This window comes from Microcebus murinus, chromosome 7, assembly GCF_040939455.1.
Source record: "Microcebus murinus isolate Inina chromosome 7, M.murinus_Inina_mat1.0, whole genome shotgun sequence".
NCBI lineage: Eukaryota > Metazoa > Chordata > Mammalia > Primates > Cheirogaleidae > Microcebus > Microcebus murinus.
Genome location: NC_134110.1, coordinates 27,626,040 through 27,767,313, shown reverse-complemented (window position 1 = coordinate 27,767,313; position 141,274 = coordinate 27,626,040).

Genomic DNA, 141,274 nt, shown 5'->3' with positions numbered 1-141,274 from the left:
ATGGTCTCACTTCCCACCATGGTCTCCCCTCCCACCATGGTCTCCCCTTCCACCATGGTCTCCCCTCCCACCATGGTCTCCCCTCCCACCATGGTCTCCCCTCCCACCATAGCCTCCCCTCCCACCATGGTCTCCCCTCCCACCTTCGTCTCCCTTTCCACCATGGTCTCCCCTCCCACCATGGGGTCTCTCCTCCTACCATGGTCTCCCCTTTCATCATTGTCTCCCCTGCCACCATGGTGTCTCCCCTCCCACCATAGTCTCCCCTTTCACCATGGTCTCCCCTCCCACCATGGTCTCCCCTCCCACCATGGGGTCTCCCCTCCCTCCATGGTCTCACTTCCCACCATGGGGTCTCCCCTCCCACCATGGTCTCCCCTTTCACCATGGTCTCCCTTTCCACCATGGTCTCACCTCCCACCATGGGGTCTCCCCTCCCTCCATGGTCTCCCCTCCCACCATGGGGTCTCCCCTCCCACCATGGTCTTCCCTCCCACCATGGGGTCTCCCCTCCCACCATAGTCTCCCCTCCCACCATGGTCTCACCTCCCACCATGGTCTTCCCTCCCACCATGGGGTCTCCCCTCCCACCATAGTCTCCCCTCCCACCATGGTCTCCCCTCCCTCCATGGTCTCCCCTCCCACCATGGGGTCTCCCCTCCCACCATGGTCTTCCCTCCCACCATGGGGTCTCCCCTCCCACCATAGTCTCCCCTCCCACCATGGTCTCCCCTCCCTCCATGGTCTCCCCTCCCACCATGGGGTCTCCCCTCCCACCATGGTCTTCCCTCCCACCATGGGGTCTCCCCTCCCACCATAGTCTCCCCTCCCACCATGGTCTCACCTCCCACCATGGTCTCCCCTCCCACCATGGGGTCTCCCCTCCCACCATGGTCTCCCCTCCCACCATGATCTCCCCTCCCACCATGGTCTCCCCTCCCACCATGGTCTCCCCTCCCATCATGGGGTCTCCCCTCTTACCATGGTCTCCCCTCCCATCATGGGGTCTCCCCTTTTACCATGGTCTCCCCTCCCATCATGGTCTCCCCTCCCACCATGGTCTCCCCTCCCACCATGGTCTCCCCTCCCATCATGGTCTCCCCTCCCACCATGGTCTCCCCTCCCATCATGGTCTCCCCTCCCACCATGGTCTCCCCTCCCATCATGGTCTCCCCTCCCATCATGGTCTCCCCTCCCACCATGGTCTCCCCTCCCACCATGGTCTCCCCTCCCACCATGGTCTCCCCTCCCACCATGGTCTCCCCTCCTACCATGGGGTCTCCCCTTCCACCATGGTCTCCCCTCCCACCCTGGGGTCTCCCCTCCCACCATGGTCTCCCCTCCCACCATGGCCTCCCCTCCCACCATGGGGTCTCCCCTCCCTCCATGGTCTCCCCTCGCACCATGGCCTCCCCTCCCACCATGGGGTCTCCCCTCTCTCCATGGTCTCCCCTCCCACCATGGCCTCCCCTCCCACCATGGGGTCTCCCCTCCCTCCATGGTCTCCCCTCCACCATGGTCTCCCCTCCCTCCACGGTCTCCCCTTCCACCATGGTCTCCCCTCCCACCATGGTCTCCCCTCCCTCCATGATCTCCCTTCCCTCCATGGTCTCCCCTCCCACCATGGTCTCCCCTCCCTCCATGGTCTCCCTTCCCTCCATGGTCTCCCCTCCCACCATGGTCTCCCCTCCCTCCATGGTCTCCCTTCCCTCCATGGTCTCCCCTCCCACCATGGTCTCCCCTCCCACCATGGGGTCTCCCCTCTTACCATGGTCTCCCCTCCCACCATGGTCTCCCCTCCCTCCATGGTCTCCCTTCCCTCCATGGTCTCCCCTCCCACCATGGTCTCCCCTCCCACCATGGGGTCTTCGCTTCCTCCATGAGTCCTTCTCTCGTTATCTGCTTTGTCTTCACATCAAAGCAGAAAGAGACCCTGGTGTGGCTGTGTTAGGAGCACCTGGCACCTGTCCACTTTCTCCTGGACTCACAGACGTCCTGTGGCAAAGAGAGATGACGGGCTGTCCTCTACAGCCCAAGATGCTAAGAGCCTGTGACTCAGCCTTGTGTGGTCCAGGCCTGGGGACAGACCACCTGTGGGAGGTCGTCATCCCTCCGAGGGGAGCAGGGCCTGGTAAATGTGTCTGGCTTGCTCAGCGGGTATCTGATGGAATATTGGCTGTGCTTCTAGGATGCTGGCTAAGCCCAGGCACTGGGCAGTCGGCTTCCCCAGCTTTCCTTGATCCCCCCAGTGGGGCGTCCTCACAGCTGTGTTTCCCCTGTGAAGTGGAGGCTCATTGAGATCTAGTAACATGCTGAAGGTGCTAGCCCCACCAAGTAGCAGTGGCAGGGCTTGAACCCAGGCCTCTGGTGGCAAAGATCACATGGTGTTTGGGGCAGGTGCTGAATCCCATCACTCCTGAATGGAGCTGGCCCTTGCACTATGAGCTCTGTGACCATGGGCCAGTGGCTCCTTGTCTCCAGGCCTCTTTTCCCCATCTGCCAAGGGAGGGACTTATCTAGAAGCTCTGGACGCACTGCCAGCCAGCACCCATCTGCCCCTCCCAGCACTGATCCTGCCGCCTGCCAGGAGCTGGCCCCATGGAGGACGACATTTGCTGTGGGCTCCTTCCAGGAACCAGCCCCAGGGGGAGAAGAAGACTCAGCACCGACTTCCAAACACCCCAACACACTTGCCTGGGATTGTGGGTGGCAGATGGAAACTGACAAATTGAATAAATTAGGGCACGGTTACTTTTTAGCAGACGTCACATGAAACAGCTTGAGGCCTCAGTAGTTGAGTGTGCCAGGCTGCGAGTCAGGGAGGAGGTGGCCTCTGCGCGTCACGCATGGTTCTGGGATGCCAGGCCCTGTCCAAACCCTTCCAGGGCTGCTCGCGCAGTGCTGCTAGAGTCCTAGCCTGCAGCCCCCGCAAAGTTCTGGGAGCCTGGATGGACGAAGGTGCCTATCTAGCCAGGCACCCCCGAAGGCAGTGTCCTGGGGCGCAGGGAACCCTGTCCCTCACCCCCAGCACTATGTGGCTGGCTAGAGCTTTTATTAGTTCAATGACAGCTTGCTATCTTGGGATTATTAGAGCTGGGGTTTGTCTGTTCATTCAAGAAATATTCCCTGAGAGCTTCAATGAGCCAGACGCTGCCATAGGTGTTAGGATTCAGTGGTGAGCAAGAGAAGGCTGGCCCTGAGAGTCACTATGCCCAGAGACAGAGACCCATGGGGCACTTCCCACGTGCCCAGCCCCAGGTTAGCATGTTGCAAGTGCAATCACATTCAGTCCGGATAGCAGCCTGTTACTGAGACCGTAGTCACTCCACAGCTCAGACGGCTGTGTTGCTATAAAGGAATGCCTGAGGTTGGGTCATTTATAAAGAAAAAAGGTTTATTTGGCTCATGGTTCTGCAGGCTGCATAAGAAGATGGCGCCGGCATCTGCTCCTGGTGAGGGCCTCAGGGAGCTTCCACTCATGGTGGAAGGGGAAGGAGGAGCAGGTGTCACATGGTGAGAAGGAAGCCAGAGAGAGGGGAGAGGTGCCAGGCTCTAACAGTCAGTTCTCATGAAATTAACAGAGTGAGAACCCGCTCATTACCGTGAGGATGACAGCAAGCTGTTCAGGAGGGATCCACTGCATGACCGAGACACCTCCCACTAGAACCCATCTCCAACCCTGGGGATCGAATTTCAACATGAGGTTTGGAGGGGACAAATATCAGACTGTACCACCCCACTCTGCAGACACAGGCGCTGGGGACATGGAGGGTGAGTGACTTGTGCAGGGTCACACGCTTGGAGTGGCAGGGTAGGCATTGCACCAGGCGGTCTGGCTACAGTGCTCCAAGCCCTGCTGCAGGCTGGCAACAGACCAACAGGAACACGGCATCCCCCAGTGACAAGCACCAGGAACCACATCTGTCCAGGGCCTATGCCTCCTCCTGGATGCTCGGAACTCTTGGTGCGTGCTCTCCAGCCTCAGCCTCACGACACCCCTGTGATCTCCTTACGCCACCTTGTAGTGCCACCCTCAGACCCTGGCACCTCCGGCCCCTACTGTCTGTGGCCCTGCCATTAAGACGGCTACAGGCTCACCGGCAACCCCTCACACGGCATCTCTGACTCTTCCTCTCCCAGCCCTTGTTCCCTCCTCACTCATCCCAAGGCTGCCTCCTCCAGGGAGACCACTGGGATCCCCTGGGGTGACAGCTGCCTTCTGTGGGCTCCTATAGCATCTTCACTAGGCTGCTACCCTGTGCTGTGAAGTGTTCCTCTTTGGGAGCACAGTCCCCCTTTGGGTCTGGAGTGTTTCTCTGGGGTGGCCGAGGCAGCAGCAGCTGGGGCTGGCCTCTGTCCCCACGCTTGTGCCAAAATGCCCCTTGGTTGGCTTCGGAGTGCAGGGTGGGTGCTCAGAAACCCTCACCTAAATTCTGGGGACATTGCCATTGGCACTCTGAAGGAGGTAGGCTTTGTCCTCTCACTGTTCCCATGGTCTGCAGTGGGATGATTTGGGGAAGGCAGGTGGCAGCATCTGGGGGGACGGTGGGTGTGGTATGAGGAGGGCAGGGGTGGGGGTGACCTGGGAGGGAGCTGGGGCAGAGACTGGGTGAGCGGCCTGAGCAGATGAGCTGTGGGCTGCAGCCCAGTTCACACTGGACATCCACGTGTGGCAGGACCACCCAGCCCAGAGGCCAGGGAGACACTGCCCTCCAGCGCCACCGGCATGGCCAACGTGGCTGTCATTTCTCAGAGCTCCCTAGACACTTGTCATGTGTTGTCTCAATGCCCCCATAACCCCACCAAGCAGCTGGGGATGTCCCCATTTTGTCTCTAAGGGAGCAAGTTCAGAGAGAAAAATAATTCCACAAAGTCACCCAATGGGAAAGCAGGAGAACCGGGGTCAGAACCTGGGTCCCCTGGCTCTGGGCTGAGCTCTGTGCACCTCACAGTCCTGGGGAGCTTGGGCTGCCTGTGGGACCTCCGGGGAGTGGGATCTCTTGGTCGGGAGCCTGGCAGAGAGGGCGGGCTGGAGAGGGACGTCTCATAGACTGGTGAGGTCTCATCAGACCCGAGGGCAGGAGAGCGAGGACCGGCACAGAGGCCGCACAGCGCAGCTTCCTGAGAGCCCTGCCGCCAGCCCGCGCTGCAGACAGGCACTGGGGCCTGGGGGCCGTCGCCTGGTCCCAGTGCTGCGATGCAGCCAGGGTCCTCGGGCCAGCGCCTGGGCTGTGCCACCTCTCTAGCAGTGCCCACAGCTCCCCGCAGCCCCAGAGGTGGCTCAGGCCCTTGTGAAAATCATGATAAATTGGTTGCAAGTCTCACAAATTATTTGAACTCAATTACCGGGAAAGGGAAAAATGAGTCAGACCTCGCAGTGAGGAGTGGCAGGAATGACGTGTCCGGACACGTTGGCAGCTCATCTCTCCTCCCCAGGGCACAGGAAGGCAGCCCTGGCTGCGAAGGTGGGCGTGGGGGGAGGCTGAGGGCCAGGAGGACGCGCAGGAGCAGCTGGGTCGGCCCTCTGCCCCCTCGTCAACACGGAGCAGGCGCAGGAGCCAGAAGGTCTTGCTGATCCGAGTTTTCTTCCGGTTTTGCAAAAGTTTCCCTCTCTAGGAAGGGGCTGTAGAGATGGCCACAGCCTTGGCTGTGCTCTGAGCTCTTATCCTGGTCACAGCCTGGGCACTGGTCCCCTCACATGCTGAGCCCTGATCCTGGTCATAGGCTGAGCCCTGATCCAGGTCAATGACCGAGCCCTGACTCCACTCACAGCCTGAGCCTCGTCGCCTGCTTAGCAACCCCTGCGAAGGATCCGCCGGACATTCCAGACGCAGCTATTAATAATTAGCAACACGAGGTGGGGCCAGGTTGTGCTGAGGAAGTAGAGTAGGGCAGTGTTGGCCGTTTGTTCGGGACAATGCAGCAGGGCTCCCTGGTGCTGACACTGGCCCCTGAGGGACACCAGACACCCGGCTTGTGGGGGGCGGGCTGCGTGAGTGTGAGGGCCGTGGCAGGGCTGGCAGAAGGACAAGAGCCTTCCAGCCCGGGCGGGAGGTGAGTGGGCCCTGAGGCATGGCTTCTCTCTCCCCAGGGCCTGGGGGCCTGGGCTCCTGGGGAGGTCTCTGCAGTGGCGCTGGGTGCTCTGGCCTCTTGGGCGGCAGCTCCAGCCCCTGTCCCTGCCCCTCGGCATCTCTTCCCCCCTTAGAGATGTGGCCTGACCACGCCAAGGCTGAAAGGGCCTCTGGCCCACATGGCACGGTGGGGTGCGGGTCATGGCAGCCTTGGGCCACAAACCTGCTCTCCGTGGTGTCCGTTGCCCATACGGAGAAAGAGAGGGGTTGGGGGGGAGGCACCAGGAGTAGGGTGGGGAAAACGGAAGGACATTTTGGGATACGTCCCTCTCCCCTTTGGCTGCAAGCGGAAGCATATGAAGCCCTAAGGGCTTCGCCACAAAGGCGTTCACTGGCCCACGTCCGGCTCTGGCTTGACGGGCACGTGCGGTGTCTCTGTGCTGCGTCTCCGTCTCTCTGACCTTCTCTGGGCTGGGTCCATCCTCCCGCAGCTCCCGCCTAACTCCTGCCAGGTGGGCGCTCATGGCACTCCCGGAGCACTGTCACAGCACGTCCCTGTCCAGCATCCGCTCTGTCTGGCCAGGCGGTGTCAGGGGACGACCTGGGAAGCAGCCGTGGTGCCGGCGCCTCCAGAGCTCTGAGGGCCATTGCTACTCGTGTGGCTCCGGGCGCAGGGGCGTCCCCCGAGAGAAATCCAGGAGGTCCTTTGCTGATGGGCTGTGCTTCTTGCTCTGCCTGTCCTGGGGTTCCTCCAGGCCTGGCTTGGTTTCCCCTCCCCTGGGACCCCCAGCCACAGATGCCACCTCCTAAGCACTCAAGGTCTAAAAGGGGCAGGAGGCTGCTGGGGTCTCTCAGGGCCACCCCAGGGGAGTGTGGGAAGGTTCTCGCTGAGGGTGGGAAGGGGGTGCCTCAGCCCTGCCCATGGTGGAGCCCGAGCCTGCAAGGCCGGGCAGGAAGGGGGCACCCTGCATGAGCGCCCCTCGTGTGACCAGGCCTGAGATGGGGGGGCGTGGGGGAGGCAGACCCACCGGGCAGAGCCACATGTGCAGCAATGGAGGGACAGAAGGGCCCAACCCGGCAGCCCCCCACCTTGCAGGAGTGCATGAGGCGGCAGGCCGGACGTGGGGACATGGCTTCCTCCTCAAGGGGCCCTCCCCCCGGGGGCTTATGGTGGAGGGTAGGGGGCTGGGGCGGCACTTTGAGGTGGGCTGTGTCCTCCAGGGGCTGATGGAGGGGCCTGGCCATCTTGTCTCTGAGAGTGTGGCAGGGAGGCGAGAGGTTGAGTCAGAGAGACACAGGGAGGCAGAGAGAGAGAGACAGACAGAGAGAGACAGAGAGAGACAGAGAGAGACAGAGAGACAGAGAGAGACAGAGAGAGAGGGAGACAGAGAGACAGAGAGAGACAGAGAGAGACAGAGAGAGAGGGAGACAGAGAGAGACAGAGAGACAAGGAGGCAGAGAGAGAGAGAGACAGAGACAGAGAGAGAGGGAGACAGAGACAGAGAGGGAGGCAGAGAGAGAGAGAGACAGAGACAGAGAGAGGGAGGTAGAGAGACAAGCATACGGAGAGACAGAAAGAGGGAGAGAGCAGGGGAGACGGGGAGAAGTGAGGACAGGGAGGCACACACACACACACACACACACACACACACACACACACACACACACACGAGACACAGTGAGGGAGAGAGATGGAGGCAGGCAGCTGGAGGCCGTGGTGGGTGAGTCTGTGCCGAGCTGTGACTGGGTGCACAGAGGGGGTCATCGGCCCCTTGCCACCGCCCAGCAGGTGGGGGTGGGGGTGTTCTTGGCTCCATTCTGCAGACGAGTGAGTCTGGCATAAGCTGCCTGAGAGCGGGGCAGTGAGGAGCAGAGCGGGGGCTCCACCCAGGTGCTGGGGTCCAAGCAGGGAGCGGGGGAGGGAGCAGAGGGCAGGAGGGGAAGGGGTGAGGTCAGGGGAGGGGCGGCCAGAGAGGAAGCAGCAGGCCCTCCTTTTGGGTCCAGGCGTCCCCCCAGCAGGTCACCCTTTTTCACTGTCCCTCTACCTGAGGCCAGGCACATGGTAAGGTGGTGGGTGGGGTGAAATGAGTTAATCTGTTGACGCACTCAGTCGGTGCCCATCAGTGCAGGAATGCTAATCTCCCTGAGCCCAGGTGGGCCAGTGAGCTGAGGTCCTGCTGCCCCACCCCACCCCTCCTGGGGTTCACGCCTGGGCACTTTCTTGGCAGAGCCGTTTGGCTGTCCGGGACACTAACCCAGCTGTGTTTGAGCCTGTCCCTTTCTGCCTGACTTCCCAGGACCACGGCCCCTTCCTGCTGCCTGCCTCAAAGCTCACAGCCCGCATCTGGGTCCCGCAAGTGACCCGGGCACCGTCCTGTCCATCTGCCGGCTGCTCCAGGATGTGGCAGCTGCAGCCTTGGGAGGGGAAGTGGCCTGTGCCCAGAGATGCCCGCTGCAGTGGGGAGCAGGGTCGCAGGCTCCCGAGAGCCAGCCCTGTCCTGCCGCCTCCCTCCTTCTCTGTGGGGTGCACTGGGTGCAGGCGCGGGGGTGCAGGGGGTGGGGGTGTGGGCTGGGACTGCAATCCCACTCCCTTCCCAGCTCTGGGAGGCGTGGGAGAACTTCTGTCCCTCCCGGCTCTCGGTTTCCCTGTCCATGGCACTCAGCAGTGTCCAGTCCCCTCATCTCCCTGGGTGGGCTGTGGCCAAGGAGTGGTGCCCTGTGGCCCAGCCCGTGCGGGCCTGCGCTCTCGGTGCCGTCCTGAACTGGGACCCTCCCACCCTGGCTGGCTCCATCCCAGCAGCTGGATTGCAGGGGGCAGGTCACGGGGAGGGGGGACCCAGGATGAGCAGGGAGCCTCCCCGCTTCCTGGTGACCAGGGAGCATGGCTGCCTCACGGAGCCTAATTGTGGGGATGTCCCAGCGCGGGGCTCGTTGTTGAGCCCCTCAATATAGGATCTGTCATGGAAGAAAAATGTTGTGTTTTGTTTCTGAGACCTTTCCTTGATCTTATCTTGCACAGAGAAAAAAAGAAAGAAAGGAAAAAGACACATCAAAGACTGCCCGGAGAAGGCAATGGGGAGCATTTCTGAGGGATCAGAGAGCAGGGAGGGGCTGGGCAGGCTGCGGCCTGCACGCCCTTTCTGGGTTACATGCTGGGTGTCGCCCTGAGCAAGTTGCACTGCATAGCTGTGTGTCCCCGAGACTTAGCACCCCCAACAGCAAGCCGTTACTAAGTCCAGGGCGGGCTCAGCTCTGCTGATCCCCTGGGCTGGCAGGTCTTGGCATGGCCGTGGCCGCCGTGGCCTCGCTGACGTGGCCGGGCCGTCTCATGTCTGGGGCGGAGGGGGCTCCGCGGCAGGCGGGCTCGCAGGCCCCAGCAGGCGGCTCTGCCAGCCCACGCGCCGAGGAAGGTAGGCGGCAGCGTCTTGGGCCTGGGCTTGGGCGGCCTCGCCTGCTGCGTTCTGTTGGCCACCGCACGGCACAGGCCACCTGGCTTCCAGAGGTGGGAGCAGATTCGGCGGCTGGTGGCTTTAAGTGGCACCATGGTTTGTGCCCCTGCGAATTGATAAATTGACATTGTAACCTCCGAGGTGGTGGTGTGAGGGGTGGGCCCATGGAGGTGACAGGGTCCTGAGGGTGGAGCCCTCATGGTGGGGCTAATGTCCCTATTAAAGGGATCCCAGAGCACTGCCACGTCCCACGTGAGGACACAGTGAGTCGACATCTGCAACTTACGAGAGGGCCTCAGCAGCACCCAGCCCTGCCAGCACCCCAATTGTAGACTCCCAGCCTCCAGAACTGTGATAAAGAAATTTCTGTTGTTTATGAACCCCCCAGTTTGCGGTATTTTGTTACAGCAGCCTCAAGGGGCTAAGGCAGGTGGCAGTGAGGGAGTGTCGTCTTTGCCGAGTCCCGACAGGCTGCAGTGGCCAGGGACAGTCTCTGCTGGGAGAATGAGGCAGCCTAGCAGTGGCCAGGGTGAAATCCCTGCAGAGCACCCGAGCTTTCTGTGGGTCAGATGTGCCCGAGGTCCCCGTTTTGCTGTAATTACAGGATGGGGGGCATCGATGGGGCATGAGTGAGGTCCGTGTGCCACACACTTGCCCACCCAGCACCAACACACAGTAAGTGCTTGAGACACGTTTGCTGAAGGAACAAGTTGCTATTCCAGACTCAGCCTGGCTTCACCTCCTCCAGGAAGACCTCTGATCATTCTGCCAGTCACAGAGCATGCCCACCTCCTAGAGACAGGGCACCGTGGTGGGTCAGGGCACAGACCCCAGAGCCAGGTGGGGCAGGTTCGTGTCCTGCCTCTGCCTTCCTTGCTGCAGCGTCTCAGGCAAGTTTTTCAGCCTCCTTGCTTCATGGTTTCCTTGTAATGGAGATAAAAGAGCAGCCCGCAGTGCTGTCTTGGGGACACTTCTCCACTGCAGAGGAGGGGCAGCTGTTAGCAGCCAGAGAGCAGCACCTGGCAGTGCTGGAGTGAGGAGTGTTCGATAAAGCAAAATAAGCCAGACACAGAACCTTCTCATTCCAGGTGCGTGGGATGTGCAGCCCAGGTAAACCTCAGGGACAGGGGCTGGGGGCGGGGTATGGGCTGGCTGCGGATGGGGACAGGGTCTCCTTTTGGGGTGATGAAAACATTTGGGAGCTAAATAAGAGGTGGTGGTTGAACAACACCATGAATGCACTAAATGCCACCAAATCAAATGCTTTCAAATGGTTCATTTTATGTGATGTGAATTTTGTTGCAATTTGAAAAAAGTGTTAGCTGTGATTCTTCACCAGATATCCAAAAATGCCCTCTGAGCTCCAACACTGCTCTGGGCATGGTGTGAGGGCCACAAGGGTAAACAAGACAGACGGGCTTCTCATTCTCACAGAGTCTATGTCCTGGTCATTCATTTATTCATTCAACAAACTCCTGCACAAGCTCCTGAGGCCCCATGAGTGCTGGCTTCCGAGATCAGACTTGCATGGAGCCTTCAGCTTCCCATAGACCCCAGGCCAGAGCCTGGGCCACCCAAGGACATGGTTCATACCTTGGCCCTATCTTCCTGCTTGGGGCCAAGGCTGGGTCTCCAGAGCTGCCTGGAGGTGGCTTATTGGACCAAACTGAACCCGGCTCATTGCAGGCAGGGCCTGTTTCTTGGAGATTCCCAAGTCCAGCACCGAGTGTTTCTGGGAAGCTGGGGAACGATGACACTGTGCCTTTGGGCAGCTCACTGCAGGTCTCTTCATCCAGAAATGGAGAGGTGTCCACTGAGCCATCCCCAGTTCCTTGTGGGTCCACCCTCCTCTGGCCTGTTCCGTGGTTTTGTGACTCGACTCTGATGATATTGTACTTATGTGGAAGAGCGATTCTATTCTGGGCGGCTCAGCTGCTGTGTAGATCATGTGACATGTCTCTGCAATCCCATTATTTTACTCTATGATCTGGGTGCACTATTTTGTTATTATTGCCCATGACTCAGTGATTCTCTACGTCTTGCAGAGAAGTGTCTGGAAGCCGGGGCTGTAGGGGAGGGAGGGCGAGGGAAGACACCGCCCAGCAGCCCCTCCAGCACATGCGTGGTCTAGGTCCCACGGCACAGCTAGGGCCTGGCAGGGAAGGGGCAGGCCCTGAGCCTGGGGGGCTGCAGGAGAGGGGCATCGAGGGCCCAGAGAGGGGCTGGGGAGTGTCACTGGGCATCTCACCCTCCTCCTGATAACACAAGCAGACAGGCGAAGCTGTCTGCTTCGCCTCCCAGGGGTCTCCTGCAGGCTGCTCTTCCCATTTCATGGAGGCTCAGAGGGCCAATCACCCTCTGGAGGCCGCACCATTGCCCGTGCAGGGCCAGGCCTTGTCCATGTCTGACGCCTGTACCTTCTCTGTCCCTACAGGGAGGCAGACTGGAACGGGCCAGTGAGCGTGACTGGCGTGCGCTGGCTCTCTCCTGCAGTCTGTGTGCCACTCAGCATCTCTGACCCTCAGTCTCCTCTTCTGCAATATGTGCACGCAGGTCCACAGCCCCGCACCTGCCATGTGCAATCAAACTGTGCTTGTACTTGGTGCGCGGCACACTCAACCTCAGCTGACGCATTTGGGGTCTGTATTTATCTCGCCCAGTTGGAATAGTAATGGATTTTGCTGCAGAACTATCAGGGCCTGTGTTGCTGGGAGCTCCCAGCCCCACAGGGGTGGTATGTGATATATGGCCACGAATTGCTTTTCTGAAACCCCAGACATCCTGATTCATGTTCCCTGCAGCCCCAGGGGGTGAATCAGGGACCAGGGACCTGCTATGGTTACAGTCACCCGTAGCAGGGGTGGGGCTGCTGTGAGGCTGCTGTGGGGCTGCCTGACTCAGGCAGGGCAGGTGCAGCACAGGCTGTGCCATCTCTGCTGTGCCATCTCTGTCCCGTGTTCCTGTGGGGACACTCAGCTTTCTGAGGTCCCACGGCTCAGCCCCAGCCTGGATCTGAACGCGTGTCAGCCCCAGGCTCAGTCCACCACCCACCGTCTGCATGTGGGCAGCACACAGCTAGCCTGACCCGGGCCCTGGTGAGGGGACATCAGGGCAGGGTGGGGCAGGCATAGGTCCCTGCAAGGGGCCGACGAGGAATGCTCAGTTTGAAAATGAGGCCTCATCATTTCTGGCCCCCTCCTCAGCTGTCTCCTGTCCCTAAGCTGTCTCAGCTGCCGTCTGCTTTCCCGCATCAGGGGGCAGTGCGGGGGCACACCCCTGCAGATCTGCAGGCCAGTGGCCTGGCTCCTGCTCTTCTGGGGGTACCCGGCTCCCTCCTAGCCTGGACTGAAGATGGGAGTGGTCTTGTCACCCAGAGGCCTCTGTCCTGGAACCCTCAAAAGATCACATGCAGGGTGGTGCTCCGCCCACTGGGGTGAAGGCTTGGGAGTTGCGCACACTTCGCCAGCCGCTGTAGAGACAGCTTCCGTCTTCCTAGGGGTCATGCAGTGAGTCTTGCACCTACAGGCCGACCGCACCACTAGGGGAAGTGGGTTTGTGCCCAGCCCTGCCATCTGGCGCTCTGGCCTTGACCTCTCTGAGCCTCAGTTTCCTTGTCTGTGAAATGGGGCTGCACTCCTTCTCTCCCTTGGAGGTTGTGTGGCCTGAATGAGGGGGCATCTCACAGGGTCTGCCCCAGGGGGACACCACAGGATGCAGCCCTTGTCCCTGTCCATCCTTCTCTTCCCACCCAGGTGACTTCTAGGTTCCCTTGATGCAGCTGAGTGTGTGCTTCTGCCTCGGGGCCAGTGTTGAACTCTGAGGCATGTGTTTAGTTTCCAGGGATCAAGCTACCCCCTTCCATCTCCATCCCTCCTTTCCGCTGGCTCTATTTCTTCCCCTGCTCTGGGAGGCTCAGAATTGGCTGCTGCAGCCAATTCCCTACAGATATGGACTTATTTCCCCTTTTCACACCAACCTGTTTGGTTGAGATCTGTGGGACTCACACCTTTCCCTAAATTTCCCGCTCTTCTCACTATTTCATAAATCGGAGTCTATTTCCCTCCTCCTGGAAAACCTGACTATCTCCACGGCGACCTCTACTCTTGGGGACTCTGAGTACCCAGCATGTCATTAATCCCCATTAATGTGGGAGGCGCCACCATTTCTCCTGTCCAGGAATAGGCCAGGCCTATGGTGGGCACATATCTGGGACAGCCACCCCTTGGGTGGGCATGGGAGAGGTGTGGAGGTCACAGCAGCCCGTGCCAGGGTTGTGGGACCAGACAGGGCGGGGCTGCTCCCAGGTCCTGACTGAGGGCCCTGTGGGCCAGGCCTGGGCCTCGAGGAGCCCCCATGCTGCAGGGAGACCCCAGCTGGTCCAGACAGTTCCCCTAGGTGCAGGCTGGGCAGGGTGCGCCAGGGCAGAGGGAATGCACAGAGGACAACACTATTCCCCAGCCCAGGCATCTGGCAGGATTTTGCCACTGAGGAAATTTGCTCTGAGGGCCCAGCGTGTGCACAGGCAGCGTGGCAGGCCCAGCAGGCCCAGGGTGCGTCATCGGTGGATCCTGAGGCCCCTGAACAGGTAGAACACCTTGCCCGTGCAGAGCTCATGTTCTGGGGGGTGTGTGCATATGGGAGACGAGACACACAGACATCATGACCAAGGCCTTCTACAGCAAGCCAGGAGAAGCGGGAGAAACACAAAGTTGAGAGCAATGAGGGTCACTTCCCAGGTTGAAGAGGGGTCTGGGCAGGCCTCCTGGGGCAGGAGATCGGAGAAGGTGGAGGGAGGTGCAGGAGGGAGCTGTGTGGAGCCTGGGGGAGCATTCCAGGCAGAGAGATGAGGCACAGGGACCAAGGCAGGAGCAGTAACAACCCCAGCATGGCCAGAGTGAGGTGAGTGGGGCAGATGTGCTATGGCATGAATGCGGCTTTTCCTCTGAGTGAGGACAGGAGCAGCCCGGAGAGGGGCAGGATGTGACTTGGGCTTTAACAGGACACCCTAGCTGCCATGTGGAGGGTGGCCTATAGAAGGTGAAGCCACACAGGGACACTGGGTGGAGGCTGCAGCAAGAACCAAGTGGAGTGGTGATGCCTTGAGTGCAGGGTGGCCCTGGGGACAGTGACCTCAGCTGGGACCTGGGCATGTCTTGATGCAGGAGGCAACAGAATATGCTGCCAGACCAGATATGGGGGTGGTGGGGGAGTATGGGGTGTCAGTGAGGCTTGTGGTGTGTTGGACAAAGGTGACATGTCAGGGTGGCCATGACAGGGAGTGTGGGGGTCACTGGAATGATTTGAGGGCCAGTGAGCTCTCATAAGCACTTTCCATGAACTTCCAATTATGGCTGTGACCATCTTTCTCACTCCATGCACTGTCTTTACGATGTGGTTTTGACACTCCTCCCAGTAAGAGGTGAGGTCTCTGTCCCCTGTATCCCAGTAGCCTTGGGACTGGGGCAGAGGTGATGCTAGGTGACTTCTGAGGATAGGTCATTAAAGGTGATAAGCTTCTGCCTGTCTCTTCTTGGAATCCAGCTGCCATGCTGTGAGGAAGCTCAAGCAGCCCATGGGGAGTTGCATCTGGAGAAGAACTGAAGCCCCAGGCCCACAGCCCTGGCTAAGCTGCCACCATTGCCAGCCACATGAGTGAGTCCTCTGAAAAAAAATGGGTCCTTCCTGTCCCCCAGTTAAGCTGCTCCAGCTGATGCCACATGGAGCACAAATGAACCATCCTTGCAGAGCCCTGCCCACCTCACTGATTCATGAGCACAGCGCATGGTTATCTTCTTAAGTGTCTTCTTCTCGTTGGATTTTAGGTCATTGGTCACATAGGCGAGTGGTAAGCTGAGTGTCCAGAGCAGTCCCAGGCCTGAGGTCTCCTGCTATTGTCCCTCTGCTGTGCTAAGCTCCAGGCTCTCCAGCCTAGGTCTCAGCCTGGGCCTGCCTCCTCAGTCTCCCTTTGGCCCCAGAGGAGCCTGGAGGCCACTGGGGAAGCACTGGGGAAGTATGGTGGGCTTCTATGTGTGCAGCCTGAAGGGGCCTGGGGAAGGGCAGCTGTTAGCTTTTGCTGAGCCTCAGGTTTCTCATCCATAGGTGCTATCGGCCACCAGAGCTGGCATTTTGGAGACTTCCTGCCTGCTGCACACCTTCCTAAACACTTGGCTGGGGTCATGAGTGGTTTTGGGGGGTACTGGTGTCCAGACCCCAGATCTCACCAAATCCTCATGGGTGAGCACTGCTCTGACACACTGTGCAGATGAGGACACTGGGTTGCAAGTGGCAGAACCAGGGTGTGGCCTCATGTCCCACTGTGAGTCCTGCTCTCGGCCTCTACCCCCTGGAAGAGATTCCTCAGGCCTCTCACGGTGCCGGCTCAGACTGCTCAGGGTGTCCAGTCGGTGGGAACCACCTCTTGGAGTCGTGTCCTGTAAGTCTGAGTGTCTGCAGCTCACACAGCCTTCAGGCTGCAGTGTGGAGGGGGCCAAGGCCCTGACCCCCAGCACACAGGCCCCTGTGGAACCTCAGAGAGGCAGATCTGAGGCCCCTGCATGACCCCCTGTGGGACCCAGTGCTGGGAGACCTGATTCTAGTTTTAGCCCCTGCACGTGCTGTCTGGGAAGACTTGACTGAGCCTCAGTTTCTTCTTCTGAGCGATGGGGATGGACGCTGAGTTCTGCTGGCTTTTGCTGGAGAGGCTCAAAGTAGTCAAGCACCCAGCATAGCACCATTGCACTAGGGCCCTGGTGGGGGCGTTCGGGTGGTCGTCTGACAGCGAGGGTTGCTCTGCCCGCCAGCCCTCACCCCCACAGCCCCGACCTGCTGGGAAGAGTCATTACTCCTCTGCTTCTTTGCAGTGACATTTAATCTGTGCAGGGGCTGGCGGGTGCTTTATTTTAGGAGCTGGCTTTGATTTGGGGAGGGTATTGTTAGCTGTGTCCCCTGGGAGTAGATTCAAGAGCACATATCACTGTTTCTTATCACAGGCATCTGGGAGCCCCTGGGGAGGCACCTCCTTCCAGCTGGGAGAATTCTAGACTGTTTGCTTGGCTCCCCACCAGGCTGAGGAGCCTCCTTCCTTTTCTGTCAGTAGAGGGAGGCAGCTGGGGTCTGGAAGGTGCCCTGGCCTGGGGACTGCCTGCCCAGCTCCTCCTGGACACGCAGGGTGACAACAGCCAAGTCCATCTCTCCCTCTGGCCGTGTTTTTCCCGTCTGGATGTGTGTGGAGGCAGATGACAAGGTCGCTCTGGCCCGACATCTCACAGCTGCTTGGGTGGAGCTGACCCTTTGGGGAAGAGAAGGAGGCAGCCACACTTTCCTGCAGCTGATCTGGGGGTGGTACGATTTGCATATTATTTGCATGAATATGCATGTAGATTTCATAAAGGGCCTAGCTCCAGGCACTTAAGAAAATTCCAACAAATAGATCCAGGCAAAATGCCTGCCATGGTCCTGGCTCCTGAAGGAGCTTTGCTGAGGACATATCCCCGAACTGCGCCACCTGGACCCCTGTGGAGCATGGCGAAGGGGTAGGATGGGGTGTCAGCATCTCCTCACCTGGCTGGGCCCCACACAGGCCTCAGGACCTCCCAGGGGTCCCCAGTGAGTCAGGGGGAAGGAGATTCCTGGGCCTGAGGCTGAGCTCTGGTGGAGCCTCCTGTCCTGGCAGGCCCCCGCCTGGATGCCCTGAGGGAAAGAGAGATGGGCCTTTTAATTTGAGTCAAATCTGCCCTCCTGGTCTAACCTTCCCTCTCTTCCTGGTTTGGGCAGGCCCTCCTTTCTTGGAGGGTTGAGTCTAGAGTCTGTACCCCCCCACCCCACCCACCACCTTGTCTTGTCAATTTCACCCCAAAATAGCTCCCACATTTCACACTGTGAAGCTGATCATGCCACACCCGTGCCCCACCAAAAAAACACCTCCCCAAACCCAGACATTCCAGTGGCTTCTCTTTGCTCTTAGAATAAAGACAAAATTCTTTCACATTGTTCTACAAGCCTGCTTCATGCTCTGCCACCTTGGCATCCCCAATTTCGGCTGCAGCCTATTTCCTCCCTTTGCCTGCTCTGTTCCCACTGGCTGGCATGCTGTTCCTGCTCCCTCTCCCTTTCTCTCTCCCTCTCCAGCACTGGGCTCCGGCCCCACCTGGCTGGGTCAGGCCCCTATCAGAGACGCTCACAGTGCCTGCTCCCTCTACCATGTCCTCGCAGTGGCAGTTTGATCCCTGCCTCCTTACCAGACAGCGGCTTCACAGGGCAGGGACCTGGCCTACCTACCGCTGTCCTCTGGAGCCGCACACAGCAGGTGCTCGCTGAATGGAGGCGGGCGTGACTGCACGCACGATCCCTGCCCTTGTGTCAGGTGCCTGCACAGACTGTGGGCTCCCTTAGGCCAGGGCTGGGTCTCCCATGCCGTGGGCAAAGCATGCATGCGGGCAGGCCTGCGTGGGGAGGGGGGCTCTCTGGATGGCCTGCACACCCCAACAGGAAGTGTGTTCACGGCAGTGGCTTCCTGTCTGTCAGTGCGGGAGGCACAGGCTTTCAGAGGCTTTTGTTCTAACAGCTGTCCTTGGCTGTGGGATGGCATCCTGTCCCACCTGCTGGTGACAGGGCAGCCCTGGCAGAAGACCCTCCTCTGAACGGAGACTCACCCACCTGCTCCTCCAGTCCAGAGCAGTTAGTGAGCACCAGGGGCGCCAGGCATGATTCCCGTGCGGGCTGCGTGGGTGCGGGGCTCAGAAAGCCAGCTCTGGGGGAGGATGTTCCGGGAAGGCAGGGATGAGTAGGCTCCCTGGTGTCTGGACAGACAGAGCCTTCCCAGGCAGGAGTCTGCAGTGGGCAGGTGGGTCTGGGCTTGGCGCTCTTGAGGACAGAAAGATGGCCAGTGCGTGGCCATTCCTACAGTGCTCCTGTCCTGGCTCACGGGTGGCTCCAACCTCGCCCCTTGCCTACGCCCTGCAAATGAGAGCGAGGGGACTTGAGTCGCCACCAGGGCGAGCACCCATCGCCGGTGCCGGCCTTGCCATCTCCCCTCTCCTGGGCAGAGGGCCACGGAGCAGGTGGTGATGTCAAGGGCTCTGTGTGTCTGGCCTGCTGAGATCTGGGCTTTCGTTACCTCGCAGCGCCTGGCTGTGCCTGTGGCCTGTGCAGGCTGCGGTGAGGGAGGGCTTTGCTCCAGATGTGACAGAGCGGCTGTCGGTGCTCAGACTCCAGGTCTTGCAAAGCCCCTCTGACCTCTGGTGGACAGTGGCCTGTTGGGCAGACAGAAGGAGTGTGGCCAGCAAGGAGGGAACCCAGCAGCCCAGGTGTCGCCTGAGCGGCTTTTGGCCGGTTCCTTGCTCTCTGAGCCTGGAGCTTGTTTTCCGGAACCTTCCTCTGGCTCCTCTTGGGCTCCTTGGGCGCTCTGTGGTGAGGCCTGGCTGCTGGAGGTAAGTAGTGGCACTGTTCCTGGTCCCTCATGGTCTGCTGGTCAGGGCTGAGAAAGCCTTTCCCCGGGAGGAAGGGGGCGTCAGAGAACGGCAGAGGCCTCTGGAGCAGCTCCTGGGGCTGGAAACCAGGCTGCAGGCTGGGCTGGGCTCGCTGAGCCTTGGTGGGACCCTCTGGGATAATCACACTGCCCTGCTCGGATGTCCTGGCTCTGGCTGCCGTCCTCTGGGTGGGTCAGCCTTCAAGGTCAAATGTGCAGACACCCCAGGAGGGCTGTTGGGAACAGTGTGGCCTGGCCTCGGGGAGCAGCCTGGATCCAGCCTCCTGCCCCCAGCACCTGCTACTGTGTGGCCCCGGGAGAGCCCTGGCCCTCTCTAAACCTCAGTCTGCACCAGCAAATGGGAATCCGATCAGTTACATGGGCTGCTGATCAAGCTCAAAGGCAGGGGTGGGCAAACCTTTTCTCTAAAGGCCTAGAAAGTAAATGTTTTGGGTTTGTGGGTCATGACGCAGCCTCTGTTGTAACTACTCAACTCTGCCGTTGTAGTGCCAAAGCAGTCACAGTACAGGAATGAGTAGGCTTGACTGTTTCAATAAACCTTTATTTATAAAAACAGAGAGTGGGCTGGATTCTCTGCACAGGCTATAGGATGCTGACCTGGGTCAAGGGGAGAGGGAGCCCCTTTGTGCTCAAATCCTTGAGAAATAGGCACTGTCTTTAGGTAGTCTTGCCGTGACTTTGTTGGCAATATCTGCCAATTTATCTCATGAACAAACTCAGCCGTAGGGGGTCAGGGAGGCCTTCCTGGAGGCGGTGATGTCTGAGGCTGCCTTGAAATGGGAGGTGTTACCTAGAGCCTGGATCTGGGAAGGGGACTCCAGTAGAGGAAATTTTCTCTGTTGTAGGAAGGGTGGTGGCAGAGGGGAAGGGGCTGCAATTTGTAAATCCAAGAGTGAACAGGCTGTCAAGTCCCCGAAACCATGATGAATGCTCCCGAGCTTCCACTACGGGCCCACGTGCTCCTGAGTGATGGTGATTTATGACGGCTGAGATTTTTCTTAAGCAAGTGGTTTTCGGAGAAAAAAGAAAGGTCACAGCATGTCAGGCCTTACATATCTTATCTTGTTCTCCGCCAGCCGGCAATTCCCTTTGAACGTGGCGGAGCCCGATGAGAGCGTTGGCTGCCAGGGAAAGGATATTAATATCAAATAAATACACGGGGGAATAAACAGGACAGCACACCTGGCTGAGCAGGGATGCTATTGTTCTGTGGGTTGGTGACAGGGTGGCCAGGGGGGGTTGGCTTCCCGTGGAGCCCCAGGGCTGAGATGAGAAAACCTGAGCTGTGCTGGGCGTCCTGGGTGGAGATGGGGCCGGCTGACGCCAGGGAGGGGACCTGCCTACCCTGGGGTTTGGTGGGGGGGACTGGGTCCTGGCCCTGCTGCAGCCAGGCTCCAGAAGCTGAGGCCAGCCTTCCTCAGGCCACAGGGGTGGGCAGTTCTGCTCTACTCTTTCAGGGCTGTGTGGCTCTGGGCAGCTTGCTCACCCTCTCTGGGCCTCTGATATCTCGCCCATCATAGTGCTCACTGCTATCATTCTACATTGCGTTGTCTATCTGTCATCTATCTCTCCAACCTGATCTGGCTGGACCCAGTGCCTGGAATGTGCTGGTGGATTCTGGACACCTCTCTGTTGTTAGAGGGAAAAGAGAGGTGGGAGGTGGGGCAAAATGAAGTGCACCCTGGAGGCAGGTCGGGAGGCTTCCCGGAGGAGGTGGTTACCTTGGCACATTGTCGCCCATAAATAGACTGCCTCCACTTGTATATCACACCGTGGTTTGATCAGATTGCTTTCTTAACACTCAGGAATAAGTGAAGGACAATTCCTATGATGCTAACGGTGGAGGTAATTTTGGAATACAGGATATTATCTTACAGACCTTGAGGCCTAGGGGGTACGGGATCCGGCCTAGGGCAGCCAGAGGGCAGTTTGGGGCTCTGGCCCTGCTGGGTTGGTCCATGGACAGGGTGTGGCAGGAGACTTTAGTGGGCCCAGCTTGAGGGACTTCATGGACAGAGTCTTGGCCACACCCCTCCATTCTGAACAATGGCTTGGCAGTGACTGTCTATCTTCTCGTGGTGACAGTTAGCTCCTGAAGGGGTTGGCCTATGACACAAGCCCTAACCCCAGCCCCAAGCTCGTGGGGGTGGAGTCTCTAGCCCTGCCACTTCCTAACCAGTGTTCCTGGACAGCCGCAGGGTCTCAGCGTCCCAGGTGTGAAGTGGGAGGATTCGCTCCACCTTCCCACCTCCCTCACCTCCCCCCAGTGGAAATGGACCAGTGGCTCTCTCTCTTGTTGTGCCCTCTTGTCTCCTGCCCTTACCTGCCTTCAGTGAGTAAAGCCCTGAGCCTTCACAGTATGATTGTCCTTGAGGTCCCAGTGCTGGCGCAAGGTCCAGCACTTAGTAGGTCCTCAGCATGCATTTGCTGGGGGAAGGAAAAGAGGTGTGAGGAGTGACGGGGTCCTCGGCCAGCTGTAGAGGCCATCGCAGCATGTGTGGCCCCCGCAGAGCCCTGCACACAGCAGACCCCAGGAAACACGTGTCCATGAGAGTGGGTGACAGGGCTGGGAGGGGCTACGACCTTCTCCTCTGATGTTGAGGGTGGGGGATTTCTCCAGACCATGCGCTGGCGGGTGGCAGAGTCTCGGTATTCTCAACTCACTTCCTCTTGGGCTGGGGGCTGGGCCTGCCCTCCTGGGACCAGGGTCTTAACCAATCCCCCTCCTTGAGGAGGCGTGTTCTCCAGTGTAGTTGGGAGTGGTGGTCTGTTAAAGTCCAGTTCAGGCCAGTAGGAGCCAGCTGCTATCAATATTTGGATTTTAGTTTTTTGGGGAGGTAGCAGGTATCATGGAAAGAGAGGGAACTTTGGGGCCCTTAGGGCTGGATTCAAATCTCAGTTCTTTCCCCATGTGTGTCCTCAGGCAAGTATGTGAACCTCTCTGAGCTTCAGTTTTTCCTCCCCCAGGATGAAGATCACACAGGGTGTTGGGGTGGTTAGAGGAGGTGGCTCAAATCTCCTCTGCCTCTCTCTTATAGATGAGGATGTTACCAAAAGCTCGACACTTGTCCATGAGGCTGAATCAGAAGAATGAGGACAAGCGGTTTGAAGGGGAAGGAAAGAAACATTTTAGTACTTTGCTGGCAAAGGCGAAAAAATGGTAGACCTCTTCATCTCAAAATCCAAATTTTCTGAACATTTGCAGAAATACAGAGCTTTTAAAGGATGTATTCTCAGGCAATTACTGTTCAACCACAGTTGATTCTCATTTTCCCATCTCTGCTGAAGACAGTCCGGTGACCTCCACCCAGGACCTCCCTTTGCCAGGTGGAGGCTGAGCCATCTCCTGTTGCACAGATGACAAAAGACTGCCCCTGCCCCTTCCAACCCCTGGCCTGAGGCAGGGATGCAGGCTTTAGTTCCCAAAAAGGAGTGCAGGATGTTTTAAAGAGACAAAATATTTTTGCTGTTTTTTCCGGGCCATTCCCTCTGTTACAAGGACACTTGTCATTCCTTAGATTTGGGGCCCACTGAGATGGTCCTGGACGAACTTTCATCTTGAGATCCTGAGATTAATTATATCTGCAAAGACGGCTTTCCCAGGTGCTTTCTCACAGGTTCCAGGGGCTAGGATGTGGACATCTTTTGGGGCTACCATCCAGCCTCCCGCAAGAGGGGACAGATCTCGATTGCACTGCCATTTCCTTTCCGTGGTGCGAGTGGTGAAGTGGGCACAGGAGTGGTGACTGGCCTCCTGACGCTGAGTGGGGACTCCGCAGGGGCAGAGGGTCGGGGAGGAGAGTCCCCTGCTAAGCTCTGAGAGGGACAGGACAGGGCACAGGTGGGGTCAGAGAGTGTGGGCTGGGTCCTGGTGAGCAAGGCCGGGGCTGCTGGAGAAGAGAAACCCAGTGTCCAAATCCCAGCTCCGTGTGACCCGGCACGCCCCTCACCCTCTCAGAACCACAGCTGCCCGTTAACAACATGTGCCTAGTCGCGTCTTCCCGTGACGCTGATCTGAGGGTTGGCGAGATGGAACAGATTGTTATTTGTACTATTTGGTCCCCGTCTCGTTCCCAAGAAGCTGAAGGCAAGCCATCCGCATGCACAGTGCTGGGGACTGTGATTGTTCAATGCCAGGGCCACCACGTGGCCCTACAGAGAGTTCCATCCCTTCCGGAAGAGCCTTGGCCTCTCCTGTCCGAGACCCTGGGGGTGAATGTGCTGAGGGGAGAGGGGCGTGACCTTGCTGCTGCTGTGTGTGGCTGTCCTCTGGGTGGGGAGGGCCGTGGCATCCTCCTGGGTGACAATCCTGTGGGGCCCCAGGGCAGGTCCCAACTGTGAGTGAGGCCCAGGGTCTTTCCTGAGTGGCACCATGCCCATGGGCAGCAGGAAATGGGCTCAAAAGACAGGCTAGGGGCTGCTTGGACCTCTATGTCCTGTGACCTTGGTGGGTGCCCTGGCGTCAGGGCTGAGTGGGCGTGGCTGTGCTCTGGTAGGGGGGGAGGGAGAGGGGACCTCACACCCCCCAGAAAGGCCGTCAGAGGCTCTGGAGAGAGGACAGGCAGAGGTGCCTGGCCCTTGCTGTGTGCTCCTTGGGGCACCGGAGTGAGATGGCAGAGAAACTTTGGGTACCTGGGCCACAGGTGGGGCCAGGCTGGTGTCCTGAGGTTCGGAGCTGCCACAGGCTCTTCCCCTAGGCGGGCCTGGCCTGGGCAGGTGGTCCTGGCCAGCCTCACCCTCTGGTGCTACATCCTAGTGGGGAGGTTAGACAAAGTGGGGGGTAGGAGCAGCGCCCAGGCCAGGTGGCCAGAGCTAGGCAGGGGTAGGGAGTGCCAGGCAGTCTCCGGGTGGTCAGGAGGCCTTCCTGACGTGGAGACACCCTGGAGGTGAGCAGGAGAAAGGCTCAGCTCCTCACCAGGGCTGGTCCAGGAGCTGGGGCGCCAGCTGGTGCTATGTTCAAACCCGTTCCGCCACTTCCCTGCAGCCTGGTGGGCTGCGTGCCTACGCCACGGAGTCGTCATCTGTGCCAGGGGTCCGCGGGGGCATGGCTTCACTGGGGCTGACCACGGGCAGGCTTCTGCACCAGCCTCCATGAAGCTGGCTTTTCTGTGTCCTTTTGTTATGGTAATCACGGCGCTTGCTGCCTCTAGCTGCCTCTGGGTAGACAGACATCTGAGATTACAGGTTCCGGAGCACCAGGCTTCCAGAATCTGCGTTTCTGTGCTGCTCCCGACACTCTTGTGAGGCGGGGAGACACATGTGGTTCCTGCCTGGCTGGGAGCCAGTTCTGGCCAGGCCCCCCCCAATTCCCCACCTACCCCTGCAGGGTATGGGGGACAGGCAAAGCCACACCTGGTGGTTTTCTTAATTTTGATGTTTATCCACTTCCTGCTGGGCAAGAACTGTCAGGTATTGACCTCAGTGGAGGCTTTGGAAGCTTCTAGAAGGGCATGCAGGATTATGTTCACTTTCACTCTGGAGGTGATGCTTGTCTTTAAGAGGGGCAGGTGGGCCTAGTCCCTCCCTCGTGTGCAAGCCCAGGTGAGCTTCAGGTTCAAGAGGCTCAGAGCTGGGCTCTGACTGTGTCCAGCCCTGGGGGGTGTGATCGGAGGGGAGCTGCGGTGCAGAGAGGTGGGAGCCCTGTGGGTGCTGGCCTGACGCCAGCCCAGGTCTGCAGCCACCCAGCACACTACTGCATCCTGGAACACAGGGGGGCCCGAGGGCTGGTTTAGTCCACCTTCCACTTCTGCTGAGGAGGCTGTGGCTTGGCCAGGGGAGAAACACCTGCCTAAATCCCCAGCAGGCAGTGGCGGGGCAGGCCCTGAGCCTGGGCCTCCCTCCAGGGCTCTGCTGTTTTCCAGAGCTGTTTTCCACCTGAGCTGTCCACGGCCCCGGGGCTTCTCCGCCATCCCAAGGTTGCCTGGTTACCACATCTGCGGCAACTGAGATAAATCCTGAGGTTCGGGACACCTTCGCGAAACTCCCAGGCCTTGGGGAAGGCAAAGGAGAAAGGAGGAGTTTGACAGGATGTGAGGACCGTCAGCCAGAGACAGGGGACAGGGCTCTAGAAGGCACGTGCGTGTTTCTGCCCCCCAGCCCCCACCGCTCACATCCTGGCAAGCTGGGGACCTGGTGCTGGTGTGTTGGGGCCTCCCTGGCTCTGCTCTGTTTCTGCCCTCCCTTCCCCATCTGCCCTGGCCCCCGTGGTTCCTGTGCCAGCTTCAGAGGCACCAGATCTGTGTGACCCTCCTTCTCTGTACAGGTTCCCCGTTACCCAGCAGGGGAGTGAGGATTTTGGTGTCTCGTTTCCTCGAAGATACACATGGTGTATCTTCCTGGTGGACTTTGAAACCATGGTGCACCCACACCAGAAGGCCCGAATCTGTGGGAAGCGGCCTCCAGGTGCCGAGAGCCCTGTTCCGGGAAGGGCCCCGGGTGGCAGCTGCCGGGTCCTGCCAGCATGGGTTTGCCTACCCGGTTGTGCAGTTTGGGACAGGACAGCAGGCACTGCTGTGCCGTAAAAGTATCTAAATAGACTGGCTTCCACCCCAGAATTAAGTTTAAAGCTGCAGCTCTTGATGGTTAAAAAAAAATAGCGTTTAGTAAAAGGCAGGGAGATGATTTGCTCTGTAGGCTTCTTTTCCATTTTTTTGGGTGCATTTTATTGATTTCTGCACTGAAATAGTGCTTTTGACGGTTTAAAATAGAATCCAAGGCGAAGGTGTCCCAGCTCGGGATTTCAGTGGAAATTGATATGGCTCTTCATAAGCTCACCTTAAAAACAAAACACTCAGGACCTCGCTGCCCCAGCCGGCTCAGACGACGCTAGCCTCCAGACTGTGGCCGTGCCCCTCCTCCCATCTAGGCTTTTGGTCTAATGACAGTCCCCGGGACAATTGTTCCCGGCTGCTTCGCGGTTTGGCTGGGTCTCTGGGTTTTGTTCCCCTTTCTCCATTGCTGGGCGGAGAGCGACGCTGTGGAGCAGAAGAGCCCAGAGTCAGCTGCGCAGAGCTCGGGGCCAAGCTGCCCCAGCCCCAGGTCCCTCTGCCCACAGCCACCCAGGGCCCAGCGGCCTCTGCTGGTCTCTTCCTCCCTGATCCTGCCCACTGGCCAGTATGGTGGGTGGCCCTGGCATTGCCGGGACACCCAGGCCATAGGGAAGACAAGCAGAAAGGAGAAATTGCAGTATGGAATTCAGGTCCCGGCCACCTCCTTCCTGTGCACATGGGCCACTGGCTGGGCTCTCTGAGGCTGGGCTTCCTTTGCCAATCGGTCCTGCCGGCGCCCCGGGCTGCCTCTGGGGGCAGGGGTGGTGAGAGGGAGGCCCTCGCTGGCCCGTGTGGTGGCCTGGTGCTGGTCTGAGGGCCTGTGTCCCAGTGTTCACGTGTTGAAGTCCTCCCCAGGGAGTGGCACTAGGAGGTGGGGCCTTGTAATGGGTCCTTATGTGAAGAGCCTCTGTCCCCATGCGAGGGCACAGTGAGAAGGTGTCATCTACGAACCAGAAAGTGGGCCCTCAGCGGACACCAATTCTATTGGTGCCTGGGTCTTGGTCTTCCAGCCTCCAAAACTGTGAGAAATAAATTTCTGTCGTTTATGGGTCGCCAGGCTGTGGTTGCTGTCACAGCAGCCCGAATGGGTCTCGGCTTTCGAGGAATCCAGTCCGCAGGCCTGGTGGAGGCCAGGATCCACGTCATCACTGCCAGCTGCCGGCTATTGCTCCCTGTCCCCAGAGATGCCCACGGGGCCATGTTGCTGCGGGGGCATCTGTGTACCCAGGGCCGGTTCTCAGCTTCAGAGGGCCACCGTTGCCCCGGGGCCGTGGCCCTGCCTGAGGATGGGCTCCCGGTTGACTAGAGTAGAGGAGTTGAGGAGGATTTCTCCCCTGGGCACCTGGGGACACTAGGGCTGGTCCCCATGTCCAGTGACTGACAGGAACAGGTGCTGGAGGGCAGGGACGGCCAGGGCTGTGGGGAGCTGGGTGTGTCTGTGGGGGCACACTCTTTGTGGCAGGGTCCTGCCTCCGGGAGGGGACCAAGCTGCTGCCTGTCAGGTACGGGCAGAACTGACCTGGCTAAAGAGGGGGAGGCCCAGGGCTGGGGTCCCCTGCACATAGGCAGCAGATGAGCCATAACTAGGTGCTCTTAGGGCGATCCCCCTGAAATGACACAGCTTGCAGAGGGCCCATGGGGGGAGGTGAAGCAGGACAAACTTGGCCATGGGGGGTTGCTTCATCCGCCAGCTGGGGCTTTTGGGGCTGGGGCGGGGCAGGTGAGGGAGGCTGAGGAGGGTGGGAGCAGGAAGGAGGGAGGCCCAGGTGTGTGTGTGCACCTGCATACGCGTGTGCACCCTCATGGGATGTGTGTCAGGTGGTGCGGGGGGGGGGACATGCTGACCACTGTCTGTGGTGACTCTTTTAAAAACAGGTGGTATTTATTGGCACTGCACTAAACGCCGTACGCACCAATCCTTTCCATGTCTCACAATAGCCTGTGAGTTAGAAACAGTGATTACATCCCTTCGTGGGGGAGGGAACTGAGGCACAGAGAGGTGAAGGACTGTGCCCAAGGTCATACAGCCGGAGAGTGGCAGTCACCTGCCGCTGGTTGGTGCTGAGGGAGGAGACAGAGCCCTGCTCAGGAGCTGCGGGCGTGGGGGACCCGGGTGCCAGACAGGCTGGCCGAGGCTACAGCCTGCCCTGAGGAGGCCATGGTCCTTCCTGAGAAGGAGACATTGTCCTGAGCCTGCCAGTTGAAGCCTCCTCTGCCCCTAGCGCTGGAAGATTCTGCCCACAGGGAATGGCCTCTCTGGTGCTGGTCTGAGGTCCTGTGTCCCGGTGTTCACGTGTTGAAATCCTCCCCAGGGAGTGGCACTAGGAGGTGGGGCCTTGTAATGGGTCCTTATGTGAAAAGCCCCTGTCCCCATGCGAGGGCACAGTGAGAAGGTGTCATCTACAAACCAGAAAGTGGGCCCTCAGCGGACACCAATTCTATAGGTGCCTCCTCAGCAGGGGGGCCTCCTCACCCCACTGGTTTCCTTTCGTCATAGGTTACCAGATAGTCCAATTAGGGCTCGGTCATGAGTGTCAGCAGAGAGGAAAGGGAAGATTTGGCTGCATTACAGGACTTTATGGAGGGACAATGCCAAATTATGCCACTGTCCCTGAGACATGCACCAAATAGGCAAATCTGGCCCTGCCACCTCTTGGCCACATGGTTTTGGCAAGCTCTGTCACTGCTTTGACCTTTTGTTTCTTCTTCTGTGAGTCGAGTCTACTTAGCTGACCTCCTGGTTGGCGTGGGCCCAGTCACATATCTGGCCCCAGTGGGCCTGGGGTGTCCTGTGCACATGTGCCTGCCTTGCCCTATTGGAGCCCCCACGTGTGATTCATCTTGGGGTAGGACTATGAACTGGGGCTATCTGGGGCCCACGTGATCTGAGAACTGCACAGGACTCTCTGGAGGGCAGCGGGAGAGGAAGACAGAGATTGAAGCCCAAGGAGGACCCTACACTCCGGTGCTGACTTGCGGGGGGAGCGGCCATGCAAGAAGGAGCAGGGGTGGCCCTGGAGCAGAGAACAGCCTCTGCTGACACCAGCATGGAACAGGGGCGTCAGTCCTACAACCACAAGGACCCGGCTCTGCCGACACCCAAGCGAGGCTGAGCGAAGGTTCCTCTCCAGGGCCAGAAGATGAGAGTGTAGCCGGCCACACCTGGACTTCCACCTGCGACCCTGAGCAGAGAGCTCAGCTGAACCCATGTGAGGAGAAAGGACTGATTTAATAGCAGGTGTTGTTTTAAGCTACTAAATATGGGGTGATTTGTTGCACAGCAGTAGAAGCTAATGTAAAACCCACGTGGGGTGAGGACAGTGGGTTTGGGTTTGGATGTGCTGAGCTTGGGATGCTTGTAGGACATCTGGGTGGGGGTGTTCAAGAGTCAGTCGGACACCCATTCATGTCACTGGCAGGGGACCTTGGGTCTCAGCTCAGAGGGCGGTCCAAGCAGGGCTGCGTGCCTGACACTGGAAAAACCACTTGCTGCCTAGAACCGCTACTCCCCCCTGCACGAGTACGCACCGTCAGAAAACTGGCGGGAGTCCTTCCTAGCCTAAAGTGCCTCGGGGTGCGTGCATTGGTGTTCACCATCACTGTCCTCTCCCTCCTAGCCCAGTTCCCGCAGCAGGACACTCAAGCCCTGTAAGGGGGTCCCCGGACACTGTCCCCCACGTGTCCACATCTCCCCAGGCTCTCCTGGCAGTTGGCCTTGAGGCCCATGGGGGCCCAGACTGTGGCTTTCTCTTATTTTGCACCCCACGCATGCTGGCACACAGTAGGGAACCACACACTCTCGGCGTCACACGCTGCTGGCCCTGTGCCTTCGGAGTGTCTGTCCTCTTCTTAATCCGCAAGTGCAGAGAGTGGTGCTGTCCGACTTGAACTTCAAGAGCCAAGTTTCTGAATTGGCTGCTTTGAGACGCTGTGGCCATTTCTAGCCACAGGAGCTTGCGCCTGCCCGCGCTGGCCTGGTGCCCACATTCCAGGGGTTTCTCCCCACTCCTCTCAACTCTTCGGCCCCCGCTACCTCCGCTTCCTTCCCCGGTTGCTTTCAACTCTGCAGCAAAATAAACCAGGCTGCCAGACCCCTGCTGCTCAGAACATGAGATTTTTTCCTTGGCGGTGGGGGGCCGACATCTTATTAAAAACAGAGCAAACGGCGTTGGTGGGGCAGTAGCTCGAGGTTCTAAGTGGTTTCTGCCTCGGGGCAGGTGTGTCAGCCTCTGTGCTGGTGGGTGGCCCCTCGGCCCAGATGGAAGGGATGTGGGCTCTGCTGTCGCAGGGAAGGCGTGGGCGTGGGGGCGTCGTTGAAAGCTGAGCAGGGAGTGATGCTGTCAGCCGGTGTCTTAGGGTGGAGGGTGGGGTGCAGGGGAGGGTGCGGGGGCTGTCAGCCCCTACTCAGTGCCGGCCAGGCCCAGGGAGCTGGAGCATGGCTCAAGGGGTCCCATGGCAGCCTGGACGCTGCCACAGGCTCTGCCAAATCTAGGCACCCAGGGATGGCTCCTCATGGGCGTGTCTCTGCACTGCAGCCAGCTCGTGGTCTGGCCTGCACCCCACCGTGGCTGGGCTTCCTGGCCTCCCCACCTGACTGAGCTGGGGACCCCCAGCCTCTTCCTCAGCATCCCAGCAGGGATGGGGGCCACGGAGCCGGGAGGCAACTGTGAGGTGGTGTGCGGAGGGGTCGGGGGACAGAACTGGTGTCTGAGATGCAGGAGACTGACCCCACCTGCCCTCCCCACTCCTTCCGGTTGGGATCCTCACAGTGGGCCAGGTGTCATGGTGGTGGTGGTGGTGGGGTTGGGGCTGCCTGAGGACAGAGCAGCTGGCTGTGCCCAGGGCCAAGGCATGGCCTCCCCTGCTCCTGGCCAGCTGTTTGTGGCACCTGACTCTCTCTACTCAACCCAGCAGGTAGTACTTGAGCATCTCCTGTGGTTTTCTGTGATGGTCTCCTGGCACTTGTGAGCAGGGGAGGGAAGGTGGCAAGGAAGCTGAGGCCCCCGCAGCAGGGCCTTGGGTACTCAGTGCTGCGGGGGTGACCTGGCATTGGCCACAGTCAGCCAGTGCTCTTGCTGGGGCTGCACAGGAGGTCCAGTCTGACGCAGGAAAGTGGACCCCAAAGCCAGAGTATGACCTGAGGCCCAGTGGGTTCTTGGCTTTGTACAGGAAAGAATTCAAGAGTAAGTAGACATAGTAAGGCAAAAGCTAGTTACTGAAGTAAGAGCACCTGTGAATTTGTAGTGTCTTACGTTACACCTTCTATTATCGTTATGTTAAGCAGAGGGAGGAGTATTCATAAGATTTCAGGGAAAGGGGTGGGGAGTTCCTTCCCTTTTGAAACCATACTGGGCAAGTTCTGGGAGTTGTAAACTGTCCGTGCTGGTGGGAGTGTCTCTTAGCAGCTGCTGAATCACATGCGGGTGTAGTGAGCAGCGAGGGTCACCTGGGGCCGCTTTCGTGGCCATCTTGGCTGGAGCTGGGTTTGGGGACTTCTCCTCCACCTCCTGTGGTTCCCTATCTCAAGTGCAATTAGAATCTGAGATAATCAACAAATGCGAGTAGAACCCATCCAGTATTTGGGATATACTTATAGTAAAAAGAGTTATTTATCTGAAATTCGAAATTTCAATTTCTCATAATTTCATTTGGTAAATCTGGCAAGCCTGGCTCTTGCTTGTTTGGGGAACTAGGGAGAGGGGCTTTCCCTCTCGGCCCCATGTGCCAGGGCAGGATGGGGGGCTGGGGAGGAGGACGCGGGGCTCGGTGGGCGCCTGGAGCTGGGCGGCCACAGGTGGCAAGTGTGTCTCCACGGCTAGTCCGTGGTTCCTCGGCAGGGGTCTGGGCATATATTTCATGCCTATCCCCCCAAGGGATGGTTCATAACAAGACCTCAAAATCTTTGGGGCTGAACAAATGAATGGATTTTCCGTCTGATTTGTCTGAGCCATTTCTCTACGTTCTTCTGGGAATCACAGAACCGCAGATGCATTTTGTCACTGATTCTGCCCACTTGACCATGCGTTGACTCCTTTCTGTCTGTTGGAATGAGGGGACTTGCTCTCTTTCCGTCACAGGAGTGTGTCTCTTAGTGCCCCCTGAGCGGCGCTGCTTCCAACGCTTGCTTGCTGGTGTTTGTGCTGGAGGCGAGTGCATGGTGGGAGGGGTCAGATGTGTCCCTCCTTAGCTGTGCGACTCCAGGTCAGAGGCCGCCCTCGCAGGACCTGGTTTCCATGTCCAAGATGTGCAGGGATTCTTCCTGTTCTACGCAGCTGGTGATGTAGCCCCAGCCCCAGTGTCAGTTTGCTTTGTTGAGCCGGTGTCCCAGGCCTCGTCCTCGGACAGGTGGTTGTATTTTAATCAAGCCAGTTAAGGGTCCTGAAGTTTGCATCAAGCTCTAAAACGCTGCTGTAGTGACAGTTTTAGACCTTGATTTGGGGCAGATGAGGTGGGGGCACCGTCTAGCCTGGGTGTGATGCCTGGGACAGAGGGGCTTTGGGCAGACACCCTCCCCCTCCAAGGCTGAGGCTGTGGTTTCTGTTAGAAGGAGCCAGGCTGGAAGTTCTTTTGGGGCTTCCTCAAGTCTCCCAAACACCCACTACGTCCCCAGGAAAGACCGGTCACAGGCATGTTTCATTCTCGCTGCATTTGTGATATCTGCAGCCTCGTTCTGTGAGATCCTGTCCCCCCACCCCCCGAGCAGCAGATGCAGCGAAAGCTCAGTGAGGAGAGCATTATGAGGTGTTTGCAATCACTGCCTGGGCCTGGGGCTGCCTGGCGGCTCAGCTGCCCACTGCACTCCTGCTTCCTGGGCTCCTGTTTAACTAATTTAAGAGGTACTGACCAGGCTGGCGGGCAGGGGGCTGGCGGACCCACCAGGAATGGCCTCCAGGAAATGGCTGCGGAAGGCCACTCCCTCTGGGGTGCGTCCCTGGACTCATGGCCTGGCTCCCCCAGTGGGTGTGGTGGGACCCCCCGCCCCCCGACCCCATCACAGAGCAGTGATCTTCGAAGTGGGATGCGTGGCCCTGGGGGTGTGCAGGACCACCCATCGGGGAGCAGGGGAAGATGCAGAACTTCTGTTTGGGGGCCTTTTGCGCAAGCTCAGGGACTGCACTACAGGCACTGATGCAGTGATGGCTCTGTGCCTCTCCTTCCTCCCACGCCAGATGGCCTGACGGTAGGGCCCCAAGAGACCCCAAGTGGGGTCCACCGTGTGGAGGGCTTGGCTGCTGCAGCCTTCCCTCTAATTCCCTCTCCGTGTAATGCAACTTTTGTGGTTTATGAGTGCCCAGTTATGTGAGTTTGCCCACCGTGTTCGCTAGCTATTAATATATTTCACATAACCCTTACAAAATGGACAGACGCCTGGAAAGTGTCCTTCTTGGTGGTCTCCAGGGCTGTGTAGAGGAACTTCCTGCATCTCCCCTCCCAGGCATGGGGCTCCCAGGCTCGCTCCTTTCTCCTCAGACGTGGCAGCCAGCAGTGTTGCAGCTGGGTGGCTCTGTCAGCTTGGGTTCCCATGTGACCACAGTGAGGAGAGACCTCCGCACCCCCCAGGGACCCTCATTGGGCATTTAGGGTCAGGAGAAGCAAAGCTCTGTTGCTTTAGACTCCTGAGATTTGGAGGTGCTGTTTGTTACTGCAGCATGACCTCGCCTGCCCTGACTCACACACCTCCAGGGAAACTGTGCCTGGAGAGGCTGCAAGGGTACAAGCCCAAGCATAATCAGAGTGACGCTCCTCTTCATCCTGGCATGAGAGCTTTGTACACAAATATCCAACCAAAACATCATTATCCACCTCTGAGAAAAAATGGACAAATGATTCCAAATAATTGGAAAATGATTTGAAATATGAACTATGTGCACTGCCAGTAGCAACCAGTCTTTTCCTCTGTGTGTTTGCCTGTGGCCATAGCTAGTGCTGGTGGTACGTTGCATCATCTATGCACAAACAGTGCTGTGCACCTAAATATTCAGGGGAGAGCTATGGAAATGTTTGGAGAGCCAGGCTGTGGGTGACTCTGATGATTTTGGAATGGGACGAGACCCTCCTGTTATCCTACAGAAGGGGAAACTGAGGTCTGGAGAAGCAGTGACCTGCAGGGTGTTTGACTCCAGCTTTTTTGGCATTTCCTAGGTGTCATGACCCCCAGGCTCTTGGTTTCCTGTGTCACTTCGTGACATCACACTGTTGCATCTCCTCCGGCTGCCGTGAGGTGGCTGTGCCCCGTGCCCCATGCCCTAGAGTAAAGCTCTGCCACGTGGACTCTCCCACCACCCTCCTCACCTCTGCTCTACGGTTTCGTATTAATTATGCAAACACACACCTGTCCGGCACACGGTTTCTGAGCACCTGCTGGGTGCCGAGCGATGGGAGATGGAGGAGTCTGTGGGGCTGCTGCCCTGGAGCTGCCCCTCTGATACCCGCTCACCACAGCCCCTGTCCCCCCATACACGCAACATGCCAGCACCTTTCATCTGTGTCATTCCTAGCGCATATATCCTCCTTGTCTCATGTTATCCCATGTGTGTGCACAGGCCATGTTCTTTCTAACTTTTTATACAGCAATGCAAATCTTTTCCTAGACCAAAATCTTGCAGGGACTCCAACGTGTAAGAGGTGTTAGGCAAAGCTACTCGAGGGGAGAGGCAGGGGCAGGCACTGCAGAGGGCCCCACCTCCACCTGTGCCTCAGTATCCCCACCCTGGGATCCTTGATGTACTCTGGAGTTTGGAACCCTGGGGGTCTCTGGAGGCCAGAGGCTGTGACTCACCCTGTCCCAGCATCCTGCATGCAGCCAGCACCAAGCAGGACTTCCTTCCATCCACGTGGCTCACAGCACAAGGGAGGCTTCCTAGGCTTTGGGGCACTCACTCCTGTCACGCCTTAGATCTTGGCAGGAGGTTCCAACCCAGGTGCAGCATCTTTCAGAACCACAAGCATCTGTTGACAAGTCTATGGGGGAGCGAAACAGTCACATCTGCAGCTCACACCAGTTCCATACCATGCTCCAGGTACCTGGGGCCAGCACTGCCTGCCAACATGACCCCAAGCCTGCTCCAGGGCCTGAATGGGTTCCCACTGGATTTGTGTCCTGAGGACAGCCCAGGCTGCAGGTGTCTGCGTCCCTGGACCAATGGAGGACAGACTTGGCCGTAGGTGTCGTTGTCTTGGCCTCCAGCTGAGAGCTCCCTTATGAGAAGCCATGTGCCTGTGAGATCTTGGGGCCCCCACAGTCCAACAACTGCCAGAAAGGGCTCCTGCCAGGAGCCTGCTGAAGCAGACCCCACGTCCCAGTGGAGACCCGGAGCCAGGAGACTCAACAAAGCTGCACCCAGATCCTGACTCACGGAAATGGTGGGATTCTAAGTGCTTGTAGTTTTCAGCTGCTGAGTTCAGGGGGATCTGTCACACAGCCACAGCGTGCTAATACGTGCTTCTGCACCAGGCCTTACGGCTGGTCTCGCACATTCTCACCTTTGCTCCTGGGGACACCCTGCCTGGACAGCTTTCCCCAGTCTTCTCCCCTGATTCATGCCAGCTTACCCGTGACACGCAGACCAGATGCCACCTCCACCAAGAAGTCTTCTTGCACTTCCTGACGTTCTGGGGAAGCTGGGTGTGCTGGCTTCCACATGGTCTAGTTATGGCTCCGTTTCCTGCCCATGGAGCAGAGACCCTGGGGTTGTTCCCAGGCCTCACCCCCTGAGATAACGCTCAGCCTTGGGGAATGGGGGGGGGGGCGCTATTCACTGGGCTCCTCTGATGTCCTCTTGTCCTGGGTTCAGGGCATGAGCTCCTGCATGTGGGGAGCCAGTGAGTTGGAGTTGTTTGTGCCTATTCACACACTTGTGTGTGTGTGTGGTGGGGGGCAGGGACCAGGGACGGGGCTGCAGAGGGGATGGGACTTGCCTGAGGCCACACGAGTACTAGATGGTAGCCACAGGATTGCAGCTCAGGCCTGCTGCGCCCTCCCCGTCACACCCGCAGCCTCGCTAAGGAAGAGGAGCTTGTGCGTGAAGTAGGGACACCAGCTCCAGGGGCTGGGCCACAACCCTCTGCGGCTCTACACCCTGGGCCTCAGGGAAGCAAAGGCCACCTGTGGCCCCAGTGGCTTGAAGGGTCCCTCATCGGCCAGCAGCCCTCGAGGCTGGCCTGTCTCGAGCTCACTGGTATTTTGAGGACATGGAGGCCATGGGCCTGTACTGCCTTTGAAATGTGAGCAGCTCTGGCTGCTCAGTGGGGCTCCAGCTGTGTTTGTGGAGGAGCAGACACCAACTGCCACGGATGGAGGGTGCTCCCTCTGCATCCAGGTGCTCCCTCAGTGTCTAAATGCTCCCTCAGTGCCCAAGGTCTCTCTCTGTGTCAAGGTGGGTCCTGGTACTGTCCACACGGAGCTCCCTGGAGCAGGAGGGAAATGCCTAGAGTCTCCTAGTCTCCCTGGGAATTGGGTGGCTTCAATATCTGAGCCCCGGCAGCCCAGGGAGGACCCAGCTATTAACCCACCACCACCCACCCCAGGCACCAGGGGCCTGGGCCCCACCCTCCAGCACCAGCTGCTCCTTCTGAGCTGTAGTAGGGGCATTCCTCCTCAGTAGGCTCAGGAGACCCTCAGAGCTGGCTTGGATTTGACCTGCTTGGAAATCGTCAGCTGAGACCCTTGTTTTAATTTTTATGGGTTGGTGCTCAGCCATTTCTTCTAGGGTAGAGAGCTGCTGCTTTTGCTTGTCTGGTCCCTCTTTTCCTTCCTGCAGGGGAAATGATCCAGAATTTTCCTTGAGGTGACTTCCTAGTTAGTCTTTTCCTGGGGTTTGGAAACAGAGCTGGAACTCACCTGGGGCTGCCTGTCATACCAGAGCCCTGAGCACCCCCGGCACTGTGATTGGTCCAGGTGTGGACGCGCCACCCAGCCTGGCCCAGTGGTGGCAGGGTGCTCTCTCTGCCTCTGGAGTGGGCCCTGGGGAGGTGTGGGCTGCAGCTCTGGGCTTTGCTGCTGCCACGTGGAAGCCCACGAGGAGGTGCGTGCCTCTGATGCACCTTGGACCCCTGGACCCAGCCACACCTGAGCCCACACCCACACTGGCAGCACCTGGGCTCTGTCTACTGCAACCACATGAAGCCTCAGGCGGTCATAGGAAGAGTAGAGATGTCGTGGCCTTAAGCCTGGCTCTGCTTTGTGGCCGATGGCAGGCTACTGACCCTGTCTGCTGACTGTTTGCCTCCCCTGCAGATGGGGCGGCCACGCCTGCTCACTTGGCAGGATTAATGCCGGGGCAGGTGTGAGGCAGGGGCTCAGTGAGATGACTGCTGTGAAAATAATTGGACACCCTCTAAATTGCCCAAGCTGCAAATGACCCTGAACGTGATCAATTTATTCATCTGACCACCCAAGCCAAGTGCTCACTGTGTGTCCCTGCGGAGGAGACACCGCCGGGTCACCCTCTGCCACCTTCTTCCTCCACCCTTCCCGCCAGACGCAGTTTGCTGTTTGCTGAGCTCTCTTCTCATATTTTAAAACCTGTGTTGTTGTGTCACCCCCTTGGGGTGTCCACCAGGCCTCCAGGCAGGGCTCACCCCCTTGTTCCTGTGTGGGTGCTCACATGGGGTGTGGCCCCACGCTCATGCCGACACCTGTGCTGTGGTTTGTCGTGTGAACACAGCTTCCCTCCGACAGCCCCGCACCGTGAGCTTAGTGGGGACAGACACCAGGTCTCACCACCCCTGTCCCCAGGGTGCAGCCGGCACGGGACGGGGATTTGAGCAACAGTTGCTAAATGACTGAACATAAAAATGGGCTCCCCTGGGCGCTGGCACGAGGCTGGTTGCCCTTTAACACCTGCGTCTTGCAACGTTAGCACCAACGTTGACATGTGCAGCAGGCTCTTCTCACTGCAAGGGGAAGAACTTGGCATTTGCTGAGAACCTTCTGGCTTCAAGGTGCTTTACCCACATTGACGTGAGTCCCTGCAGCGAGGCTCCGGGGCCCGAGGCAGCACCTTATATGGCTCCTGGGACCCGGAGGTGAAGGGACAGAAGTTAGTGGCTCAAGGTCACCAGCGAGTGAGGGGCAGAGTGGAAACACTGGTTCTACGCCTGGGCAAGCAGCAATTTCCATTCAGGCCCCTGCTTAGCCCGACGTCCCCTCCCCTCTGAGCAAGGACAGCGTTCACTAAGTCTGCAGGTGGTGGAGAGGTCACATGTCTGTCTTGAGCCTCCCGGGACATGAGTGTGCAGTGGCAGCCTGGCGCTCCCCAGGCTCCCAGCTGTCCTCGTGCAGGAGCTGGGTCTGATATTAGATAAGTCAGTTAATTAAAGAGTAATTCCCAGGTCGCACAAGCAGACCCTCGGCCAGGCTCAGTGACTCCTCACTGTCGGCTGAACAAACCTGGGGGTGTGTGTGGGCACGATCTGATTTTTGGCGCTTGGGACAGGGAGACATGATTTCTGAGAAGCTGGCTTGAACCACATACTCAAAGATAAAACGGAGCAGCTGGCAGGGAAATGAGCCTCGAGCCCCCCCGGATGCGGGCAGTGCGCTGGGGGAGCACCAGGGTGCTCGTGTGCGCAGAGCCGACTGGAGGTGCTGCAGGGAGTGTGCTCGGTGGCGGAGGGCTGCTGGGCGGAGGGTGGTGCCCTGCTGGCGTGCCTGTCCCCTGGGGAAGAGGGCAGAGCTGTGCTGGTAGCTGTGTGGTGCTGTGACGGGAGCTCTGGATGGCAAATCTCTATCCATGGGGCCGTTTGCGGAACTTGGGGCAGCTGGGGCAGCACTGCTGGGCAGGGATGGCAGTGGGTGTGGTGTGGGGACGTGCGGGCTGGGACGGTCCTGGATGATGTCCTTTCTGGAAGAAGTCCTCCTAGGTGACATTGCTTGCCTAAACGTTCCCTGAAAAACCAATTCCAAGTAAAAACATCATCTCAATAGCTGCTAATGGAGGCGAGGACACAGGGTGCCCGTGGCAGGGCACTCCTGGGAGGGCCGTGGTGGTGTTATCTTGTTGCCAGGAGAGTTTGTACATCGATGCAGAGTCCTGGAAACCACTGCTTGCTGGATATGAGCCCTGGGTCCTCCTGCTGTCACCTAATGTGGGGCCCGGTCTGGGAACCGCTTTCCCGTCTGGGAGGTGAGGGGGACTCTGAAGGAGCCCCTGCCACAGCAATGCCCCAGGCAGTCCTCGGGGCAAAGAAATGCCCCTGCCTCACCTGCACACCTGGGGGACCCCAGACAGGCCTCTCCAGGAGCTGCTTCCCAGGGCCGAGCGGAGGGCACATAGGTGGGGCGAGGAGACCCTGGGTCGGGCCCAGCCCTGCCCCCTCTCTCTGTGACCTGGAGCGAGTCCATTCATCTCCCTGAGCCTGAAACGTCCTCTGCAGAGTGGGGTGAAAGATGGCCCGCTGGGGGCTGAGCAGAGAGGACGTGCTGAGGTCCTGCGCCTTTGTTGGTGGGAGGCAGGTTGGCCCTGGGTTCCCTGGCAGCCGATCACAGAGGAGGCGTGGGGTCAGGTCACAGGGCATGGTGACCTCGGTGACCCCACAGCCATTCCACGAGAAGCATGGCTGCAGCTGAGGCCTTAGTAGGATTCTGCAGCTTCTCGTGAGGGTCTGGGGGACACTACCCTCCTCACGTCCCTCAGTGGGGGCTGGTCGGTGTGGAAGTGGTCAATGCCAAGCTCCACTGGGCATCTCAGAGGGGGCCAGAGGGTGGACCAGGCATGCGGCAGTGTGACTGTCCACCTGAGTGCCAGACAGGGCTGCCCCCAGGGTCCTAGCCACCCTCTGGCCACCACACTCTTCACTGCCAGTCTTGCCCAGGGTGGGGCAGCGGTGAGTGCAGGTGGCATTTCTAGCACAGACCTGGCTGCTGACCAGACGGGCTGGCCGCTGCCCGCAGAAGGGCCAGGGCCCTGAAGGGCTGCTTCTTTGGGCAAAGAAGGATTTGCGGCCTCCTGGTTTGAGCCCTACGGCTTGGGTGGAGTTCTTGCCGGCCACTAACCCCTCGGTGGTCTTGGCTTAGAGCTTCTAGATGTGGGGTGGGGATCAGGACCTTCACTCTTTGAGACTGTTGGGGAGAAAGGCTAGAAACGGACACAAGTATCTAGCTTGGAGCCACTGTCTAAGGAACCCTCTCAAAGACGGCCTGTGGCACCAAACATCTGCCCTTGGTGTCCACGGCCACAGCTCCCTGCCCCACTCGGGGTCCACAGCCACCTGAGCACAGCACCTGGCCTGTCTGGGAAGTGAGGGGAATCTCCAGGAGCCCCTGCCTCCCACGGCACGCCCGCGGCCAGGCGCATCACCCTCAGAGCCTCAGTTTCCCCTCTCTTTCCTGGTCTCCCAGTGTCTCCGCGCGGCTTGGGCAGGCGGTACCGGCCCATCTTCCTCCCTGACCGAGGCGTGTCTCCTGGCAGGCCACGCCCACCTGAGAAACCGAGGCTCTGAAATGAAAATAAGAAAGATTAGAGACATTAATTTAATTTAGTTCGGGTTCTAATTGTCTGGAGAAACTTCATATGCACTAACATTAATTTATTTCCACTTAGGGCCAGTTATGCTAATTCAAATAAGCTTTAAGTATTAAAATACTGATATTGTGAATTAGATAATAAAACCGATTAAAGGGAGCTGGGGAGGGGAGCACAGCGCTGCAGCGGCAGCGGAGGAAGCCGTATGGCCAGGCGGGGGACGCTCCTCCCGCTTCCTGCTCCCTGACGGCTGGAGGAGGGGCGCCGGGCACCCCCTTCCTCTGCGGTCAGGGAGAATCGCTACTGTGAGCACCCCACTGCCCACCTGCCCCACTGACACCACCCCACTCTCTCCTGGAGGGCCCTGAGCTTCACAATGCCACCGTCACCATCGCTGTCTCCCCTGTCATCACCATCAATGTCATCATTGCTGTCACCATCACTGTCTCTGTCATTGTCACCATCATTGCCACCACATCACCATGCCACCCTCACTATTACCACATCTCTACCAATCCCGTCACCTCCTTAGTCTTCAGGACTGTCATTCAGGTGATGACAGAACCTCCCTGGTGCCACTGGCTGCACCACTTTGCCCTCTGGGCCCTGCCAAGGTCTGTTTGGAGGCCCCGGCTGACATGGCCACTCTGACGCTGGGGTCCCAGTGCTGTGGGGTCTGGGTGCTGTGCTGGCCCATCCCAAATGGAGGAGGCAGCCTACGGGAGCGCTGAGTGCAAGGCCACCAAGGCTGCAGCAGTGGGGATGACTCCGCGGTGCAGTGAGGGGACACTGCTGGGTCTGACCTCTGGGCAGGTGGCCGCCACACCCCAGGGGCTGCAGGTGCACGAGCCTGGGCCATGTCTGGCCATGAGCATACCTCTCACACCTGAAAGGATCCGGTTCCCTGGCCGGAGTGCCTTTCCCCCTGCACAGACGCTGTCCAGCTCCTTGGGGAGGCCTGCATTTCCCTCCCTCGAATGTGCTGTTGCCTCCCCCTCTGCTGGCCCAGCACCCCGCAGAGCCTCCCGACAGGCCCAGTGGGGAGTGGGCTCCTGGTGGGGCGTAGGTGTGTTCTCTAGGGAAAGGCGGGATACTGACCAGCACACGGACACACACCCGCTGAATTCAGGGGTCACAAGAGCAGGCCGTGACATTCTCGAGGACCTCTTCCCGGCTGGGCACTCCTAGACCGTCCTAAACCTTGTCTCCAGCTTCAGGGCCCCTGCTCTCCATGTGGCTGTAAGCTCCTTGGTGACAGCGTCCAAAGTCATGGCCTGATCCTTTTGTCCCTAGCAGGCAGAGCAAATCCTGGCATGGACAAAATGCTCCATTCGCACTTTCTGGGGGAGGGGTGCTCTTTCTACCACGAGGGAGATATTCCAACGGCCTCGGCACCACTCCTGGCACCCCTACAGGGCACAACTGCACCCAGTCTGTGCTCTGCCCTGTCTGTGTCATGCGTCACTCGCTGGCTAAGTGTCCGCTGTGAGCCTGGCCTTGCATGGTCCAAGGGATGGGGCATGGGCTGGATCCGGGGGCAGGCAGGAGGGTGTTGAAAGTGCCTACTGGGAGGTGTGTGCAGGGACTCGTGGGGGGTCAGGTTGGGATGGTGTCAGAGGTCAGGCAGGCCTCTCCTGTGGCTGAGGATGGGGGCTCACCCTGTTGGGTCCAGGAGGGCAGATGTGTTGCGGGGGGCAGATGCCCAATAGACACTTGTTACATGAACGAATGAATGAGTGCATGAATATATCGTGCAGAATGACCATGGTCAGGGCTCTGACCCATCCAGAGAGAACATAAACATCAAAGGCATCCAAGGCCCCAGCGGCCCTGTGGGCTCGAGCCCTGTGCACTCCAGGAGGGAGTGTGTGGGGGGTACTGCCTGCAGACAGACCCATCAGGTCAATACAGCTGAGTCGCCTCCCATCCTAAGGTCTTGAGTGGGGGGGTGCTGTCTCTCGGAGCCTCTACTCCCCCCTCCAGGGCAGGGGCACTGCCTGTGGGGCCGTGGCTGGGCCCTGAGCTCTGTGTGGGCAAATACACCCCACGCCGAGAGTCGAGCCTCTTCTCCCGGGCAAGGGAGAGGAGGGAAGCAGAGCCGGAGGCGGGGCATGTGTGTGCCAGCGGGTGGAGCCCTCGCCCGGCCTGCACTGCGTCTGGAGGCCTGAATGGTTGGTGGACAAGCTCTGCTCAGAGGTGTGTGCCACTGTCTCATCCTGGGTGGCTTTGGGCATGTCAGGTCACTTCTCTGAGCCTTGGTGGCCTCACTGGTCAAAAGTGGTGGGGACGGCCTTCTCACATGAAACCCACCCAGCTTCTCTGCTGGGGCCTCTCCGCTGGCTGGGGCAGTGCTGGATGGGCTGTGCCTGGGGTGGCCGAGTCTGTGGGTGGTGGTTGAGGCGCTGCCCCATTCACCAGTGATGTGACTTGCCAGGTGCAGACAGGTGAGTTGTTGGGAGGAGGTCAGGAATGGCTTATGGCTCCGGGAGTGTCTCACTGCACAGATAGACAAAGGCTGAAGTCCAGAGAGGGTCACGGCAGGGACAGGACAAGACACTGCATGTGGGCTGCCCACAGTGCACACCAGGAGCGGGTGTGTGAGGACAGCATGGAAACTGCCCGTCTGCTGTGTGTGGTCTTGGAAGTTGCGTGCGGAGCAGAGTCTGGGGCTACTTAGTTTTACCTGCAATTGGGGGTGGGGAAAACATGTAGGACTCACGCCACGCCCTGGTGGGTAGAGTGGTGGTGGCATGGAACGTGGGCGGCGTGGAGTTTGGAGAGCGCAGGCCCTGGGCCCTGGGGGAGCGGTGAGTCAGGGGCTCAGAGAGGGTGGAGAGGGCTCAGAGAGGGCTCAGAGAGGGTGAGCACTCCTCACTGCTTTGAGGAGTGATTCTCTCTCTCTTACTTTCTCCTCCCTCTTGACCCTGCGTTTCCATGTGCATAACAGGCAATAGAACACGATGGGTTTGGGCCTTTTCCAGTTGGGACTGTACATTGGTCTGGTTGAGTAAAGAGCCAGGGACATACAGGTGTATGCTCAGCACATGTTCCTGGATGGATGGGCCTGAGAGAGGATGGATGGATGGATGGATGGATGGAAGGGTGGAAGGACAGATGCATGGATAGATGGATAGAGGGGTGGATGATGGAAGAGTGGGTAGATAGATGGGTGGATGGATGTATGGGTAGATGGATGTAAGGGTGGATGAATGGAGGGGTAGATGGATAGATAGATGGGTGGATAGATGGATGATGCATGGATAGGTGGATGGATGGAGGGGTTGGGGGTAGATGGACAAATACGTGGTTGGGTAGGTGGGATGAAGATGGATGGTCAATACGTGAATGGATGAAAAGATATACGGATGGATAGATGAGTAGATGGTTGGGAGGATGGGTGGATGGGAACATAGGTGGGTGGGAGATAGATGGATGAATGAGCAGGTGGGTAGGAGGATGGATAGATGGTGGGTGGATGGATACATGGGTGAGTGGGAGGGTGCAGGATGGAAGAGTTGGTGGGAGGATGGATGTCACTGTACAGTGGATAGATGTTAGTGGGTGGAGGATGGATGGATGAATAGATGGAAGGGTGCGTGGATGGGAGTATTGATGGATAAATGGATTTGGGACCAGTGGATGGATGATGTCTGTGCACAGTCCAGTAGTGACACGTGAGGCTTCCTCTCCTATTAGCAATCAGACAGCAGGGGAGTTAAGTTCGTGGCAAAAGCCCTGGACTGGTGGATGGAAGCCTTGGGCTTAATTTTCACCTTGTCACTGTGTGACTTTGGGTAAGTCACTTACCCTCTCTGCTGTTCAGTTCCTCATCTGCAAGATCTAGGGCTCAGTGTCCCAGGCTTCTGAGTTTCCCTGCTTTGGTAACATTGCAGGCACCCCCTGCCCTCTCTGCCCTTTACCTCTCCTTTCACCCATCCTCTGGGCAGAGTCAGTCTCCCTCCCCCTCTGGCACCCCTCAGGCTTGGGGCCTTCCCGGGATGGCAGCTCAGCTGACCTGTGCTGAAAGACTGCCAGGTGGCCCTGCTGCGACACCTTCTGGAACGGGGCAGCTGACGCCAGCTCCCTGGCCAGATTTGGGCAGGTGCCCGGCTGGTTTCAGGTTGTCATTTAAGTGCTGCAGGAGGCTGTCTGTGTGTGTGACCTCCCTGGCTGAGGACACAGCCCCCTCTGTGACCCCAGACAGCTGCCATCTGGCGTTGGTGGTCAGTGGTGGGTAATCATATTGTTATTGTTATTTTTCTTTGTAAAATCGAAGTGTCACTATTTTCCCAGGTAACGACTGCAGGATGCCTCCCCACACCACTGGCCCTCCGTCTTTCTTTCAACCACGTGGACGTCGCCCCAACTGCAGGGTGTCTGTGGGATAAAGGAAGAGAAAGCTGGCATTTTCTCCACGATGTTGATGGAATCAGGATGGGAATTAGCATAATAATGGTAACATCACACCTGCCGTGCCTAAGAGGAGTGCCTGTGGGTTCTGAGTGTGTGCGCTGCTGTGAGCGGAGCGGACCTGAGCCCGTGGCGGTAACGTTGGGTTTCAGGGCTCTGCCAGCCAGGGTGCCCTCCCTGGCCCTGCTTCCTGCAGGGGGGAGGGGCCTGGGGCGTTTTCTCCTGTGTGAAGTGGAGAGAACATGACCTGTCTCCACGTGGACAGGTGAGGCTCGGGGCTGGGAGTGAGGAGTGCCTGGTGCCAGCCCTGGTCGCCAGGCCTGGAAGCAGGGCAGGTGCTACTGCGGGAGAGGGAGATGGTGGCTCTGAAGGCGTGGGGTTGGCCTGGAGGTGGCAGGGGCTGCAGGGGGATGTCACTCGTGGTCCCTGCCCCTGGGTGAAGCCTTGGCTGGCCCCGCGTCTCTGGAGGGCAGTGCTGGGAGTGGACAAGCCTCCCCCTCCCGGGGGCTGAGCGGGGCAGGAGCCCCAGGGAGCTGCCTGCTGCTTCCCAGGCTGGACGGGCCTCGGCCAGCCTGAAGAGCCCAGCTCTTGCTGGGCCACTTCGTCACTTTCTCTCAGTGGGCCTCAACATTCTCTTCTGTAAAATGGGGGGGTTGTTGAAGGCAGGGGTCCCCCACTGGAGACAGGGGATAAGATTGGCTCCTGCCTGGTGTCTGGTGTGGTTTTCAAGCTGTGGGTCGGGAGACCCATGGACAGGTTTGTGGAGGGTCGAGGGTCGCGAGGGGCCCAGCTTCTGTGTGGGATGCATGCCCTGTTTCCCGCCTGCCTGTCCTTGGAAAGCCACCCCCATCCTATGCACTGGGGACTGGTTTATGCCTGTTTTTATAACTTATTTTTTCATCTTCTGGAAAAGTGACAAACAGGCTATGTGTGGGCCACAGGTGGTATTGTCCCAGTGGGCAGGGCTGCTGGGTGCAGGCCAGGAAGCCCAGGCCTGAGGATGGAATGACGCCCAGGCCTGGGATGCTGGGAGATGGGTGGAGGGGAGTTAGGGGGACCTGGTGTGGCCAGAGGGTGTCCTGGGCTCTGGGTCCCTTTCCTGAATGAGGCTGCTGGGACCCCAGGAGAGCAGGCCTGGCCCAAGGAACCCCCCACCCTGAGTATCTCCTGTGGGCCCCAGGTGTACCTGTGGGCTTAGGGGTGGGGGTGGGCAGAGGCTGCTAAGGCTGTGCTGCTGTTGTTGCAGGCTCTCGGGGGCCTGTGTACCTCCCAGGGCCTGACATGAAGACCCCCAGGGCAGTGGAGGGAATTGCTGGGCTTAGTCACACGCCCCCTCCCATCCAGGGCCTGGTGGGGCTGGCTGGCTGGTTTCTAGGGCTGTCCCTGAGCCGGGCAGCCTGGCTCTTGGCCAGCCTCTGGGTGGCAGTGGTGGCCCAGCTACCTCCTCCCTGCAGCCGGGGCTCTGCCCTAGGCTCCCGCTCTTAAGGCGCTGCTCACCTGCTCACCGCCAGGGGCAGTTTATGGAGTGCCCCGTATCTGGGCCGAGGGGCTGGGGACGCAGAAACCCTTGTCTGCTGGATCTCACTGCAGATCTCAGCCGCACACCACACGGGACCACATGCCTGGCCACGACCTGCTCTAGCCATGTGGACTCGGCACTAGGTCTTTTGCCCCTGAGGGAGCTGGCTGAGCAAGCACATCGTGTCTTCCGGTCCTTCCACTGCCCCTGACCCCAGGCTGTGCCATTTGCACCTCAGAAGTCCTTCAAGAACCAGAGAACCTTGGAAAATATTCCATGATATCTATGCCATGTGCTCCTGCAGCCTCAGCTTGGATGCTTCTCATGATGGGGGACTCACTACACCTGTTCCAAGGCAACCCATTTTATACAGGGGTGTTCTAGCCTCAGTTTACTAAACAAAGGGTGACACGTGGTCACACCTACTGGCTTCACCTGTGCAGGAGCTTGGGGCACTGGGTGAGGACCCACCACAAGGGTGCCGGGCATGGGCTCCTCTTCTTCTGCTTGCTCTCTCCCCACCAAGAGATTCCACCCAAAGCTGAGCCAGAGGCTTCCCACGGGCCCTGCCTCGCTCTTCTGGCCCACAGAACCGTCTGCCCCTCCTGCCTTCCGCCAGCTTTTTGGGGCAGCAACTCTCGACCTCCTGCTGTGCTGGGCAAAGGGAGCCATGTCCACAAACACACAGAAGTGCAGTGAGACTGCAGCTGCGAGCCGGGCCGCACAGGGAGCTAGGGGAGGGCAGGGTGGCCTCCTTTCCCTCTGGAGGTCAGGGAAAGCCCTGCGGAAAAAGTGATGTTTCCTGAGATGTGAAGGCGGGGAGCCAGCCTTCAGCAACGCGGGGTGGGGGGTGGCAGAGGGGCCTGGAGCGATGTGGGCAAAGGCCCTGGAGAGCGTGGGATGTGGGCCTGGGACAGAGTGGGGCAGGCCCCAGGACAGAGGGGGTGAAGTCCCCGGATAGTATGGCCGAGGCCCTGGAGGAGCATGGGCAAAGGCCCTGGGAGAGTGTGGGGACAGGCCCTGGGGCAGGAAAGGGGCAGTTTCAGAAACGGAAAGCTGTGCATTGTGGCTGGGATGGGGTCACCGAGGCAGGACTCCGAGCCTGGGGCCCTACAGGCCTGTCCAGGAGTTTGGGCAGCACCTGAGTGCACAGGAAGCCACCTGTCTGGGGATCTGCCCCACCTACCCGCACGGTGGCTCTGGGAAAGGTCTCCAGCCCCCCAGCGGTGTTGAAGATTCAGCCACAGGGCCAGTGGGGGCAACTGGGGAGGGGAAGGAAGCCAGCATGTCCCCTCCTCTCTGCCTGCGTGATGGCAGGGTGGTCTCCCCTAGCCCCAGTGCCTACCGGTGCCCTCTGTGCACCTCCACGTCCCAGTCCCTGTGGACGCCCCCGCTGTGTGGGGTGGTGTGGCCTGCAGGCTCCAGAAACACCAGTGTCCCTGCTGTGGTGCCAGCCTGCCACTGGTGCTGACTTCTGAGCCACCCCTGTGTCTCCTGGTTGGCTTCTCATGTCCCTGTGTCAACACTTCCTGGCATTGTGGCCCCTCTGTTTGGAAGCCCTGCAGAGTTTTCTTTCCTGAGCGGCCCTAGCTGATGCCTTACCTTTTTCCTCAAGCTAGTTTGAGTTGGGTTCATGCCACTCTTAGCTGAAAGAATCCTGATTCTGTGCCTCTCAAGGACTTATGAAGACAGTGACAGGATCTGATTTACATCTTTTGAGGAGTCTCTGGATGTTGGGGAGGGGGGTCATTAGTTACTGAGGTACAAAACAGCTAGAGGCCATTTGATGTGGCCTGAGCCTGTGGTGAGAGGTGGGGGGGCAGCCTAGAGCACGGCCTTACCCAGCGATACTTTTGCCCCCCAGGGGACACCTGGCCATGTCTGCCAATGTCCTGAGACTTTAGTCGTCCTGACTGGGGTGGGGGTGCTGCTGGCACCGGGGGAGTCGAGGTCAGGGTGGCTGCTGACGACCTACTGGGCACATGATGCCTCCTCTTGAAATACTGGCCCCAAATATCACGGTTCAGGGCATGCAACTGTGCAGGAGTGGGGAGGGGCAGCGGTGCCCGCACGGGGTGGAGGGGTGTGGACTGGTGGGCACACTCGGAGCAGCTGGGACAATCCCACAGAGCCACAGAAGAGCTGACCACTGGGCCCCTGGAAGGCCCTGCCTGGCAGCCTGACACTGCAGGCCAGGGATGAAGGAAGAGTCCTGTTCCCAGGCCACATGCGTGCAGGGTTCCTGTACTAGCTCAGGGCTGCAGTGAGGATGCGGGGACTTTGCCGAACAAAGCTCAAGACACGAGCCTGAGGACACTGCCCCGGGTTAGAGGACATGCTTGTCTCACTGACGACAGCAAGTGCTCTTCTCTAAACGATGAGATGGGCTTAGGAGCGCTCTGAGAAAGGACACTGCCTGCATTTGGTGGCTTCCAAGATACATCAAGGAATCGTATAACAACGGGGTCCAGAAGAGGCATCCCCCACAGCACACAGAGCCGAAAGACAACAGGGGCTGTGGCCGGTGCTGGCGGCAGGGAGTTCCTGAAATACTGGCCAAAAATATCATGGTTCAGGGCGGCAGCTGAGCCGTGTTGCAGCCCTGCGTGTGCCGATGTGCGTGCGTTGCCATGATATCCGAGACCTGCCCTCCGTGGACTCAGGAGGGGGCCAAAGGCCCTTGTGGGGCTGATATTCTGGCTGGCAGGGGAGACAGACAGACTCAAGTGACAAACTCAAGTGTGTCATCCTGTAATTCTAAGCAAGCGAGGGAAAGCACGGACTGAGATGGAGCACGTGGAAAAGGTGGTCTGAGAGGGCTGCCTGGAGGAAGAGACAAGGAAGCCAAGACTTAGGAAAGGACAAAGAACCAGCAGCCCATGAGGAGTGCAGGGAAAAGCATTCTGGGCAGGGAGGGAAAGAGCGAGAGGGAGGGAGCTGTCACTGCTCCAAGGTCACTGCTCATGTTTGAAAATGTTTCAAGACGTGTGTTTGTGCACTTTCCAGCCTGTTTTCACATGGAAGTTGGGGTTCACTACAAGGCTGTGTGCTGGCCGGGCCACAGGCCGGGTAGGGATGAGAGGAGGGGTCCACCTCCGCCGTGCGGGAGCCCGCGGGGAGGGGCCCGCACCGTGGGAGCGGCAAGTGTGTGGGGGCTGGCTGTTGGGGGCAGTGGTCACACGTGGGTCCATCCAGCAAGACCTTGTCTTCCTGTGGGGCTCGTCCACACCTCAGGGGCCCTTGAGGGCGCCTGGGGGCGTGCTGGCGCTTCCTGCCCAGGGCGGGGCCTTGCCACCCTCTTCCCGAGAGTGTGGCTCTGCCTCGAAGTCAGACCGGGGCCTTCCTAAAGGCGGAGCCCTGTCTCCCTCCTCAGGTTAGAGGTCCAAAGGCGAGGCCAGCCCTCTCCTCTGACTCCTCAGCTCCTACGCGGAGGCTGGGACCCTGTCGTCTCTATCCCGCCAGGAAATGCCGCTTCCATGTTTCTAGAACAAGTTTCCCCACCCCCGCCTTTTTTTTTTAAGTTTTCATTTTCTGTGAGCAAATCTGCCTCCTGCTGCTGGTCCCCTGTTCGATTAGAGCAGTCACTTCTAAGCTTGAAAATACCCAACTTGAGGAGAGAAGAAAAAGACCATAAAAAAAAGAGGGGGGAAAAAAAAGAAAGAAAAAAGGGATGAAAACTCCATCCCCCAGTCGTCCGACGGAGATTTCCTTATCTCCCGGCCGCAGTCTGTGGGTCTGTGTGTGCTTAATAACCCGGCAAATCTTGTCCTTCACAGAGAACATGACAGCCTTTCAGCCACACAGCCCTGGGAGGGGGACTTTGCTCCCGCACCGCCGTTCAGGCGCCCCCGGCCCCCGCGCTGTCTGCGGCTGCAGGAAGAGACGGGGTGGACCAGGCTGCCTGGCCGGTGGCGGCAGAGGACGGTCCTGGGCTCCGAGCATGCATGGCCTGAGCAGGCCTCCCAGCAGCTCTTGGTGGAGAGAGGGCCTAACAGACCCCTTGTATGGACAGAGAAACTGAGGCCCAGAGAGGGGTGGGAGTATCCAAAGAAGACCACACCGGAATTCCGGGGCGTGCAGTGTTCCCAGTGGTAGGAGGAGCAGGGAGGATGAGGTTTTCTCTGAGTGCTGAGGACCCGCTCGCTCGAGGCTGCAGGGAGGGAAGCCGGGGCTCTGGGCTCCAGACTGGGCATAGTGTGGGAGTGCCCCCCGGACAGACAGAGCAGGTGCGGCCTGCTGGGTGGGGTGTCCCTACCTGGGTGAGCACTCCCCTGTCTTTGACTGTCTCTGAGCCCTGCCTTTTTCATCGGGGGAAGGAGCCAACACTCCCTGCTTGGAAGAGCGGTCAGGTGGCTTTGCTGGGGTCAGTCGAGGCCTGGGTGCCCAGCGCACAGAACAAGTGCTGTTGCTCACTCCTCTCCAGCGACTGGAGTTCAATTAAAAAAGAAAATCCCTGAGACTGCGGGTGCTTTCGCTCGGGGAGATTGCAGAGCCTGCGGACGTGGTGAAGTGATCTTCCCTCTCTGCTCTCCTCCCTGGGCCGTCATCCGAGCTACAGGAGCGGACTTGAAGTGGAGTATGGAGAACCTGAGAGGGGCTGGAGGGGCCTTTCAGGAATGAACCCCAAATTGGAAAACTTCTCGTGAGAGTGGGCTGAATAGAGGCCAGTGTTTTGGCACAAGGATGAGAGCGATGCAGGACTTAACCCCAGCTGGAGAGCTGGAGGGGGGCACCGCTGCCCTTTCCTGGGGGTGGGGGCCGGAGAGCAGGCAGCACCCCTGGGAAACCTGGGGAGGGGGGTGTACTGTGTGGGAAGCGCCAAAGGAGAAATGTGTGGGGGGCGAGGGCCGTGTATTAGCACCAAGCACAGCAGTGTGGGCGCCATGCTGCAGAGACGGCCACTGTCGCCTGGCAGTGTGAGTCGTCTTTAGTCCAACCAAAGCTTCCTTGCTGGTGGTGCACAGGCGCAGAGCAGCTCCCGGCCCCCTGGGCTGGTGGGGAGGACAGTGGGGCTGGTGGGGAGAACAGTGGGGCTGGTGGGGAGGACAGTGGGGCTGGTGGGGAGCACAGTGGGGCTGGCGGACAGTGGCTAAATGGAATGACAATGCCAATGGGGACAGGCAGGACCCCACAGGCGATGTCTCAGGGGCTTCAACTGAGAAAGTTAAGCTGGAGCATCACCATCGTCATCACTGTCTTCTCCTTCCTCCTCCTCCCCTTCCTCCTCCTCCTTTGTAGCAGCTTTGTGGCCACCTGCCAGGTAGACTGGGAGGACATTCTTGCTGTGGGTGGGAGATGGGACCAAGGTCTTGCAGAGGTGCCTCAAGTCTCTCTGATTTGAAGCAACCCTGCAGAATTGCTAGGCAGACAACCGTGCCAACTTGCTCATGGTGATAGTGACTGAACTGTCCCTTTTCCTGGGGTTAGAGGATGTCTGCCGTTCCATAGATGATTTTTAAAAGGCTACAAGATAAAAAAAAAATCACCACAGCCTCAGGTCTCAGACTCACCTTAGTGGAAGCCACATGACTTCCCTCCTTACCCTCAGCACCTGGGAAGGTAGAGCCATTGTTCTCTCACGAGAATCAATGCTGAGAAGGAGGACCCTGAGGACCTACCGAGTCAGAATGTGGTCCTGGGGAGGAGGACACAGGAGGGCACCTGCCAGCTCTTGCTGATTCCTCTCTCTCAGGGTCAGTGCGACTCCCCAGCTGTTACCAGCCCCTGGCAGGCTCTGGGAAGGTCCCAGACTCACCCAGAGTGCTTCCTGGAGTCCAGGAGGGATGGAGTGGTGCTGGGGTAGGGGTGAGCCCTTGCCTGGAAGGGACAGAGGGACAGTTGGGCTGGGGAGATGGGGCTTCCCCACTGTGCAAGGACAGGAAGTCGGGGCAGATGGACTTTGAAGGCAGGAGACTGAGTGGGCCCAGGGCCCAGTGGAGGGGACGTAGGGGGCTCGGGGGTGGGGGTGGGGTGCCAGGCCCAAGCCTGGAGAGAAAGAGGATTTAGGCAGGCAATGAAGGTGAAGTGCTCTAGGTTTATTTGGTCGTGTTTTCTTGATAATAGTGGGCTGCTTTCTGATCAGGGAGATAACTGGTTGGAGAGAGGCTACAGGCAGAGGGGGCCAAGCCCAGGCTTTCCCAGGAGTGCTGGGGCCCCTCAGCACAGGACAGAGGGAGCGGCAGGGCCAGGCTTTCCCATGGTTTGCAGGTGCAGCCTCCAGCCCTGGGCTCACCCGCCCAACCAAACAGACTTCTTTGGGCTAGAAACACCCGGCAGAAAGTGTAGCCAGGGCCACACCTGGGAGGCTTGGGGACCTCAGGGGACTGTGGTGCTATCTTCTGGAGTGCCAGGTCCTGGGAAGGGTGCAGGACAGTGAGGCTGGTGTTGGCGTCTTTATTCTACAGGCGAGGAAACCAATGCAGAGCCGCCAGCAGGAGACCAGGCAGCCGCTCCACCCCTTTCTGAAAATCAGACCTGCCCGGTCACCCTGAGACTGTCACTCTTAGAGCGGTCCCGGCTCATGGCCCAGTCACTTGATTTCTCAACAATCTTGAGTCATCTCAGGTACAGGACCTGGCTTTTATCTCTCCCAAACAAAGGAACCTCGCTTTGCTGCACCGACGATCTTCAGCACGAAGGGAGGGAAACAAGATGAAAGCAAGACGAGAATTTCTTGAAACACGTGAGAAGTGGTGTGGAAAATATTATGGAACGGTCCACGCATACAAAACCCAGCCACTCCAGCTGAGAGGCAGGAGACCCACACACTGAGAGGCGGGAGACCCACACCCAAACCAAGTCCTGCCGGTGTGAACAGAACCCCAGAGCCGTCCCTGTGAGTGACCACTGGGAGGGCCGCCTTCCGCGGGGACAGGGCTGTGGCTCTGGCTGGCTGCCCAGCTCCTGGAAGGCATGTGGTGTGACTCTTGTTGGACCGCCGAGGATCTGGGGCTCAGGGGGGCCTGGGGACTTGCCAAAGTCACAGAGCGGAGTGTGGAGTTCAGATTCCTGCCCGTCCAGGGCGCTCTCCCCCCACCCCCGGGATGCCATTGCGTGGGACCAGCACGTCAGGCCCCGCCACCTCCGAGGTCTGACTCCTGGGGTCAGAGCATCTCAGTCAAAGTTGTCCCTCACCTCACTCCCAGCCCCACAGGGCTTTGGTCGAGGTTACAGAAGTAATTTACAATTCCCTTTGCTCAGGGCCCAGGCGTCGGAGGACTGGGGTATTTGGGAACATGCCCTGGCCACCTCCTTGCAGGGCCAGAGGGTGCACTTGACCATGAGGCTGGGTTGTGAACTCACAGGGGTCGGGTGGGGGTCCTTCAGCACTGGAGCAGCAGGATAAACCCAGGCCCCATCGTGGCGCCCCATCCTGTTCTAGGCCCTGCTGCCTGGCCCCCAGACCCACTGCTCTCCCGGGGCCCTCCACAGTTGGCCTGAGTGTGCCAGAGTTTTCCTAAAGTTGCAGTCCACGGAGCGCTGGCTCTGCCTCGGGTCTGAGCGCTTCAGATCAACGCCCCCAGGAGTCTCGTGCCCTGCACACGGGCCCGTCAGGCGGGCGTGGTCATCTCCCCTTAGCCTGCAGCACAGGCTCAGAGCAGAGTGTCCCCAAACTCACCCCCTGGCTGCATCACTCCCTGCTTCCCCTCCAGCATGGGGGCCTTCGTGTCCCTTCAACACGCCCAGCATCCTGCTCTTAAAAATAACTATTGATGAGTTTAGACAGTATTATGATAGTTATAATAATGGTGATGGCGACACCCAGCCCAGCGCAGAGAGAGCCGTGGAGTCAGCGCCGGGTCCCGTCCCCCACCACTGCCAGCACCGCCCGCGCCGGGACCTCCCGCCCTGCCGCCACTTGCCATTGGAAGCAAATCCCAGCCTTCGCCTCATCTCTACCTATTTTAATATATGCCTATGAAAGAAAGGATTCTTTTAAAAAGCATAACTGCAATATCATTATCACCCCTAAAATAGCAGTGATTGCTGAATATCAAATATTCATCTGTGCTCACATTCCCTCATTGTCTCACTGTTTTTTGAAGCTCATTAGATTCCAGATCCAAATAAAGTCAAAGCGTTACATTTTTTGACACTAAGTTCTCTCTTAATCTATGGGTTTCCTTTCATCTCTCTCTGTTCCCCCTTATGAGACAGCTGTTGAGGAACTGGGGTGTCAGCAGTGTCCACGCTCCGGCTTTGGCCGGGTGGACCCCTTCGTAGTGGTGGATCCTGGGACAGGTGGTTGTGCCCGAGCTGGTGGGATGTGGCCCCTCCTTTGGCGGGACTGACTTCTCCGGGGGATGGCGTGGGCTCCTCCAGCAGTGGGACATCGGGCACACCTGGTGGCCTCTGCTTTGTGATGTCGGCAGCTGTTGGTAGTCAATACCGACACGCATCAACTCCTCAGAGGCTGCAAAATGAAGAAATCATTTTACCTCTATCCACAGAGAGAGATTTTACAGCAAGTGGGAAAGGAATGCTCACCTCCCCCGCCCCACGGAGCTGCTGCTCCCAGATGCTCCGAGCCACGCTCTGCACGCACGGCCCTCGCGGATCTTTGTCTAAGCGCGCTCCCCCAGACAGCGTGCGCTGCTCCTTTCTTTACAAAACAAATTGGATCGCATTCAATGCATTGATCTGTGGCATGCTACATTCACTTGAGGTTATAAATTATGAACATTTCCCATGTCACTACATAGAGAGCTACTCATTTTTTATCCATAAACATTTCAGAGTGTATCTCTGAAAGATGAGGGCTCTTAAAATATACAACCGCTCCACCAGCCTCCCGTCCAAAGGCAAGAACAGTAGTAATTCCTTCGTATCATCCACGTCCACCCAGGGCTCAGGCTTCCCTGATTATGACATGAATGCTTTGTTTTACAGGCTTTTTATTAAAGTTATTTTCAAAATCGGGTCTGCACACGTAATTGAGAGGGTTGCAGCCCTCTCAGTTTGCAGGTGTCCCCTCCATCTCTCCTCTCTTTTTCTCGTGTCCCTGGCAGCTGATTTGTGGAAGAGACAGCCTGGACCCTGCTGGCTGCGCCCCTGGGGTGTCATTGGGTGTCCCTCTAACCCATGTCTCAGTAAATGGCTGTTAGTGCTTGGGCGGATCGTCCCCAGGTGTCAGTGTTTGATGTGAGGAAGTGCCTGGGGCCTGCCTGTCCCTCTGCTCTGCTGATGTTTGTGGGCACTGGTGGCGCACCCGTCAGCCCGCCGGGTAATTGCAGGACGGAGAGGGCGCATTTCCATCAGCCCTTCCTCGTGCACAGGCTGGAACACCCCCTTATGGAGAAGCGGGGACTCCTCCACGTCGGTGACCAGAAGTTCCATAGGACGGACAGGAGACACACTCGATTCCCTCCCTTTATTTTCTAGCTTCCCAAATAACAAGTTCCAGTGATTGCTGGTGAGGTTTTCCTCATCATTTTAAATGAACAGGTTTTTATATTTGGTATGCTTCACTCTACTGCAGTTAGGATCTGTATTGATGTTCAAGCATCTTGTCTTTGCCTTGTGGAAACCTCGTCAGTGCGATTCCTGAGTCCTTTTGACACAATCCTAGGAGTCCTTGGTGGCCTCCTTGCTTCTGGGATGACAGGAAGCTCCAGGCGCATCTTGGACATTCCCCACCCGAACCCTGGGATCTGCTGTTTCTCCAGGGAGCGCTGGGCGCTTTTGGTGGGAACGGCTTTCAGAGACCAGTGTCTGATGCCGGAGCCTGTTGCTCCTGGGTCGGTCATTGTCCTAGACAGGCTAGGAAGGTTTACAAAGAAATCACCAACTCATGCTGATCCTACCAAACCAAACTTAGGCCTACAGTTTATTTATTAACTTTATATTCAAATCTCCTCTCTCACCTGACAAACTTGGTTCCACCAAACTGGGTGACATTAATGATGTTATTATTTCATCTTTATATAAATATAGTTTCAGAATAACTACCAATATTTTTAGTTATGATTAATATTGTTGATATTATTAAAAATGTTTTTTTCTATTTCTTTTTGTCCTTGGGGTAGAATCCTCAGGAATATACAATAAAATATTGTGTTCTAAACTCACGTCAAATGATTTCTTTCCATGTAGTTATGCTACCAACTTGATATATACTTATATTTTGCTTTTAATTTTAAGGGATTGTTTTTTTTCAAAAATTTAGTTTTGTTGGGTAATTACTGAGAGGTTGACAGAGTTTGTTTAGAAAATTCTGGCTCCCATTCCTGTTCCTTTGACCCTGTTTCCTTCCTTCCCTTTAGATATTTTTCTCTGGGATGTTTGCTTGGCTGTCCACCACATTTAAATATATGCAAATGAGCCTGCACTTTCATGCCCCTCCCACCCTTGGGCAAATGGCAGCTGAGCCTGTGGACACTTCTGCTCCAGGTCTGCAGCACTGGGAGGGCACCCCTCAGGGACCTGCAGCCTCCCTCTTGTGTCCCCTCCCTGTGTCCCCTCCCCACGTCCCTCCCCAGCTCCCTTCCTGCAAAGCTTATAGGCTATGCACAGGGGTCCTCAAACTGTGGCCCGTGGGCCACATGTGGCCCACCGAGGACATTTATCCAGCCCTCCAGGTGTTTTTGCTGCCGCTGCCTGTCCTGCTTAGCAGCTGACTCGTCCCGGGCCCACAGTGCGCATGTGTGGAATGTGCCCGCACTCTCCAACAGCCCTCCAATGGTCTGAGCGACAGTGAACTGGCCCCCTGTTTAAAATATTTGAGGACCTCTGGGTTATGGTAAAAGAGACCCTGGATGCACCAAAGGGCCCAGAGGCACCGAATGTCTTGGCCTCCAGCTCAGCTCCTGCTGTGGTCTCCGCCTAGGGTCCTCTCCCCAGGTGGGGTCTGAGGTCGCTGTCCTCTGAAGCTGTTGTCTGCACCGCTGGCCTGTGGACATCGCAGGGCTGACCTCTCTAGGGTGCAGTCCTTGTTCACCTGTTCTTCTAGCTCTAGAGAGAACTCCAGAGAAGCACTGTCCTTTGTCCCTGTCTCCCCGACCCTGTGGGGTCTGACTGAAGTAACAGACCAAGGATATCTGCAGGGCTGACCTGGACTGAGAGCCACAGACAGCTCAGGTGACCTCTGTGTCCAGGAAGCCTCTAAAATGGTCATGGAGAAGGTGGTTGTGGCTGGGCCTCCAGTCCCTGGGGGCACAGAGACCCCAGTCCTCCCTGCTCAGACTCTAACTAACAGCCGTGGCCCCAAAGGTGACCCCATCCAGCTGCTTTACTTCCCAGGCTGTGCTTCCTGAGTGCTTGGAACCAGGCCAGCCCCAACTCTGTGACCTCAGACTTAGGGTACCTCACTCACCCCAGTAGATATGTAAGCAGTGTCTGGCCCCTCCCCCTTGGAGCCAGCTGCCTGTCCCCACATTTGCATACCAGGTGAACCCCTGGTACATCTCTCCCTTGACAAACCCCCGCCCATCCCACCTGCATTTCCTAGGAATGCCCAGGCCGGCCAGATGCAACACCCTTTCAATTCTCAGTTCAGAAACTCCTAGACAACCTTTGCAACTCTGCTCAATCAACACCTCCTCTTCCAGCTTCCCCTGACACTCACCTGCCTCAGCAAAGTTAGTCACATTCCCGGAGCATGGACTCGGACTCAGACTGCACCCCCAGGTAGCTGTGTGACATGGGCTTGAGATGAATGTTCTTGAGACTCAGTTTTTCTTATCTGTAAAATGGGGGTAATAATAATAATAACAGCGTGCATGGAGCTGTGACTACCAGACAATTACACAGTGTTTGGAATAAAGGTTGGTTACAGTGACAATATCTATGAGTATTGTTTGTCACTGTGGTCTCAGAGTCCCCAAGATCCCCCTAGACAATGGGCACCTTGGGGATGATGATGCTTTACCCCTAGGAGCTGGTGACTTGGGGACTGTTGAGCCAGATCTGCAGCTCTGCCTGCTTTCTTTTCTCCCCATCACCAACCTGATGGATCGGGTGTTGATAGCGGACAGCACGGGGCAACCAAGTGGTCTAGAATTCTCCTCCAGTGTCTGTGGACACCTGCGTTCTTCCTATCTCGTGGGAACCCCAGGGAAGGTTTTAACCACTTACAGGCCGACATTGCTCTGGGCCCCTGGCCTCTCAGCTGGCTGCTGCTGAGCTTGTGGGAGCCCCTTGGGATCTGCCTGTCTGCCACACCTGCAGCTCCACTCGTTGTGTGTACAAACACCCCCATTACGCCTGATTACAAGCCATTAGTGCAATTAGGGTAGCCCCCTCCGCCGTCCTGGGGCTGGGAGCCAGCTGTGCTGGGGGCCTGGGGCAGAATAGCAAACAGCTTGAGGCTTGCTCAGCTGCTGGGGGGCCTCGGGGGAGCCTGGTCCTAGGGCTGGGCAGTCCTCCCAGTCTCGGTCAGCAGGCCCCTGGGTTCTGGGGCGTGCAGGGGGCAGGGAGCAGATGACGTCACCCTCTACTCTTGCCTTCCCTCTGCCTGGATGATGTCCCTCCACCAAGCTGCCTCATCCTGGGCCTATTGATGTCTGGGGGGATCCCGTTGCTGGGAGCCCATCCCATGCACTGTAGGGTGGCCACACCAGCCTGGCCTCTACCCACTGGGGGCCAGTTGCAACCCTCCCCCAGCTGTGTCTACCAACAATGCTTCCAGACATTCCTGAGTACCCCCAGGGGGCTGGGTCAGCCCCAGTTGAGAACAGCTCCTGGATTTCCATTTGTCCTTCAGCTGCTCCGCCGCACCCCCACCCGCCTCCCCGAGAGCCGTCACTGCTGCGGCAGATGACTTTCTGCTTTATTTGCTCTGTTGCCTCATCCGCCATGGAGGCCCCTCTGCCTGCTCCCCCCTCCCTCCTCTCTCTTTCATCCCTCTGGCAGAAGCCTTTTAAGCCCAAACATGTAGTCACCTCTGGCCCGTCACCCCCAGGGGTGCCAAGTCAGAGAGACCCGGCTGTTGCTCTCCTGACCACCCACGCTGAGCACGCAGCCCCAGCATGCCAGACTTGAAAGGGCCATTTGAGGTTCGTACTTGACCAGGGAGGAAGCAAAGAGCCTGTGGCTGTTTGTTCTGGGACTGAGGAGTGAACACGGCTCTTCAGAGCTCGGCTGGAGGGCGTTCTCTGCCCTGGCCAGGCGCACAGGCTGCCTGGTGAGCTGATCACTTCCTGCTCCCTGTTCATTTCCCATTGAAGGTTTACTGCACAGTATTTTAATGACTCAATGTCACCAACTCTAAGACAATCAGTTTGCCATATTTTGACTTGCCTGAGGTTGAGGTGCTCTTAGAGATGTTGGGGTCTTGCAGATGCTGTCATTCCAGGATGCAGCTGCCGTGGCCTGCTCCTGTGTGAACTTGAACTTGGTCATGGCCAATGCGGGATTGATTGCAAGTGTGCGTGTGATTCTTCGCCCTCCGTCTCTGTAAACTTTGCAGCACACAATTTTGCTGCTTCTCCCATTCAGAGGTGGCATCTGTTCCTAACGACCAATCCTCCTGGTTTTCCTGGGACTGAGGGTATCTGGGGAACACGGGACTTTCAGGGCTAAAACTGGGAAAATCTAAGCAAACTGAGGCAAGCTGGTCCTCTCTGCTCCCCACCCCTGAATTGGGGTGTGCCTGAGACTTGGTTTTACCACCCAAATTTGGCTGGCAGGCTGTGAGCTGGTGATCTAGCTCCCTCCCCACCAGAAGCCCCAAACCCCTGAGTTGTTGCATTTGATGCTTCCCATGGTGTAAACACCCACCACAGCTGACTTCCAGCTTCCAATGTGTCGTCATTGAACTCGGGATTGGGAAGGGAAGATGTGCACTACCAGCTCTCCAGCCAGCCTGCTCCCAAACACAGAAGAGAATGCAGTGGGGACCACAGCGCTGCCCACCCAAGTCAGGGCCACCCTCAGAAGCAGGGGCGAGCCCTGCTAAAACCAGAACCACGTGCTGATCTGTAGACTACCAAATTCAGTATTAAATTCTATTGTTTTGAGCAATGACAGTGCTTTAATTATATTGTATTAGGCAATCTTCACTTTGTGGGCGGTTTGTTAGGCAGCAGTAGCTAACTGATACATAGCTATCGATATTGTTTTCTCTTCAGTTGAGTTTTGTGTGTTGTGGACATTGCATGTGTTGGGGCCAGCTGTCATTTAGAATTACTTTAAGACTCACACTCTGATTCTGCATAAAATGGGCCTTACCACACAGGAAAGCAAAGGTAGAACAGTGGGGCTCCCTTGATATTGGCGAAGCCAGTGTTTGTCTTTGAGGAAATGATCACAGCTCTGTGTTTTCTTGTAAGGCAACAACCAGGTGTTCTATGAGCCCAGAGAGAGGAAAATGCTCTGCTTAGAAGTAAGATGTGGATATAGTTTGGATGTTTCTCCCTCCAAATTGTGTGTTGAAATTTGGTCCCCAGTGTCGGAGGTGGGGCCTGGTGGGAGGGGTTTGGGCTGTGGGGGCGGATCCCTCACAAATGGCCTGGGGCCTTTCTTAGGGTAATGAGTGGTTCTCTCTGCTGGTGGATGCCAGAGCTGGCTGTTTGAAGGAGCCTAGGCCTCCTCCTCCTGCTCTGGCTTCTTCTCTCGCCGTGTGACGCCTGCTCCCCCTGCACCTTTTGCCTTGAGTGGAAGCTCCCTGAGGCCCTCACCAGAAGCAGATGCTGTGGCCACGCTTCTTGTACAGCCTGCAGAACTGTGAGCCAAATACATCTCTTTTCTTTATAGGTTACCCAGCCTCAGGCGTTCCTTTATGGCAGTGCAAATGGACGAACACAGACATACACAAAGGACCACACAGGCACGCTGAAGGCAGGAGGAATCACTAAGTGCCTCAGAGGAAGCGGAAGTAGTTACCCAGCCAGGACAAGTCATGCTCCGTGCAGATCCGGCACGAGGCCATGTGTCACAGTTTAACTGGCAGTGCCTTAGTGTCACTCGAAATCATGGCATCCTAGAATCAATGGCATTTTCAATTTGATAGAATAGAGCATCATATGGGTATATCCTCTTCCACCCCCCCTGGACCACCAGCCCTGTGGGCAGGGGCCTTGGCTTTTCTTTGGCCCTTGGCCAGGAGCCTGGATGCATGGCTGAGCTGACGTGATGAGTGCCAGTAGCCGGAATGTCAGATGAGGAGCCACCACCTTGACACTCATCCCTCCTGCCGGGGGTCCTGGGGCACGCGGCTCCATCTCTCTGCTCCTTCGGCTCTCGCTCGGCTCTCGCTCGGCTCTTGCTCGGCTCACCCTCACGGCAACACGGAGGTGCAGCAGAGCAGGGGTCCACGCCACCCACTTTGCAGGAAAGGAAACAGAGGGGCTTTGGAGAAGGTGAACGGCAGCAGGGCTGGCTTCACAGTGGGTGGCAGGGGCGGTCTCGCAGGCCCTGCCCGCAGGACTGCACACCGGGCTTAGTCCTCTGCTATTGCTTCATTTTTAAATAAGGGCCCCCCACTTCCATTTTATAGTGGACCCTGCAAGTAGCTGGTTTGGGGCACTAGGCTTCCTGGGGGGATCACAAGGCTCTGGGCCTGAACTTGCTGCTGGCTGTGAGGCCCGAGCATGTGGCACAAGGGACTCATGGCAGTGAGGAGTCCCAGAGCCACTGCCCGCCTCCATGGCCTCTCCCAGGTAGGGCCTTGCCCAGGCCTGGCAGACGGCAGTGAGGTTGCTTCCTCTGGCCTGTGGCCTCCCTCCTGGCAGGACTAAGTGGACGCATGTTGGTGAGTGCTCCACCGGGCTAATCCTGTGGGACTGTTAACGTCGCTGTTGGTGTCCCTGTGGGAACTGCAGCAGGGACTGTGTGTGAACCCAACCCAAAGAGGGGCTGGACTGGGCCGCAGGTCCTGCCACTGGCTGCTCTGCTTCCCTCTCCCCCCCAGGTGAGAGCCAGGGCCTGCTGGGTCCCCTGAGACCCCGGGGGCTTCTCCACCGCAGCCCCCAGCGTTCAGACTCTGCCTTCTGAGGGCAGAGGCGAAGGGCTGACCTTGAGTCCTGCCGCAAGGTGAACAGCGCTAATAGACGTTTATTTCTAAAATAGAACCGACTCTCCAGACAACTGGTTATTAACTTGGGGAAAGGGAGTGCTATTTCAGGCCCAACAGCAGAAAAGCATTTTCCTTTAAGAGCTTTTCCTGAACTTTTGACACAGGCTCTGCTGCGAGGCGCGGGGGCAGCGGGAGCAGGCCCCTCCCAGGCCGGGCGAGCAGCCAGGGCCAGATAGGCCTTGAGCACAGGAGGGGCAATGGGCACCTCCCTCAGTGAGCAGCTCCGAGGCCCTAGCATGCGGATGCAGTGACCTGTGGCCAGTGGCGTAGGGGCTGTGCTGGGCCTTTCATGCCCCTTTCCTCACCCTGAGCACATGCCCTTAGGGTGGCTCAGAGTTAGGATTTATGTTTCTAGCCAGGGTCAGGGTTCAGTCTATGATCAGAGTCAGGCCTTAGCCTGTGACCAGGATCAGGGCTCAGTATAGACCAGGATCAGGGCTCAGTGTGAGCCTGGAAATCAGAGTGTGCATCCACCTTGGGGTCACCCTGGCCATCGTGTTGAGTCCACTTTCTGCACCCCAGGCAGCTCTGGGGGGATCGTGGTCTGGGAGGTTTCCTGAGTGTCACATGGGTGAATGGCATCTGCAGAGTGGTTTCCCCTGGGGCTTGTCCCCTCCCCTACCCCAGCTGGTGGCACTAGTGCAGCTGGGCAGGTGAGAGGCCTGTGCTGTAAGTGGGACCTGAGCCAGGTCAGGAAAGCATGCAGTCTTGCCCTCTGCATCATGCCTTGTCCGTGGTTCTGGACACCTCAGGGGGCATCCAGGCCCTGGGGGAAGGAGAGGAGGAAGCCTAGATAAGCTGTTTCCTGGGATTTCGTTGCACATTCCTGCCCTCCTTTGGATATGTGCTGCGAAGTGGGAAATCCGCCTCTTTATTAAAACCATTCATCAAAGGAAAATGCAAAAAACAGAGGAGCAGGAGGAAGATAAGTCCAGGGGTGGAGCTGTCCTGGCATCTGTGTTGGGATGTTCCTTCAGGCCAGACCTGGGCAGGGTCAGAAGGGCCTCCTTTTATGCATAATGGCTTTCTGCCTCAGTTTCCCCGTGGTTCTCAGTCTGTGAATGGCCTAGGGCCAGATGTTCTGAACGATGCAATGGTGAACGAATTCATAGAGCTCACCATAACTCTGCACTGCATTGAGGCTGTGACATACATTAGCCTAGTTAATTCTCACAATAACTCCTGAGACAGGGACTATTATCTTTATTTTATGGATGAATAAACTGAAGTGCAGAGAGGCTAACTAGACTGTCCAAGGTCACACAGCCAGCAACTTGCAAAGCTGCAGTGCAGACCGTCTGGCTCTGGGATTCGTGACATTAACACCCCCATTCTCTGCCCCTCCATGGCAACAGGCATCCACCGGGTCCTGGGTAATTCCACAGGCCCCTTCAAAGTCTGGCCTCACCACTGTCCTATGAGGTGAGTGTTATTATTGTTTCTATTTTACAGGTGAAGAAACAGGCCGAGGGCCACACAATTAATAAGTGGGGACATCACAACCCTGGTTAGAGTGGAGCCCAATACAGTGCAATTTCTTCTGTGCCATGCTACTCGTAATAGCTGATTCAAGTTCCTCATTTGTGTATGACTCTGAGCAAGCCCTTTCTCAGCCACTCAGCTGCTCGCTCCTTTGGTCCTGCATTTATGGATCTGTCCTCAAGGCTTTCCTTAGCACTCACACCATGAGGAGCACAGTGCATGGAGCCCTAGCACCCATCCCTCGGAGCTCAGGCCCATTGCTGTGGGTGACTATAAGGTCATCAGGGCTTCAAACAGGACTTCCCAAGGAGCTGAGGGATCCCAGAGACAGAGGGCATCTGGGGTTGGGGGAGGTCTGGGAAGGCTTCCCAGAGGCAGTCACTAGTGGAATGGGCATGAGGATCAACCACATGGTAACTAAATGGGGCGTGACATCAAATTCCAGGCAAAATGAGGACAAATGCATGAGAATAAAACAATATCATCAAAAACAGCGTCAATATCAATATCATCATCACCAACATCATCATCATCACCAACATTATCATCATCATCAATATCATCATCATCACTAATATCGTCACCATTATCATTGTCACTATTATCACCATCATCAACATCATCATCATCACTATCGTCAACATCACCACCACCATCATCACCAACATTATCATCATCATCAATATCATCATCAACATCATCAATATCATCATCATCACTAACATCATCACCATTATCATTGGCACTATCATCACCAGCATCAACATCATCATCATCACTATCGTCAACATCATCACCATCATCATCAACAACAGCAGGATCAGCAGCAGCAAAAACAGCTGCTAACCAGGTGTTGCAGTGTCTGCCAGGGAGTGGGCTAAAAGCTGTGCCTAGATTGTTCCATTTTGTCCTCACCACAGACCGGTGAGGTAGAGCCTCCCTACCATTATTCCCAATAACACAGCTGAGGTCTTTGTAGTTCAGAGAGGTCAAATTCATTTGCGTAGTTTCACACAGTTAGGACAGGGCTGGGATTCAACTCAGGCGGTCAGCTCTGGTGCACACGCCCATAACACTCTTTATACATGCTCATAGTCTTCCCAAACTTCCCATCCCCCTGGACCTTACTTAATGTGTGATGAATGAATAAGGGGAGATGAATCACCTGAGAGTCATCTTCAAACCTCCCCTTGTCAATTCCAGGAGGAGTCTCTGCCCAGTTTCAAGTCCCACCCTGCTCCAGCCTGAGCAGAGGAAGAAGCTCCTCTATGGGAATAATGCAAGACCCTGGTGCCCTGTCCTAGCCACACCCACGTCTCCTGAGAGTGAAGCTGGGGCCAAGGACCAGCCCATGTTCTGATCGTCACTCTGCTTCTTACCACTGGGAGATCTTGAGCAAAGCACACAGCCCTCTCTTCCCTCAGTTTCCTCAGTGCTAACGGGGGCATCAATATCTCGTACACGGTCAAGAGTTTTCCCAATGACTCGGTGAGATAATGGACTCTGAAGACTGGGGACGGCTTACCTCTCAAACAGGGGGAGAGGAGCAAGGAGGAGGTGAATCTCATTGAGCATGTTAGAGGTTTGTAGATTTTATCGATCATTTCAAATAACTAGCCTTTTGTTTTATTGATTTTTCTCTATTGCTTTTCTGTTTTCAACTTTATTGATTTTGACTCTTATTTTTATACTTTTCTTCCTTCTGCTTGTTTGGGTTTATTTACTTTTCCTTTTCTAGGTTTTTGAGGTAGGAGCTCAGATTACTGATTTGAGATGTTTTCTTTTTTCTAAGGTAAGTATTTAGTGCTATAAAATTCCCTCTAAGCATTGCTTCAACTGTGTTCCACAAATTTGGATATGTTATATTTTCATTTTTATTTGGTTTGGTGTATTTTGAAAAATTTCTCTTGAGCCTTCCTCTTTGAATCATGCATAAGTAGTTTCCAAGTGTTTAGAGATTCTCATATTGTCTTTTCATTATTGATTTCTAGTTGGAGTCTATTGTGCTGGAGAACACACCCTGTGTTTTTCATTATTTTTAATTTGTTGAGGTTTGTTTTATGGCCCAGGACATGTTCTGTCTTGGCAAACATTCTGTGGGTACTTGAAAAGAACTTGTATTCTATTGTTGGGTGGAATGTTCTGTCAGTGGTGATTAGATCCTGTTGGTGATGGTGTTAAGTTTTTCTATATCCTTGCTGATTATCTGTCTAGTTGTCCTATTGTTGATAAAGGAGTATTAAAGTCTCCAACTGTAATTGTGGATTTGTCTATTTCTCCTTTCACTTTTATCAGTTTTTGCTTCATATATAATGTATATATTAATATATGTATTGTTATTATTTTTGTAGAGCCAGAGTCTCACTTGTTTCACATATTTTGCACCTCTATTTGTTGGTGCACATATGTTTAGTATTGCTATGTCTTCTCAGTGGATTGATGCTTATTATTATACATTATCTCTCTGTCTCTCTTGTTCTCATTTTTTTTCCTTCAAGGCCTACTTTATCTGACATTAACGTAAGCAATCCTGCTTTCTTTTAATCAATGTTTGCATGATGTATCTTTTCCCATCCTTTAATTTTCAACCTGCCTATATTATAATAGTCAAAGCAAATTTCTTTTAGACAGCTTATGATTGGGTCATATTGTTTAATCCATTCTGTCATCTTGTCTTTTAACTGGTGCATTTAGATAATTTACATTTAATATAATTATTAATATGTTAGAACTGTCATTTTACTTTTGTTTTCTGTTTATTTTCTCTACTTTTTGTTTTCCTGCCCTCCTGTTGGTTCCTCGAAAGGTTTTTTTTTTTAAATTTCAGTTTTGATCTATTTGTAGTGTTTTTGTGTATCTCTTTGAATTTTAGCGATTAGGTGTTACATTATATAAACATAACTTGCCACAGTCCACTGGTGAATCATATTATCAGTTTGAGGAGAGTGAAGAAAACTTGCCTCCTTTATGTCCCTTTCCCTTCCTCTATTTATAATATAATAGTTTTGAGTATTTTCTGTACATAAATTTAGAACTTCAGATAGTGTTACAATATTTGCTTCAACTGTCAAATATATTCATAATTTAGGAGATTTAAGAGGAGAAGGAAAATATGTTGCATTTAGTCATATTTTTATTCTTTCTGTTTTTCTTTCTTCTTTCCTGATGTTATTTCTTCTTTCATTGTTTCCTTTCTACTTAGAGAAACTCCTTTAGCCATTCTTTCAGGGTAGGTCTGCTGGTGACAAAGTCTCAGTTTTTCTTCACCTGAGAATGTCTTGATTTCCTTTTCATCCCGAAAGGATGTTTTGCTGGATACATGATTCTTGTTAGACAGGTCTTTTCTTTCAGTATCTGAAAAATGTCATGTCACTGCCTTCCAGCCTCCATGATTTCTGGTGAGAAGTTCACTGTCATCCTAATTGTTTTCCCCTATAGACAAGGCGCTGCCTTCTCTGCCCGCCTTCAAGACTCTCTCTCTCTCCATTAGTTTTCAGAAGTTTGACGATGATGTGTCTTATGTGAGGCTCACTTGCCTGCTTGAACCTGTGTTTGTGTCTTGCCTCATCTGGCAGTTCCCAGCCATCGCTTGTTCACGTGCATGTTCCGCGCCTTCCCCTTCCTCCCCTCCAGGACCCCGGCGGCGGCGGGGACCTTCCCTGCAGTCCGCAGGTGCCGTGGCTCTGCTGCTTCCTCTGCCGCTCAGGCCGGGTGCATCCTGTTGTTCTGTCCTCAAGTCCATGGCCTTCCCTCTGTCCCCTTGGTTTTGCTGTTGAGCTCATCACTGAGTTTGTAAATTTCAGCTATTGTATTTTTCCATTTCTAAAATTTCATTTGGCTTCTACTTTAGATCTTCTATGTCTTTGCTGACATTTTCTGTTTCCCTGCTGGTATTTTTGTTTTTCGTTTGTTACTCATGTGTTTGTAGTTGCTCGCAGAAACACCTTACCACTGACAAATGCTCTAAACCATCAGGTGATGCCCACGTCCCTGCCGTCACGGTGCTGGCATCTGTTGAGTGCTGTTTTCCATTTAGTCTGAGGCGTCCCTGGTTCCTGGTGTGATGAGTGCTTTCTGAAATCCGGACATCTGGATACTGTGCTCTGAGACTGGACCTTTCCAGCCTCCCATGTGGCTGACTTCTGACTCTGCCTCGGCAGGGGAGGGAGACATCTAGCCCAGCTGGGGCAGAAGTCTGGGTTCCGCTCTTGGCCTCTGTTGGCATCGGTGGGGGTGAAAGTCCAGGGCCCTCCCATGACTTCCACGGACCCCCTGTGGGGCCTTGTCACCGCCTGGCAGGGATGAAAATCTTGGCTTCCTTTTTGGCCTTCTCGGAGACCACCTGACAGGAGAGGGAAGAGAGACATGATGAGAGACACTCAGGGAGAAGATGCCAGAGGAGCAGGAGAAATGGGGAGAAAACAGTGAAGAATACAGTGAGTGGCGCCTCCCACGTAGGCGTGACAGGGAATTCCAGAGGAAGAGGGAAGCTGAGGTGCAGAGACATAGAGAGACAGACACAGACAGAGACACACGGGCAGAGGCAGGGGCTGGAGAACACAGGCCACTCACGCCTGGGAGCTGTGGTGGCCAGGGAAAGAGAAAGGGGGTGCTCATCGGAGCAGAGGCCTCAAAGACCCGGCTGGTGAGGATGAGTTCTGAGATAGCCCGGCTCCTTCTCCGAGACAGGATGGCCTTCCTGCCTTGTCACCCGTCCTCACCCGCTCGCCTGCTTGCTCCTCTGCAGATTCAGCTGGCCCCTCCTGTGCCTGACCCTGAGGGGGTGGCAGTGGCAGGCTCCCTGTGTCCTCACGGGCATGGGTTATGGGGCCTGATAGCTCCAGCAGTGGCCCTGGCTGGACCCTCCACCACAGTAGGCCTCTCGTGGGGGCGCAGCTACTGGCCATCATTTTCCTGATGCCCACGAGCTTGTTGCAGTGAGAAGGAACTTGACTGAACTTACCCCAGCCAAGCCCAACTCAAGCCACTCATCTTCAGAAACCTCCCAGATAAACCTCCCTTTCAGACATAGCAGTTGTAGGTTCCCAAGAAGAGAGAACAGCATAAACTTGAAAAATGTTACCAAAAGTAGACTGATGAGAGAAACCCACTATTCTCCTCACCCTAATCTCAAAACCAGATTCCACAGCTCAGGGGATCTGGGAGGAACATGTACTTTTCCTTAAGCCATCATTACCATCATCACTGTCATCACTATCATCACCATCAACATGATCAACACTATCATCACCATCACTACCATCACTATCATCAACATGATCAACACTATCATCACCATCATCATCACTATCATCACTACCATCATCCTCACCATCATCACTATCATCACCATCATCACCATGAACACCATCAATGCTGTCATCACCATCACTACCATCACCATCACCATCATCACCATCAACACGATCAACACTATCATCACCATCACTACCATCACTATCATAACCATCATCACCACCATCGCCATCAGCACCATCAACACTGTCATCACCATCATCACCATCATCACAATCACCATCATCATCATCACCATCAATATCATCAACACTGTCATCACCATTATCACAATCACAACCATCACCATCATCACAATCACCATCACTATCATTGCCATCATCACCATCAACACCATCATCACCATCATCACCCTCATCAACATCATCATTATCAAAACCATCATCACCATCACCACTATCAATACCAACACTGTCATCACCATCAATACTATTGTCACCATCACCAACATTATCACTGTCAACAACCCCATCGTCACTGTCATCATCATCATTACTATCATCATCAGCACCATCACAACAAAATCAGCACAACAGCAATGATAATGACAAATATCTGTTAAGACTTACTATGTGCTTGATACTGTGCTAATCATTGTATTTGCATTATTTCATTTCCTTCTCACCACAACCACATAAAGGAGAAGATACTATCTTATTTTTTTCATATGAGAAAACTTAGAGAGGTTAAGTAACTTTCCTAACTTTGCACAGATAGCTAGTGACAGAGCCAGGATTCAAACTCCAGTCTATCTGACACCAGAGACTTGCCCTGTAGGAACAGGTGATCGATGCCCTGAGTGGGCTGAAGAGCAATGGCTTAATCCCCCCCCACTCTGTGCTCCCACAGGGGGTCACACCTGCCTGGTGCCATGTGTTGTCCTGCACACAGGTCCAGCAGGTGGAGGGGAGCCAGGTGTTCAGGAGGGGGGGGGGCCAATGTTCATGCCCAGGCCTCCACTCCTGCTCAACCTGCATTCCTGCCCCGTCACTGCCTGTGCATGTCAAGCCTCCTCTACTTTCTCCAGACGTGTGCAGCCGAACATGGACGGAGCTACTCCTCCTCCCCTCAGCTCATTTTCTTTTCTTTCATTTTCCTCCCATGGAATGTTTCATAATGGACATCAACATCCCTGCACAGACAGTGTACAATCTCCCTCACACGAGGCTTCCTCATGGACAGTGCACAGTGCAGCTGCCCCAAGCAGCCTAGGAGCCACCCCATCAGAGGAGTGGCCGTCTGGTGCACGGCCACATTGGAAGACAGTGAGACCCCTCTGCCTCAGTGCCCGTGTATGGAATCCCAGGGATGATAATGGACCAGCCTCTGCTTGGCCCCGTGTCACAGCTGAGTGGGGCACCATGATCAATATCCTCATCTGGACCCTAAGGAGAGGGGACGTCTGTGTCCCACGGGGCGGGCAGACCTGGACTCAAGTCCTGGCTCAACAATTTATGACAATGGGGTGAGCGTCTGGGCGTGTCTGAGCTGCGCTTTCTCCATTTTCAGAGTGAGAATCCTAGTGACCACGTCATGGGCTGTTGGGGTGACATGGTGCCCTCCTGGCACACAGTGGGTGCCTGCCACCTCCAGGTCACCCTCCTGTCCTGTCCCCTTCACCAATGCACAGAGCTGGCACGTGGCCGGCATGTGGTGGCACGTGGCTGTCCCTTGCTCACAGCTCCTCCAAAGGGCAGATGGGAAGCCTCTCGTCTGTCCACATTTCTAAAATCAGATTCTGGCGCCTGCAGCCTGGGCCACGCCGTCTATCCTTGTCATGCCGCGGCTTCCCGGGAAGCCAGAAGGCTCCTCTCGGAGAGGCCTGCGGAGGGGCCCATGAATATTTCATTGTGAAATTCTCGAGGAGAGCTGCTCGCACGCGGCTCTGCACGGAATCCTTCCATCTCAGTGACTTATGTCTTCACCCTCTCTCTCCCCTCTTGTCAACAGCGGACGCTCCAAGGAGCCCTTCACTGCTAAGTAGCTCGCGGTGGCAGGAGAGAAAATAACAGCAGCTGGCATTTGTCCCACGTGTCCCCTCAAACATTAGCCCACCGAATCTCTGGGAGACATAGAGAGGCGGGGCAGTGAGGACCCCGCTGCACGGAGGAGGAGACAGGCGTCTGTGGCCCCCGGAGCCCGTGCTGCACCCCCGTCTCTTCCGCTACTGCTGAAGGGGCCTCCCCTCTGCGCCTCCCACCAGACCGGCTGGCGACTTCTGCCGCTCGCTCAAGCATGCCATCGAGTCCCACTCTGTCCTCAGCAGCCGTGTTACTGGTGAGATTCTTTGCCTCTCTGTGCCTCAGTTTCCTCATGTTAGCAATGAGGCTTGTGAGGGAAGTGCGGGGTGAGGGCTGAGTGGGGTCCCCATGTGCAGAGTCCACGCCAGTTTTCATGTGGGGTACTTTATGCTGCTGGCTTATGGGATGTGCCCCCAACTCCCTGGGGAGGGGCTTGTCACCCCCATTTCAGATGGCAACGTTTCCCCTGGGGCCTTGGTGGTGAGCGCCAGGGCTGGTGGTTGGAGGCTCTATCATGCCATCTCCGGGTACCTGTCCAGAGCTGGTGCCAGGCCAGGTGGCTGGACGTTCTGGGAGGAAGTGCGCTCCGGTGGGCTACGGGGAGGGTGGGAGGCTGGCAGGAGAAGCGCTTGAGCCACAGTGCAGGCGACCCTTGTGCGTGGGAGCCACAGCAGGCCTCATTGGCTGTGCCTCGCTGGCCCGAATGCCTGGGACGGAGTAGCCCTGTCATATGCCTCCTGGACGTCGTGCTCCTGGGACGCCTCCTCCATTTCCTCCTTGAAGTGGGTTTTCTGGCAGCCTCATGCCCGGAGTCACCAAACCTGTCCTGCCTAGTCCCAGGGTCCTGGACAAAGGATTTAGGGTCACTATGGGACGACCTGGCCTTGGTTCGGGGAGAGGCTGTGCTCGGCGAGGTTTTGGGAGTTTGGTCCCATGTACAGGTGCGTGGCTGAATCAGCAGTAGATCCGGGGTGTTGGGGTGCCGATGCCGACCTTGCAAACTCAGGTGCTGGGTCTGGGTCCGGGTCCGCGTCTCTGCCTCCCGCTCCCTAGCTGTGTCCTGGGCACAACTCACCCACTAAATACTGCCACAGTCTGAGCCAAGCCTGATGTGGCGCATAGGCAGGTGCCTGGGGACAGGGTGAGGGTGGGGGCGGGCGTATGGCTGCCCCGCGGAGCCTGCGGTATGGGCGGAAAGAGGTTCATGGCACATTCTGTCCTCTATTACCTTCATAGCACTTTGCACCTTCTCCAATTACCTGGTTTACTCATGTGTGTATGCACGTGTGTGTATATGCATACATGTGTGCATGTGTGTGCACATGAGTTTGTACACGAGCATGTGCGCGCATGTGTTCACGTGCTCATGCTGTGTGCATTCGAGTGCACGCTTGTGTGTGTGTTGTTCGCTTTTCCTCTGGGAGTGTAACCTCTGGGCCAATCCTGACTCAGGAATGCTGTGTGTCTCTTTGCCTGTCACAAAGTGAACTCTCCAAATATCATTAAGTAAATAAACTCCAAAAGAAAAGGGACAAAGGACGTGATCAAGTCAAGTCCAAGAAAGGACTAAAAACAGCTCATAGATATGCGGACTGTGCCACCAATTCTACACCTTGCAACGCTGCGATGTCTGCTGTGTGGTCGCCCAGACCTGCGGGGAGTGCAGGGGCAGGTGGGGAGGGCCCAGGCAGGAGGGTGGCAGTGACTTTGACCCCAGATTCCTGGAAGGCAGCTTGGGCTTATGCCCAGAAGATTTTAAAACACTCCCTCCCTCCGACCCTGCGATTCCCATCCAGGGATGCACCGTAACGTGTAATTGGATGGAGCCCTCGGCTGAGTGCAGAGAGCACTGGGCTCTGTGAATTACGAGCCGCTGTCCAGAGCAAAACTGGCAATGAACGAAGTGCCGCGGGCAGGGGTGGAGCGGCAGAGGACAGCACAGCCATGGCGTGGATCGCCCAGCAGCCGTTAGGATGGAGCGGGTCTGCGTTTATTGAAGTGGAAAATGTCCATGGTGTGTATTACCTCGTGCGAGGGCAGACCACGGGCAGCAGATCCCAAATGGGGCCACTTTGTGAACTCTCTCTCTCGCCATCACTCTAGTGCTCTCCCTTTGAATAAGAATAATATAGAATATGAAGCTTAAAAACCTATTTACCAACATTTTAATAGCTCCAGAGGACGAGATTGCCGGCAATTTTCCTTCATTCCAGCATTCCTTTAGGTATCGTCTTAGTTTTTTATTTTATGCTTTTTTGCAGTCAATGCTTATTACTTTAATAACCATAAAAATGTTATTTTTCTATTTTTAGGTGACTCTTCTGTGCTCAGTGCTGAAGGCAGGGGCCCTGTCTCCAGAATGCCCGACTCACCATAAGGGAGAAAGCATCTGTTCATGACATTCTCGAGCACCTGTTAGTCTAGGCACAGGTGCAGTGTTCGTGTGGGCAATCGCAAGGACCAGGCCAGCAGCTTGGGGAAGCCACCTGCATTTTACAGAACAGAGAATGCAGGTGTTCTGCCCAAGGTCACACAGCCCAGGTGGGAGTGTGGAGGTGGGTGCTGGCTTTCCCAGGGTCTCAAGAAGGTGGGTCAGTGAATGCTGGGTCCTTACTGGGAGACAGAGGCCTCTGGCCTGGCCTGAGAACATGTGGCTGAGGAGGGTCGTGGCTGGGTGTGGGGGCCTGTCGGACACTGGGGTCCCGCAAGGGCTGGAGGCAAGGCCTAGCCATGGGCAGTGTGGGCCAGCGGGATGATCCCAGAGTCCTGGAGGTGAGTCACCACGTCCCTAGGCAGCAGCTTCCCCAGCAGGACACGGGGCAGGAGTGAGGCCCGGGTGGTGCAGAGGGCAGAAGGGGCTGTGAGCAGGGTCGTGGGCTGTGCCGTCGGCACAGTGAGTGCTCAGTGCTGAGCCCGGGGCTGGTGACTGGTGGGGCCTGATGAACAGAGAACTCTGCACGTTCACGGCGCTGTGCCAGGTGGCTGCATGTGTGTTGACCATTTAATCCTCTACAAAGCAGGTAACGTGACAATGTCTGTTTTACAAATGAGGCTCCTGGGTCCAGAGAGGCCTGGGCCTGGCCTGAAGCCACACAGCTTGTAGGTGCCTCAGCTGGGTTTGCAGCCAGTGCTCTGATCCTGAGCCCTGCGTCACTCAGACATGGCCCTGACCTCCCCGGCTCAGTGCTGCCTGAGGAAGTGAGCTGAACACTCCTGGACACCTGTCCCAACCTCTCTGGGCTGCAGACACTTCAGCTATGAATGAGGAGAATCCTTCCCCTTTCCTAGATGTCTCTGAGCATCGGATGGGGACATATTTGTAGAACACTGGTACAAATGACCACAAACTGGGCGGCTCAAAGCAACAGGCATTTATTGTCATAGTTCCGGAGGCCACAGTGCCGGCAGGGCCCCGCTACTTCTGGAGGCCCCGGGAGGCTCCTTTCTTGCTGCCCCTGGGCTCCGGGCGGCTGGGGCCATCCTTGGTCTCCTCCAGGGCAGCTGCATCAGTCCAGCCTCTGGCTCTGTCTTCATGGGGCCTTCTTTTCTGTTTCTTTGTGCCCAAACCCTCCTCTCCTGTCCCACATGAGGACACCAGCCTTGGGATTAAGGGCTCACCCTAAACCCAGGATGACTTGGTCTTGAGATCCTTAACTAGTTACATCCGCAGAGACCTTATTTGCAAATAAGGTCACATCTGGGGTTCTGGGTGGACGTAAACTTTGTGTGGACACTGCTCAGCTCACCGTGAGGTCCTGGCAGTGCATCAGGTACCCAGAAGGACACCTTTTCCCGCCTCCCTCTGTCCCATGGGTTAAATGAGGGGCTGATGGGATGATTGTGCACCCAGTGCTGTGTGGTGGGAAGATGTCCTCTCTTGTCAGTGGCCGGTACTGGGCCTGGTCAGGTTGTCCTGAGACCACGGCTCTGAGCTGAGCCTGCTGCCCCGCTTTGCTCAGAGGGGCCGGATGGGGCCCTTCTGCGGCCTCAGCCTGTGTCTACCACCTGCCGTCCATCCCTGCAGGACAGCAGGGCCCAAGTTGCTGCTCAGAGGTGAGGATGAGCCCTTCGTTCCACTCAGGAGTCTGAGAACAACAGAATGGGAGGCGATGTTAGAGACAGAAGACCCTCCCTTGTGTTACAGACGGGGAAACTGAGGCCCAGATTGGGGAATCATTTCCCTCAGCTCACGTGAGTCTGTTCACTAGTTTATTCACTCAGTGATGGAGCAAATGTGTGCTGCACACACCTTCCTGGCCAGCCCTTCCCTCGCCAGCCCCTCCCGGCGCACACTGCCCTTCCACAAAATCAGACCTGGTTACGTGCCCTGGTGTTTGCTGTGCCACTGGGGGAGCCCAGATCTGCGTGGGGCTGGCGTGGGCTTCACTGAGACTCGGGGTGAGCCCACGGCAAGTGGGCACAGGGACCTGGTGCTCCCAGTCCCAGCCCTGAGATGCCAGTGGGAACAAGGGGCAGAGGAGGGCCCAGACCTCAAGCACCCCGTCACCAGAGACAGGCTTCGCTCTGGCTCCACCTACAGCCCTCGAGGGTGGTCACCTCAACCCCATGTTGCAGATGAGGAAACTGAGGCCTGCAGAGGTGGAAGGGCTTCCTCGAGTTCGCATGGCCCTTTGGTGACAGAGCCAAAGGAGGAGCTCAGTTTGACACCTGACAAAATTTGGGTTCTTTTTATTGAACCAAATTTTCTCTGCAAGAACTTCCATCTTTTGGGAGGGAAGTGTCACCTCACCTCCTGGCCGGCAGACCCTGACCCATGGATGCGTGCACGTGTGGGGTCTTGGTCAGGGCACACCCCGTCCACACTCCAATGACAGCGCTAGCAGCAGCTGGTGTCTGACGAGTACCTGCTACGTGTGGGAACATGTCTCAGCTCAGACCACACATGGGGAAACTGAGGCTCAGAGAGGTTTTGAAATCTGCCTGTGGCCACATAGCGGGTAAGGACAGAGACCCCGGTTTGAACTCAGGCAGGCTGACTCCAGGGACTGAGGGATTGATCTCTTCATTGGTTAATTCACCGTTATTTTCTGAGAGTCCTTATCACTGTTGATGTTGACCTGACTGCCTGGCCGCGGCGGTCTCCGTTGGGTTTCTTCACTGCAATGTTACTCCCCTCCCCCTCTCTGTCCTGCACACTTTGGAAGAGAGTCGCTGTGCACAGCCCATACTGGGAGTAGGAAGTTGGGCTTTATCTCCTTCTGGGTGGAGCAGCTACACACATTATTTGGAATTTTTTGATATAGATGATTTGTCCATTCTATGTATTTACCCATCCATCAATTTACTCATTTAGTCATATGTTTTATCAATATGGACTCAAGGATATACATTTTATATAATACTTTGGTTTATAAATAATTACCACTCGATTTTTGCTGCTGAAAATGGTTCCGCATTGGCCATAGGGAGCTCTTTCTGTTGGCTTCTGCATCCCTCAGACATGCCTCATCATCGTGTCTTGTTTGAGCATTTCCTCATCTCCTGGCACTGTGAGATGCTCCAGGCTCATCGTGTGTATTTCCTGCACACCCTAGGATCAGCCTTTCTGCAAGGAGCCCGGGTTCCTTTTGTTGGAGAATGGTTTTAGAAACCAAGATCTGGGTGCTGAGTGTGCTCATTGCCACTGGGGTGTCACTGCCTCTAGGCCTCCTTGGCTGACAGAGCAAGGGAATATCTGTGTGTGCAGGAACTCATGTCTGTATACATATCTCTAACTGTTTCTACTTGTATCCATCTGTATCTCCATCCAGCCTGACTTTATACTGATGTCCCCAACTCCAATCCATCACCGCATGCGTCCTTCTAGACTCTCCCGTGCTTGTCTGTAACTTCTCTCTCCTACAGTGAGAAATCTGGCTCTTACCACCCACCGTCCACTTACTTGTTCAGTTAAAGTAGAGAGCGAGGGAAGTGTCGGGATGGTTAACTCATACCCTGGGGGAAACAACTTTATCAACCAGAGTCCAGTCTTATGCATAATCCCCTTTGCCTTTTGTTTTACAGACGCCACTCAGTTCAAAGTTATTAGGGCAGCACTTTTTCCTTCTTACTTGTCATTGTGGGTTTTTGATCATAGATTTTTTTTCTGTTCAAAACTTGGGAAATAAAGGAAAGAGCAAGTAAGAAATTCCACTCTTCAGGCCTTTTGGTGTTCATCCATCACCACTTACCTGTCCCCCACTGTACCCAAATCACTGTACCCAAATCACTCTCATCTGACTGGCTAAAAACATCCATTCACTCAGAACATACTTTCCAATAGTTTATCAATAATCACAGTGTCTACTATGTGTGGAGAGCCACATGAGGCTCTGGAAAGCCCACAGAGAATAGAAGGTGAGACAACTGTTTTCTTGAGAACCTCTCAGCTTGCAGGTGTGGAGACAGACATGCATCAAATAGTTCCATGAACAAATGTAAAACTGTGGCTGTGACAGTCCTAGGGAGAATGGGAATGTGGCAATTTGAGCCCTAGGATAGGGGTGTCTGATCTGACCAGGGAAGTCAGGGAGGGCTTCCCTTAGGAAGTGTCCTTAGATGAAGACCTGAAGAGTAAGGGGAATTAAGAAGGAGAGGGGGAAGGACATCCCAGCCAGAGGTTGCAGCCGGGCAAAAGTCCTAAGGCAGGAAGGAGCATGGCAGGTTTCAGGGGCCCAGGATGGCTAGTGGGACTGGAATACATGGGAGGGGCAGTGGGGACAGGACTCTGGGGAAACTAGTTGGAGCCACAGGGCCCCAAAGTATGCTGGGCATCTTGCTTTGTCTAAGTCCACGGGAGAGTTTTGAGCAGAGGAGGGTCATGGTCAGAGGTACACTCCAGGAAGAAAGCCCCAGGCTGTTCTGTGGGCTTAGGAGTGCAGGGGTCTGTGGCAGCCCAGCAGGGGAGAGCTGGCCCCAGTTGCACTGATGTAGTCTTGGTGGTGACATCCACCTTTAGGACATCGTGCTGCCCAGACCTGGTCAGAAGGCCTTGCCGGCCTCTTCTCTGCCTCAGGGCCTTTGCACCTGCCGTGTTCCCTAGGCCTTCCCACACTGCTGCCTGCCCTTCCTCAGGCCTCAGCTTAAGTGCCCGATTGCCCTTCTGAAGCCAGCCTCCTGCCCTTCCCACCCCAGTGCCTGGTCCACTTCCCTTGCTGCCCTCGGCCCAGCCCCGAGGTTTGTCCCCACTCCCCTCACAGCTGCCCTGTGGGGCTGTGGCTGGCAGCTGGTGACGGGGCACTCTGGCAACCGTGATGCTGGTGGGGACAAGCATGGCTGCCAGCAGCATAAACGGCCAAAGCGCAAAGACAAAAGGCACACATGTTTACTCACGCCTGCGACTCTTGGTTTTGATTCCGGGCTCCAAGGAGGGAGCGACTTTGGTTTGATCGTGGCTCAGGGAGGCAGCTTTATTATTCAAAGGGAAAACCTGCTGAAGCTGCAGTTGGAACTCAAGGAGAAAAAGGTAAAGTTTTGCTTTTGTGGCATCTTGAGGGCCCCTCCCTCTCCATGCCCCACATAACGCTTCAAGCCCACTGCGCTGGGCCGCTGCCAGGCCTTTGTCCTCCGAGTTTCCTTTTTTGACTCCTTGGAAGGGGACGCCTGGGGTGTACGTGGTGGGCCGCTCAGACTCGCTTCTTGGGGGCTTCAACTGACACTCATCGTGTATGCCACCCCCACATTGTACGGGGGTGGGGGGACATTGAGGGCTCACAGACAATCGGCAGCTGACCTGGGCACAGAGCCTGGTCGGGCGCAGTGAGGGCTGAAGGTGAGGGCGTGGCTAGAATCTGGCAGTGGCGGGGCTGACATGAGCACCGTGGGGTTTGTGCTCTTGGCGTTGCTGTCATTACTGTGGCTCTAGGTAGCACACCAGCTGCCCTGGAGAACCCGCCTCAGCTCAGTGGGTGTAAACGGAGCAGCTGCTGGTCCTCGGGGGCTCCTGGACAGGCCGTCCATCCTGACTCCCAGCATACCTGCCTGGGTCTCACCTCCGGGGATCTGCGCTGTCCAGTGCAGAGAGACACCGGGAAAGCCACCCTGGGGGGTGCAGGAGGGAAGATGGGGAGGTGTGGGGGCAGTTACCACGTCAGTAATTTTGCTGAAATTGTCCTCAAGTGTCTAATCCCTCAGTCACCCAGGCAGTGACCCTGCGTTCACCCACTGGGTAGCATTTACTGAGCCCCACTGTGTGCCTGGCACCGTTCTGTGTGCCGGGAGCAGTGAGCAGGCCCTGTGCCTCGGGACTCACAGCCTGCGGAGGACAGGTGGGCACACCCAGAAAGTGAATAAAACAGAGTAAGAGAAAAACCGGTGAAGGTGCCTGCTGTGGTCCGAGTGTGTGTCCCCCACATTCATGTGTTGAAGCCTGAGCCCCAGACTGATGGTGTGAGGAGGTGGGGCCTTTGGGAGATTAGCTCCCGAGGCTCCACCCCAGGAATGGGGTTAGTGCCCTCACCAGAGAGGCCGAGGGGGCCCGTTTGCCGCTTCCACCGCGAGGACACAGAGAGAAGTCGCACCCACGAAGCAGACAGAGCCCTCACCAGACGCACATCTGCCAGTCCCTCGGTCTCAGACTCCCAGCTTCCAGAACTGTGAGCAATAAATTTCTGTTGTTTATGAATTATCTGGTCTAAGGTGTCTTTATTATAGTAGCCCAAATGGGCTAGGACACTGGCAGGGACAGCTTTCTGAGAAGGTGACATTTGGGGAAGGTAGAAGATGGGGACAGAACAAGCAGGTCCAGGTGGAAGGGACAGTGTGGACGTAGGCCTGGGGACAGAGCTCAGCTGGTGGCCGTGGAGAAGCGTGATGGGAAAGATGCGAGTCCGAGGCCACAGGCTGGGTCCCTCGGGGCTGCAGACCGTGGCGAGGCTGTGGGTTTTGCTCTGCCTGGGTGGGGGGCCCGTGAGAGTGTTAGAGCACAGGAGTGGCATGATCTGAGCCAGGTGTCAGCTCTGGCACAGGACCAACACTTAATACCTCTCACAAGGGCCTGTTCCAACAAGGGATTATTGAAAAAGGGTGAAAGGGGCTACCCTTCTTGAAATAATGGTGAATGAATGGTGAGATAATTCTTTAATGAATGGTTATTTTAAAGGCTCTAGGACCAACTTCTTGGAAATATCCACTAGCCACATGTAGGGATGGCTGTTCTGTGCCAAGTAGGGGGATGGCAGAAGCAGGCAGGGTGGTCAGGAGGCTGCAGCAGTGACTCGGGAAGGATTTGGGTGGCCCGGGCAGTCATTAAACCCAGAGTGAGGAGCAAGGCTCTCTGCTGGGCCCTGCGTGAGTTCTCTTCACCACCCCCCACCCACAGAGCCCTCGCTGCAGGCACTGAGCTGAGGTCTGATTTGTTGAGCTGAACTGCAAGTGGCAGGACTCACCTGCTTGTGTGTGTTTACATGTCTACATGTCCTCTTCCAGTCCGAGCATCTCTGAGTCCTGTAAACACGTCACATCAAAATGCCACTCCAAACCCCCTAGGGTTAGGCCAGGTCCAGAGTCAGACTCTGACTCAAGTCCAAGCGATGGCTTAAGGAAGGACCCCAGAGGGACCAGGCAGGTCCCAGGGGCTTGGGCATGCCTGGGGAGGGGGTGGCCTACAGGGATTGGAGAAGAAGCAGGGCTCAGTGTGGGGCTGGGCTCACACCCCCTACACGGGCAAACACATTTCAGCCACTTCCGGTATGTGTGCGCAGGGGCTCCAGGCCCCCTATGGTGGTCCAACGAAGAGTAATGGGCACCTGCTGTAGAAGCAAAAGCCAGGAGAGGGGCCAGAGCAAGAGGAGGGCGGTGGTGTGGGCCATACTTAGCGCTACGCAGAGAGAGTGACACCCACTTGTGCTCTGGGGAAGGAGCCACACCTGGAGGGGCACAACCCCACGAGCTCTTGGGCTGTCAGAGCTGGAGGACTCCAGGGAACACCCATTTGCTGTTCATTTGACCACGCAGGAAGGGATCACTGAGCAGACCTCTGCACCAGGCCCTCCGAGGGGCACGCTGAGGGCAAGGCCTGCTGCCCTGGAGTTTACTGTCCAGGTGTCTTCAAATATTAGTCCCCCCCACTCACAGACACTCATCAAGCACCTGCGATCAGCAGCCACAACATGCCACTGAATCCATGTGTGGTCACGACTATCTTTAGCCCTCTGCTGCCTGCCCTGTATACCGTCACCTCTGCACATGACTGTAGGCCGTGCTTGCCTTGTCTTTTTACACCCATCTGCGCCAGGTTGTGAGGTCCCTGTGAAAGTTGCTGCCTCATTGGTCAGTCTCTAGGGCTGGGCACATGGCAGCTGACTTTCAGGGTCTGGGGGCCATGACTGTCCTCTGACCCAGCCAAGTGCCTTCCTATGTGACAAGCTCTCTGTACCTCAGGGTACCAGTCTGTCCTGCCTGCCTTGAATGGACCTTTGGGTGTGGGCAGGGCAGGGAGGGAGGAACACAGAACTTAGGGTCTGGTGGCACCATGGACTGAATGTTTGTGGCCCCCAAGTGCATATGTTGAAGTCCTAACCCCAAGGCGATGGTCTCAGGAGCTGGGCCTTTGGGAGGTGATGAGGTCACGAGGCTGGAGCCCACATGGATGGGACTGTTGTCCTCATAAAAGGGACCCCAAGTGATCCCTTGCCCCTCCCACCACGTGAGGAGACTGTAGAAGACAGTCTCTGTAACCACCGACCATGCCGGCACCCTGGTCCCGGACCGCCAGCCTCCAGCGCCCTGGAGATAGATGTCTGTTGTTTAAGCCACCCAGGCTGTGGTACCCTGTCTCAGCAGCCTGAAGGTACTAAGACAGGTGGCTTGTTTTTAAATCCTGGGTTATTTTCCATGCAGGTAGAGTGCCCTGGGAAAAACCCTTAACAGCCCTGAGCATCTCCCTTCCCAATTAACTGAGAGGATGACACTCACGTCACAGCGCCCAGGGGAGCCTTGGACAAGGCCACCATGGGAAAACCCAGGGGACTTGCCGGGCACAGAGGAGAGCGCTGCACCGATGCCTGTTGCTCCCTGCCCCCGCCTGGCGGGCACGGAGCCATGGGACCATCACCATACGGCCAGTCAGTGCCATGAGTGGCCACCAGGTTCTCGCTTGTCCTCCCCTGCCCACCACAGCTATTCCTCACAGTGACCCACGAGGGTTTCTCACGGGGAGTTTCCCAGCCAGAGCACAGGCTGCAGAACAGCCTTTCTCTCTGATGCGCCTGGAAGCGCAACAGTAACGATCAACGACTTCATACGCCCCCCCATGCTCTCCTTCATCCTCGCAGCCCCCTCTGGGCAGACACAGGACCCTGAGTACAGACAAGAGGTGCTTGGAGCGCTCTAGGCAGGCCTGGCTAGGGTCTGCGGAGGGTGAGTGGGATGAGGTCTGCAGGCTGGGCACCTCGCTGCCCCCAGGATGGGACAGCCTCCTGGGGCCACACGGAGCTCCACCTGGCCGGGACCTTCGCTGCATGCACAGAGCTCTGGAGACCGGCCAGGCGGGAGGCAGGAGACCTTGTCCGGCAAGGCGCCTCCCCATATCCCGAGGCGGAGGCTCCTGGTACCTGTTTGCACCATTGAGAGTGAATTACAGCCCAGCCCAGGGCTGGCCAGTGCGATGGGATGGCGAGCGCTTAATTACCAACTGTCCTGCATGATTAACTAGGAAATTAATAGGCCAAATACTCCCTCTCTCCTGGCGAGCATCTCGGAATCCCATAAACATGCTGGAATCCAAACACTGCCACATGGCCCGGCTCCCTGCCCCTCCACCCCTCTGCGCTCAGCGATTTATGGGCCTTCCCAGAGCACCGTCTCCCATGCCAGGACCCCACTCCTGGGGCTGGGGGCTGGGTCTGCTGCTGTGGTCACTGCCCCCGCCCTGGAACAACCAGGGCCGACAGAGCATTGGGGTTAGGGCTAGACTCAGTTCACACCCGGCCCTCCTACCTGCTGGGAGCCCCTGGATGTTACCTCCTTGGCCTCTGTTTCCCTCTTTGTATGTGGGGGTGATGCTGCCCTGCCACAGCCTGTCCTGAGGGTTAGATCAAATGAGGGGTGACGTGCCCATCATATGCAGTGCCTCTTGCCTCCCTAGCCTGCTCTCCCACCGGAGTAGCCGCCGACCTGGTTGGTCAAGTCTGAGGCTTTGGCCCCATGTCCTGTGCAGGGGGCTGCTGCACCCTAAAGGGCCACCTCCCCTGCCCCAAGCTGGGGTGGGCGCAACTTCCAGCCCCTTCTCCTTGCCCTGTGCATCCCTGGGGGCTCCAGGCAGTTTGTGGTATCGGCCTCAGCCTTTTCCCTCCTGCTACCCAACAGGCAGAGCTGCTGGCTCTGTCTTGCGGTCATTCCCTCACACTCAGAGTGGGGGCCCCCTCTTTCCCAGGCCACCTGCCTGTGCAGCTCTTTGTTACCCAACAACAGGCAGCTTTTGGTCCTTCTGGCCTTGGTTCCCTCATAGGCCCAGCTGGAGGGACAGAGATGAGGGACAGTGTTGAGTAGCTGAGCCCACCACACTCTGGACAGGACCTTCTGTGCCTGGGAGCATGGCAGGGCTGATCTGGAAGGACCTGGGGGTTCAGGTGGGGTGTGCACTCCACATCTCCTGCCTCCTTGCCTCTCTCTCATGGTAGAGACAGGCCCACAAAGGCACACTGTCCCCAGGGGCTTGGCCACCACTGCAGACATCTTGGAATGAAGGGCAGGGCCTGGGGCCAGAGTTCCACCAGCCTGGGCCTGCCATGGGCACAACTGCTCACACCCTGCACGGCCAAGGAAGTTGTTAAGCCCCTGCCTTGGTCTAGCCATCTTCAGTGTGGGCGCCGCAGCACCTCTCTGGTGAGGTTGTTGTGAGCATTGGTGGGAAGATTTTCTGCAGCCCACAGGGCAGCGTCTGCCCAGCCAACACTCCAGGTCCACTCTTCCCGGGAAGATGGTTGAGCAGGGGGGGTGGGACCCATGGTGCCCGGCCAAGGACCATGGAGAAGGGGCTGGCCTGCTGCAGCCATGTCCAAGACAGAGGGAAGGTACAGAGGCCTGTGCAGAAGATGGAGTGGCCAGGAAGTGGGTTACTCACCAAATGTACCAATTAGCTGTAATTTGGCCCATTTTTGAGGTCATTTTCTCTTGGGTCACTTTTAAGTGCTTCAATGATTTTAGCCCATTTGCCCCTCTGAAAGTGAATTTCCAGCACGTGAGCTCATTGTGGCCGCTGCTCAGGGAGGATGGAGCAGCAGGCGCTGGGAGGAGACGGAGGCCCCCTCTCTGCACGGGGCCAGGCCGACTGGCGCAGCCCCACCTCCACCCTCCCACCAAACCCACTTCCATCAGGATTACCGTTAAGTATATTTTAAAAAAATCAGGACACAGAAAAGTGAGAATTAAGTAGAATTTAATATTCATCATGCCTGGGGAGAGGGAAGATTTCCTAAGTTTAGAACTAATACAAGGAATCAGGAGAGAAAATATGGACAGATTTGACTGCATAAAAATGAATATCTTCTGCAAGTCAAAATTAAACCAACAAAATGGCAAAAAAAATATGGCCTTGGAAGTATATTTGCAGCAAATATGACAAAGGCTTAATTTTTTTATTATTAAATAAAGACCTTATAAGAAGTTCTGCAAAGACATGGAAATGCACATGATGTGAAGTTCAGATTCTTTTTTAAGAGAGAAGAGGTTATTAAAATGCTAAAAGCTTATGCATGGAGGGAAAGCCAGATGCATAAGCCCCAAGAAGACAAGAGTGGCTTTGGGGGGTAGGACTGGGAGTGATTTCTTTCTTTCTTTCTTATTATTTTTCTAGACTTTTCAAATTTTCTTTAAGGAGTATACCTAAAAAAAAGGTGTGGTGTGAGTCAATTAGTATTTTGTGATCTATTAGTAGTAGCAGTAACAGTCACTGTTTAGTAAACCTTTTCTATACATGAAGCATTTTCTACACATCATTCTTGTTTAATCCACAAAACACCCATAGAAGCACTTATTGTTATCCCCATTTTAAAGATAGCAAAACAGAGGCTCAGAGAGGTTAAGGGCTCCAGCCAGGGCATGACAGCTAGTAAGTAGAAGAGCTGGGCTTACATTTGAGGGCTTGGCCCTGAGATGTCCAAGGATGGCTAAATGGTGCCGTAGAGGAGGGGCCCCTCTGCTTCCCTCTGAGAGTGCAAGCCGGCCTCCCCTGGCAAACCCCAGTGAGGCTGAAGGACCCCTTATCACTCGGAAAGGGCAGAGCATCTCATCCCCCCACTGTCTCACTCCCCCGTCTCAGCAAAATAGGAAAAAAAAAAAAAAAAGAAAGAAACAAATGACAACAACAACAAAAACAGGCAACACCAGGAGCTGAGACAGCTCGGGAGGAATTGGCAGGAGGTGTCGCGTGAGCAGTTCTCCACGTGCACAAAATGCTTATTAGAAATATGAAAACAAGGCCGAGGTATTCTTAGACTAATTGACTAAAAATCCTTGAACTTGACACAAGTAGGGGAAAAATAACAGTGAAAAAAAATGCAAAAACACTCAGAAGCAGCTAAACTCATCTTTCTGGGATGGCACGTGCTACGTTTGGTGAATTTTCATTATAACTGTGTTATTAAAGCAGAGGTGTCCTTAGATGAATTGTCTTTAAAAGTCCTTGAAAAGCTTCAAATCAAAACAAACTTGGGGATGAACGCCCCAGAAAGGAAGCCCAATAGCCACACTGACGGGCCAGTCACCCCCAGGTGAGGGGCCCACACACTGCCCTGGCCTGGGAGATGCAAATGCCTTTGCCCTGTCTGTGGGGGCTGCAGGAGCCCAGAAAGCAGGCAGGGTGTGGCAGGTGGGCTGAGCAGAGGGGGAACATGGGCGGAAGGTGGTGACATGAGGCCTGTCTGGCAGCATGGAGGCCTCCCTGGAGGAGGTGTTTGTGGTGCTGAGCCCAGGAGAATGAGGACCGTAGGATGGCTACAAGGCTGAAAAGACTTGCCCAGTGGCTTATGCTGCTGGCAGCGTTCAGGGGACCCCATGGGGAAGCAGCAAGGGGCAGCGGGGGTGGTGGGAGGAGCAGGTCCAGAGGGCCCAACATAATTGCTCCACCTGGGCCTTAGCCTCTGGGAGATAGAAAGATGTGCAACCAGCTCCAGAAGCTGCCTCTAGAGTCAAAATGTTTAGAGGAAAGAGCCAGCAATTAACAAAAGCTCAGTCAGGGGCAGAGGTTACTGCAGAAAAGAAAGTCTGACTTTCCCATCTTCTTGAAACACTTCTCCAAGGAAGCTACTTTCGTCCCTATTTTACAAATGAGAAAACTGAAGGTCAGAGAGGATACAGAGCCCAGGGCCCAACAGATTTCCCTGCTGTCATCTCCATGGCCTCAGACACGTGGCACCTTCCTGGCCCTACGACCAGATGTGCAGCACGCACTCAAAGTCATTGCACCAAAGGAGGGCGGGTGATAGACTCCTCCGCCTTCAAGGCTCAGACCCCGGGGTCCTCCTAGCATGCCGGCTTTGTGCCCCTCTGTGATCCTGACTTCAGCAACCAGCACACTCACAGGAAATTGTGGCCCAGGTGCCCTGGGGACAGGGTCAGGTCTGACTCAGGTCCTAACCTGGCACCTGAATGCAGTAGGTGCTTCATGAATGCTCTCTGAACCACCAGCTCCAGAAGACAAGTATGTTTCAGCTGAGAGAAAACCTTGGCCTGGGCTCCCTGATCCCAGATAAAATGAACTCAAGCTGCAGTCACATGTTCCAAAATTTCAGTTCTACTCGATTCATCTTGTTGGTCTCAAATTCTCCCAGCTCCTTCTTTCAACTCAGTCCCAGGCCTCCAGCTCAACCCAGCCCAATTTTCACTTTGACTCTTCAATTCAAATCAAATCAAGCCAATTCAATCTATTTTAATTCCATTCTATTGGATTCCTTTCATTCAATTCAATTTCTTTTCTTCAGTCTCGCTGAATTCACCTCCTTCAATTCATTTCAGTCATGCTCAGGCCAGTTTGTTGACTTTAACCCAATCCTGGCCATTAATTCAGGCAATGTCTCCAATTTGACCCGAGCTCACTCAGCTCACCTGAGGCCCTCCAGTTCACCCCTAGGGGACCTCACTGTATGGGTGGTCTCAGTTCTGTCCCCTGTATGTCTCTGAGCACCTGCACTTTGCAAGGCATGGTTCCCGCGATGTGCCATGAGGAGGCTTCTTCCGGAGATTGATCTGGAAGAGCAATCGTGCCTGCACAACCACTTGCTGTGGGCAAAGACACTGCATGTCTGTCACTTCGTGTCCTTCTCAGGACACCTCTGGGAGAAAGAGATTAGTGTCATGTCTGTATCCATCGTAGAGAAGGGGATGGAGGCACACAGAGTTCATGTGATAGCTCGGCCTTGAACCTGGGCTGTTTAATGGTAAAGACCTCCCTTGATGTTTACATGAAAAATAATATCCAAGTTTAGTCAATGAATTGCTCAACAGTGTTAAGTGATTACTACATGCTAATCACTGTTGCAGGCAATGGGCATGGGGTGGCCAGGGAGCGAGCCATGGTCCCGGCCCTGTGTACCTGTGGCTTAGGGTGGAAGGTGGCACATCACATGAGTAATGTGTGGGTGCCCACAGAGCACAGGCTGGACACTCCCAGCTTGGGCGGGGTGGGGTGGGGGTCAGGAGAGCTTCCAGAAATTGATGACTCCATCCCTGCATAACGTAAGCACTGGGTACAGGCTGTTGAGTAAGAGAAAAATGAGTTATGACCTTGGGCATCAGGGATGACCATTACCTGGAATCAGATCCTTGCTTGTAGCTGAGCACCACACTCCTGCTCCAGGACAGAAAGGTGGACAATAGCCCCCACATCAACCTCAGACTCTGTTAAGGCAGGTTCCCTGCTTCAGTTAGCACTACAACCTCCACCTGCCTTTTGTCATATATGCACCCTAGTTGGTACTTGGTGTCAGAGTGGCTGCCAGAGCTTCAGCCACCATAGGAATAACTCCTAGTCCTCTGGGATTCCCTGACTTCAGCTGCTCTGGGTAGACTCCCTGCCCACTGTGGTGGCCATCTCATGTCTTTGCCTTCCTAGCTGACCTTTGGTCCTCCAAAAGCACTAGGACTTTGACAACTAGGCATGCATGCTAAGAGGATAATCCAAGAAGTGGAAACACGAACTTGGAGGTCAACAAATGGAAATGAAATAAATGGAAATGGAAATGGAAATGAATGGAAATGAAATGAGGGCAGTGGAAAGGAGAAGACTGAGGAGCTAGAGAAAGTTTGGGGATGTCTGATTTCCTGTGGGAGGCACTAATTCAGGGCAGAGTTAAGGGGATTGTTTGTGGCCTCTACTTGCATGTTACATCCACTAAGCATTTTAGTTTTCTCGCTGATTCAGGCATACTCTGAACTTCTCCCAGCGCTAAGGACCCAGTGGTTCAGCACCTCACCTCTGTGGACAGCGCCACATCCTTTGCCCACACTCCCGCCCCTGCTTCAGCCCAAAGGACTCACTTATCTGCTGGCTAATGGACCCAGGTGCTGCTGAGTCCCCCTCGGAGGCAGAACGGGGTCAAATCCTAGTCCTAGTGTTGCCATGACTTTGGGCCCCACCTCTTGCCTGTCACACACAGGGCTGTGAGGAGGTAATGGGGTGACATTCCTCAAGGGCTTGACAAAGAGTGGGGCTTCAGCAGCTCTTAGTTACTTCCTCCAAGTAGAATCCTTCAGTTTTGCCAAGGAATCCCAACGCCTGAACCAGGCGGCGGGGGGGCAGACGCCACGGCAGGCCGGAGGGGAGGTTGTCTTCAGCAAGCTCCGTGCTGGGCTCGCCTCAGCGGCAAGACGGGGAGGGCATCCTGCCTTGATATATTCCTAGGTCTTTTCTGGACATGAAGGGACATAACAGCTCCTTGACCCCAAAAGGTCTGTGGTTTCACAGGGCAGTGCTTGACTCAAGGAATGGAGAATTAATGATGAGATTCCAGCCGTATGACGAGACACTGGAACACGGGGACAACTTGCCTCTACCATGACCTCAGTTAGTGGCTGCTGGCAGGCGCATGCTGTCCGAGGCTGGGCTCTCCTGGGAGTAAGCACCCGCCCTACACAGAGGCTAGGACAGGACCCTGAGTAAAAACAGGTGTCTGCCTGGAACTCACCAGGAAGCCCTTGTACCAAGGCTGCTGTTGGGTCCTGGTGACAGCAGTATCCTAGTGATGTTATCGCACTTGAAATTGCACTGTGTTCCCTGCCCCAGCCCCTGGGTGCTGGGGGCATTCTGTCTTGTTCACTGATTTTGCCCTTTGGTCCAAAGATCTGCTGTGTGTGGCTGCCACCCAGGCTGGGTTTCCAAGGTGGCATGGCAGGGCTGTATATCCACAGCCTGTGTGGTGCCTCTGTGGACAAGGCCCAACGCTGCAGGTGCGCTACCTTCCCACGGTCATCACAGGCGCTTTGCAGCAGCTGCCAAGCCAGACACTGCATGCCTACCTGCCCTGTGCCTTGTTCCATGCAACAATCCCGGGGGCAGACATCACAATTGCCCACTTTTAAGACAGGAAGATGGGGCTCTGAGGAAGTGGAAAAAGGGGTCAAGCCACTCTGCAGGAAAATTGTGGCACTTCCAAAACGTTGTCCACAGCAAACCATATCTGTCCCTGTTATGGGGCTGGGGTTCTTGGAGGTTTGAGGAGAGGGTGTGGTGAGGGGTGGGAGGGGCTCGGAGCTCAGGCAGATGCCTGGTCAGGAACACACAGGTGGGTTCTGAAAGGCCCATCTGGCCCAGAGGAGGCCGAGGAGCTCTCTAATCAAATGAAAGATAATGATTTACCTCAAATCTTGGTGCTGTGCAGAGGGGAAAAGAATTCCGGGAACCTCTCCAGGGCAGGTGTGTGGATGAGAGGGAAGGTGTGCGGCCTGCATTCCATCCTGGCTTTGACATGTGGACAGCTGCCTGGTCCAATCTCCCAGGACCTTGGTCTTCCTTCCTCTCCAACCATGCGGATGCTGCAGGAGCTGCCAATCCTCACTGAGCCTGCCCACCGCCTGCAGCTGATTCGTGCGAAGATGGCCACTCGACCCAATCTGGGCCAATCAAAGGGCTTCTGTGAGATTTCCTATTAATAAAGGTAGGACTTCAGACCGTGGTTTGAGATTCCATGTGAGCTGTCGGCCCCATGTTTTCCACCAGGTGGTGAGAGAATGAGGCTGACACTCAGAGGAAAACAGAGGACAGAATGTCCCCAACAGTACTCATGAGGTCCAGGGGTTTCCTGGAGCCTAACCATCCTTCCTTTGAGAGGTCCCCTGATCGCCCAATCCCAAACACAACCCTGTCCACATACTATTCCACCATTGTGCGGACACTTGTCACTTCCTGCTATTTTTGTCCATGCCTTTTCTTATTGTTCATCTTTATCTTGCCAGTGCCTGAAGCAGCACTTGGACCTCTATAGATGCTCCATGCGCATGTTTTAAACAAACGAATGCTGGACTTCCTGTCTGTTGGTTGTACAGCTTTCCCGGGCTTCCGTGAGCCAATAGATCCTCTTTCCGTCCAAGTCAGGGTGTGTTGTGTTTCTGCCACTTGCGACCAGAAGCTCTGAGTCATACAGATGTCTGTGGCCTTGGCAAAGTTCTTCACCTGAGGGTACTGGAGTTCCGGCTGCCAACAGAGAGGAGCGGATAGCCCTGCAAAGGGCACGGTGGTGACTGGGTGCATGTGGCCCTTGCCAGGCTGGCAGGAGCAGGGCCCGGCGCAGACTCACTGGTGGGGCAGGAGAGCAAGCACAGTTCTGGGGTCCGGGGCCTCCTCCCCAAAAACACACACAGATGTGAGGCGAAGTGCTTAACCTCCCTTAGCGTCTGTCTCTCCATCTGGAAAATGCAGCGTTTGATGAGGTCCGTCCTTGGCTCTCCAGATGGAACTTCTTTAACCGTCTAGACTCCTCTCGGAGCACACAGAGCGCACAGCCCCTCCATTCACGAGGCACATCAGTCCTTCCAGGCACCAGCCGGAATGAGTTCCCACAGGACGACGCATGACCCTGTGCAGGGCAACGTGCACGCAGCATTCGTGTTGACAGCTGTGGGAGGAGACCAAAGGGCGGGGGAGTCCCTTGGCTTCCCCAGGTCATACGACGTGTTTGTGTGCACCCAAGCGTAACAACTTGGTTGGCCTAATTCCTAAGCTTGTGCTTGGGCCTTCCACCAACCCCCCACTCCTCTGTGAACCCCTGTGACGTCACACCATGTCACCTATGCTGCTGCCACCTGTTGTCAGAGAGAGGACGACCCAGGCCAGAGAGGTGAGTTCACAGGCTGGATGTCACACAGCGAGTTGGGCAGGGGAAGGCGAGGGACAGGTTCTCCCAACGCCTCTGCTCAGACGCCCATCAGCCCACAGGGCTCTCGGCGCTGCGCCCATGAGCGTCCAGGGCGGGAGAGCCGGTCCCTGCTGCCGGCCTTGTGCTGGCGTGTGCAAGAGTGACAGAGCTAATTTCCCCAACACCATCTGAGCTGAGTGTATGTTGATGAGGATGGTGGATTTTAAATTTTAAATTAGAAATTACATTTTCCCCTGCCAAAATAAAATTGAGAAATCAAGTGAATCTCATTTGAAAGGGCCAGAACCAGGGAGAATGTGTCTGCTGGACTCTGTGAGCAAACAGATCTGGGAGCCACGTATGTGCCTGGGGGTCGGTCCCTGGGACCCTCAGGTCTCTGATTCTCTGTGGGCCCAGGGTTCAGGCTTCCTGCGGCTGGCTGGCAGCAGTGGCACCTGTCTCCTTTCCTGGGGAGGGTTTGTGACCCTCTTCTTTGAGGACTTGCTGTGGGATGCAAGAATGGGGGCCGGACCATCAGCCCCCAGCACACAGCCACTGCCCGTTCACTGTTCTCTGTGCTGCAGAAGTCATTGTCTCCTGCTCTGGAGGCGCCATCCTTGGCAGGTGCCTCGGTTCTGGCTCCGTGTCAGCCTCTGGCCGCGGTGCTGGGAGGTTCTCTGGGATGGGGCTCAGCACCATTCTTCCCCTATGGCGTCTTTGAGAGCCCTTCAGTGTTGTCATCCTCACTTTGCAGTTGGGGAAACTGAGGCCGGGGTTTGACTGGAGGTGCCATGGCCAGACCAGAGGGCTGGCTGGGAAAGGGCTCCTTTCCTGGGCAGAGGCTGGCAGGGCAGGGGCTGGGGGTGCACTGTTGTCAGAAACCTGCCCAGGCCCCCTCCCTCCACCCCCCCCCACACTGGAGCTGAGGCCCTGAGAAAGAGCTACGGGCCCTTCCCTCCAGCCTTTGTCAGCCTGGGAGCTGCTCCTGGATAAAAAAGCCACTTAATCGGGGCGGCGAGCACCGCGTGTCTGCTTTGTTCGGGCCGTGGTTTCCTTTCTCCTGTAATCAGAGGTGCTCTGGCAGGACGTGCTGTCACGGGAGCACAGAGCCGTCCTCACACGGCTCGTCTCTAGGAGGCTTCAACCTGCTGCCTCCTGTCACTCCTCGGAACACATTTTAATTTGTGTTATCTGCGCCCACTGCCAGCCTCTTTGTCACGCTGCTTCCAAAGCGGCATGAAAGCACCGTGGCGAGGACAGTGAGTTCTCGGGGACTCCTTGCCGGGCCCCTCCGAAGATCTGTCCTGGGCCCAGCCCGGCCAGCAGTATCCCTCCTCAGCCCTATTCTTTGGCCTCACTCTGGTTCCCCCAGCACCCTTGGCCCAGCGAAGCCCCCACCTGCTCCGGGCCCTACTGCTTCCCTGTGGACTCCTGCCCCAGGTGTCTAATCCCCTCCTGGAATCCCGCCTTCCCGAAGGGCCAACCTGGCGTCCCACAGCAGGGCCTACTCCTGCCTCATGTACAAGGTACAGCCTTTTGGGGGATGTCCAGAGTCCAGGGAGCAAGGGAGAGCGTGTCAGTGAAGGCCCTTGGCCTTCTGGAAGCAGGCGAGACGGCCCCTGCTCATGTAGCCTGGCCCTCTGCACCCCTCCCCACGGCTGCACCTCCCCCAGAGGTGTCCTCCATCCAGCGCCACTCAGGGCCAAGCCGAGGAGGCACCAAGACCACAGGGTCTCCACCAGATGGCCCCTGCCCACCCCAGTCTGCACAGGCCACCCCCACCTCCCTCCACCACCCCCTTAAAGGGGAGGGTCCCAGCGGCGTCCACGGCCTTCCCTCCAGAACTTTGAGCTCGTGGTCTGCCTTCAGGCCCACTGCTGTGGAAGCCTTCAGGAAGGGAGACAGTAGGCCATGCTGCAACCGGACCCGGGACGGCCACTCAGCACTGAAGGGGAAGGACGATGCCAGGGACGTTGTGCTGAGTGAGGAAAAGAGCTGATCCCCAAAGGGTACGAACCATGTGACTCCATGTGTGAAACACTCTCTAAATGACAGTTACGGGGACAGAGGACAGATGAGTGGGTGCTGGGTTAGGGGCGGGCAGAGGGTGGTGCCATCATGAGGAGCACCCGCGAGCCTGGTGGGGATGGAGCCGTCTGAGCCGCAAGCTCCACCTGGGGGCGGCTGCATAGGGGTGTGCACGGGCTGAGACCCATGGGGCACGCACTCGCACACTTGCACACGCAGGCACACACATGCACAGACACACGCACATAGGCACACACACACATGCAGACACACAGAGGTGAGCACACTTGTACACGCAGACACACACATGCACAGACACACGCACACAGGCACACACACACATGCAGACACACAGAGGCGTGCACTTGTACACGCAGACACACATTCACACAAACACACACATGCTCTCACACACGACAGCCTGGCGAAGGCGAATGCGGTCCGCACGCAGCCTGCCGCAGCGGGTGGAGCGCCGTTCCCGGGTGAGGTCGGAGGGCACGCTTGGGAGGCTGCGGAGGGCTCTCGGGGCCCCTCTAGGCTGCATCTGCAACTTCCTGAGTCCAATTATTTCAAAATAAAAGTGTGACTGTTTTCAAGTGAGGTTAAGACAGGGGAGGAGGGAGAATGGGGGAGGGGCCCTGAACTCTGAGGAGGGGTTGATGCTGAGATGGGAGGGGAGAGAGGGCTATGTGGCCCGCAGCCCCTTGGGACCAGGAGCACACCCTGGGGAACCAAGGCAGAGGCGGGGGCAGGGTGGCACCAGCAGCAGCTCCCGGAGCCCGCGTGGGCCAGGAGGGGCAGGACTGGCTACCGGCTCCTGGAGTGTCACACGGCAGCTCCGGGTCTTAACGTGGAGCCCCAGGCTGGGCCCCAGGACGACCTCTGCAGGCGAGCCTGGGTGCACGTGGTCCTGGCCGGCTTCACCTCCCGTGGGCCAACTCTGCCCCTGCTCCAGACCTGGCTGAGCCTTGGCCCCCACGGGAGGGCAGGAGAAACTGTCCCCTGGGCTCCCTCCGGCCAGTCTGCTTCTGTTGCTGGGTGGGTTGCGGCTCCATCACGCAGAGTGGGGCAGTGCCACTGCGCCCACCATGTGGCTGGGCCTCTGTTTGCAGGTTTGGAGAAAGGGTCGGTAGCCCCCAGGAGGGAGGGTGGACAGCCCGGCCTGGAGACCCTGGAGAGGGAGGCCTGCGGCGCTGCCAGCGGGAGCCAGCAGGATTGAGCTCCTCCTCACGCACAGGTGGGCCTGGTAATCCCTAGGGCTGCGGAACAGAGTCCCACATGCTGGCACTCACACAATAGACACTTGTCTCGCAGCTCTGGAGGCCAGAGTCTGACATCAAGGTGTGGACAGGGCTGTGCTCCCTCCAGAGGTGCCAGGGACCATCCTTCCTGTCTCGTCCACCCTCTGGTGTTGCCAGCTTTCCCTGGGGTCGCATGGCCTGCTGCCTCCATCCGTGCGGACATCCTGAGCTCCCAGCCTCTGTCCTGGCCCCGCACCCTCTAATTCCCTGCCTGCCCTCTGTCTTCCAGCCAGACCCGGAGCTCCCTGAGGGCCAGGTTGCGATTTACCTCCCCAGGCTTGGCCCAGAGCTGCAACTCAGGAACTGTCTGTTGGATGGGTCGGTGATCAATTTGGTGAGAGAAAGATGAGGAGTGATAGGCTCAGGGATGTAGAAGACAAGGCTGGCCAAGACGTACTCTGGGGGCATTTGCATGGGGCCTTGGGCTATGCCAAAGTTCAAGAGGTCTAGGAGGGGTGAGGGCACTTCACAGGGGACAGCATTACCAAAGGCAAGGAGCAAGAAGGCTGTTCTGAGGATGGCAATGAGCTGCTGAGCTTAGGGTGGGGGAAGCAGGGAAGGCAGGAAGTCCAGGCAACGACAGGCAGGCTGGGGAGTGAGTTTTACCTGTGGTGATGGGGGCTTCAGGGGCTGGTAGACAGAGGAGCAGTCACTCCAGCAGCCGGCGCATGGCGGGCGGGTGGGAGAGGGGCCACCTGGCTCATGTAGGGAGAAGGCAGCGATGTTGCAGGTGGGAGTAGAGGTGTTGGGGGAGGAACACCTGCTCCCCTCGCTCCGACTGAGCACCCTGAACTGCAGGTCAGTCTCCCTGGAGAAGGAAGCCTGCCCCTGGGAAGCCTAGGGAGGCAGAGGCATGTTATAGAAAGGTCCATTCATTTGTGACTTTAATCCTGGGCTGGGATTTTATCTCTGCAAAAGAAAGCTTTCTCCATCCATAGATCTTGGCTATGAGCTTCTGATGGTGCGGCAAGCTACCTGTCACCAGGCACTAGGCAGTGGCACAGGGATGGCAGATTATTAACTGAGGCGCAGAGAGGCACAGCTGTCAGCTCCAAGGCCCCCGGTACACCCCTGGCTGGCCCTGAAGCTTTCCTGGGAGCTGGGCCCCATAGCCAGCCCGTGGACACAGAAAGTCCCTGTGTTCCTCCCATAGCCACTGCCAGGCCAGGGACACACCCTGAGCCTCCAGCAGGTCTGGCTGCTTCGCCATATGTGGTTTCCCATTTCCTGTTTGCCGTGGGGCTTTCTTCTCAGCACGGGACCCCGGGGACTAGCTGTTCTGCTAGGTCAGCCTGGGCTGGAGGGCAGAGAAACCCCCCTTCCCTGAAGGCCCACCTTGGGGGACCCCCTGTCCTCTGGCAGTGTGTGGGCCACAGTGCTGGCTCCATAAAGCTGATGGCCGCACACTACTCTGATCACCAGGCGTGTGTTGTGATGCCAGCACTGACACCACAGAAAGTGGCAGGCCGCTGAGCAGAGCTTCCCTCTGCTTTCCTTCCCCCAGGACCTGCTTACCAGCCCCCTCAGTCACTGGGCCTGAGACAAGGCCCTGGCCCTACATTTGGCCACCATTTCCCTTCCCCAGACCCTGTCTGCTGTCACCCCCACTCTGGACCCTTGCAGTGTCCCTCCTGGCAGCTCCAGTGCATCGGCTGCCTGACCTTCAGAGATTCCCGCTGCCCCAGGTCAGGTCCAGACAACTGTCCTCGTGCTGGCTTCGTGTGATGTGGCCAAGAGCTTGGGAGCAGGTGACCAATGGGACCAGGAGGCTGTGTAGAAAGTGTGGACCCCTGCCATTGCTGTTTGCCAAGGACATCCTGGAAGGCATCTAAGAAGTCAACTGAATCTTAGAATCTTAGGTGGGGTGTCAGGGCAAGAGCTGCCCAGCCAGCAGGGCATGTGGCCCCTCTGTATGAAGCGGGGTGGCAGTGCCCAGCACACTGGGCTGCAGGAAGGGATGTCAGCTGGAACCACCCCAGTCTACAGTGGCCACAGCCTGGCCCGGCCTTCTCCCAGGCCCTAGGTGATGGCTGGGTACTATACTCCTTGGGGAGCTTCAGGGCTGGCAGGGAGAGATCGAAGTCCCCCCAGACAGGGTTCTGGCTCTGCCCGGACCCCCAAAAAATAGCCACCCAAAGAAGATGACCTCTGCATGCGGGGCTGGCTCCACTGCTTACAGTCCATGTGGCGTCGATCCATCAAGTGGCTTCACTTTCCTGAGTCTCTTTCCTGACCTCACAGGTGGGGACCATGAACCCACCCTATAGGGACTCTGGGGCTTTAGTCAGAGGAGGCAGGAGAGGGGGATGCAGCTGTGACCAATAACAGCTCACAACGGTGACAACCCTACTCTAGGCTAAGCCGGGGGCTCCTTCCCAAGCCCTGGGCAGCTGTGGGGCCACTCTGATCATAGGCCCTGCCTCCCTGCCAGGCCCCTGGCCGGCCTTCTTGGAACCAGGGGAGGGAGGTGAGGCCGATATTTACCTAAGGGTGAGGAAGCTCGCTTGGTGGTGAGACACAAGTGACTTCATCCATCTGGGCTGGGAGCCGCTCACAGAGGACAAGTCCTTCCCACACCAGCCTGTGCCAGTGACAGGGTGGGCGGGAGCTGCCCAGCGCCTGGAGGCTCGTTCCTGGGCTGCAAAGCTCCTGTGAGCGGCAGGGGCTCAGGCCCGGCTTAGGCGAGTTTGCCGAGGCTTAGGCAGGAAGCCGGATCGGCAGGCGGAAGAGGCCCTAACTGCGCACAAATCCCTGCCTGAGCCCTGGTCAGGGTGTCCGGCCTCGGCTCAGCCGTGTGGGGAGGGGCTGGTGCGTTGGCACCTTGCAGAGCGGCTCGGTTCTAAGGCTCCATTTACACACTGGATAACCGAGGACCCTGCCCCCCCAGGGACCCTCGCCCTGCAAAGTCACCAAAGAAGCGAAGGGGCAGGGTAAGGAAGTCAGCCCGACTGGGTTATAGGCTGGACCCTGTCCCTGGTCCCTCACTGAGCCCTGTCCCTGGTCACACACTGAACCCTGGCCTGGGTCCCCTATCAGCTGCGGTCTGTTTGGGTACGGGAGCTGGGGACAGTGCATGGTGCAAGCCCGGCTAAGGCAGCCCCTCTGCACGTCCCGGACTCAGGTCAGAGCACACCTTCCCCCTATGAGGGAGAACGAGCCCCCTGCACCTGGGGTCTGGGCACTCTTTTTAAGTTGTTGGGCTTTAAGCATCGCTGAGTTTTCCTCGGATGACAGCAACAGATTTTGAAGAAGACAGCAGTGAGAAGACCTTCCCTCAGACTGGGGACTTGACGGCGATCACCTCAGAGCCTTCTCGCCCTGAGCAGTGTGGGCAGAGTGAGGATCGTTAACCTACTTTGCAGATGAGGAAACTGAGGCCGAAGAAGCAGCCTTAGCAAGATGTCGCTCCCGGAATAGCTGGTCCCAATGAACAGCCTGCTCTGAGCCTCACCGGTGCTCTGCACACACCTACCCTGGCCTCTGCCCCCTGGCGCTCCCACCCCACCCTGTGCTCACGTGCTCTGCCCGCGGTGCCAGTAAGCACCCGCTGGTCGTGCCAGGCCATAATGGCCTCATGAGCCAACGTGGGAGCCCTGCTGTTCCGGGGGCCCTGACACTCAGCCTCCGCTGACGCACGGCCTCCCCCATGCTGTCCCAGGCGGGTGCTGCATGCCCAGAGCTGGCAGGACAGAGCCGGCCTGTGCCACAGGGAGGCAGAAGCCCCTTCCACGCTTCTCCACCGCCTTCCCTCTTCTCCAAGCCTTGTGGACTTCCAAGGGAAGCCGAGGGAAGTGGCGAAAGTCACTGGGTATCTGGAAATGGAGCTGATTAAGCAATTAAGTCCCTGCCCCTCTCCTCCCCGGAGTCCTGCAGGGTCCTGGGAGTCCGGCCAACAGAAATACCATTCATGGTCCTGGGTCCCTGCCAGCAGGGAGGTGGCCGAGGCCTGTGCCACACTGGTCCAGCACGCTGGCCTCTACGAGCCCACGATTCTTTCTCACATAAATATGCAGACTTTAACATTTAATAAAAAACATACCAATTATAAAAGCTATTTACCCAGTCAAATCAATCATGGGCCTTGGCGTGTTTATGCCTGAACACCTGATTTCAGCTCGTAAGTCACTTTTACACCCTCTTTATGTGCTAACGACCCACATGGGCTGATGGCACTCTCCTGTGGGCTGGAGCCACCTATCCTGGCCGTCTGCCCCACTCCACAGGGCCCAGGACATCTAGTTTCCTCCAAGGAACACGGATCCCGGCATCAGGGGCTCGCACCTCCTGCCTGCAGTCCGTCCCCTTTGCAGGTGGGAGAGCCCAGCCTCACCTCCTCCAGGCAGCCTTCCCTGCTCACCTGTTCTCAGGGCTCTCCCCACGCCCCAATACCAAACGAGCGCAGTCTCTGTGCTTGCAAGAAATGTGTTCCATTTCTCACTCGCGCGGCAGTGACTCGGGGCCCACCACACACGGAGCTGTTCCGGGTCCAAGGGGGATGAGGCGCTACACCCTCATCCAGGTGCTTGAGTCCCTCATGCTGCCAGGGGTGAAGGCGGGTGACACAGACAGAGAGGGGCCTGCAGGTGAGGGGGGGACACCAGGCCCCACCAGTTGCACATCAGAGCATCGTGTTGATGAGTGGGGACTCTGGGTCAAGGGAACATCGTGCCAGTCTGGGGACACGAAGACACAGTGGCCACATGGCATGTGAGCAGGTAGGAGGGTAGGAGAACAGCACCTAGGCACACATGGGTCTGTTCTTTCTAAATCTGACGCTGCCTGGTGCAGAGACCTTAGGTAGGTCTCCCGACCTCTCTGACCATCAGTTTCCTTAACTATGGAACCGGCATTGCTGTGAGTTTGAGCAAGTTCGTGTGTGGCCGGTACTTAATCTTTCTGCTTAGAGACAGCATGACCAGAGCTGGCGTTCCCTCTGTTCTCTGCCTCCCTTCCACAGTATTTATTGAGACAGTTTGCCCTTGCAGCTAAGCACACAGACTCCGGTATTAAATCCACCTGGATTTGAGCCTCAGCTCTGCCACTTATGGTGTGATGCTGGACAGGTCACTCAGCCTCAGTTTCTGTAGGGCAGCCCAAATGCCACAAAAAAATGCCCCCCAGGTTGGAGATGCATTCCTGAATTCAGATGAGATGGTTGGAGCTAAAGCAGCCATACTGGGCTACAATGAAAAGCCCACAGAGTTGGGATGAAGCAAGATCATCAGGCAAAGGGAGCTTTGTCCACAGTTGCTGGATTCTAGATGCTTCCAAACTATGGAGTGCCCAGTGTCTGCTGAGGTGGAGCAGACACAATGCAGGGACCGGGCCCAGCTCTGCCCTGACAGTGCAATAGTCTCTGCCATGTCTGTAACAGGGGCCTTGATCCACCTCGCTCGTGGGCTGCTGGGAGGGTTAAGACACTGGGTCCAAGCTGTGTGGTGTGACACCTGTCATGCCGTAGGGCTCAGCTAGGTAACTGTTAAGTGCTTGCTGTGTACCAAATGATCAGCTAAGCAATTTGCACACTTTATTCTATTTAATCCTCTCAAATTCAGGTTGGAATTTTATCAGAAACCTTCACAAACGTTTCCTATGTCACATTTGCAATAGCTAGATTCAGTGGTAAGTCACGGAGACTCAAAATAGCAGTGGCCTAAATAAGAGAGAAGCTTATTTTTCCTTTCCCATAGTTTGGAGGTGGCTGTCCGGGACTGAGACGCAGCTCTGCTCCTCAAAGACCTCAGGGACCAGCTTCTTTTTGTCTTGCTGGCCAAGCATAGCCCTGCTCCTGAAGCTACTTCCTGGTGCAGAAAGGGAGCTGCAGCTCCACGATCACATCTGCATTCTAGGGTACAGGAAGGGAGAGGTGAGGTGTGAGTGGCAGCTGACTTTTAAAGTGGGGGCTCTGAGCTGCCCCTTGACACTCCTGTTTACATCTCATCGCCCTGAAATTTAGTCACCTGGCGATACCTGGCTGCAAGGAAAGTTGGGCTGTGCAGTGTTTCTTCCTGATTATGTGTGCCTGGCTAAATAAATGTTCTACCCAAGAAAGGAGAGCATGGCCATTGTAAGACAACCAGTCAACTCTGATGCACCAGCACCTGATCATTTATTTTTAGCATCATTTTAGCCAATTTAGCTAGGGAAGCCACCCCTCAATTTCAAGCAGGGTCTCTTAATCTTGATACTATTGATATTTTGGGCTGGAAAATTCCTTGTTCCGGGAGCACAGGGCTATCCTGAGTCTTACGCATTGTAGGACGATGAACAGCATCCCTGGCCTCTACCCACTAGACGCCGGCGGCACCCCCAGTTGTGACTGTCAAAACCTGGCCAATGTGCCTGGAGGACAATTGCCCTTGATTAAGAACCTCTGATTTAAAGCAGAGACAAAAAATGATGACTGGAGGAGAGAGGCCATCCAGGAAAAATCAGTCCCAGAGGTGGGGGAGGCATCCAGCATCCTGGACGCCCCATCCTGCATCCCACCCGCCTCCCACCTGCTCCCTGCCCTCGTCCTCGTCGTGGAACTGCAAGTCAGGAGCAGGCCTGGAACTGGGAAGTGGCCTCTTCCTCGTCAAGCTGGAGCAGACGGTTGGTCTATCCCCTGCTCTAGGTACGCGGGTCGACCCCAGATTCGAGATCACGGTATTAAAGCACATTCTCAGAATCTGCAAATCTAGAACCAAACAGAACCGAATATCAAAACTTAAAAAGGAAGAGCATTTTAAGACAAGAACTGATAGATGACATCACAAAGAGAAAGAAGCCCAGTTGAATTATATGGAAATCGGGAACTTCTGCATACCAGTAAACACAAAACAGGCAACAAAGGAAGAGCAGCTACCACATGGAAGAAAATATTTCCAGCAAACACAGCATTCGAAGGGTTAATGTCTTTAGTGTGCAAAGGGTCTGTAAAAAGTGATAAGTAACACATGCAACCTCAAGTCGATTATTTGTCAAAGTACGTGGCTACCCAATTCACAGGAGTCATAAATATGCTTAGGGAATAAACATGAAAAAATGTCTTCCCTTACCAGTGATAGAGGAAATGCACATTAAAGCCAAGTGCTGGCTCCTGTTAATAAGGGGACAGACATTAGCACACGCTGATGTCTGGTGTGTGCTGTCGGACTGGAAACTGCGCATTCCGAGCTGTGGCGGTGCAGGCGGGGCTGCCCCAGGGGCAGACATTTGGCAGCGCGCACCGCACATTTAAAAATGCTCCCTTAGCCTGGTGGTTTAATTCCGAGGATGCTATCCTGAGGAAGTAATCCAAAGTACAAAAAATAGATTTTTTTGCAAAATAATTAGAAACAACCTAAGTGTTTGAACATGGGGAATGTTTAAGTAAACTGTGGTTTATGCAGTTGAAAGAATATTACAGAGATTAAAAAATAATGTTGCTAAAATTATGTTCAGAGAATGCTTGCAAGGGGACAAAACGCAAGATCCTAACCGATAATATAATATAATATGATCCCAATACTGTTGATGAGAAATCACCACCCTAGTGCAAAAGGCTATGGAAAAAATACATTAAAAATAATGAAAGGACATGCCTCCCGATATGAATGGTGGTTATCTTTGCATAGCGGGGTTATAGGCAAAGCTTTCTTAATTTTTTTGACTCTTTATTATTTTCCCTCACTTGGTCCGTGGTACCTGCCATGAGACAGATGCACATTTTGCAGAAGAAATGGTCTGTGGTTGCCTATCTCTGCATGACCCTGATTACTCCGTGATTTTTGAGTTGCGAAAAATAAATGACAATGGAGGACAAGGCAGGCTTGCTGAGAGCGTGACATCCTATGTGCTCTCCCAGCCCAGGGACCCCTCCTCGGTGGGCGGGTGGGGTGCGTAGGTGTGAGAGCGCCTCATAAATCCGCCAGGCAGGAAGGTGTTGGCCGCCAGGGACAACCAGGGGTGGAACACGCCAGGCTCTTTCACCAGCGCACATGTGTTGAACCATGTATGTGTGCTGTAAACTTGATAAATATTTGTGTAAAGCCATTTCCCCCGGCGCCAGCCTGAGAGTAGCGTTGAATTTTGCAGTAACGATGCGGCAGCTACTGGGGCTTTGGTTCCTGGTTTTCTCCATATAGCGGGTCCTGGGAAGTCCCTTTGGTCCCTCTGCTCCTAGTGTAATTATTATGTCCTGGCTCAGGTGAGGATCCACAGGGTCACCCTATGCTTCCTGCTTCTAAGGGGATGTCCAGGTGTCACGTGATGGTCAGCTTCATGTTGACCCAGGTCCCCTGACACGGTCTGCAGCCACCTGACAAGTCCAAGGGTCACTAAGAATAATCTATGGGTCAACGGGACAATCTCAGGTGTGCACTGGTTTCCTGGAGAATCTGAAAGCCACCTGGAGGCCACGGTGCACTCCAGGGCCCATTAGAATGCCCATGAGTCAGGTCACGTCTCATATATGTGGCCTGTGGCCTGCAGGAAGCGGGGCTCTTGGCAAAGCCATGGGAACCTGGCTCAGCTGAGCGTCTCAGGTGGGACAGGGCTCTGATGTCCCCTTCTACACATGGGCCACGCCCGGCCAGTCCTTCCCCAGTTGGCCACAGTGGCCACACTGCCACCTCCCACTCCCACCAACTCCCAGCTCTTGGGGACACTATAGGGTAAGTCATGCAGGATTCTGTCTCCACTCTTGGCTGAGATCCTGCCTTCCCAGAGGGGTAACTTGCCACCTCCAGCTAAACCCTCTCCCATGGGCAGATCTGCTTTGCACGGGTGGGGTTGGCCTGCACGCAGGTTCAAGAAACGAGGGCACGAGCCAGTTCTCCTAGGGGGAGCTGACTCCCTGACACTCATAGAGCCGGCAGATGCCCACAAGGCGCCGGTGTCTGTGACTCACTGCTGTGGTGACCGTGTGAGGCCTTTCGCTCCTGAGGTTCTCCTGAAAGCCTCACACAAGCACCAAGAAGGGGCCCTGCTGTGGGCACCCCCAAATGCCCGAGATAGGGTGACCTTGTCATTTCTCAGCCAAACCGGGACACAAATAATGATTAATCCTTCCAGTTCTCATGGCCACCCGGCCCAGGGGTGTTTCTTCCCGGGTTTGCAGACGCCCACGCTCTGGCATGTTGGGCGCATCTCCAAGAAGGTTTCCAAGCCAGGGCAGGAGAGCTTTCGATGTCACTACTCCCTCACCCCACAATGGTGGCAAATGTGGTCACCTGGTCACGTGGTGTGGGGGACCTCGGGCCTGTATCTGGCTCACCTGCCTCACGTGAGAAGGGCGAGAGGCACCCCGGGCCAGACAGCCGCCTCGGGGCCTGCACGGAGGCCTGGTCCAGCCTTTGCTGGTTTCCCTCCCTGGCCGGGCGGGCTGGCGTCTCTGTCTCGGTAAGATGTAAGTCCCTGGGCAGCCCTCTGTGCTCAAGAGGCTTATCTTATTGTTTGCCTGCTTATTAAGATAAACATTTGTTTGGGTTTAAGGGTTTTAAGGGGCTCTTGCTATGTTTCCAATGGTGAGAGGCTGCGTGTGCGGGAAGCTCCGGGGAGGGTGAGGGCTGGCTGTCCGCCTGTGCGCTGAGGGTCTGATCGGGTCCCTGCCCTCTGCGCACCCTCCTGCACCCTCACACTCTTACTTTCGAAGCCCTGATTTATCCGGCGCGTGGGATATGCACCCACTCAGTCGCCTGTGCCAGGCCTGGTGGGTGAGGGGCAAGGAGGAGATGGGGATGGGTCACCAGCAACTTCCACGGGTGTCATCCACTATGAGAGAGGGACAGACCTCTTTGGGCCTCAGTTTCCCCTGCTGTGGGATGGGGTGATGGTAACAGCCCTACCTCTGGGTGATTGTGATGATTCCCTGGGTTGACAGGTGTGAGTGCTGAGGTGGAGGGCTGGCACAGGTCGGGGTGTGCTGGGGGCTCACTGTCATCACCATGGGAATTCAATCGAGGCACCCTGTGCGTCTAGGGTGGGGCCAACTGCTTTAACCATGTGCTGCCCAACGCTATGGAGTATCTCCAACCCATGTGAGACCTGGAACAGCGCTTCCGCCGTGGCTTCCCTCCTCCACGTGCTGACTCAGGGACCCGGGCTTCCTCTGTCACATGTCTCTCCCACCTTCAATATTCGGGCTCTGTGATATCCAGGTCCACGTGTCAGCTTGGCTGGGTATGGTGTTACGCTGTTCAATTAAACACGAGTCCGATGTTGCCGTGAGGGCAGTGTCTAGATGTAGTTAATGTCTGCAGCCAGTTGACTCTAAGTAAAGGAGAGCATGCTTGATGGTCTGCGTGGTCCTCATCCAATCAGTTGAAGACCGTAAGAGCAAAACAGAGTTTTCTGTAAGGAGGATGAAATTCTGCCTCTCGGCTGCTGCCCGAGTTGCCTGCCTGCCTTACAGATTTCAGCCCTGCAGTCCCACCATTGCAGTTGTGTAAGTCAATTCCTTGAAATCAGTCCGTTGACACCATACAGGTATTCCCCACTGACGTGGCTGCCACGTCTACAGGGTTACCCGGCCCTGGCCATCAAGCCAGGGTGCCAGCTTGGTGGCAGCCACATTCTCTTCTTCCACAGTTTACTGGGGAGCTTGGCCATGTGGCCATCCCTAGGGAGGCTGGGCCCAGGAAGGGGAGGGTGCCAGTTTGCTATGCCTCCTAACGAATTATCATACATGCAGTCTTTGTGTTTCACTGGGTCAGGACCCTGGCAGGGCTTGGCCATGTCCTCTGCTCAGGTCTCTCAAGCTGCAGCGAAGCTGTCACTGGGTCTGGGTCACGTGACCACTGGAGACTCCCATTCCTTGAAGCTGCAGCTCTCCTGGTGGCTTCCTCAGGCTCAGCAAGAGAGACAGTCTCTGTGGCTCCAGGTCTCTGAGCTCAGGAAAGGACGAAGTCCCACTCAGGGGCTCCTCTGATGAGGTGAGGCCCACTAGGACAATCTCTCTTTGGCTCTGTTCAAAGTGACACTGGCCAGGGCTTCACTGGCATCTGCAAAGCCCCTCCCCCTACCCTATCACATGACCTGATTGGGACGTGACATCTACAACGTATTTGCAGGTGCTCCCTCTGGGGTTGGGGCTGCTCATCCGGCAGGGAGGCAGGAGACCATCTCAGAATTCTGTGTGCCACAGAGGACAGGCGTGGTGGCCAGGTGGCCAGGTTCCCAGACCCCAAGGAGAAGGGGAGCTCGGAGGGGCTAGGGCTAGGAAGCCCCATCTCACTGGGTCTTTCCCTGCCTGGGCGTTTAATGTTTTAGATAAGAGGGCTTGCTCTTCCCCCACCATTTCAGGAGGGGTGCACCACTCATACAGAGAGAGAGGGGTGGGGGAGAGAGAAGGAGAGGGAGGGAGGGAGGAAGAAAGGGAGGAGGGGGAGGGAGAGAGGGAGGGAAGGAGCTTGGGGGCCATCTGGGGATGATGGAGCAGCCTCCTCCCCTGCGCCACCGGCAGCAAAGCCACAGGCTGTAAAACAGCACAACGACCTGTCTCCCTCCGTCTCCCCGGTACAAACCGCTGCTTCCCCGCACTAGGGCTGCCCCTGCTGGGTCCTCCGGGCACCCTGGAGCTTGGTCGGCAGAACCCCGGCTAATTGTGAACACCTGGTCCACCGGGCTTCCGCTCTCAGACTCGTCACATCCTCCCCCTTCTTGCTATGAAAGCTGCCCGAGTCACTGCCAGGAGTTCTGAAATGCCAGCGTCACCCCATTTGTCTTGCGCCAGGGCCCGGGGTAGGAGACAGAGTCCTGTCCCAGGTGAGAGCCGCCCTTGCCCAGCCTCCTGGGATGCCAGGAGCCTGAGATTTGCCATCAGGTCGCTCAGTGCCCTGGCTGGTCCAGGTCCTGAGACAGTTCTCACCTGAGCTGAGACACTCCCCGTCTTGAACTCCCTCCTGCCACAACCACCTGGATCCCACTTCCCCACCCAGAGGAGAGGGGGAGTGGCGGTACCGCTGTGGTCACAGCTGGGGACACTCACCATGTCATTGGGCTTCCTTCCCTGGCTGCAGGCCCTGGGGGCAGATCTGGGCAGGCTGGGCAGGCTGGGGAGGAGGACGGTGCCCAGGGAAGGCACAGCCTCACTGGAGAAAGCACAGTGCCATATAGGACATTCAATGTCACGGTGCCATATAGGACACTCAATGTCACGGGTCATGGGCCAGACCTCGCAGGAGCTTGTGGAGTTGGCCAGGGCCCCATGCCCAGGCTGGTGAGGCACAGAAACTCCACCTGGGCTCCCAGGCACCCTGGCTTTCTCCCTGCCTGGCGCTGTTGGCCCCAGGTGCCGGTGGGGAGGGGCTGTTCTCCTGCACCCTGACGGTGGGCTTAGACACCAGAGAAACAGTGCCAACGAGAGCCCCACCCTCAAAACACAGCTTCCAGCCCTGCCCCTGCCCTGACCTCAGGCCCACCCCAGGCCTCCCAGGTATGCTGCCCTGCCCAGCCTGGTGAACTGGGACTTGCGCAGCCTGGAGAAATGACCTCGACATACTCACAAAAAGCACATTTCCAAACAAACGCATTGCTTCAAGCTGTGTCCGAATCACTCCTGGGTCCCAGCTCACCCTTGGTGCTTATCTGACATGATGCGCAGCAGGTGAGTGGGGGAGGGGTGGGAATCTGAGCCCACCGGAGTGAAACCTGGTCTTGGGCGGGTTGAGGTTGAAAGCTGAAGACCTGCAGACTCAAAAGGGGTGGCCAAGGGCAATCCAGGTTGGTCTGGGCAGGGCCCATGGGCAGCTCAGCACTGGCCTGTCCCCAGTCCCTCTGGCCCCTCCCCAGCCCCCTGCACCTGGGCAGGATGATAAGGTCCTCCGTAATGTGCCCCACCCTCGCCTCCTGCTCTGGGTAAGAACCCTCACTGCGGGGCAGGTGTTCTTCCCTCTTTTGGGACCTTCAGGTCTGGCTCATGCAGAAGCTTCTCCTGGCACCCCAGGAAGATTGAGGTGCCCCCTCTTCCCAACTCCCAGAACTTTGGGATCCTCACCCCTCCTCACGCTACCCAGGGCAGGTTGGTTGGCCCTTTGCTTCCTTGACAAAGAACTCCTTGAAGACAGGCAGGCTTTCCCTTCCCTCCCTCCCTCCTCTCTTCCTGCCACCTCCCTTCCTCCCCTCCTTCCTTCCCCCACCCCTTGCCTGGCATCCTGGGAATTCCATGCCTGGGGAAGGAAGGAGGCAGCGGGAGGGGCACTCTGTGTGGGTTCTGCAGTGGTGGGGGCTTCCCGGAGGCCTCCCAGGACAGCCCCCATGGGCACAGTGCTCCTGGTAGCCCTGCCTCCCCCTGAGCCCCGTTCTGCAGCACCTCCGCAAGTGGCAAAGGGTGACAAAGGAAAGAACGCCAGTGTTTCCCACCTGCACAGGGAGGGGTGGCAGGGGCTCCCAGGCCTCCCAGCTCTGGAGTCTCTCCTATTTATAACACGAGCCCTGCGTCGGCAATTGCTATTCAGCTCAGGGGCGGCTGTGAAATAAAATTGTGTAACAGAATTTATTCTTCCCAGCCCTCTTATTAAACCTCACCTTAGAACACGCTCTCTCCAAGCCCGGGGCTTCTCGGCATCCCCTGGGGCAGGCTTGCCAGGCCTTGCCAGTCATCAGCGCCCTCACCACCCAGGAGGGATCTGCAGCTGGCATTGGGAACCGCAGCCCTGCTCACCCCTCAGGCTGGGCCTCGCTGGGTCCAAGGCCCTGGTCAGGAGACTCAGTGGTCTCTGCAGCTTGTGGGGAGGAGGGACCTGGCTGGAGTTGGGCACCGGCGTGAGACTGGTCTTTAAGGTGGGCCATGGCGGGCACTCAGCCGGCCAGGGGTGCCCATGTGCCCACCCGGCCCTCACTCCCTGCCTGGGGCACATGCCGCGCCCTCTGTCAGGTGCTTCCCCTGCCTCCTACCTAAGCTCATGGCTCCTGGCCCTGCTGGAGGCTCAGGCCAAGCACCCCGGGGGGCTCTCCCTGTGTACCCACCATCCTGGGCTTGCCCCACAGAGCGCTGGCCGCACCAGCCTTCAGGGGCTCTGTGGCTTTGCCTCCCTGGGGTGCACAGTAGGTGTTCAGCATGTGCCTGGACCCAGCAGACCTCAGAGGCCTCTGATGGCCTGGAGCCCTGCCCCTGGGGATCCCATCCGAGCGTGTTTCAGGCCCACAGAAAGGGCGCGTGGGAGCCAGTGCACCTCAGCAAAGTGCTGCCAGCTCCACTGCTTTGCAGACCGGCTCCTTGCTCTAATGCAGCCCGCTACATGGCACCGTCACCCACCCCTCTCCCCACCCCCAGCCTCGTTTCTAGGGAGTCGTTCTCAGTGGGTGCTGGTAACTGTGCCCCGGCATGGATGAATAAACTCCCTGCTCCAACCCCCGTCAGCTGCAGAGCGGGCTGTGCTGCATCAGGACGGAGTCTGCTGTGCCGCCTGACGCGGCTGGGGGTGGTTCTCATGACAGTCGTTCTCTGAGCCCGCCCTTCCAGGACAGCCCCCGGCCCCTGGAGCAGGGCCAGACCGCACTGTAGATGGAGGAGCCAGCCAGCCGCCCACACAGCCCGCGCACGCTGGTATTTTTAGAGTACCTTCTCCGATACTTCCCCTGGTAGGAGCAGGAGGTGTGGGCCTGTGCAGCGCCAGCCTCTGCCCCAGGGGAGCCTTCTCAGACGCAACCCCCACGGCTGCATCCCCACAGGCACGGGCACTCTATTGCCCCATTCTACAGAGGGGCAGACTGAGGCACAGAGGGCTCTCTGCCTTGCAAGTGGAGGGGTTAGAGTGCAAACCAGGAGTTTCCAACTCTAAAGTCCCTGCTCATGGACCAGCCTTATGTGTCCAGGGAGTTAGAAAGCCCCATCCTTCTGGCCACATTGTGCAGGGTGAGAACAAGCCGTTTGGTGTCCAGTGTTGTTGTGGTCACGCCTGCTGGCCTTCAGGGCAGGGAGGCGGAGTCAGCCGGGTGTCTCGGCAGAGCTGCGGCCCTGCAGGACCCTGGACAGGAGTGTGGGTGGGTTGTCCTGGAGCCTCCCAGCCCAGTGACTCAGGCCTGACTGCACAAAATGTCACGAGAAGAGTTTACAAGGCCATGCCCAGGGCCACTCAGGCGTGGAGACCAGGATCCTGGCCAGGCAGGGGATCGGTCTCTTCACTCCCTTCTTAGCTGCACAGATGTTCCTTGTGTGCACCATTCTTTGAGGTACAGAGCCTAAGGACAATGATTGTGATGACAATAACGACACTGCATTGAGAGCTGAGGACCACTCTGGTCTCCTCTGGCACTAAACTCCCCTGTGTCCCATCAGCAGGGTGGGCTGGGGGCCCCTGGGCGGCAGGAGCCACGGTGTTTCATGAGGAAAAGGAAGCTGAAAGCTGAGGAGCCGGCACAGGACCAGGGAATTGGGGGGGGGGGGCAGCTTTGCAGCGAGGCTGTCAGGGGTCCCTCTGCAGTGGCGATCTCCAAAATGACACATTCCTTAAAATTATGACCCAGGCAGGGGTGACTAGAGTCTACGACTGCCTCTCGCATCATTGCTGGTAACATCACTTAGCCCAGAGTGATGCCGCAGGGCGGGCTGCTGGGGAGGGGTTTCCTGTCCACTGGGGGGGGAGTGGACCAATGTGGCTTCAGACGAAATCCAAGCACCATTATTCCGAGTCATGTATTTTTGTAGTTGTTGGTTGGTTGGTTTTGATGGGATGGCTGGGATGACAAGCGCCAACGCCAAATGTCCTTTGTCTCTGTCCCTTTCTCCTGTCACTGCTGGGCCACTGCAAGAAGCCCCCAAGGCAGCAGCCGGTGAGCATTTGGACAGCCCCTGGCCCTGCCAGCCCCACAGCTGACCCCGGGCCCCAGGCTGGCAACAAGCCGCACTCCTGCCCTCCCTCCCGCTCTCCCCTCTCCCTGCTCTTGGCCCAGCCTCAGCACTGCTGTCTCCTGGGGGGTGCCCCCCATGCCCTCCCGCCCACCAGCTCAGTGCCCAGCGAGCTTGCCACTCCTCAGGGAAGCCTTCCTCAACCCCCTCGGGGGACGCCCTGCCCATGCTCCACCTGCCCAGCCCCACAGACTAGTGTCCTATTCGCTTTACCTGTGGGGTGATTTGACAAACACTCGCTGCCCCGCAACTGGAGCGTGGCTCCTTAGGAGCAGATCCGCCTGTCCTGCCGCGTAGGGACAGCTCCAGGTGCCCTGAGCCGCATCAGGGTGGGTGACTGGATGGGGGTCCACGCCTGCCCTCGGCAGAGGGGCTTCCCCTCCCCACCTGCCTGCACCAGCCCTCCTGTCCCTCAGCCCTGGGACCCCAGGCCGCCTTCTCTGCCGTCTCTCACTCCCCTCCTCGCCCCTCCCGCACTCCCCTACCTCCTCTGAAGCCTGCGTCTGCGCCTGAGCATCCCGCCAGCCACCGGGAGAGAAGTACAGGAGCAGGCCACCCCAGCTCCCTCAGAACCTGGATCTTTCTTGGCCCGCAGACGACTTCTTCCCCTGGGAGAAGCACTGGGAACTGCATCTGATTTCAGGAGGAACTAGAACCCCCCTCCCCAATCCATAAGGGGTGCTGGTGCCCGAGGTTTGTCCCTACACCATCACAGAGGTCCCTGGGGGCTGGAGAGCGCAGCAGGAAGGGGAGGGGAGTCAGGTTAGGACCTGGGGAGCAGGAGAGGGGAGGGGTCTGCCCACGGCTGGGGGTGGTCCCCCGCTAGGTCCAGTCCCGGGAGGACAGACCTACCCTCTGGCCACCCTGGGGCCAGCCAGTGTGCAGGCAGACAGACCTCCCAGACTGCAGGGGCGGTGGGCGGCAGGCGAGGGTGGGAGCCTGGGCCCGGGGTCCGGTGCTCTGGGGAGGGCGGCCCGCACTGTGTGGGGCCGGGAGACTGGCGGAATCCCTCTGCCACCCCGTGCACTGCAGGCGCTGCTGCAAACACGCTCTGTCACCGGCCGGGACAGGACAGTAGGGACCTGTGGCTCCGTGGCAGACGGCCTCTGTGGGAGCTCCTCCAGCCTGCCGAGAGCAGCCCGGACCGCGTGTCGGGACGTGCACGATTGCTTCCAGTGATGCCCGTGTACAGATGTTGTTTTATTTTAAATGCTTACTTATCACACCCCAAGCGATGTGATTTCCTCACACTGCCCGTCAGGTGGCTCCCGTACCTGTCGGAAGGATTTTTAAGCACCTGTTATCCCATTTGGACGTCGCAGCGGCCTTGGGAAGGAGTTTGGCCGGGCCTGGTCTTTCCCTTTTCCAGATGAGAGTTTGCCCAGGTGGCGCAGGGAGGGAGGGGTCTCCACCCCTGCCCAGAGCCCCCGGCCTGCTCTACGCCTTGGTTCCCCCAACCCCACTGGGCTCTTCTGACCTGCACTTGCCGGTCCCCAGAGACAGGACCCGTGCGGGCAGGAGCCCACCGCTGTTGGCTGGGCTGTGGAGGGAGGCAGGAAGATTAATCCGTCCTCCTTAGCCTGGGAGTCACTGCGTGGCATCAGTGAGGGCTCCATAGGAGGAGGTTGTTGGCAAATCGGAGGAGATTCCAGCCAGGCAGCGCGGGGTCTGGAGGTTGGAGCAAGACGACAATGGCTCCGAGCTGCAGCTCTGCATGCTCATGGCTCACAGGCCGATGACCCCGCTCCCCTGCTGTGGACGCCACCTTGTCCCCATTTTGCAGATTAACACGATGAGGCTCCTGCAGCTCGTGGAACTTAACCAAGCGCACAGAAGGGCTGGGTGGAGCCGTGGAGCCAGCGCCAGAATCCTCTCCTGCCTGTCTCCACCCCTGACTGGGACACCTGATGCAGGGTGACCTCTGTCAGGGCCTAGGCCCCTCTGCTTGGGGTCCCCAGTTCTCCTTGTCTGTTGGCCAGGGGTCCTTGGTGCAGGGTCCCACCCATGAGGAGGTCTGCAGAGACCACCGGGTCTTAGCAGAAATCCCAGGTCCATGCTCGGAGCCTGCCCTGGGTATCCCTGGGGTCCTAGGTGAGACCCTCACCTCCCCAGCCTCACTCAAGGTGCTCAGAGCATGGCACCTGCCTGATGCTCAGCATTAGCTAGCAAGTCCAGGGCTTGCTCTGGGCCTCAGTTTTACCCTCTGTAAATTGGGAGAATTAGCAACTCTACCCCTGGCTGCTTACACTGCTCAAATGGACCTCGGGGTACAAAGCCCTCTGTCTAGCCTGTCCAAAGGCTGGCGGGGATGGGGATAGCTGGGCTTTGAAGGGTGGACAGGAGTTCCCGGCTGGAATGCAGTGGCATGGAGGGGAGGACAGGGGCTGGCGCAGAGGGCGGTGCAGCAGGAGGTGGGGTGGGGCTGGGTGGTGGTCGTGGGGGCCAGTGGTGGTGGAGGCCGGGGCCTCTGTGGGAGGGGCCCTGGGAACCTGGAAGCTGAGCTGGGAGGCCCCGCTCTCACGAGAGCCCGGACCGGCAGGTGGGAGCCTCGGCCTCCCGGTGGCCTGCAACTCCCCAGGGCCGCGGGGCCAGCCCAGCCCAGCAGAGCTGTCTGGCCCGGGGAGAAAATGAAGATTGATCATCGCGGAGAGGCAGCCCCGGCTCTCCAGAGCCAGCCGGAGTTGCAGAAATACAGAGCTTCATTATTATTTTAAGTGTTACTCAGCTGCTTTATTGAATTCTCCCAGTCAGGAAAAATTCTGGCGAGATAAGAAGTTGACATTTTCAGAGGCAGCAGCGAGAACTGTGCGGGCGGCGAGGACAGAGCGAAGCGCCTGCCTGGCATGAGAATGTCTCGGCCCACTGCCCGCCACCCACAGTCCCACACGCTCGCGCCGGTGCTGACTCAGGGGCTGCGCGAGCTCAGCCAGCCCTGACGACCAGCGGGAGGAGCGCTGTCTCCGTGGACGGAGCCCAGCCTGTCCTCCTTCCCTGCCGCCCTCCTTGCTCTGTTGAGCACCTACTGTGTGCCAGGTCTGGCTGCAGACTAGCTGAGAACATGATCCTGTGGGTCCCCACAGTGCAATGGTGGGACCACGACAAGACATGGCTTGCAGTGACGCCAGTGTGCGAGAGCGGCCGCAGGGGAACGGGTGGTGGGGGGGTCTTCCTCCCCCACAGGCGAGAGGCCCCCAGGCACGGTCACCGTGGCAGAGCCTGGCGTGCAGGAGACGCTCGACAAACGTCTGTCAAATGGAAGATGAAAGCTTGTGATGAAGGAAGAAATGATTCTCCCTGGGGAGCTGCCAGAGAAAACTTCTGCTTTGTTTCAAGGGGAGTGTGGGTTTTCTTGTAGGAGCATGTCTAGGTGTCCTTTTTGCAAAGGCAATGGCTGGACAAGGCTCCGCAGGATGGCCCAGCAGGTGTGGCTGGAGGGACACAGAGGCCGAGAAGGGAGGCTGGAGCTGGAGGCTGAGGCCAGGCACCTCACTAGATGACACTAGTGCCAGCCACAGGCCTGGAGCAAAGCGAGTCCTAAACTTGGGTTCTGTGTAAATGAATGAGTGAATGAGCGAGTGGCATGATCCTGAGACCGAGACAACAGCAGGAATGATGGTCCCACCCGGGGCTTTGAGGAAAGGAACACACAGGTCCATCTCCGGGGAGGCAGAGCATTCCAGGAGACATGACTGCCCCCGAGCAAATTCAGACTCTAGATGGTTGTCTTGGTCCAGTACGCTGTCCTCTGTTGCTTTCCCTTTACACAGGCACACACGGAGATGCAAACAGCCGTGCAGACACGCACAGACACACATGGGCACATGACACACACAGACAACACACATATACACTCACAGTGATGAACACAGACATGGACGCACATGGGCACACATGGCTACCAAATGGACACACACCCTGACATACACAGACACGTGTGTACATGGACACTCAGACACACACTGACATGCACAGACATGTGTGGATATGAACACAGACACACAGACACACACAGACATGCACACACAGACACATGTACACACATGGACACTCAGGCACACGTGGCATGCACATAAACATACACAGACACATAGGCAGGGTCTGTCTCCCAGGCTCTCTAGTTCCCCCCTGCAGTGCCCCTAGAGCTGCCGTCTGTCCACGGGACCACTGTGCCTGGTGCCCTCCGCAGCATGCCCAGGCCTCCGGGCCGACTGGTCCCTGCCCTGTCCTGTGCAGGCCACACAAGCACACGCATGACGCGCCCGCTCCGCCTTCAAGGAGCTTGCAGTCTAGCAGGAAACGGATGCACGCACTGGGCGGTCCTCCCAGAGCCCTGGCCTGGGGTGTCTGTGCAGCCTGGCGGGCCCGGGCTGGGCTCCTGGAGGCGCTCAGGGGGTTCCAGCCCAGCCAGCTGGGGGGACAGGCTGGCGCGCTGTGACTGCCAGCTCCACACCCTCGAGGGGGGAGTGACGCCGTGCGGATTCCCTTCGCACGGTGTGAGCGATGTGCACATCCGCTCGGCTCTAATGGTCGTCGTTGCTGTCTCACCTTTTCCTACAAGGAGCTGGTTCCCCTGCACAGACGCGCATCGCACACCTCCCTGAGTCTGAGGGCCTCAGGGGCTGGGGCCTGGGCAGGGGCGTCCCTCCTGCTGTCCTGACTAGTCACCCCACACGCCTCGGAGGCGGCTCTGCTCCAGCCGCACCTCTTACCTGCGAGAACATTTTAGGGCCAATCTAGACACCTCCCTGGGGCCGCCCAGCTCCCTGTCCTCCCTGGGCTCTGGACCTCCAGGTCTCCATCCCTGGCCACTCGAGCCTCCCTGGGGTCAGCCCTAACCTGGGGCAGTCACGCTCCACCTTTTCTCTGGTTTTTGGTTCCATGGCTGCCTCCCCCATCGGACTAAGTCCACAAGGACAGAGGCTTGGCTCACAACAGGGAGACGCCATTGTCTCATTTGACAGATGCTAACACTGAGGCTCATATGAGGTCGTGTGGCCCAGGCCTGCCTGGGCCCCGAGGGGAGCGCTTGACTACCGTGCCCACCACAGGTGCCAGTGGGCACGACACTGTCCTTCCCCTCATGGGTCCCAAGGAGGTGGGGCAAGCACGGGGTGGGCACAGTGGGGCAAGGGGGGCCTGGCTGGGCTCCAGGAAGCACGTGGCACTGGAGTGAGTCTTAGGGACCAGGAGGCCTTGCTCAGCCACGTGGGAGGAGGAACGAAGTGCAGAAGTGCAGTCAGTCCAGGAAGGCTGCATGGAGGGGGTGGCTGTGCAGGGGCAAGAAAGGGCAGGTGCTGCCAGGGCAGAGGTGTGGGGAGACAGTGGAAACTCTGTGGTTACTGGTGCCATCGTCAGACTGTTTTCTGGGTCCCTCCAGGGAGCCAGGCATGATGCTGAATAAGGAGTATGCATTGTGACTTAGTCGTCACAAAACTCTAAGGAATTAGCCTATTCCCATCTTAGGGACAAGGACCTGGGGCTTGGCCAAGGGGAGGGACTACAAAGGCCCCAACAGGTGAGAGCAAAGTCTGAACCTGGGCTGTCTGGTCCCGCCTGCACCTCCCCCCGGCGCCGCAGCGGGTTTCCTCAGATGGCTGTGGGCAGGGAAGCCACAGGGTCAGGTTTGCCTAGGCCAGTGGTTCTCAGAGCGTGGTCTGGGGAACCTCTGCCGGGAACCCACAAGGTCTGGGATTTTTCCTCGTCGACTCCAGCCGTAGCGGTGCGTGGCAGTGGGCAGACCCAGGAGCGGCTGTCGGACTCCGGTGGCCTCCATAGGGCCACAGGCCTCAGAGGTCTGCAACAGTGTAGCGCTTGCCACCTTGCTTTTGTTTGTTTGTTTGTTTGGTTTTGGAAAATATAGTAATTTTCATAAAAACGTGTTATGTCCATTAATATGTGATTTTTTTTTACTGAATTAATATTTTAATTGTGTCATATTTCATTTCTAATACTGTCAACATGGATGACTCTAACTTACGCAGACAAACGCTTTCTGGGGGCTTACTGACTTGAGTGTGTAAAGGGGTCACACCGTGACGAAGTGGGAGCAGTGCGGTGCCCTGGGGCTTGGGTAAGCGACCAGAGGCAGGAGCTGTTCTGCCCCCTTGGACCTCAGACATGGCTTCTTCAGTGGGGGTGGGGAGCTCTGGGTGCCCCCAAGAGTGGGGCTTGCGGGGTGGGACGGAGGCTCTCAGAGGCCTGCGAGGAGACTGCCGCAGCGTCTGGGGGACCGGGCTGCTCGGAGGGAGGGTGGGAGGCCGGGGTCTCTGGGGGTGCATGCCCACAGCCAGGGCGCTGCCTGCCGGCCCCAGCAGAGCCCTGGGCTCCCCAGGCTCTGAGGTGGGAAGGGGCTGCCCAGCCCAGCGAGCTGCAGCCCACAGCCCTGGCAGGAAGCTTACGGGGGGAAGCGTCATTGTCCCAGCAGGGCTGCCGGCCTGGGAAGGGGGAGGCGCGCTCCTGCTGCCGATGGCTCCAGAGATATTCTCCCCCGGAAATTGACAGAGCAGCCTTCAGGGATTTTAATATCATGGCTCCGCAGGGACACTGGTGTCTGCTGTTACTAAGCGGCTCAGCATCTGCAGTGTGCGTGTGGGCAGGCCCGACTCAGCTCCCATCTGCTGCTCCCTGCAGCAGCTCACTCGCTCATTCACTGACTCAGGCGTCCCTTCCAGCCCTCCTTGCCCGCACGCCCATCTGTCCATCCACTCATTCATGCGGCCGTCCACCAGCCCCTTCACTTATTCATTTACTCACTTGCCCACCTGCCTGTCCACCATGTCATTCGACAAGATTTACAGGCACCTAACATGTACCAGGCCACATGTCTGGGAGACAAGCACGATTTGTATGTGTTCTCCACCTGCAAGGAGCTTGACGGTCCAGTTGGGAAAATGCTGCTGCTGCTGGTGAAAGTGATGGTGTTGGCAATGACGATACTGATGGTGGTGGTGATGGTGGTGATTGTGGTGATGGTGTTGGCAATGACAGTAGTGGTGATGATGATGGTGATGGTGGTAATGGTGATGGTGGTGATGGTGATGATGGCAATGATGGTGGTGATGATGGCGATTGATGGTGATGATGGTGGTGATGGTGGTGATGATGACGGTGATGGTGGTGGTGATGGTGGTGATGGTGGTGATGATAGTGATGGTGGTGTTGGTGGTGGTGATGGTGTTGGTGATGGTGGTGATGATAGTGATGGTGGTGTTGGTGTTGGTGGTGATGGTGATGATGGTGATGGTGATGATGGTGATGGTGGTGATGGTGGTGGTGGTGATGGTGGTGGTGGTGATGGTGGTGATGATGGTGATGATGGTGATGGTGGTGATGGTGATGATGGTGATGATGGTGATGGTGGTGATGGTGGTGGTGATGGTGGTGGTGGTGATGGTGGTGATGGTGGTGATGGTGATGATGGTAATGGTGATGTTTGTGGTGCTGGCAATGATGATAAGGATGGTGATGATGCTGCTGCTGCCAGCCACAGTAATTGACATTTTTGAGCACATAACATCTTCTGAGTGTTCTAAGCCTTCCTCATACTATATTAGCTCACGTGAACAGGTCTATGAGGTAGGTCCTATTAAAAGCCACATTTTATAGTTGAGAAAACTGAGGCATGGAGAGGTCTAATAATGTCCCCCAGGTAGCATAAACACTGAGCAGCCGGGGTGAGTTTTGCTGCAGGCTGTTGGCAAAGCACCTGACTTCTCATTACAGCACAGGCAGCATGGCCACAGCGGAGGTCTGGGCAGCCTGGCGGGTCTCACAGCCTCCTGAGGGAGAGATACCAGCTCTGCGGTTGTGGCAGGGTGTGGGGGGGGGGGTGGGGAGGCTATGTGGGAAGGCGTCATGGAGAAGGTGGCATTTAGCTGGGTCCTGAAAATGAAATAGGAAGTTTGCAGGAAGAGGAGGGGAAAACATGCAAGGTAGAAGGAAGATGGTGCAGAGAGATGTAGGGGTGAAAACAGGGGTGTTGGGGGAAAGGCTAGTGGTTTGGAGAGTAGAGAGCCCAGGGGAAGTGTGGGGAGACCTGGACGTCATGGTGTTGCCATCCTGAGAGGACAGTGAGAATTTTCCCAAGATTCTCAAAACCTAGAGTTCCACGTCACCAGCCCAGGGGCCAGGCAAACCCTCACTTTTCTGGGCAGCCGTGCCCAGATGCCTGACTGGTGGCGGGCGGCTTCTGCAGGGGCAGCAGCAGGTGCTCGGGAAATGCTGGAGTCTGGCTGTGCACAGGGGAGGCTGGCAGAGCAGCCTGGAGAGTGCCGGCAGTGGGGCCAGCTTCACAGGTGACACCAGCAGGGTCCCAGCAGGCAGCCTGGCTGTGGCTGCGGCCAGCCAGGTCAGAGAGGGCAGAGCCACACCCCACGATAGAGCGGGGTCCAGCCAGGAGATACAGAGGGCATTTAGGGGTTTGGGTCAGCCTTCAGACCCTCCAGGGATGGTGCTGAGAGAGGTGGGTGGGGAAGGATGGGGAATCCCTCAGGTCTGCCCTCCTCCTAGCATGCCACCCTGGGAAGGCACTGCTGTTGTTGTGGTCCCACCGTGCTGCCCATCCAAAACGCTCCTTGGTGGGAGTCCAGAGGGCTGGGTTCAAGTCCTGCTGGCCTTGGGTTGGGCTGGAGCACTCTCTAGGCCTTGACTTCCTCATCTCTAACATACGGGGTCACCTGGCCCATGTTCAGCCCGCCGTGGGGCTGCCAGGAGGGTCAGTGCTGTTGTCGGGCCATGTGAGTAGCTCCTGCCTCGATTTCCCCAGGATGCAGACACACCAGGTTTCTCTTGACCTGGAGCCCTCCCGTCTCCAGGCCTCACTTTCCCCTCTGTTACATGAGAGGCTCACCCTCCAAGGACTCCAGCCCCTCCCGTGTTGGGGTTCTCTGGGAGGTACGCAGGGCAGGGGTGCCGTCTCCACGGCACAGACGAGGGTCCCGAGACCTCGCCAGGGGAAGCCCCTCACCCAGGGCCCAAGCGTGGCCCAGCGTCCTGAATGCACTCCGGGCTCTCTCCGCCAGGGTGGAGAAGAAAGCTGAGAAGGTGTATTAAAAACGATCCGTGGCTCCCCAAACAGAAGGGAATATTGACACAGTTATTTTTAGCATTATTAAAATAAGTCTGTTTTGCTCCTTTTCTTCGCTCCTTCCCCAGCTCAATCTTCGCTCCCAGATTGAGCGCGTGTGTGGCGCGTCCAGGCCGAGGCGCCAGGGGAGCCGCCGCAATCAAAATGTTAATGAGACCCTGATTGTGCCTCAGCGCTCAGCTCCCCATTACTCTCTGGGCCCCAAATGTCACTAGGTCTTCGCGGCTCCCTGGGGAGCGGCACCCGAGTCCTTTGAAAACGAGCCTGCGATGTAATGCTCGTGAACATTCCCCGGGGCGTGGAGAATGTGGGGCTGCGGCGCGGCCGGCGACCCCTGCTAGACTCTCCCTTCCTGCACTTGCCCCACGCCGCCTTCCAGGCCAGGCCGCCTGCCGGGGCAGACCCAGGAAACCACCGTCCGCGTCCGCGGTGCCAGACTAGCCTCACAGGGTCTCCGGGAGGTCGCAGCTGATGCAGGAAGGGACAGTGGTGTCTGAGGTGGGGACGGTGGGGCCCGATGGGGGCAGCCTAGGGAGGGCGGTGACTGTGCTCCCAGGATGCCACTGGCTCCCACAGCTCTGTCCTTCTGAGCTGGGCTGTCTGGGCCAGGGACAGAGCCTCTCTGGGCTTCCACTTCTTTCTCTGTAAAATTAGGATGAGAGGACCGTCCCCTCAGGATGTTCCAAGCTCTGAGACAGTGTGTGGACGTCCTGGCTGTCAATGGCCCATCCACACAGTTGCAGTATTTTATTAAAACTGAACGTCAGTTGCAGATGGTGCACATGGCTGCAGCCTTGGACTCTGCTTCTGGGGTCCTCACCCTGCTGTGGGGTGGGGTGCCGGGCCGACTCTGCTCCCTCTTCCCTCCGAGCTGTTGCCTTCCTATGCTACCTGGGTCCCCACACAGCCCAGCAACCTTAAGGGGCTTCCAGGACCCTGTCTTGGGGAGCCCACCACTGCTGTGACTGATGGTCAGTGCTGTGACCATCCCCTGGAATTAACCCAGAGCCAGCTTGGGCCACCAGGAGCTCCTGAAAGTCCCTGTCCTCTTAGCCTCAGGTCAGCCTGCTCTGGAGCCCGAGCTGTCTGGGACAAATGTGGAGTTTGATGGTGTGGATAGGTCACGCTGGTGGGCAGGAGGAGAGGGACCCACATTCCCGCCCTGGTTTCCCAGGCCCCTGTTTGTGGGGTCTCACCCCTGGAGCCTCCTTCAACCCCAGCTCTCTTGGTGAGGGAAGATGTTTCACCCCTACTTCACAGCTAGCGCACGTGGTGCTGCCTGGGGTGATGTGGCTTAGCCCCGGGGACATCGGGAGCTGTGGGGACAAAAGTAAGCTGGAGTCGGGCATTGCATCTTGGGAGAGCTCAAGTCCGACAGGAGTCAGCACACTGCTGCTTGTGTCAGAGGAGCCCAGGATTAAGAGAACGCTCACCACTGCAGACGGGGTGGACGGGGCCTTGGCCAGTTTCCCGGTGGCCCTTGATGGTGTGGGTCCCCAAGTCCTTACACTCGTGCTGCCCTCCCTGAGCCAGGTCCCTTGTAGAAGAAGGAAGTTGGGGGAGGAGCTTCATAGGTGCCCCCAGCCCTGACTTTGTGATTTGCGGGGTTCCAGGGCCTGCCTGCACCCCTTTCCCGCATCGCCCACTCTGAGTAGCTGTGCAGAGGCTCACTGCTGTTCCTTCCTCCTGGCCCTGGGGCCTGAGAGCCGGGGAAGGGATCCAGCCCTGCTGGCTCCGAGCTGTGTGACCTTGGGCAGGGAAATCAGCTTTACCCATGAGGTGGCTTCTAACCCCTGTGTCTCTGGAGGCTGGGGGAAGTGGCAGTGGTACAGGACGGGGCGGCTGTGGGAAGTGCAGACGGCAGGCAGGGCCTGAGACCGGGCCGGGGAACTTCACTGTGAGAGAGGTGACTCTGTGGCCCTCAAAGCTCTGGAAGGAAGGAGAGCTATGTGACCAGACCTGGCGGCAGCAACTGCACGGGGCCGAGGAAGCCGTTTTCATGACGCCTGAGGACTTGATCTGGCATCTCTCACCTGGGAGCACCCATGACATTCACATGTGTTTCTTTAAGGGACCTCTAAGGCCAAGTCCTCTGAGTTAGAGACACTGGTCACCCTGAAGGCCCCAGGGGCCCATGATTGTCCCGTGCCTGGGATCATGACATCTGACAGTGGACAGGGCTGTGCAGGCATTCTGGGCTCATCAGACCCCAGACACCACCTCTGGAGGTCGGAACTGGGCTCTGGCTCCCTGGTTCAGCCCTTTCTGGCACTCAGGGTGCCTTTCTTGGGCCCTGACAGGCCATGTGCCTTCGGCCAGACCCCCGAGGCTGAGTCCCCATCCCTATTCCCTACCAGAGTCTCCCTGCTCCCCTGGAGGGGCCCCGATGGCTCCATGTCTTTCACATCTTGGGCTCCACGTTGAGCCCAAATTCGTGTCCTTAAAACACAGCAGAGCGGGGGCCATTCTCAGGAGGATTTATGTGTCCCTTGCAGAGCAGGCAGGGATTTATCCCTCCCAGTTGCCAGGGCAGAGTGGTTCTCACAAGCTGACATGCGGCCACTCCTGCACGGTGCTCTGCTCCCACGGCGTGGGGTTCGCCCAGAAGCTTGGGGAGGGGCCCTGGGGTGGCTGGATCTCCTTCTCAGGGTGTGACCCCATCAGGGAGTGGGGAAGAGCAGTCACCCTCCCCGAGGACTTGGCATGGGCAGGACTTTAGGGAATGGTCACTGCTGATGACGGCCATGTCCATCCAGTTGTGCTCCAGGCAAGGAGGTCTCTGGCCCACTGTCACTTCCTGACCTGTAGGCGCAGGTCTGTGGGCGAACCCTCCCCTGGAGGCCCTGGGAGGAGTTGCATCACTGTGCGCCCTAGAGGCCCTTCTGCCTCCGCCTCACCCCCCCCCCGCCCCCGCACAGCCCCTCCTCTGACCACGACCCCCTTGCTGCCCCCGCCCCTTCCTCTGACCAGGGTGACATCTGACCTCGCAGCTCTATGCTCGTTCAGAGCTTGTTCTCCACCCCCTTCCTGTGTCCACACACTCTGCAGCCCCTCAGCCGGGTGCTCAGACGGAACCGCCATCAGCGCAGCCTGGTGGTCCTGCCCTCACACGCCCCAGGCCTGGATGCTCTCAGGCCGTGCGGCTTGGCCAGGCCCCTCCGCCTCACCTGTGTCACACTGGAGCTTCCTCCGTGGTCTCCCGTGTCTCTGTGGGTAAAGCCCAGAGTCACAATGGAGTTAAGGCCAAGGTCCTTCTCTCCCCTAAGCCCGTGTACCCGCTCCAGCCACCAGGCCTTCCTTGTGCCTGCACACCCTCACCAGGGCCTCTGTCCCCGCTGTTGTTCCCCAGTCCCCACTCTGACAGCAAGGCCTTCCTGCCCACCCCGGCCTGGGCTCCCTGCACCCGTCCACTGTGCATGCCCTGAGCCAGGCCAGCCCTGCCAGCATAGCTCCTGTGGTCTACGCTCTGCCCACTCTGGGGTAATGGAAGCCCTGAGGGCAGGGGCTTCTGTCCTGGCCTCAGTGTATCCCAGACAGCACTGTGCCTGGCATACAGTAGGTGCTCACTAAGTATCTGTTGAGTGCATGGCCAGAGGAACGAGGGGTGAACCTCCTTCCTCGGTAGCCTCTCTGCTCTCAGAACCACAACTCACCGGCTCCCAGGACTCTGGAATACATGGAAAGAGAACAGAGGACCCTTAGGCAGCTCCAAAGCTGACCCTGAGTAGTGGAAAGAAGCAAGCCCAGAGGTAGGACAGAGACAGGTGTTTATGGAACATGCAACCCAGGCCAGGCAGGGAGTTCAGGTCCTTCCCTCCCCTCAGCCCATGTACCCGCTCCAGCCACTAGGCCTTCCTTGTGCCTGCACACCCTCACCAGAGCCTCTGTCCTCGCTGTTGTTCCCCAGTCCCCACTCTGACAGCAAGGCCTTCCTGCCCACCCCAGCCTGGGCTCCCTGCACCCGTCCACTGTGCGTGCCCTGAGCCAGGCCAGCCCTGCCAGCACAGCTCCTGTGGTCTACGGCAGGGAGAAGTTAAGGCACAGGCCCAAGGCTGCACAGCAAGAAAGAGGCAGGTGACTCATTCCTTTGGCCCAGCAGACTGGGAGCCTTTTCAAGGTGGAGAATGGGTCTCTCATCCCCCACCCCACCCGCCCTGAGCACCCTTAGACCAGGCCTTGGTACATAGTAGGGACCTGGAAATAGCCCTTTAATTGGATAGAATGGAGAGGAAGCCTTCTCAGCTCTCCAAGGCGTTGCCATGGAGATCCTTCTCTCACTGCCCCTCCTCCTCCTTCCAGCCTCCAGGGAGCGAGGTGTCCCTGAGTGAGACCAGTAGCTCTGCAGTGCTTCAGGGATGTCATCACCGGAGGGCTCCCCTCGCCCTTCAGAGACCCTGATCCAAAACAGGGGCAACTGATCCCAGGTGTATAAGTTTGGGGAGGCCACGGATGTGGCAGCTTCCCTGTGGCAGGGTCCCTGGCAGGACAGAGGGACAGGGCACCCTGGGGAGCCAAAGCCTCCCAGCTCCCTTGGGGTCAAACCACTTCACAAAGGGGACCTCAGGGGCCTGGAGGTGTGGAGTTGGGAGCAGCTGGCTGGGCTCCCCAGGGCCCCAGAGGGTAATGAGGTGGCCCAGGAGAGCTGCCTGTCCTGCAGTGTGGGGTGACAGTGCGAGCTGGGCTGGACCTCACCCCTTCAGAGGGTGCACAGGCTGGCCGGGGAACGACCCAGGACTCACAGGCCTAGGCTGCCCACAGCCTCGTGCCAAGGAGGAGGAAAACACTGGCCCTGTGACATTTCACCAGAACCATGGGGCAGGTCCTGGGTCTTGGGCATCACTTCATGACAGCTGGAGAGTGCACGCAGGTGTGTGTGCACACGTGTGTCATGTGTAGGTGAGGCTGTGACGATGACTCTGTTGCTTGGAAACACTGTTTGTCTGCAAGCTCCTTCTGGGCCTCAGTCTCCCCAGCTGCAAAGTGAGGTGACCTGCAAGCCCTCCGGCTCTGACATTCTGGAGTCCTCGTTTTGCCAGAGGACAGCCTGGACCCTCCTGTCTCACTCCAAATGTCAGCGGGGAAATGAAAGCTTTTTGGAACCGTGTGTTGTAGTGACCTGTTGGATCACAACAGTTAAATAGGTGGGAAGGGGAAGGACACACTGCCTGCTCACTTCATAAATTAGCCATCAGCTGTTCACAAAGGTGTCTTTGAGTAAATAGAATCATCTTGTTGGAGGAAGGACCTGTGTCTGGGGCCAGGCAGTGAGTCCCCGGGGATGAGACAGCAAAGAAGGTGATGATAAGGCACGTGCATTTGTCTAGTGTGAGCCCCGGGCCAGCCAAACCTGGGGAGCTTCAGGGATGCCCAACAGGGGGAGGACGTGGTCTGCAGGCCCATCACCCCACCCCATCCCGGAGGCCAGACTCACACCAGCCTCTGGACTCCAGGCCCCCAGGCAGGCCCAGGCCCTGCTGTGGCCCAGGCATGCCACTCAGATAGGAACTGGGAGCAGAGGCTTTGCAACAAGCTGTGTGGCCTTGGGCAAGTTTCCTCACCTCTCTGTGTGGGAGTTAGACTAAAAGGCTCCCACTCCTACTCCCACCCCCACCACCTCCAGCCCCCCCCCCGTTCCCACCCCACCCCCAAGGCCCAGCACAGGGTCCTACACAGTGTGTCCTTAATCCCTGGTGGGTGCTTCTGTTTGACTATAACAGGGAATGGCTTGAAAAAAAAAATAGCAAGAAGAGTTTCTGTTTCTTTAAAGCATCCTCAACTCCTTGAGAACCTGCATCCCTGCCTCAGGCCAGGGGTTGGAGGGGCAGGGTAAATCTTTTATTATTTGTGCTAAAGGAGAGAGCCCAGCTTGACCTGGAAAAGGGAGGTCCTGGGTGGAGGTCACCCGCGGAGGTGGGAGGATCAAAATCATCAACTGCAGTTGAACAGTAATTGCCTGAAGCTGAGAACACGTCCTTTAAAAGCTCTGTATTTCTGCTTATTATGAGGACGGTGCCATCTCAGACAGAAGTCTCCATCCTGCTCCTTTGCTGGCAAAGTAATAAAAAATTATTTTTCCTCCTCCCCAAAATGCTTGTTCTCATTCTTCTGATGCGGCCTCCAGGACAAGTGCTGAGTTCACAGGAACAGGACCTGGATTTGCGGAGAGGCTCCGGCCGCAGGGCCTTTGCTATAGGGAGCCCGAGGGGAGTCTTGGTAGCTGGAGCGGCCATGGAGTTGGGGGACCCTGCTGGGCCCCCCTCGCATGGGTGATCCACCGACCACTCCGCCCAGCCGTGTGAGGCCCACTCGGGGGACCGGAGAGAAGCAGAGTGCTGGGCGGTCCCGGGACAGGGGGTCCCAGAGGCCAGACGGCAGCAGGCTGCGGTGTGCAGTGCGAAGAATGGAGGTTGGGGCTCAGGACCCGCTGGGGGTGGGGGTGGGGTGGCCAGGCCTCTGTGTCCCCATCTGTGCAGTAGAGTGCGTGGACCCCATGTCCAAGGCCCCTCCCTACTCTGCCACGCCGAGCTGTGGGGATTCTTGGCCCTGGGGACCCTCCAGGATCTTGGATCCGCGGGAAATCTTGACGGATCTTGGCTTTGGTCAAGGTGAGGCTCCCGTCCCCATCCCAGCCGAGTCCCAGATGGCGTCCTCTCAGCAGAGGAGGTGGCCCACACTGCAGCACGAGGAGACAGAGGGCAGAGCCGCTCACATGAACTTCCAAGGGCCCCAGCTGGTTCCGGGAGACGCGCTCCCTCACTCATGCCTGAGCGCAGAGGGATGACTGTTAATAAGCAGGCCCTCTTGGGGCCCGAAGCACTGTAACTGCAGGCACCAGGCACATTCAGGCACCATGCGCCATCCCCACAGGCCTGCCCTGGCGCCGGCAGGTCCCCTTGTTTAGAAGACAATTTGTTGCGTTGAGCTGTTCTGGGGTTTTCCGAAGCAGAGACTCGAGCTCCGGCTTCCTGTTGGCCCAGTGAAGCAGGGATGCTGGGGGAGTGAGGTGGGGGAGTTGGGGGAGGGATGAGCCCTGGCCTGGGGGCCGGAGTCTGAGGGTCAGCCGCTTTCTCTGCCCCCAGCTGGACTCACAGAGGGGCTGGATCCCAGGCTGCTGGCCGGCACTGACCCTGTTCTGGGCAGATGGGACAATGTGCCCAGTTCCCTGTGGTCTCCCTTCCCCGGCTGGGAACCAACCTCGGCTCCAAGCACAGGAAAGTGCACACCTGGGTGAGGCCAGGGCACCACCTGTGCACCAAGTATCTGAGGCCACTAGGTACCTGCCTCAGTTTTCCTGCCAGTCTTTCAACTCCAACTGGAGACTGAAGCCTTTGGCTGAAGCCAGCCTGTCTGGCCTGGACCCTGCTGTGTTTCCATTGACATGCTAAGGCCTTGGTCATGTTGCCTCTTATATCTGGGCCTCAGTTTTCTGATCTATAAAATGGGCACATCTTCATTTCTCAGCCCAACCCAGAGGACTACTTCGGGGACGCACTGGGATCATGGGAGTGGTATGCTCTGTGTTCCCAATTTAGAGGTGAGGAACTGAGGTCTAGGGTGACTTGTGTACTCATAGCAGCAGTGGGCTAGAATCCAGGCATGAGACCCTCCACTGCACCCCACTCCTGTGGACCCATGCATTATCAGTGGCACCTCTTGGACCCCCTGCTGTGGGCCCCCACCTCCCAGGCAGCTGCACCCTGGGGATCTGACCGAACATTTCCTTCCCCAGATCAAGCTTAGAGCTGCCCCCTAGCCCCCCCAGCAGCCCCTGCCAACCACACGGCTGCCCTTGAGGCCTTCAGGATGCAGCTGCTCCTACCAGATGTGCGCCGGCAGCTGGGGCAGCTGCGCTTGGTAAGTGCCCTGCCTGAGAGCATCCTCGCGGGGTTTCCTTGCTCGCGTCCCTTGTCCCAGGGCACCACAGCCTCATCTGCGCCCCTTTCTGCTCCCTCCTGCTCGGGCCCCTGTGTGCCTGCCTCTGCCTGCTTCCTCGCCACCTCACTTGCTCTGCGTCCAGCCCTGGTCCTACCCAGAGGGCCCCAGGTCTGCGCTGTGTCCCTCAGCCCGATGCTGGGAGGCCCACGCTGGGCAGCTATGTGACACTGTTTCCCAGGCAGCTCCGTGGTGAGCTGCTGTCCCTGCCAAGAGCACCCTGCCCTGAGAGGTCCCTGGCTTGCAGGAGGTCACAGGGCCATTGCCAAAGGCTCAGGGGGTACGCGCTGGCTTTACCATGGTGGGGAAGCTGGACGCCTAGGAGGTGAAGGGATGTGGCTGAAGCCACACAGGGACTGACCTGCAGGGTTGGGCATGCCCTGCTCCCTTCGCATCTGCGGGGGTGGGGGGCTGTGAGCTGCCCAGGTGCCCTGCGCTCCCCATCTCTGCCTGGAGCCGCCGGCCCCCTCCGTCCCGGACCAGCGCAGTACCAGCTCCGGCTCACAGGGGGCGCTGAGGCCCCGTGGCTGGCCTGGTGCCTGCCCAAGCCCTGAAATGCGGCTTGTGCTGTGCAAACTCGCTGGGGCTGTGTGTGTTTTTCCAATCAATAGAAGATGCTCAGTCCCCGAGATGTCGCTACCAGAGTCTTCACACATCTGCATCGGAAGGATTCCAAGTGAAAAGTCTTTTCCTGTTGGGGAAAAAAAATGTAAAAGGAGAAAGGGAAAATTTGCCTGACAGACTAGAAAATTTTCCACTTCCCAGCATTTGAACAAAGTATTTGTGCCTCGCGTGCCCAATTACCCAGGCAGTGAAAGGAGAGCGGTAGGTTTCCAAGCCTCGGGGCTCAGCGACTGACGCCGGGGAGCCTGCAGGTACTCGGGTGGGGCAGCAGGTGCCCCGGCCTGGGAGACTGGGTCTGGCTCCCTCCCTGCCTCCACTCACGTCTGACCTTGGGAAAGACACGCGGCCCCTCTGGCCTCGGCTGTCCTGGCTATAAATTGGTTTTGTTAGGTTAACAGCACAGGGACGCTGGAAAGGCCAAAGCATTTTATCTCAAATGTGGAGCACCGCAAATGAAACCGGGTAATAGCTTTACACTAATTGGGGGTTTTCAAAGCGCTTTTGAGTCCTGCATCTGATTTCCTAGTTGGCCCTGGGAAGCGGGTGGTGAGACTGGAGGTCACAGGGGTGAGGAGTGGGGGGCCACAGGCTGCCCGTGGCAGAGAGGGCCCAGGCAGGGCTGGTCCTGCTCGATGCCCTGGCTCCCACCTCGGGTGCCAGCTGCCTGCACCTGGCCCGCCAAGCCTGGGAGCTGGCACCCAGGACCAGTGGGGGGTGCCGGACTCTGACAGCGGCCCCTGGTCAGGTTGAGGGCATTTGTGGTGGACGGGACTTCCACGCAGGCGCCAAGTCCGTGCCCGGCCAGGAGGAAATTGGCACCTCACTGTCGAGTTGCTGAACTGGATGTGGGGAAGCAAGAGATGACGGCTGCATCAGGGCTGGGGATCCGAGAGGCACTGGCTTCGCGGAGAGTCCTTTCTCCGTCTTCACATGTTCTATGTGGAACTCAGGGTGCTCCGGCCCACCCCAGGCTGGTGCCTTCCCTGGCCCTTCCCATCTCAGAGGCTGCCCTGCCCCACGCCCTCCAGGCCAGAACCTGAGACACCCTTGCTGGCACCTGCTCCCGGGCCCTCCAGGCACGGCCACGTCCCGCCAGGCTTACTCCACGTGTGCCCCGACGGTGCCCACTCTGCCGTGCTCCCACCGTCTGCCCCTCCAGCCCCTTCACCTGGTGATGACCAGAGTCCCTCCCTCATGTCCCTGCCTCCCAGCCTGGCCCGCAGCACCGCCCCCCTCCCATCCCTCGGCTGCCTCTCCTCTTGCTCACATGTTCCCAGCCATGCTACGTGTGACCGGCATACTCTGCTTCTCTGCTTCATCCCTTGTCCCCCGTGAGGGGTGACAGCACCTGGCAGGTATTGGGCGCTCACTAATTCTTGCTGGCTGACTGAAGGAGCTGGCATTAGGGTGGGTCTTTGGCACAGAACTGTGAGATGGAGGAGGGAGCGTGGGGACTGCAGGAAGCAGCATGGGCTGGAGGAGGAAGGGTCCTCAGCATGGGGGTTGGCAGGAGGACAGAGGGATGGAGCTGAGCCCCGAGGGTCTTGTGCCAGGCCAAGAATGTCTGCACTGGCGGGCCCTGGGAGTCATGGCCTGCACGGTTTAATCCCAAGGGCTCCTCTTCCCAGACCAGGCCAACCAGCACAGGGGAAAGGGCACTGGGTCTTCAGCTGCCACCTGGGATCTTCCCTGTTCTGCTCCCTCCAAGCTGGTGGCCCTGGGCGAGTCACTCAGCTCCTCCTGTCCCATCCCCCTCAGTAAGGGTCATAATGCCCTTGGTTGGACAGTAAGTGGTGGCCAGGGCTGGTGGGGTGCCTGGCACAGAGTCAGCACGTGGGAGCCTCGAGCTCTCCCGTCTGCGTGTCACAGAGCAACCTCAGTAGTGCCAGACGGGGCGGGCGGCGCTGGAGGCAGGGGGCGGGCGGGGCTGACTCCCCATCACAGTGAGGGCTCAGCCGAGTGATGGCAGAGGGGAGGAGGGTGGGGAGTGAAGCCCAGAGGTGCTCTGCTCTCCTGGAGAGTGAGAGAGTGTGGATGGTTCCCTGGACGTCCTCCCCACGTCCACGGATGGTGGCCATATGGCCTCGGCCCTGGGCAGCTCCCCTTCCCAGCAGCCCTGCAGGAGGCAAGGCAGGGCAGATGCAGGGCAGAGCCCACTTCCTGTGCTCCTGGGGCCCCCAGCTCTGCCCAGGGCCTGATGTCCCCCAGCTGAAGTCCCTGCACCCCACTGCCCTGGCCCCAGGCCCATCAGCCCTGCCTGCCCTGTCCACTTCAGCAGGGCCTGGCATTTTCAGGTGGCCAGTCCTGCTCTTTGGGCTCTGTTTAGAAGTGCTTTGGCAGAGCCTGGCTCTCCACAGAGATGGAGTCCTCCTCAGGGCTCCTCCCCTCAACACCCCAAGTCCCCTTGGGAGTCTGTGCTCCACTCTGCCCATCACCTCTGCCAAGGTGTCCTCTTCAGAGGAGTGGACAGACGCCCACCCTCGAACACACACTGTCTTCCTTGGGGAAATCCCAGCTTGAGCAGATCCGAGCACATTTCTGGAGCCTCTCAAGGGAAACTGGAGAGAGTGATCTACTCTGGGGCATCGTCACAGCCCAGCAAGCAACCGAGCCTCAGCTTCTCCATCTGGAAGAGGGAACAATAGTGGTGAAGGGGTCGTCCCTCCAGGCTCGCAGGGGAGTGGCCGGTGGGTGTGCAAGAGTGCCTTGCCAGCTCATCGCCTGCGTCAGCCCGAGCCGGGGGCAGGAGCTGCATTCTCCGGCTCTCCTGCTGTCCCCAGCTCATACTTTCCCCTCCACCCCCCACCCCCTGCACACACCCTCTCGCTCTTCCCACATCCTGATCCAGCTGGGGGCAAAGGCAGGCGCAGTTCCCTCTGCCAGCCCAGTTCAGCCGGCTGCAGCCCTGCGATGGGGCCTCTTGGGTGTGACCTTGAAGCAGCCTCCGTCCTCCCCAGGCCTCTGCAGTGTCCCTGGGTGGGGCTCGAAGGCTGGCAGGCTGTGGAGGTCCCTGTTTCTCCTCCTCTTTAACCCTGTTCTTCCCCCTCCCCTCCTCCCCTTTCCTGTCCTCCTCCTCCAGCTCTGTGCGCTGCGCTTCCTCGGGGAATGACTCACACGTTTGCCTCCCACCTGCGCTGCCAGCTTCTCAAACCTTCATCCACAGGCCGCGGCGTGAGCAGACTCCAGCCTAGAGGTGGCCAGGCAGTGTGGGCAGTGGGCGGCCCCCGGTGGGCAGAGGAGTTCTCCTGGCAGCCGCAGGCTGGGAGATTTCTGGCTCTCCCGGGTGTGGCGAAGATCCAGTTCTGCCTTGCGATGCGCACTCACTCTCTGACCTTGGGCTGGAGCCCTTCCTTTCTCACCCCTTCCCCTGTGCGCAGCGCCCCTGGCTGGAGCAGGGCCAGGATGCTTTTGCTGGTGTCCCCCACACCCCCTTTTGAATTGAATGTACCTTTTTATTATATACTGACAAATTATAGTTGTGTATATTCCCAGGGTACAAAGTGATGTTATGATCTCTGGACAGTGTGTAGTGACTGACTCAAGCTAATCACACGTGGACAAAATGAGCCCATGTCAGATGCACCTTTATAACTCAGGGGTGCAGGGTGTGTGGGGTGCCTCAGGGGAGGCAGGGGCACCAGTGGGCGGGAGGGCTGCACAGCACGACCCCAGCCCCTGCTCGTGTATAACCCTCCCCACTCCAGGCCTCTGATTCAGGAGAAATTAAACCCAGCCTGGAGCATGTGACCCAGACCTCAGCCAATCACAGGATCACACTCCCATGGCCGTGGGGATTGGTGAAGAGACTGGGCACATGACCCAGTGAGAGCGAGGAATGAGAGGCGAGGAACTTTGGTGGCTTAGGGGCAGGAGGCCACCCCTGGCTCCCCAGAATTTGGGCTGGAGCTCTGCCCTGCAGAGCAGATGGATCAGGAGTGAGGGGTCTTACCTTTCCGGCCGGGAAACCGAGGCACATAGGACTAGACTTTAGTTACTTTTAGTTCAGCACCTCCTATTACACAGCTGCAGTTTTTTCCATGAACTTTCTCATTTAATGCTCACAGTGGTTTTGCAGGGCAGGTATTATTCCCCAGGCTGCAGGATGAGAAGGGCAAGGGTCGATCTGCCCGAGCCCTGCCTCATGTCCACTGCTTGATCCCACCTCGGCTGTCCACCCATGTCCCTGCTCCCTGGCCCTCTGCCCCTGCCGGGACACCACCCCCACCCCAGGCTCGAGAATGCAGCCACTTGGAGACTCCGGTCTCCACTGAACTGCCATGCAAAGTGCTTTGGGCCTGATCCCGTGCGTATTTTTGGACTGGGATTCCATGGCAGCTCCTAGATGCCAACCAGTTCGAGAGGAAACACAGCGCTGTGGTGGCCCTGGGACTGCCAGCAGGGGCTGGGGGCTACTCTCGCTTTCTGAGTCTGTCAACTTGGGCCTGGTGCAGAGGGGAGGGCAGCTTCCACCCCACACAGGGTGCAGCTGCCTGCTGGGTGCCTCATGCACATGGCAGTGTCCTGCCTCAGTCCAGAACTTCCCAGATGTGGGTGGGAAGATTGAGGCTCTGCCAGGTAGTGTGACTTCCTTCTGTCAAACCATGCCTCAGAACCCCTCCTATGGCCTGCAGGACCTGAGGCTCCTCTCTGCTGGCTTCCTCTTGGTGATCTTTATGGCATCAGTGCCTCTCCCACTGCTGGGAGCTCAGATGGGTGGAGACTGTATCTGTTTTGTTCACCTCCAACTTCCCAGCAGCCCACACATAGCAGGTGCTCAATAAATGCTTATCGAACAAAGAACAAGAGCTTGAATGAAAGAGACAGATTGAGGGTCTGAGCCTCAGTCTTATGTGGCTCCAAACTTGGTGCAATCCTAGTGTCGCTGTCCCCAGTCTGTTTATTGCAGCTGCATGGGGCCTGGGGGCTCCTGGGAGCAGGCCACGTCTGGGCTTCCCAAGGCTGTTTTGGGGGCTACAGCAGCCCTGCACTTCCAGCACCCACCCTCGCTGTGTGCCCTCTGCAAGAGGGAGACCCACACACCGACAGTGGATCTGAAGTCTATGGGCTGGCTGAAAGCAACAGCGCAGAGTCCGGCACCAAAGGGCCCCCATCAAGGGCAGCTTTTCCTCTGTCCCCATTCAGCTCACAGTGGGGGCAGAGAGGCAGCCAGTCAGCTAACTCAGGGTGAGACGGGAGGGCTCAAGCAGAGGCCGGATGCTGTGCTGGCTGCAGAGGGCCGAGAGGGCACAGGGGGCACGGTGCTGGGTTGTGAGGCTGCAGGAGGATGGCAGAGTGACAAGGACATTGACATGTTGGCTAGGAGGAATAGCCCCCAGGCTGAGAATGGTGTGGGCAGAGCCTCTGTGGGTGATGGGAGAAGGGGCTGCAGGTGGGGCAGTGGGGTCGGGGCAGACCCAGGGGTGGGTGGGGGCAGACCGGCATGCTTGGGCGGGAGATGGGGCAGCAGCAATGATTCAGGGCCAGAGTGGGGGCTCCTGCCCAGAGAGCACGGCCTCTGTTTCTAGGCAACCCTGATTTTCGAGCACTGTGTGAAAGGTCTCAGGCCTGGGTGCCGGGCCAGCTTCAGCTCAGCCTCTCGGGCTCCGTGTCCGCACTGGTCAGACAGAGACAATCTTCCCATTTACTGTCCAGCACGGAGTATCAGCACCGCCTGGGAACCACCGCACGGTTACAGGTGGGGCCTCTGGGAGACGGGTGCATTTCAGCTCAGCCATGAGGTCTTTTTTAATGGGAGGTCAAGGAGGATGGGGGACACAAGATAGGGGCTCAGGTCTCACTCTGCCGCCAAGCTGCTGTCTGTTCTTTGATATGTCATGGCACCGCCCAGGCCTTGGCTTCTCATCTGTCAACTCTGAAAGCTGGACGGGTGACTTCCAAGCCCTCTGGGATTCCCCCAGCCCTGCCAGGGGGTGCAGAGCTGAGATCCGTCCCATCCCAGGGGAGCCCAGCGCTGCCATGTCAACCAGCCCAGGGCTGGGCATTGAGGAAGGCCGGTGGTGGGAGAGGGGGGACAGCCACCCCCTTCCCAGAGGGTTATGCTCCTCGTTCAACTCTAACTTCATTAAAAAGCCCAGCACTGATCCTCTTACAGTGCTGTGGAGTGAAGGGCGTGTGAGGCAAGGCGAGGCAGGAGGGGCTGCTGAGCTGTCTCTGCGGGGAGCTGACAGGGCCATTTGCATATTTATGAAATCTCCTCTATTCTGCCCAGGCCCCGTGTGCACCAAGAGACGTCACATCTCATTTTAAGCTGGGGATCTGTGCTCTGGGAGTGAGCTCAAGCTGCCGTGGGGCCCTCGGATATCTGGAGGTGACAAATAGCCCTGGACTGCGTTCCCATCCCAGGTCTGCAGCCATCGGCTCTGCAATCCCAGGTGCATCACTTGACCTCTCTGGGCCCCTGTTTCCCCATGGATACAATGAGGGTAGGCGGTATCTATGGTAACAGCTTCTGGCAGGGCCCCATGGTCCTGCATTCCTAATGTTTGTAGCCTGTGTGATCCCTCCTCTTGAGGGTGGACTGGACCCAGTGACTTTCTTCTAACCAGCAGAAAACAGCCAGTATGTGGGATGGCACCCACGACGTGTGTCAGGACCACCATGGCTTCGTCCTCTTCACCCCTCTCTTGTCCTCCTGAGCACTCGTGGGGATGACCTGCTCTCTGGAGGGGTGGCCTCTGGCCAGCGGCCATCAAGGGACTGAAGCCTCGGGCTGAGAGTCCAGGAGGGACCAAACCCGACAGCTGGGTGGGAGTGAGCATGACGGAGCCTCCCAGGTGGAGCCCAGAGATGGCCACAGCCTTGGCCGACTCAGGGAGCCTAGCCCGTGAGCGACCCAGAGCCAGTGACCCAGCTAAGCCACAGACGCTTCAAGATAATAGAACATTATTTTAAGTCTCTAAGTTTGGGACTAAGTTGTTACGCAGCAGTCGGTGACTAATCCAACCAACATTCACCTCAAAGCGTTTCCTGGGCCTGACCCCAAGAGCAGAGCTCATACCTCGTAGGGGCCCAAAAGAGGGGCTGCCTCCCCAGGCTGTGAGTTGTTTGAGGATGTAGCTGAGCTATTAGCTCCAGACCCAACACAGGGGCCCGGCGCACAGTAGGTGCTTGCTCAGTCAATGTGTGTCACCGGGAATAACGAGCGCTCTGTGACTGGCAGGGCCTGGGGGTGTGCTGGGAGCTCAGCACCCCTCCCTCTCGGCCAGCTCCCTGAAGAGTCCTGTCCCCACGGTCAGTGGTGGGGCGCCAGCACCAAAGTCCTCCCCGAGGTGCTGATGACAGCCTCATTGTCTGTCCTGTCCTCCTGAGGCCTTCGCCTTTTCTCTTGTAAGGAAAGGAGTCAGGAGGCAGTGACCCCGCCAGCTCCTGACCGTGCACTTAGGGCGTGGGGGCCTGCCCAGCGCCACGTCCAAGTGTCGGCATCTGGCACAGAGACCGGACACGGCAGCTTCCCGGGAAGTATCTGGAGTGAGAGTGAGCAGCCTGCCTAGAATTTTAATAAAAACCCAGATGCTGGGATCTGGAGGTGGGTTAAAGGGTTCCCTGGAAACGCTGGTGCCTGAATCGACTTCCCTTAGAGGCTCCTTTGTGTTTGAGACGCCAAAGTTCCCCATGAAAAGGGTGGAGTATGCACTGATTTTGGCTACCGTCCCTGCCATGCCTATGCCTATTTGGCAGCTCCACGGTGACGGCTGGTCGTTTGCTAGGGTGACCTGGCAGAAAGACAGGGACGCTGAGGGCCGGGCCTGGTGGGAGTCACGGGAACTGGGGATGCCACGGAGCCGACTCTGCTCCCTCCTGCCCGCCTGGAGGGACTGAGCAGCGGACTGTGGGGCCAGCAGGGCAAGTGGGCCAGGGCCCGCTCTAGGCCTGGAGGGCCCTGGGGTCCTGGTGGCTGCAGCGGGGCGGAGTGTCTACAGCAGCGCTGCCAGTAGGAACTTCTGCGATGATGGAAATGCTCCGTATCGGTGCCATCCAACGTGGCAGCTACTGGCCACGTGGACTATTGGGCATTGAAGTGGGGCTCGTGTGAGGTAGAACTGAGTGCTAGTTTTACTCATGGCTACTTTAAATTTAAGTTTAATGGCCACCTGCGGCTGGGGCTGCCCTCTTGGGCGGTGCGGGTCTAGAGCGAGGAGAGCAGCACCCTGGGGACCGCACTTACTTTATATCTGGAATCAGGTCTTTCCAAGAACACTAAAAATAACCTTATAAAAACATAATGCTGAGAAAAGATGGATCTCGCGGGGCCAGGAGGAGCGGGGAGGAGCTGTGCGAGCCTCTAATCCATCAAGAGATTTCGCCATCTGTCCAGGAGACGTTGCTTGAGGGGAAAGAAAATTCTTGACTCGTCCCTATTTTTAACTGTGTTTATCTCCAGATCCGTGAGACGCCGAGGAATGAAGTGGGAAGAAACTCACCTCACCCCGTCATTCCTGTCTGCGGCGATCGGGACCCGGCACCACGGTCTGGCACTTCATGGCTCCAGAGTTCTGCATGGAGGGCCGACCCCCAGGACGCAGACAGTACCTGGGGCAGGGTGTCACCTCTGCACGCTCAGCAGACGCCCGCCAAGCGCCTGGCCCCGAAAAGCTCACCGTTGTCCCATTATCTGGCCCACCAGTGCCACCAGTGGCTCCACTACCACGGCCAGCTCCTTGGACACTATGATCCAAACCCCAAAACCCCAGTTGTGCCACTAATGCCCTCCTCTTCCTCAGCCGTATGCTGCAGTGGCCACTCACTCAGGTTCTGGGCTCACACAGAACTGTCCTGCCACCCCGCTCTGCCCGTCTGGCCATGGGATTCGGGCAGGTGACTTAACCCCCGAGGCTTGGTCTCCGCATGTGGGTGGAGGTCATTGCAAGCGCCCCATGGTGTTCTCGAGGCGCGGTGAGCTGCGCCCGGGCGGATTTAGCAAACACTCAGCAATCTAGTAGCGCAGCAACTAAGGTCTTGGCAGGAATTAATACTGTTAGGGGTTTTACACACAGTACTTCATTAATTCTCACAATAACCCCATGGGGGGCCATAATAATCCCCACTTTCTGATGGAAAGCAGGCTCACGGAGGTTGCAGTGAGTGGCTCAAGGCCACTTGGCTCACGACAGAGTGTGTTAGCTCGTATTAGAGCGGAACAGAATGTCAACAGCTAGTTCTGAATCTGTGAGCAGACAGATGAAAGCGCCGGCCATAGAGTCCAGGTCCAGTGCTGGGTCACTCTGCCCTGAGCACCTCAGAGGCCGAGTCCTGGTGGCCCCACGGGTCTTGGAGACCATGAGGCTGAAGGCCGAAAGCCTGGCTTTGCAGTCAACCCTAACCCCAGCACTGCCCAGTGGCATGGACGACACCTGCACTCAGCGTCACCGTCATCCACATGTGCACACGGGCGATAGGACTATTTCCTAGGGCAGGTGCACGTTGCAGGGGGCTCCTCAGTCAGGGGCCTGCCTTGCACTCTGCAAGGACAGCGACAATCATGACCATAATCCATAAAAATGACCACATGTGTGAAAGTGGCAGGATGGATCCCACCGACGCTTGAGGGTACCTGGGCAGCCTGACGCAGAAAGGTGACATCACATGATCCAGAACACACAGCTAGCAGGTGGCAGAGCTCCTGGAGGTTTTAAACTGCTGGGCAGCTTCCCTCCAGGGCAGGGACCTGCCCTGCAGCTGGGAGGCAAGCTTGCCGTGCAGACCAGTGACAGGAGGTGACCGGACTCCAAACCTGAGTGCCTGGATCCTGTGCCTGGGCCTGGGGTACGACCACCTGCTCAGGGGGAGTGCACCTGTCACTGTGGTGACACCCCCCCCTTCACAGGGCTGCAAGCTCTCTGCAGTGGCCAGGTGTCTTCCTCACTCCAGAACCCAGTGTTGAGACGTGAGTGGCCACACGGCCTGCCCCAGCAGTGAGGGACATGTACCCTAGGATTTAACAGGGGCTCTGTGGGCCCGAGGGGGGCTGCTGGGGTGGGCAGTGGGCATGAGGCTCAGGACTGCAGGCGAGGAGGGGTCTGTCTGCCAGGCCTTTGCCAAGGTAACCCCGCCCCCACCTCTGGTCCCTGCAGGTCGCACTCAGGGCAGTTGTGGCCAGGCTGGGGGCTCCGGTCATGCAGGCTATACTCTGGGCCCTTGCTGCAGAGCTGCCTGCCTCCTCCCCCCACCCCATGAGACAGGTGCCTCCAGGGTTTCATCCACAGATGGGTAAACTGAGGTACAGAGCAGCCAACTGGCTACCCAAGGTCTGGTAGCTGGTGTATGTCTCAGTCCTACTGCCGTTACAGCCTCTCCTGGGTACTTGGCTCATGTTTGCCCATGCTAGCCCACTGGTCACTCAGACTAGTGTGTTGCATCCTCAGGTCACCCTGCAGAAGACACTGGTACTATACGGAGGAGGTGGCAGGGGCACAGAGAGGAGGGGACCTTCCCAGGTGGTGGAGTCAGAAAGTGGGGAATCCAGGATTCAAACCCAGGCAGTCTGGCTCCAGCGCCAGCCTCTCTGCTGTGGGACCTGCCCGAGCCAGGAGTGAGTACAGGGGACCCCGAGGGCTCGGGCTAAGCATCTATACAGACTGGCACCTCACCAGGATCTGGGGCACAAGCAACCAGGACCCCAGGTACTTGGGGTTAGGGTTAAGGTTGGGGTCAGGGTCTGAAGGGGAGGCCAGCCCAGAGGGGTGGAGAGAGAGCTGCAGGGCCGGGTGGTCTGGAGCAGCTTGACCGGCTCCCAGGCTGCGCACACCACGCGCCCCTCTCTGGGCTCTGGTGGGAAGTCCATTTCCTTAGAGGGATGCGGGAGCCCCCCAGCCCCAGTGTGCATTCCTCAGAGAGGAGCTCAGCCTCACCAGCCTTCCTCTGCTTGTCAGTGGTGGGGTTGGGGGTGGGTGTGGGTAGAGTGCAGGGGTGTGGAGGGGAGAGCCTGGAGAGGTGCCGCCTTTGCAGAGGGCCGGGCAGGCAGCACTGGCGCTGGGAGGAGAGGCGGCGCCCAGCACGGCCTCAGGCGAAGGGGCTGGGCAATGCCTGCTGGTGCGGATCCTGTCCTCCTCCCGGTCCTCTCTCATTTCCTGCCCCGATAGCTGGCCAGGGTGCCGTTCTCAGGGGCTCATCTCCTCCTCTGGGGTCTGGGCTGTACAGCAGAGCTCCGCAGGAGCCCAGATCCTGGGGGGTCCAGGCTGGTGGGGGTGGCGTGGGGAGGCTGGTCTGATTGGAAACCCACCTCAGCCCTCCTGCTGGTCTGGGAGCCCTGGGTTCTGCCGCCTGGGCTTGCAAGCTGCTCTCCATCAGACCCCTGAGGGTTCCGCCCTGCCGCAGGCCCCTTCATTGCCACTGGGCACGCCACTCTGTCCCGAGAGTCAGACCCACGGCCACTGCATCCTTTGTTCTTGGGTGCAGGCGGCGCTGCTGGGGGTGGCAGTGCAGATGACGCTGGCTCCCTCTGAGTCGTGGCTGGGGCCGGGCCGTGTGACTCCAGGCCCCGGTCACCACGCTGCTGCAGACCGTGCTCAGGAGTAAGTCCTGCGCCACCAGTCCCAGCCACATGAACAGCGCTTTGATGTGTAATTGCTGGTTCCCCGCCAGTGGGCCATTCAAAGGAGGAAAGAGAAAGCCTCCTTCATTTTATCTGCGGAAGGCGGCGAGCTGCTCGCTCTCGGCTCCCCCACGGGTGGCAGCCTTTTCTGAGATCACAACGACAGGCCAGCAATTAGACCCCAGCCTAGGACTCAATTGCAGTTGATAAAGAGCCTGCGAGGGCTGCAATTGCGCAGCTCAGCTGCTGCAGGCAGGGGCGGTGGAGGCTCTGCTACTCCTAAGGCGGCATCTGTGTTTCGTGGCCCCCAGCAGACCTCGGCTCCCAGGGCAGGAGGAGTCCTCAGGCCCCAGTGGACCCATTGCTAGGGCTGTAGTCTTTGCCCACAGAATGTCTCCACCCGCATACACTCCTGGGGGTCTGCGGTGGCTTTCAGTGCCACCACACCTGTGCCACAGTCCCCCAAATTCGCATTTGCAGCTGATCTCTTCTCCACTGCCACTTCTGCCTCCCTGGACTGCTCGCACTTTGGACCCCAATGTCACAACAGCATTTCCTACATGCTCCTTCCTGCCCTTTCGTGCCTGTGACTTTCCTTTCTGTGCTCTGGCCGCTTCTGTTGTCTGCCTACCTCCATCGTCTGCTATGTGCATGCCCATCTGGCCTGCAAGATGCTTTCCCCTGGGTCTTAGCACAGGGTGCTCCCTCCACCCTTCAGGTCTCAGCACAAAGGCCACCTTCCCAGAGAGGGCTTGTCTGATGCACCCTCAGCCCCTGCACCGCCCCTTCCTGCAGCAGCTGAGCTTTGCGATTGCAGCCCTTGCAGGCTCTTTATCAACTGTAATTGAGTTCTAGGCTGGGGTCTAATTTCTGGCCTGTCTTGTGATTTCAGAAAAGGCTGCCACCCTTGGGGGAGCTGAGAGCAAGCAGATGTCTCCCTGTGGCCCCTGAATGTCACCATCTCTTTATTTACTTGTCTGATGCAATGAGTGTCTTGTGGGGTGTAGAGGAGAGACATCTAATCAGGCTTCCCAGAGGAGGTGACATCCCATGGGTCTTAAAGGATGGAGTGGGGAAGGGCTTCCGGTGGGAGCAGAGGCAGAAGCAAGAAGCAGGCTGGATGCACCAGGCCAGAAAAGACAATGGAGGCTCGTGGGAGGGCATGTGGAAGGTGGGAAGGGACTGGTCATGTGGCCTGCTGTGCTGGCTGCAGTGGACAGAGCTGAGGGAACAGGCACCCGGGCTCAAGGCTTAGCAACAAGCAGCTGGTTGTGCAGCTCCCACAGGGAAGCTAAAAAGCCTCTGCAGGATGGCAGGACTGGGCCGGCCTCCTGGCTTAAAGCCAGGGCTGCCCTTCTTTGCTGCACCTTCCTTGCAAAACACAGCAACAATCTCACAAAACAAGACCCACTGGGGTGACGAGGCCATGTGTAGACCAAGGGAGGCAGGTAAGTGAAGGGATCCAAAGAGAGCCTTCCCTGAGGGCCTGGCCTGGACTTGAGGGGAAGGAGAGCCCCAAACCATTGTGGTTCTGGATGGAGCCTTGGAGGAGTACGAAGAGGCACCCAGGAAACCAGATAGAGAAGAAAAAAAGAGGAAAGTAAGACAAAGAAACACAACCCCTGCGACACTCTAGGAGCCTGCAAAGTGAAATTCCAAAACCTACAAAGAACTGCAGTGCTCAGAAAGTGCAAAGCTCAGGAACGGGAGTGACGTGGACAGGTGCAGACGACAGGCACTGACTGCACCAGCGCAGGAGACAGGCAACAGGGAGGCAGGGCCATTGGCCCTGGTGACTGAGGAAAATGAGAGTGGACACTCAGGATGGCCTCCAGGTGTCTGGCTTGCTGTGATGGAAGCAGTGGCTGAGGGCC